This window comes from Erythrolamprus reginae, chromosome 1 (assembly GCF_031021105.1).
Source record: "Erythrolamprus reginae isolate rEryReg1 chromosome 1, rEryReg1.hap1, whole genome shotgun sequence".
NCBI lineage: Eukaryota > Metazoa > Chordata > Lepidosauria > Squamata > Dipsadidae > Erythrolamprus > Erythrolamprus reginae.
Window position 1 is genome coordinate 794165 of NC_091950.1, and position 144179 is coordinate 938343.

Consider the following 144179-nt stretch of genomic DNA (forward strand, 5'->3'; position numbering starts at 1 on the left):
TTTTTATGAAAAAAATAATAAAAAAATTGGAAAGATATACCATATAAGACTTCCGGGTGGCGATCGAGCCGCGACGGGAGATTGGGGATAGAGCTCCGTCCCCATCTCTCCCTTTTTGTCACTGAAGGTCGCTGTTTTGCGATCCAATTGAGCTCGGAGGGCTCGATCTGAAACAGGGGGTCTCCTGGATCCCAAGGGGCAGAACGCCACTACCCCGAAGGGAAAGAAATACCCCGCAGCTTCAGAGATGAAGAACCGCGTCTCAGTCCCAGCTGGGACGCAGCCATAGCGGCTCAAGCACGAAGGAGGAAGTGAAATACTTTAACAGAGGTCAACTGAAAATAAAGATCAACAGAAAAGAATAAAAGAAAAGAAAAGTACAGAGTAAGGTAAAATTTTGGATTTTATAATTTTTGAAAAGTGAAAAGTGAAAGAACTCGAAAGTAAATAAGGTGAACGAAGAAAAGTTCTCTCTTAAGAGTTAAATCCTTGGGCGAAAGGGAAAGTTATAAACCGGATCTATTTTTTTTATTTACTTTTTTCTTGTAAATGAACTTTAACAGACAAGAAATATTCCTACATCCATGGAAAAGAACAAAAAGAATTTGCCTTTTATATAAGAAATAGGGGATGAAAATTTAAATAAAAGGAAAAAATGAGGAAAAATAAATTAACAGAAATTATCGAGTGCTTAATGGTTTCCGGTTTTTGAAGATTGTTTTTTTTTTAAAAAAGGAAAAAAAAATAAAGGGATTAAAATATCAGAAGATTGGACATTGAAAAATTTTGATTGAATCTTGATGGAATAAATTAAATTGCACTTTATAAAATTGATATTCAAAACTTGGATAAATTTATAGGAGGGACTATTTTGAAAGAGATTGGACAGCGTATGGATTAAATTACATTACCTATTACAGATTATTTGATCTATTTCCTTGGAAGAACTTACATAAAAATGGACCTACATAAAAATGGACAGGAATTCCAATTTGGATTATAATTGAAGATAAATTTTCTTTTTTCCTTTTTTGTGTGTGGACTGATGTTAAGACTCTTGGATTCTTTCTTTATGGATTTAAAACAAATGTGATGCTGATGGATTAAATAAAGACTATGGACTAAAAGATAAAGGAAATAAGGAAGAAGGACTTAGTTAAAAATCTTTTTCTCTTTTGGAATTATCTGCATAGAATAAACAATTTAAATATAATTACTGATTTTTTTCCTCATCATATCTTACATCTTATGGTTTCTTTTTTTTTCTTTTAATAGAAAGTTAAGGTATAGAATGAAGTGCTGAATTTTTAGCTCCCCCCCTCTTGATTTGGTATACCCCCTTCAGGGCATCGGACCAGAATATCTCCGGGACCGCCTTCTGCCGCACGAATCCCAGCGACCGATTAGGTCCCACAGAATTGGCCTTCTCCGGGTCCCGTCGACTAAACAATGTCATTTGGCAGGTCCCGGGGAAGAGCCTTCTCTGTGGCGGCCCCGATCCTCTGGAATCAGCTCCCCCCTGAGATTAGAACTGCCCCCACCCTCCTTGCCTTTCGTAAACTCCTTAAAACCCACCTCTGTTGTCAGGCATGGGGGAACTGATATAACTTCCCCAAGCCTATATTGTTTATGTATGGTATGTTGTGTGCATGTTTTTTTAAATTATGGGTTTTTAGTTTTAATTATTAGATTTGTATTCTACATTGTTTTTTCTACTACTGTTGTGAGCCACCCCAAGTCTATAGTACTGATTAAACAATTAACTAATTGTTTAATCAGTACTATATTATATATAGTACTGATTATATATATATATATATATATATATATATATATATATATATATATATATATATTTGTTTTCGTAAATTTTCATGGGTATATGTATGTAGATTGTTCTGAGTTCGAGTTTTGCCCTGTGTAATATTTTGCATGTCTATGCGACGTTTCGGTGAAATCACATTCACCATCATCAGGCTGAAGTTCCAAGCTTCGTGCTGTTGTAAAATGGAATGTTTGCAACTGTCATTTCTTCCTAGTATATAGTGTGGGGGTGGAGATTTGGTTTGAATGTAGCAAATAGATTGGGTGATTATGTTTTAGTGATCTGATTGGTTGGTGTAATCATAATTATTAGAAGGATTGACATGGTGATTTTTATGAAGTGTTTTTTGTTTAAGGCTGGTTTCCAAATTTCTGGTAGGTGTCATCTCTTTTATTTATGCAAAGGGGGCTCCTTTCAATTTCGTTATAGATGAAGTATGTATTGGTCAGGCAGTGGTTGGTAAGGTCTAGGATATATTTGGGGGATTTGTGTTTGTCCTGGATAGCTGTCAAGGCTTCTTTAATAGGTATTTGTGTGAAAAGGGACACGACATCAAAACTCACAAGTAGGTCATCGGGTTGTAGGTTTTGTTTTTTAATTATTTGTATAAAGATATAAACAGATAGAGGGAGCCCCCATGGGATCACCTCTCTCACTGGTGATCGCCAACCTTTATATGGAATATTTCAAAAATAATGCATTAGAGCAATCCAAATACAAACCTAAACTTTGGCTGAGATATGTTGATGATACCTTTGTAATTTGGCCACATGGTAAAGAAAAACTAGACAATTTCCTCACACATCTTAACAGCCTACACCCCAAAATACAGTTTACTATGGAAACAGAAATCAATGATCAACTTCCCTTTCTAGATGTACTGGTCTATAAAAAACCCAATGGCAGCCTAGGACACACTATCTACCAAAAGAAAACCCATACCAACTGTTATCTAAATGCACACTCACACCACCACCCCGCACAAATCACCTCAGTGGCCAAAACTCTCATCACCAGAACCAAACGCTTAGCTGACCATGAGCACTTAAAAACTGAATTGAACAAACTCAAAGATGAATTAATTTCTAATGGATTCGAAGGGAAAACAATTACAAACCTAATAAAAAAAGAGACACCCCCCAAAAAACAAGATCAAGAACAGGACAATGGTACCACCATCCTCCCTTACATCAAGGGCACAACAGACAAAATTAGTAAAATTCTGCACAAACATAACATCAAAACTTCATTTTGCACTAACCAAAAAATATCTAATATCCTAAGGAGCCCCAAAGATAAAATCCAATTGGAATACCAAGGAATCTATGAAATCCCTTGCAAAACATGTGCAGCCACATACATTGGACAAACCAACCGAAGAGTGAGCCAACGCATTGCAGAACATGTGAATGCAGTTAAAAAAGAAGAAAAGACTTCCTCCCTTGTCCAGCACATTAAAAAAGCAGGGCACGAAATTGACTTTGAAAAAACTAAATTACTTCACAAAACAGAGAATTTATATAGAAGAATTGCTCTGGAAACCATAGAAATTGAGAGGAGCCCCCTTTGCATAAATAAAAGAGATGACACGTCCCGCCTACCAGAAATTTGGAAACCAGCCTTAAACAAAAAAACCACTTCATAAAAATCACCATGTCAATCCTTCTAATAATTATGATTTTGGAATTTTGAAATTTGGAAACCAGCCTTAAACAAAAAACACTTCATAAAAATCACCATGTCAATCCTTCTAATAATTATGATTACACCAACCAATCAGATCACTAAAACATAATCACCCAATCTATTTGATACATTCAAACCAAATCTCCATCCCCACACTATATACTAGGAAGAAATGACGGATCACCCTGGTATATTTGAAGGAACGTCACAGCTCCTTTTTGCCTCTAGGCCCAACCCAGAACCACTTCAAGGCAGTTAATTTTATTTATAGCCGACAACTATATTCTGTATGTGTCAAATGTTTTTTTTTAGCTGGAATTTTTTAAAAGTAAGGGAGACTAGGATGGTCCCATTTCGGCCTTGTTCTGGCCTCATCAGCTAGCCACACCCTTCCTTACTGGGATTTGATCCGGTGGACTCTGCCTTGTAAGGCAGAGAATTAGCAGTAGAGCTATCAGATCAGATCCCTTCCAGCTCTGTACCAGGGAGGGGCTATATGTTTTTTTATGTCGGATCACCCTGGTATATAGAAGGAACGTCACAGCTCCTTTTTGCCTCTAAGCCCAACCCAGTACCATTCTTTCCAGGGAGTAACAATGAAATAGCCTGCAAAGTAAGAGATGGAAAGGAAAAGCTTCTAAAAAAAGGTACATTCAGAGTAGATAAATGTTCACTTACCATTTTCTTCTCTATTTTAACTTGTGTTCCTAATATTGTGTTGCTGTTTTTAATACATTGGTCTGTTTGTTCCAATTGTAAAAAGACAGCTACAAAAATGAGTGAAGGAGCTCTGCTTTCTCCCCTTGCTTGTCATCCTCTTGCTACTTTCTCTCAGCAATGGACCAATTGTTTCCTTGACTTTTTTCTTGTTTTTAACATGTTGGTAGAAGCTTTTTTTAAATTATTGTTTTCTTTTGTCACAAGCTTCTGTTCATTGTGAGTTTTCCCCACTTCATCTTTACAGACTGAAGCCTGTTAAGGGTTTTATTCTGCCTTAATTATTTGCCCCTCTTTTCACCTTTTATCCATGTCCTTTTTGTCTTTCTATTTGTTAGTGAGGATTATGTCCAACATAGACTTCATTCTCTATAGTTAGAGAGAGCCAGTACAAATGAGTTAATCATTCCTAAAAGGAAACTCAGAAGGTTCTCAGATGGGTGAATCTCATTTTGTGGCTTTCAGACAATCATTTCCATTTATGGTTTCTTTTCTCTCAGCTTCTCCCCTATTTGAGGAAGGTCCAGTTCAACAACAGCGCTGGAGTGGAAATTTCCTTCTCAGAGAAAAGACTTGGATCTGCTCGATACAATCTTCTCAACTGGGTTCTCTACCCCAATCAAACTTTTGTGCCTGTGAAGTTTGGGGAATTTGATCCTGGGTCTCCCTCAGGAAAGGAGTTGACCATCACCTCCAGACTGATCACCTGGGCCTCAAAGGTGAGCTGGAAGGAAATGTAACCTCAGGGGAAGACATGCATGAGTGTGTTTATATGATTGTATGATTTGGGTATTTAAATTAGTTTTATAATTGGGCTCCAGAATGGTTTTTGTACTGTTTTTTATATGTTGTGAGCCGCTCTGGGTCTCCAGAGAAGGACGACATATATGTCCAACAAACAAACAAACAAACAAACAAACAAACAAACAAACAAAGAAATAATTCATTTTCTCTTTTGAATAGAATAGAATTCTTTATTGGACAAGTGTGATTGGAGAAACAAGGAATTTGTTCTTGACGCAGATGCTCTCAGTGTACATGAAAGAAAAGAGACATTTGTCAAGAATCATGAGATACAACAGTTAATGATTTTCATAGGAGTCAAATAAGCAATGAAGAAATGATCAATATTAATAAAAATAACAATAATAATAACAACAGAGTTGGAAGGGACCTTGGAGGTCTTCTAGTCCAACCCTCTGCTTAGGCAGGAAACCCTACACTACTTCAGATAGATGGTTATCCAACATCTGTTTAAAAAACCTCCAGTATTGGAGCATTCACAACTTCTGGAGGCAAGTTGTTCCACTGATTAATTGTTCTAACTGTCAGGAGATTCCTCCTTAGTTCTAAGTTGCTTCTCTCCTTGTTCAGCTTCCACCCATTGCTTCTTGTTCTACCCTTAGGTGCTTTGGAGAATAGCTTGACTCCCTCTTCTTTGTGACAACCCCTGAGATACTGGAAGGCTGCTATCATGTCTCCCCTGGTCCTTCTTTTCATTCAACTAGCCATGCCCAGTTCCTGCGACCATTCTTCATAGGTTTTAGTCTCTAGGCCCTTTATTATCTTTTTCCTTCTTCTCTATACTTTTTCTAGAGTCTCAGCATCCTTTTTGCATTGTGGTGACCAAAACTGAATGCCGTATTCCAAGTGTGGCCTTACCAAGGCCTTATAAAGTGGTGTTAACCCTTGACGTGATCTTGATTCTCTCCCTCTGTTGATGCAGCCTAGAACTGTGTTGGGGGTTTTGGGCAGTTGCTGCCCATGGTTGTTCACTAGGATTGCAAGATCCCTCTCACAGTTGCTACTGTTGAGCAATGTACCAAATATACATTTTGTTTTTCTTGCCTAAATGTAAAACCTAACTTTTTTCACCATTGAATTTCATTTTGTTAGTTAGCGCCCATTATTCAAGTTTGTCAAGATCCTTGTGTATTTTGCGCCTATTTTCTGAAGAGTTTCATCTTAAGGATAGAAATGACACGTTACAGCTATACAGTCATAAGTGGGAGGAGATGGGGGATAGGAATGATGAGAAAAAACTAGTATTATAGTAGTGCAGACTTAGTAAATAGTTTGACAGTATTGAGGGGATTATTTGTTTAGCAGAGTGATGGCATTCAGGAAAAAACTGTTCTTGTGTCTAGTTGTCTTGGTGTGCAGAGCTCTGTAGTGACCTTTTGAGGGTAGGAGTTGAAACAGTTGATGTCCAGGTTGTAAATATTTTCCCTGCCCTCTTTTTGTCTCATGCAGTTACAGGTCCTCAATGGAAGGCAGGTTGGCAGCCATTGTTTCTTCTGCAGTTCTGATTCTCCTCTGACGTCTGTGTCAGTCTTGTTGGGTTGCAGAAACAAACCAGACAGTCCTGGTGATGCAGATGACAGGCTCAAGGATTCAGCTATAGAACTGGATCAGCAGCTCTTTGGGCAGTTTGAGCTTCTTGAATTGGTGCAGAAAACATTCTTTGTTGTGCTTTTTTGATGATGTTTTGATGTTAGGTGACCATTTTAGATCTTGAGATATGATAGAACCTACAAATTTGAAGGTCTCTACGGTTGATACTGTGTTGTTTAGTATTGTGAGATGTGGTAGGATGGGAGGGTTTCTCCTACAGTTTCTCCTACAGTGTTCAGTTCTCGATTGTTCTGGTCGTACCACAAGTATACAAAATCCTGTTCTAACTCAATGCAGAACTACTGAATCAGAAAATGTGGCAGCCATTGGTAGAAAACCTGCTTTGCATGTAACCCGTTTGGTGATTGATAGGGGCAGGAAGGGGTGGGATTGGGGAAACCATCGGTTTCAAACCCAGAACTGGAACAGGAAGCAGTGATCTCCATGGACCATTCCCATTCAGGTGGAGCATCATCATTCTTTGTCTTAGAAAAGTTGTAGCTCCATATCCCAAGCTTCCTTTGGACGATTAAGCATCATTTCCAATCTCCCATATATCTTTTGTGGTAGACCATGGGGAGGAGATTGGAAGACATTCTGGGGAGGGAAACAGGACAATGGGGACAAATAAAGGAAGCATGTTCATTGTAAGGCCATCTCAACCCTTTCCCTCTTTCCTCTTTCAGAAGGTGCCCGTTGCCAGGTGTGGCCTGAAGAGGTGCAAGGCAGGAGAGAGGAGAAGAGTTCCAGAGGGAGAGCAGGTCTGCTGCTACCAATGTGCCTCTTGTCCAGAAGGGACCATTTCTAATCAGACAGGTAGAGCAAACTTCAAAGGCAGATCTTTGAGGATCACATAAGCCATTCAGGAGATCAGAATATTGATTTTTTAAATCTAAGTTTTGGTACCATTTGCATGCCTCAAAGTATTCATAGTTTTGCAGGAGAATCTTTCAGTTTATATATCTGAAGTGGTCCTCTCCATCTCCTCCCCCCTCCAACTTTCCCTTCCTTCCACGCCTCCTGAGAGGACAGCCTGCCTGCCCCGAGTTTGGGGGCAGTGAGGAATTGGAGGCAGTGGTTTGTGGTGTTCAGCGCAGCCAGGCAACCGGTGCTAAAGTGGACACTGCTGCTGGAAGCCACGGAGACAGCCAAGCTCAGCTGCAGCTGCAGGGATTGTCATAAAAAGGGATCAGGGCTGGGATCTTTCTTTCTTTCCCTGTTACTTGGAAAGGAATTTCCTTGGCTTTTCAAAAACCTTTTGCAGCTGCATTGCCCTTGTCCCCTCCCCTCCCCTCCCCTCATATCTCCTTTGCCTCCCCTCCCCTTCCTTTCCTACCTGTTCCTTTCCCTTCTCCCCAAGAACACTTCAGGGTCTCACGTAGCACCCCTCCCCCTATCTAAATGCTGACCCTCCTCTCCTCCAGACACACCAAGCAGAGACCGCCTCCTTCCCCATTTCATCAAGAGATGCAGGAGCTGCAGAATTTGCTGCCCCTCTCAAAATGGGGATTGCCCCCACTGCCGCCACAGCCAGACCCCAGTGCTAAAAATACACACTGCTTCTGCCTGGGAAAGGGGTTGGGCACAGCTGCTGCAGTGGGTCACCCAAATGAAGGGAGAACGTTAGGGCAGGAAAGAGCAGGAAACACCTCCCGCCAAGGTGTTTTTGGCAGCAGAAGAAGCAGGAGGAGGAATGTCCACCTATTTGCAGCTGGTGAGCCAAGTCACTCTGTGTGTGGAGCACAGAGGCTTTGAAGGGGATCCAGGGTCCCTGCATGTCTACTTGGGGGCCACAGAAGGCCAGACTTTGCAGGCTCCTGGTGGCTTCACACTTCCAAAAATGGCAGCTGTGGTGTCTTTAAATCAAGGGCCTCCTTCTGTTGCTATGGGACTTTGGTGGCACTGAGAGCCCATCGTTGGTGACCCATGGGCTATCCAGTTGCCATGCTCTTTGCCCTCTTTTCAGGCCAAAAAGCTTCCAGACACCTTGGGGAGAGGGATTGCTGCTGAGCGCCCTGTCCCCTGGTGAAACCTGCTGAGTGGATTCTCCCCTGCTTCATTCCATCTGGACCAAGTCTTCCGAAGTCTCCCCCCATGTCATCAGTTGCTCTTTCCAAATTTTTGCATCTGAGTTTCCAAATCATATTTGCGGCTTCTGAGCTTTGGGTGGCTCCCTTCGCGAAGCCTCTGGGCAGCTAAAGGTCAGGTTGGGGCATGGATGGATCGGAAAGGGGCAAGGAAGAATCCACTCAGCAAGTTGTGCCAGGAGAGAGACAGAGAGCTTTCGGCAGAGATCATTCTCTCCAAAGTGTCCAGACATTTTTCAGCCTGAAAAGAGGACAAAGAGCATGGCAAATGGCTAGCCTGGCCATGACTTCTCTCAGATCCAGAGCAGCAGCACCTGCATCTCCACCAAGAGCTGGCTGCCCAACCACTGGCCAGGACAGGCTGGACATCAACCTTGGAAGGCTAGCGGGTGTGTGGATCTGCCGGGAAGCTCTTTTGCCCTTTATGATGCACCTATAATTTGATCTTGATTTCAGATGCAGCTCACTGCGACCCCTGTCCAGAAGACCAATATCCTAACAAGGACAAGGACCACTGCATTGTGAAGAAGATCCACTTCCTTGCCTATCAAGAGACCCTGGGATACACTTTAGTTTGTCTAGTGCTTTCTCTCTGTGTGATCACATCTGCGATCCTGGTGATATTCCATAAACATAGTGAGACCCCAATAGTCAAGGCCAACAACCGAGATCTTACCTACATCCTCCTGGTCTCCCTCCTGCTCTGCTTCCTTTGCTCCTTCCTGTTCATTGGTCGACCAGGGAAACTCACCTGCCTCTTCCGACAAACTGCCTTTGCCATTCTCTTTGCCCTTGCAGTTTCCTCTATCTTGGCAAAAACTGTCATGGTGGTTCTGGCCTTCATAGCCACCAAGCCAGGGAACAGGGCAAGGAAACTCTTAGGAAAACCACTGACTAATTCCATTGTCATAGCCTGTCCACTGGTCCAAGCTGTTCTTTGTACCACCTGGCTGATAACCTCTCCCCCATTTCCCAACATGGACTTCCACTCCTTGGTAGGAGAGGCCATCTTGGAATGTAATGAAGGCTCAGCTTTAATGTTTTATTCTGTCCTCTCCTACCTGGGTTTTTTGGCCCTCGTCAGTTTCACGGTGGCCTTTCTGGCTAGGAAATTGCCTGACAGCTTTAACGAAGCCAAGTTCATTACTTTTAGCATGCTGGTCTTTTGCAGTGTTTGGATCAGCTTCCTCCCTACCTACCTGAGCACCAAAGGGAAGTCCATGGTGGCTGTGGAGATCTTCTCCATCTTGGCCTCTGGGGCTGGTCTCTTGGCTTGCATCTTTTCCCCCAAATGCTATATTATCATACTGAGGCCCCATCTTAATTGTAGAGAAAATATGATAAGAATCAAGAATCTCTAAATAATGCAGAGGAAATATTATATTTATCTTTGAGGAATATGTAGAATGGGACAGACTGTATGAACCAAGAACCCACCAAGGCCATTGCTCTAAGTGTCCAACCAAGAAGTGAACTATAATCAGAAGAAAGGGATGATTCCTAATTGGACATTGTGAACAGCCAGGGGTGGGGAGAAAGAGAAGATATTGTTTAACCGCGAAAGTCCTGCATGGGAAAAAAACAGAGCTGGCTTTGGTTCTTCAGTACCGAAATAGTTTATCCAATAAAGTTTTACTCATTTCCGGAGTACAAAGTTCCTCAGAGTGCCTGCTTTTGTTGGATTCACTAGTCAGACTGTTCACATTTAGTTCAATTTCACAACTTCTGAAAGGAAACCATTTCACTAGTTAAATGTTTTTGGTGTTTGGAAATTTCTCTATAGTCCTAGGTTGGGTCTTTCCTTGATTAGTTTCCATCTGTTGCTTCTTGTCTTGCCTTCAAGTGCTTTGGACAATAAATTGACCACTTCACTTTTGTGGCAGCCCCTTAGATAGAGGAACTCTTCTATCATGTCTCTCATAGTCCTTCTCTTCTCTAAACTAGCCATACCCAAAGGAAAACCATTGATGTCAACCCAAAAGCAAGGTTTGTTGAGCTGTGAGGATGAGAGGGAAGAGTATAGATAGCTGGGGACATTAGAAAGTGTTCACAGGTACTTTACAAGAATAGTCCTCCACTCCTCTATTTGCGACAGAACTTGAAATCCTAGGCTTAGAAAGCTTAGAACTACACCGCCTTAAATACGACCTAAGCATAGCCCATAAAATTATCTGCTACAAAGTCCTTCCTGTTAATGAATACTTCAGCTTCAACCGCAACAATGCACAAGCACATAACACATACAAACTCAAAGTAAACTGCTCAAAACTTGACTGTTAAGACCACTTTATAAGGCATTCCTAAGGCCTCATTTGGAATACTGCATTCAGTTTTGATGGCCACAATTATTATTATTATTATTATTATTATTATTATTATTATTATTATTGTTATTGTTATTGTTATTGTTATTGTTATCGTTATCGTTATCGTTATCGTTATTGTTATCGTTATCGTTATCGTTATCATTATCATTATCATTATTAATTAGATTTGCATGCCACCCCTCTCCGTAGACTCGGGGTGGCTCACAACATACAATAAAACAATTCATAACAAATCTAATAATTTAAAAAACATTTAAAAAACTCATTATTAAAGCAGAAATACACACAAACATGCCATACATAAATTGTATAGGCCCAGGGGAGATGCCTCAATTCCCCCATGCCTGATGGCAGAGGTGGGTTTTAAGGAGTTTACGAAAGGCAAGGAGGGTGGGGGCAGTTCTAATCTCCGGGGGGAGCTGCTTCCAGAGGGCTGGGGCCGCCACAGAGAAGGCTCTTCCCTGGGGCCCGCCAGACGACATTGTTTAGTCGATGGGACCCGGAGAAGGCCAACTCTGTGGGACCTAATCGGTCGCTGGGATTCGTGCGGCAGAAGGCGGTCCCGGAGATATTCTGGTCCGATGCCATGAAGGGCTTTATAGGTCATAACCAACACTTTGAATTGTGACCGGAAATCGATCGGCAACCAATGCAGACTGCGGAGTGTTGGTGTAACATGGGCATACCTAGGGAAACCCATGATTGCTCTCGCAGCTGCATTCTGCACGATCTGAAGTTTCTGAAGACTTTTCAAAGGTAGCCCCATGTAGAGAGCATTACAGTAGTCGAACCTTGAGGTGATGAGGGCATGAGTGACTGTGAGCAGTGAGTCCCAGTCCAGATAGGGCCGCAACTGGTGCACCAGGCGAACCTGGGCAAACGCCCCCCTCGCCACAGCTAAAGATGTTTCTCTAATGTGAGCTGTGGATCGAGGAGGATGCCCAAGTTGTGGACCTTCTCCGAGGGGGTCAATAATTCCCCCCCCCGGTGATGGACGGACAGATGGAATTGTCCTTTGGAGGCAAAACCCACAGCCACTCCGTCTTATCAGGGTTGAGTTTGAGTCTGTTGACACCAATCCAGGCCCCAACAGCCCCCAGACACCGGCACATCACTTCCACTGCTTCATTGACTGGACATGGGGTGGAGATGTAAAGCTGGGTATCATCAGCGTACTGAGGATACCTCACCCCATGCCCTTGGATGATCTCGCCCGGTTTCATGTAGATATTAAATAGCAGAGGGGAGAGGACTGAACCCTGAGGCTCCCAGCAAGGGAGAGACCTTGAGGTCTACCTTTGACCCCCCCCCCCACTAACACCGACTGCGACCGACCGAAGAGGTAGGAGGAGAACCACTGAAGAACTGTGCTTCTCACTCCCAACCCCTCCAGCAGGTGCAGAAGGATACCATGGTCGATGGTATCGAAAGCTGCTGATAGGTCAAGAAGCACCAGGACAGAGGATAAACCCCTGTCCCGGGCCCGCCAGAGATCATCCATCAACGTGACCAAAGCAGTTTCCATGCTGTAGCTGGGCCTGAATCCTGACTGTTGAGGGCCTAGATAATCGGCTTCTTCCAAGGACTGTTGGAGCTGGAGCGCCACCATCTTCTCAACAACCTTCCCCATAAAGAATGGCTGGGTCCAGGGAAGGCTTCTTGAGGAGGGGGGCGCACAAGTGTCTCCTTGTAGGGATCTGGAAAGGACCCCTTCCCCAAAGAAGCATTGGCAATCTCCTGGACCCAGCTCTGTGTCACCTCCCTGCTGGCGGAGACCAGCCAGGAGGGACACGGATCCAGTAAGCAGGTGGCGGAACTCACAGATCGTTTAAAAAAAAAAAAAGTTTTTATTTACATATATACAATGAAACAATGACAACAAACAGTACATTTACATAAAATATGAAAGACAAGCAAGAAATATGTTTCTTCTCTCAGATCCAATGGCCTTGTCGACTTCATCAGGTGTCAACAGATAAAACTCTTCCCAGACAGGTGAACAAGTACGGGCCCCAGTCACCTCGACTGACTCATTGTCAGTCGACTCTGTTATCCAATTGGAGTCAAGGTCCGCCCGGATCCGAGCAATTTTATCAGCAAAAAACGTGTTAAAATCCTTGGCACTACTCTGTAAGGGCTCCCCAACTCCCCCCTGGTTAAGAAGGGAGCGGGTCACCCTAAACAGAGCAGCCGGGAGGGATTCCACTGATGCAATCAAGGTGGCCTGATACGCGCATCTTGCTGTCTTGAGCGCCACTTAATAAAAGTTCTTACAAGTGTTCAATCGGATTCAGACTTACTCTTCCTCCCTCGCTTCTCTCGACATCTCTTCTGGCGTTTCAACTCCAGGAGCTCCTCGTTGAACCATGGAGCTCTAGGGGGTCTACTGCCATGGAGAGGTCGAAATGTGGATGAGTGCCTCTGGAAGCCTCTGCAGCTGTGTTTTGGACTACCTGCAGTCTCTGAACATTCTTCAAAGGTAGCTCCATGTAGGGAGCATTGCAGTAGTCGAATCTCGAGTTGACAAGGGCATGAATGACTGAGAGAAGAGACTCCCTGTCCAAATAGGGACACAACTGGTGCACCAGGCGAACATGGGGAAACATCCCCTTTGCCAGATGGTATTCTAAGTTCAACTGTGGATTGAGGAGGACACCCAAGTTGCAAACCCTTTCTGAAGGGATCAAATCCCCCCCCCCCCAGGGTAATGGATAAACAGATGGGATTGTTTTTGGGAGGCAAAACCCACAGCCACTCCGTCTTTTCAGGATTGAGCTTGAGCCTCTTGATACCCATCCAAACCCTCATAGCCTCCAGACACATCACTTCCACTGCTTCACTGAATTGGCATGGAGTGGATATGTATAGCTGAGTATCATCAGCATACTAAGGGTAACTCATCCCGTGTCATCAGATGAGCTCACCTAATTCTAATTCTGATCTCAGAATTAGTCCTCAATGCTGCATTATAACCTCTGTGCCACCATAAGAATAATGAGTCTTCTTATAGAAATGAATTACAAGGGTTGGAATTGTGGTGTAAAGAAAATAATCTTACACTTAACACCCAAAAAATTAAGGAACTGATAATTGATTTCAGGAGGAAGAACAATGTACATTTACCATTGTAATAAATGGCAAAGAGGTGGAGACGGATGGTAGTTTACAGAACAATTAAAACTCAGACCACACATTTTCTGAATAATTTTTATCCCAGAGGTATTCTTGCACTTAACAATGAACTAAAGGGTCCTCATCAGCGAGCTGTTGGACAGTATTACTTGGTCTGTTATGTAGATGTTTGGATGGTTCAGGGTGGGAAATTTGTGGTGGGTAGGGCATGTTTTTTGGGATTGTTGTGTGGGTTTGGACTGGTCTTTAGGCCTCATGTGAATTTCTTTGTATGGGTATACTGTGTGTATACATACAATGACAATACTTTCTTTCTTTTTTTCTTTCTTTCTTTCTTTCTTCCTTTCTTTCTTTCAACTATTCCTTCCTTCCTTTTTAAAATTTTATTTATTTATTTTGTCCAATACACAATGAGAGTTTTATATATATATATATATACACACACACAGAAAAATACACGATGAAGGTTATAAAGGAGATACTCATAGTAAAACATATCAATGAAAGACTAGATATATAGGAATAGAAGAAAGGAATAGGAGATATAGGAGAGCAATAGGACAGGGGACGGAAGGCACTCTAGGGCACTTGGACTCGCCCCTTCCTTCCTTCCTTCTTAGCACTTAGACTTACAGTATGTACCACCAGGTCTTCTATATAGCAAATAAATACTGTATGTGCATGTAGTGAAAGAAAACTTTAATTGATGATAAGTAATTGACTACGTCTATGTCCACATAAAGAAAAACATAGCCATGCATCCATTCCCATTACTCCGACCAGCCCAGATGTTTACCATGGCAGATGGTATCCTTTCACTCCAACTGACAACTCTGGAGACACAAGATAAATACAGCAAACAATTTTTTCTGGCTCCAAGTGGTTGTTCTACAACTCTCCTGTAAAGTTTAAAATAGTTTAAATTGAGATCTATTTTGAAAGATCTATGGCATATGTTAATTTCTTATTTCATCCCCTGCCGTGAGGTTTAAATAAACCAGTGAATTAATACAAATGTTGGTACAAGTGTTCATACCTACTAGGGTACAACTGATTGTCATATGCCAGCCTATTCCATTCATACTATCCAAACAAACTATAGGTCAGACTCCATCTTGGGTTCAGGTATTCAGTTTCAGGTAGGCCACATTCCATTTGAACCTTGATCCTCAAGTCCACCTGCTCCTTATGTATGTATGTATGTATGTGTGTGTGTGTGTGTGTGTGTGTGTTTGTTTATTTATTTATCAGATTAACAAGTTGGAAGGGACCTTGGAGGTCATCTAGTCCAACCCCCGCCTGAGGAGGGGACCCTACACCATTTCTAAAAGAGGGCAGTCCAGTCTCTTCTTGAACGCTTCCAGGGCTGAAGGTTTCACAACTTCTGAAGCCAACTTCTGTTCCATGGGTCGATTGCTCCCACTGTCAGATTCCAGATTTATTTGACTTGTATGTCGCCCAATCCTTTAAGACTCAGGGCAGCTCACACCAATGAAAAACTATACAATAAAGAGTCAAATTTGAACAATTAATAATGGTAAAAGCTCCTTAATATAACTCTATTAATAAAGACTAAAACCCCATAATAATAATAACAACAATAAACCCCCAAGGATTCAATCAATACTTTCATACCGCCACGGATACCAGTCAAATGATGTTGGCCGGAGAAAGCTGTTAATTTTCACGGCCCCCAGGCCTGTTGGCTGAGCTTTTCCAAAGGCCAGTAAGATAGGGACAGTTCAGACCTTGGGGGGTAGTTGGTTCCAAAGAACCAGGGCCACCACAAAGAAGGCCCTCCCCTGCGGGCCCACCAAGCAGCATTGCTTAGTCGATGGGACACAACATCAACCACAGACTTCTGGTATATGAAGAGAAGCTATTGCTAAGTGGGTAACATATTGATCTTCCTTGCAATTATCAGAATAACAGTAATTCTAAATATATCCCCCAAGGAGTTCAACCCAGAAAAATATTCTAAGGTAAAATAGATATTATTTGAAAAGATTAATCCTTGTTTTGGTGAGGCTCAGCTGGTCTTGGTTTTCTCCTTGGTCAGAGCCCAAGCATAGGTAAGGGGAAGCATGGAAGATATAAATTTGTCCTCGGACCATCAAGCGGTCATGGACTCTCTCAACTGTGAAGAAATTTGGGTTTGATTTCAAGGGCTACCTCCAGTTCAATTTCAGATCTAGGAGTGAAGGTGACCAGAATGGCTGGGCTGCCTCTCCTGCTGTTGCTTCTCTTCTGGCTCATGCCTTCAACTTCTGCTAAGAGGATGGCGACCAAATGTGTGTTCACAAATCCTTTCCAGAATCAAGAAAAATGGGATCATTACAAGTGTGGCGACCTCATTATTGGTGGAAGTTTGCTCCTGGTAGCTGTCATTTCATCCAGTATCCCAGACTTTTAAAAAAAACCATATCAACTTTCTTTGAAGATTTCGTAAGTTTCTCCTGGTGGGAAAGATGTAAAAAAAAATATTTGGTTTGTTTTAGGTTCTGGGACTCCTTCTAGAATATTTGTTCTAGTGATACTTATAATCGGCCACTTTTTGCCTTCCTCAATTAAGAGGCAAACTTCTCAGTCTTTCCACAACTCTTCACCAGGAAGATGATATAAAACATATGATATAAGGAGGGAGAACACCTTAGAAATTGAGATAATCACTGAGATAATTAAAGAAGAAATAGGAATATACCCCAGAAGGTATGTTGTTAGGAATCTGGAGGAGACATTACTCCAAACAAACCTTACTTCTTATAACCCATATAAACACAGCAACAAGATTAGCAATAGCACAATTATGGAAGAACGAACAGACCCCAACGGAAAATTTAATAATAAATAAAATATATAATTGTGTGGAAATGGATGAAATTACTAATTCAATTAAGGGAAATAAAATCAACAAATAAAAAAGAACATGGCAAAAATGGCATGAATGGATTCAAAAGATAATATAGAAATAATATAACAGGCAACAGTACAATTGAAATGAACGACAGATACCTTGTAAATATTTTTATTTATCATTCGGGAATTGTAATAAATATTAGACAACAAATGTATAAGAAGTGATGCACACTAATGAATGTAGTAAGTTAAAAAATAATGTAATTCACTAACAGAAAAGTTTGTGATCTGTAAAAACGGAACAAAATATGATCTGAATATTCTTCAATGTGAAAATATAATAAAGAAACTTTAAAAAAAAAGAAAGAAATTGAGGTGTTCTCTGAGCTTGCTTGTTTCCTGGCAAATATTTCATTACCAAAATTAGGTAATTATTATTATTATTATTATTATTATTATTATTATTACTTGGATTTGTATGCCGCCCCTCTCTGAAGACTCGGGGCGGCTCACAACATGTAAAAAGACAAATCATAAGTAATCAACAATTTAAAATTTTAAAGATTTAAAAAACCCCACAAACTAACAGACTCACACACAAGCATACCATATATAAATTCAACGTGCCCAGGGGGGGGGATGTTTCAATTCCCCCATGCCTGACGGCAAAGGTGGGTTTTAAGAAGTTTGCGGAAGGCAGGAAGAGTAGGGGCAGTTCTAATCTCCGGGGGGAGTTGGTTCCAGAGGGCCGGTGCCGCCACAGAGAAGGCTCTTCCCCTGGGGCCCGCCAACCGACATTGCTTAGTTGACGGGACCCGGAGAAGGCCCACTCTGTGGGACCTAATTGGTCGCTGGGATTCATGCGGCAGGAGGCGGTCTCGGAGATATTCTGGTCCAGTGCCATGAAGGGCTTTAAAGGTCATAACCAACACTTTGAATTGTGACCGGAAACTGATCGGCAACCAGTGCAGACTGTGGAGTGATGGTGAAACATGGGCATACCTGGGTAAGCCCATGACTGCTCTCGCAGCTGCATTCTGCACGATCTGGAGTTTCCGAACACTTTTCAAAGGTAGCCCCATGTAGAGAGCATTACAGTAGTCGAACCTCGAGGTGATGAGGGCATGAGTGACTGTGAGCAGTGAGTCCCGGTCCAGATAGGGCCGCAACTGGTGCACCAGGCGAACCTGGGCAAACGTCCCCCTCGCCACAGCTGCGAGATGTTGTTCTAATGTGAGCTGTGGATCGAGGAGGACGCCCAAGTTGCGGACCCTCTCTGAGGGGGTCAATAATTCCCCCCCCCGGGTAATGGACGGACAGATGGAGTTGTCCTTGAGAGGCAAAACCCACAGCCACTCCGTCTTATCCGGGTTGAGTTTGAGTCTGTTGACACCCATCCAGGCCCCAACAGCCTCCAGGCACCGGCACATCACTTCCACCGCTTCGTTGACTGGGCATGGGGTGGAGATGTAAAGCTGGGTATCATCGGCATATTGATGATACCTCACCCCATGTCCTTGGATGATCTCACCCAGCGGTTTCATGTAGATGTTAAATAGCAGGGGGGAGAGGACCGACCCCTGAGGCACCCCACAAGGGAGAGACCTAGGAGTCGACCTCTGTCCCCCCACTAACACCGACTGCAACCGGCCAGAGAGGGAGGAGGAGAACCACTGAAGAACAGTGCCTCCCACTCCCAACCCCTCCAGCCGGCGCAGAAGGATACCATGGTCGATGGTATCGAAAGCCGCTGAGAGGTCAAGGAGCACCAGGACAGAGGATAAACCCCTGTCCCGGGCCCGCCAGAGATCATCCATCAACGCGACCAAAGCGGTTTCCGTGCTGTAACCGGGCCTGAAACCCGACTGCTGGGGACCTAGATCAGAGGTCCCCAACCTTTTTTGCACCAGGGACCGGCTTTAAGCTAGACCAGTTTTCCATGGCCCGGTGGGGGGGGGGGAGCTAGCTGTCAGCGGCGCCGTAAAAGGGGCGATCAAGAGAGGAATGGGTGAATGAATGGACGGAGGGTGGGAAGGAAGGAAGGAAAGAGGGAAGGGACAGGAACAAAAGAAGGGTGCAAAGGAAGCAAGGAAAGGTGTGAAAGGGGAGAGTAAGAGAGGAAGGAGTGAAAGAAGGGAATGAGGGAGGAAAGAAGGGAGGAAGGAAAAGGAAAGCAAGAAATGGAGGGAGGAAAGGAAGGAAAGAAAGAAAGAAAGAAAGAAAGAAAGAAAGAAAGAAAGGGGGAAGGGACAGGAACAGAGGAAGGAAGCAAGGAAACTTATGAAAGGGGAGAGTAAGGGAAGAAGGTAGGAAGGAGAAAGAAAAGAAGAAATAGAGGAAGGGAAGGTAAAAGAGAGAAAGAAAAAGAGCAAGAAAGAAAGCAAGAAAGAGAAAGAAAGAAAGGCAACTTCAAAGAAAGGCTCACTGAGCATCTCTCACTCTCTCTCTCTTTCTATCCCTCTTTCTTTCTTTCTCTTCCTTTCTCTCTCTCCTCTTCCTTTATCTCCTCTCTCTCTCCCTCTCTCTTTCTCTCCCCCCTCTCTCCCCCTTTCCCTCTCTCCCTCTCTTGCTATCTCTCCCCCCTCTCTCTTTCTCTCTCTCTCCCCCTCTTTCTCTCTCTTCTTCTCACTTTCTCTCTCTTGTTTTCTTTCTGTCTCTTTTGCTTTCTCTCTCTCACTCTTTCTTGTTTTCTTTCTCACGCTCTTTCTCTCTCTTGTTCTCTCTCTTGCTATCTCTTTCTCTCCCCCCTTTCTCACTCTCTCTTTCTCACTTTCTCTCTATCTTGCTGTCTGTTGCTCTCACTCACTCTCGTTCTCTCTCCGTTCTTCTCAGCGATGACGCGCGCACGCCCTGCCCGCCTCACCTTTGCGAGAGCACTTTCGCCCCGGGCTCTCAGCAAGGGGGTTTGCAGGAGAGGCGGGGCCGGCGAAGGTGATATTGAATGTCGGGGGAGAACGGGCGTTTGCACGCGCTCCCTATCCCCCTGCTAGCCCACTCGGAATATTCAAAATAAGAAAAGCCTTCGCCGGCAAAGGTTTTTCTTATTTTGAATATTCCGAGTGGGCTAGCAGGGAGATAGGGAGCGCGTGCAAACGCCCGTTCTCCCCCGACATTCAATATCACCTTCGCCGGCCTCCGCTGAGGAAAGCCTTTGCCGGCATTTCCTCCCGGCGTCAAGGAGGCGCAGCGGCGGGCGGAGAGAGGGAAGGGGGGGCAGCGGCGTCCCTCCTGGCCTTGGCGGGCCGCCCAACCCTCCCCACCTCCTGCAAACGCGGCGGGCGGCGGGGGGAGAGCGAGGAGCCGGTTCCGGCGGGCGCGGGGCTTGGCTGGCTGGCGGGGGGAGCGCCGCTGGTGGTGCGGAAAGGCCGAGGGGGCCCTGGCGCCGCGGACCGGCTGAAAAGCCCCAACGGCCCGGTCCCGGTCCGCGGACCGGCGGTTGGGGACTTCTGACCTAGATAATCGGCTTCTTCCAAGGACCGCTGGAGCTGGAGTGCCACCACCTTCTCAACAACTTTCCCCATAAAGGGAAGGTTGGAGACTGGACGGTAGTTATTAAGCACAGCTGGGTCCAGGGAGGGCTTCTTGAGGAGGGGGCGCACAAGCGCTTCTTTAAAGAGTGATGGAAAAACTCCCCTCCCCAAGGAAGCGTTGGTAATCTCCTGGGCCCAGCTCCGTGTCACCTCCCTGCTGGCCGAGACCAACCAGGAGGGACACGGATCCAGTAAACAGGTGGCAGAACTCACAGCTCCAATGGCCTTGTCCACTTCATCAGGTGTCACCAGATCAAACTCTTCCCAGACAGGTGGACAAGTACGTGCCCCAGTAACCTCGACTGACTCGTTGTCAGTCGACTCTGCTATACAATTGGAGTCGAGGTCGGCCCGAATCCGAGCGACTTTATCAGCGAAAAACGAGTTAAAGTCCTCGGCACTACTCTGCAAGGGCTCCCCAACTCCCCCCTGATTAAGAAGGGAGCGGGTCACCCTAAACAGAGCGGCCGGGTGGGATTCCGCTGATGCAATCAAGGCGGCATGGTACGCGCATCTTGCCGCCTTGAGCGCCACTTTGTAAGTCTTAATAAAAGCTCTTACAAGTGTTCGATCAGATTCAGACCTACTCTTCCTCCATCGCTTCTCTAGATGTCTCTTCTGGCGTTTCAACTCCCGGAGCACCTCGTTGAACCATGGAGCTCTACGGGGTCTAGCGCCACGGAGAGGTCGCAAAGGCGCAATCCGGTCAAGGGCCTCTGCTGCAGCCTCGTTCCAGGCTTTCGTAAGAGACTCTGCCGAACTGTGGACAAGTGCCTCTGGTATAACCCCAAGCGCCGTCTGAAAGCCCTCTGGGTCCATCAGGCGTCTGGGGTGGAACATCTTAATTGGTTCCGCCTCCCTGCGGGGAAAGATTGGAGCCAGGAAGTCAAGCCGTAGTAGAAAATGGTCTGACCATGACAAAGGCACTGCTTCTAAGCCCCTTAGTCTCAGACCATTACTCAGTTGCTCGGAAAGGAATACCATGTCGGGTGCGTGCCCCCCCTCATGAGTCGGACCCCGTACTACTTGAGTCAGGTCCATGGCTGTCATGGTGGCCATGAACTCCTGTGCCAACCCAGAGGTTTCGCCGAGTGACGGCAGGTTGAAGTCCCCCAAGACAATAAGTCTGGGGAACTCCACCGCCAACCCGGCTACCTCCTCGAGTAGCACAGGCAGGGCTTTTGACACGCAGCTGGGAGGCAGGTACGTGAGAAATAAGCCCACCTGAACCCCTAGGTCCAACTTCATCAAGAGTGACTCGCAACCCGCAATTTCCGGAGCAATGAGTCCATGTAGGCAAAGGCTCTCCCTGGCTATATTAGCCACTCCTCCCCCCCTTCCCTGGGGTCGAGGTTGATGCCATATCTGAAACCCAGCTGGGCAAATTTCAGAGAGAGGAACACCTCCCTCTGGGCCCAGCCAGGTTTCAGTAATACATGCCAGGTCGGCCTCCTCATCCAGGATCAGATCCCGGATGAGGAGAGCTTTGTTTACCACCGACCTGGCATTAAGCAGCAGCAACCTGAGTCCAGGGCCAGAGTTACACTCATCACCAGTACCCAAGATTGGGCTCACGGAGCCAGAACAAGGGATCGTTATTAAGCAACGGTCCCTCGTTCCCCTGGAACGGCTAATGCTCTGATAATGCGAACTAGTTTGGATAATGAAAACATCAAAGCTCTGAAAGCATCAAAGACCCTGCAGCTGCAAATAATCTCCTTTCTTGGTCCCTTAGAAACTGCACTGGCTTAGGGAAGGAGTTGATTTATAATATTAATTTGGACAGAAAAATTATACTGGAAAATTGAGATAAATACACAGTCCTGAAAAAAGCAAAAAGCAAAAACACAACTCAGTTTTGGAATCAGTCATGCTCATGAAATTGATGCTTTGACTCCAGTTGGAGTCCTCTACTCATCAATGTTTAGCAGAGATGAACTGGATGCTCAAAGAAGAGCCAGGATGACACAGTAGTTAGGGTGCAGCCCTGCAGGCTCCTTCAGCTAACTGCCAGCTGTAGTTCAGCAGTTCAAATCTCACCCCCGGTTCAAGGTCGACTCAGCCTTTCATCCTTCCAAGGTGGGTCAAATGAGGAGCCAGATTGTTGGGGGCAAGAGGAGGATTCTGTAAACTGCTTAGAAAGAGCTGTAAAAGCACTGTGAAGCGGTATATAAGACTAAATGCTATTGCTATTGCTAAAGAGAGATTGACATTAATTAGGGTGCTCAAGGAGAAGTTAGCAAAGTGTAGAAGGACAGAACAATAGTGGGATATATAATTTCATTTAATTTCATTTATTAAATTTGTATGCCGCCCCTCTCCGCAGATTAAGGGTGGCATACAAATCTAATAATGGCCCATGAAATGGAGACCTGGGCATTTCTCCTTTCTGATAAAGGTCTTCAAATTTAATGAAAGGTCAGGTTTTAAAAAGCCGTAGGTACGGACATCCCAAAAATGAGAAACATGTAAACACGCAATGGAATATATGTTTTTATAAAGAGGTAAATATAAGAAATGTAACAAAAACCAGACACAGATCTGTATTAAACTATATAGATTTTGATTTTAAAATTTGGAAAAACTAATAAATAAAACTTTTTTTTTTTAAAAGAAAGAACAGCATATAAAAACACACCCTCCTTTGTACTTCCGATGTCCTGCTCCACACAAAATGCAAAAAACGGGAGGCAAGGCAAACTCCATCTCACACACACACACACACACACACACACACACAATCTTTCCTGTAATGCTCCCAATGTTTTTCTCCCTAAAGACCCATCCCCAAGAATTACCAGCAGTTCCTGGCTTTGGTGTTTGCAGTCAGAGAGATCAACAAGGATCTGGTTCTCCTGCCCAACATCACCCTTGGCTTCCAGATCTATGACAACCACCAGATTGAGTTGAAGATTTTCGTAATTTGCCTCTCCCTGCTCTCCAGAAGAGGCCGAACGGTTCCAGGTTATAAATGGGACAGGCAGGACCCTCTGCTCTCAGTCATTGGAGGTGACACCCCAAATCTTTTACACTCTTCAGTGGTGGCCAAAAGAGTTTGGGAAAGATGCTGGTGCTTTTGTGCAAACCATTTTGTGATTCCAAAACTTTTGCTGGCTAAATTCCAACTCTGTTAATCTGTTCATGCTTTCGTGCTGCTTCAGTCTGATGTTTACACCAAGGAAGTGGCTGGAGAAGTGACAGAAGAGGCCTCAAAGACCAGGATGGCCATAATTGCCCTCTGGAGCACCTTCTCCTTTGGGAATCCTGGAGTTCTAGCAGGGCTCTCTCGGGGGAGGAGGGAGGGCTGGAGAAAAGCGTGGAAGGGCAAAATCACACATACACTCCTGGGACACTATTCTGTGGTGGTGGTGGTCCTTCCTGTCTGGACGTGCCCAGAAAATGATGCTGTGAGAGAAGAATCTATAGGATCTAGGCGTCTAAGGCCTAGATGGATACAAAACACTCTTATTGGAGTACTAAACTTCCGACCTTTTGGACAGCAGTCCTTGCCAGAAAAACAAACAGTACAAAAACATGTTTACATCCTGTAACAAGATGAAGAAATCCTATTGTTGAGGCCAATAAACATTCATAAACAGGATAAATAACTTGATGGATTAATCTAGAGAGTTCCAAGGAACTATGATGAAATTGGATGCAAGACAACCCCATATATGGACAGGAGGAAGGGGGTGTAAATTAGACATGAAACTACTATAAAAGATGGTTCTTGGAGTTAGGTACTTTACCTTTTTGAGTACACCTTTTGAGTGTCTTCAATTGGTCCCAATATGATACAGTGTTATCATATTGGTGTCTTTATGTTATGTGTTGATATATGTTATGTTTAATAAATGTTTATATGATATATATATCATGTGGTCTTTTAGCTTTTATTCTCATGGTCTGGGGAATTTTTTTAACAATTGGCGCCCAACTTTAGGGCCCGAGAACTTTTTTCCTGGATGGAGGACGAGAGAAACCTGGCAGGGCCCTTACTGGAGTTTTTTCCAGTGGCTGGTTTTCTCTTGCTTCCATGTCCAGGAATTAGCTTCTTTTCGAACTGAGAGGCCAAGAGAATAAGAGATTTCCCAGGGAAAAATTGCAGCTGCCGGCGAGAGCAAGCGTCCTTGGTGAGTAAAGGTGGCCAAGAGGTCTGATCCTGAGTTGGTGATATGCACTAGCATGATTGAATACATGTGGGCACGCAGAGCATGTGAGAGAAATGTCTCTATATTTGTGCTGGGTTCTTGTGCACGAGAACTAATTTAAAACACATGTTGGGTGGTGACACTGTGGAGTAAGAGTTTTAAAAGGATCAGAGTGGATATTTACATAGTTGAATATCGGTTTGCTTATGTTTCACTTCAGGGTGAACATTTATGTCATAATGAAACAGGGATTTTATTATGGAACAAAAATATGGGTGTTGACTTTAAATTTAGGACATAGCGTATGCTAGGAATGGGTTTCGTCTACTTAAAACTGACAGCAGATGCTGTGGTAGAAGTATGTGTTTTGTTTTGTTTTTCTTCTTTCTTTTTCTTTCCCCCTCTCTGACAAAGGATGACGGCTGCTGGTAAGTTGTATCTTGAAGAGCAGAATGGTGTCTTTATGGGGAGATAGCAGCTGTGCTATGTAATATTTTGTCCTTTTGTTGGTATGATTTAAGAAGTGTAATTCATATGGTTATAGTTAGATTGCTGGTAGAGCGGAAAGATTATTGCAAGAGGTGTAGGGAAGTCTAACTGATATTCTTGAATTCTTGAGAAATAGAGCTTTTGATAAATGTGATTAATAATCGAAGATAGATGTTTCGGGGGAGCAGATGGTAATTACTAAGGGTTTTTTTTGTTTGATGAATTGGAGTTGAGACTGTATGTGTAGGGTTTATAGTATTGCTTGTTTAAGACAAGGAATGTGAGAATGTGAGGCTGTTTTGAAGTTAAGTGGGTTGACAGGCTGTGTTTTCTTTTTGAGGAGGTAAGTTGTTAATTGTTGAGGGGCTATTATTGTTCCTGGGATAGTTTGGTGCAGTAGGTTTGAAGGAGAATTAATTGATTGCAGCAGGCTTGGTTTATAAGCAGCTGGAGATGAGGGGATTTGTGGATATTCGTTATTTGAGAGAGTAGAGAATTTAAATATTGTATTGGGATAGATGGCATGTGTTTAATACACAGGTGAAAGGTTTGCAGTTCTGTGGCTGAGTTGTTACGTATATTAAGAGGTTGAGGATGAGAGTTATAAAGGTTTTTTTTATGGCTTTATGTGGCAGTTGGAGGGAATTCCGTATTGATGAATTCCAAGATTAGTGTATAGATGTGGGTATGAAGGAGGTTTCTTTCATGCATAGCAGAGTGTATGTTTTACATATGATGAACTGGAGTCCAGTATTGAGGACAATAACTGGCTATTTTTGATGTTTTTTGATATAAGTGTTTATCTTGGTTTGAATCAGAGAACTGAGATGGAATGTCAAGCCTACTAAGTTACTAGTAATTACTTATTAAGTTAAAGGAGAAGCTAACACTGTATCTCTAAAACAACCTAGTCAAGATACATAGCAGGAATTGGATTTTCTTTAACAATTGCCTTTTATATCTGTTGGAGGTAATAGTCTCTTATTGTATGTCCATAAGAAAATTGCTAGCTGGGAGATTTTGAAGGATATCTTGAGATTCAAGATGAGGGGAATCATATTTTATTTTATTGTAAAAAGCTTTGATTATGAATTATGAATTGTACACAAATCTGATAAATGAAATGAAGTACTGGTAGGGAGTCTTGTGGTGTTATGAAATGAAGATGTTTAATTGTTGCTGTGACAATTGTTGCTGGATTTTACAATGCTCGTAAGGAAGCTAAACATTTTAGGAAAAATTTCACAATTGAGTAGAATTCGATGATAGATACTTGTTTTCTGGATTAAATCTGTGGCATCATTGAATACAGCTGAGAAGCTCGTGTAGATTTAGATAAATTGGTTCTGTGACAATAGATTTTTGCACTGTATGGTAACGTATTTCTGGATTTGGCTCTGTTTTAAGGGAAGAGAAAGTTGTTTATGAGTGTATGAATGTTGATTGTGCAACATTTTTTTTTTCTTTTACATATTATTTTCTCTGGTTTGTAATGTGGTTTGTAATCTGAGAGAATGCAGGGAAGTGTGGTTGTTTTGTACAGTATGGTATAAGTAGTGTTTATACATATGTTTGGGATTGTGGTTCTGTGTTTTATATTATTTATTGATGAAGAAATACTCCTATGTGAAAACTGTTAGAAGATATGATGTGGGATAATACGTATGAGCATGCTGGAATGAAGCCAGCGATTACATAGTGGAGCGGTTTGCCTGTTGTCATTTTTATGAATTGGTAGAGAGCTGTTTGCTGAAGAAAGGGGGTTGGATTAGATGACCTTTGGGGTCCCTTCCAACTCTGGCTGTTGTAATAGTAGTGTTGGTATTTGGGTTATTTGTGGCAGTAAATGTTGGGTTAGCTACAGAATGTAATAAAAGTGTATAGCTACATTAGATAAAACTGTTGTGATTTAGAAGACAGGTAGTTTTGATATTTTTGGATTGATGATTTCCTGTGGTGAAGGAAGGTGTTAGAGGCTGAAGGCATTTGAATGGATTAGTATAGACTGGTAGGGTGTCTGTTTATAGTATAATTTTGTTTAGCTGCTAGTAAGTGAACTGGGAAAGGTTTTGTGAAAGGGGGTTGCTTTACAAATGTAACAAAATTGGATAGAAGAGATTTAACAAGCAGTGGTAGTAAGCAATGTATGTGATAAGTAGGGGTTTTTATATGCTGTCTGAGAAAAATAAAGCTGAATGATCGGTGTGACTGATTATAAGAAATGCCTGTATAAGATGTGGATTATTGAGTAAAGATGAGGTGCTGTAAAAGAGGCAGTAGGGAAGAAGAAGGTCAACTAATTTAACTTAGTGTGAGAAATATGTTGGACATATGCATGAAAGGATGCATAACTGTTTTCCATTCATTGTGAAATAATGTTTGTTTTTGATTGAGTGTGAATGAGTGTATATACTAAAACATGGATATTGGAATAACATAAATAAGGGAATACAGTGGTTGGGATGAATAACCTGATACTGTTGATAACAAAAGTAAATCTGGTGTACCTGGTGAAGAAGGTACTCCAGGACAAGTTGATGATAGTAGTAGTCAGCCCTAGTGGTGTTGCTGGGTTTGTTTGTTTTTTGGAATTACTTGGTTTTCCTGTTGACCAGGAACCTCCAGGCAAGCCTGGTGAACCTGGTTAAACAGGGCCTCAAGGTTTTTGTGGTTCAATAGGTTCTTTTTGGAGAATCTGGATCTTGTGATCCAGGGTCTTGTGGCAAATATGGTAATACAAGGTTTAGGTGGTGCTATTAGTCCCCACTGGTGAACCTGGTCTGATGGGTCTATGAGGTCTTCCAGGACAATTTGGAAGCCCGGGTCTAGGTCTTCCTGGTTCAATTGGACCTGATGGTTGCCCTGGTCCAGCTGATCCAGCTGGTCCACAAGGTGAACCTGGTAATATTGAATTCCCAGGACCAAAGGGTCTTTAATGGTGAACTTGGAAAATCTGGAGAGGAGGGTATTTCTGGATCTCAGTGTACTGTTTGAATTCAAAGGAATGAGAGGACTAATTGTAGTAGGTAACCTGCTGGCTGGTCATTTCAGTGAAGTGAGTGAATTACATAAAAAAAAAAAGAGAGAAAAAGAAAAAGAAAAATGCCAGCAGTTGAGATATGTATTTGGGTAAGAATTGAATCCTTTAAGTGGATGGGTGAAAGCATTTTTATTTGTAATGATAAATACTTAAGATGAGAATGAATATAATAGTAAAATAAATATGCCTTGGTATAGAAAAGTATATGTATATTAATAATGTATATTAATAATGATAGAGGTACACGTTTTATGGTCTATTTAGTAGAATAGGGAACTGAAAAGGATTCCCTTCTGTCTGAGTATATTTGGAAAAGGCTGGGGAGAAAATTGAATCCCAGAAGCAGTATAAAGTTATAACAACTTTGAAACGTTTACCTTTAGCATTTGTATGTGTATAAATGATTGTGCAAGGTATATTTAAGTGTGTAATACTGGAACGAGATGCACTGAGATGCTAAATTGTCTCTGAAACAACTAAAAAGAACTTGTCCCAGTTTTTTCTCGTTTAAGGTCTGACGGGCTGGTGGCTTATTTACAAGTGCATAATTTTAAGAGTGAGGACTGATTCCTGAGTGAAAACCTAACTGGACACAACTGGAAGTTTATTTGGGAATGTCCATTGAAAAGACTGATAATGATTGAGATGACTGTGCATGCCATGGACACATATGAAGGGTTTTATGCCTGAAGGAATGGACTTTGTCAGTTTATCAGTGTCTCCCGGAAGCAGAGTGAGAGAAAGAAGGACTAAGAAACCTTTTAATGTTTTTTTCATAAATGGAACTTTGGAGGGAGGATTTGTGAATCTGGATAGGAATGTTTTATTTTGCCATTGTCATTTTTATATTTGAATAAGTCACATTTATGTTGTGTAAATTTGTGGATGTAAGCCCCTGAATTCAGAGTGTTAGTGTATACAATACTGTCACATATACACATGACATGCAACTATACGCTGGGGGGGGCCTAGTACACATAATACGTAGCAGCATGAATGTGATAATAAAGTTGGTGATTGTTTTGTGGAATGTTATACTGTACACAAAGGGGATGGGATCAGAGGCTGTGTTATCTAATCACCTGGTGATAGGATAGCAGCTCTGTTGCCATACCGGACAGGATCATTGGTATACACAAACATCACTAGTATTAATTGATCCAGATTTGATCCACTAGCTATGAAGTGGAAGTTATTTATAAGTAATATTTTTAAGAATTATTATTGCTATAGCATGAAACAAAAACACCTTCCAAACTGGTATTTTTTATACAATGTAGCCTTAGCAAAACTGTGCAATGAGCTATGTGAATGAAATGAGACGAAGTTAAACAAGGGAGATGGGAGACACATTAAGAAAAGGGGAATTAACATATCCAGATACAATGCATATATGTCCCCTATTGTTTGAAGAAGTCAAGATTATTATAAAATCTAACTTGCAAGGGTGATTATTTGGGATGCCCTAAATGGACAGAGTAAAATATGCCTGGTGATTGTAGGGAAATATGTTACCAGCTAATTAGTATGTAATATATAGGCAAGAGGTGTGAACACAATTATCCATAGAGTTGCTGGAAAGGGAAAAAGGCTGAAGCCCTAGGACAAGTGGGTTTTTAATTTGGTGACTTATATGTTCATGCTTATGCATTCTTGCAACTGGATTAGATGAGCCCTGCACAATAGACAAATCTAACATTTATGGAGGTAACATTTTTTGTAAACAAATGGGTCATTTGTGAAAGGGTAACTGAGAGGAAAAAAATCATTCTACACTATAACATGATAGTCATGTATTCGTAGGCATTACATAAACATGTCCCAGAAGGTGGAGAAATGGTATATGTACCCCATTATAAGCATATACCAAGATAATGGTTTATTTAGAGGCCTATCTTTACAAATGTTGTTTGATCAAGGCCCGGAGAATAGAATGTAATTGGTGACATATCCCACACTTATGGATAAGATACAAGGAGTAGTAAGGTGGGAGTAGTATAAACATATAAGATGATTTGTTGAGTATACGTCCCTGGTATGCCTTAAGGAACTCAACTTACGCAAATGAGGTATTGTACCTGTGCAATAGAAAGGGAGATAATGAATCTATAATGTGAAATAGAGTGACCATAAAGACATATGGATATAGCCATGGGAGATGAGTTATTCAAGTAGAAATAAAGCACAAGAAACTGTAGTTAAGAGTAGAATCATACAATGCTGCATCTAGTGACATATGGAACACTCCAACTCTTGGTTGCCAGACTTATTTGTAGGGGTTATTATAAACATTGTATTAAGTTATGTATTAAGTTCTGTGTCTGTATCAAATGTATGCTGGTTTGCTGGGAGGCCCGCTGACATAAGGATGAATATCCCCACGAATTGGGTGGTCTGCATTGTGATAGACATGTTCTAAGAATTTGAATTCTAAATTCTTAGAAAAAAGAAAGAGGAGGGATTGAGAGAAGAATCTATAGGATCTAGGTGTCTAAGGCCTAGATGGATACAAAACACTCTTATTGGAGTACTAAACTTCCGACCTTTTGGACAGCAGTCCTTGCCAGAAAAACAAACAGTACAAAAACATGTTTACATCCTGTAACAAGATGAAGAAATCCTATTGTTGAGGCCAATAAACATTCATAAACAGGATAAATAACTTGATGGATTAATCTAGAGAGTTCCAAGGAACTATGATGAAATTGGATGCAAGACAACCCCATATATGGACAGGAGGAAGGGGGTGTAAATTAGACATGAAACTACTATAAAAGATGGTTCTTGGAGTTAGGTACTTTACCTTTTTGAGTACACCTTTTGAGTGTCTTCAATTGGTCCCAATATGATACAGTGTTATCATATTGGTGTCTTTATGTTATGTGTTGATATATGTTATGTTTAATAAATGTTTATATGATATATATATCATGTGGTCTTTTAGCTTTTATTCTCATGGTCTGGGGAATTTTTTTAACATGCTGGATGAAGGGAATTGACTTCTGCTGTCCTTCAACCTGACATCACTGGGAAAGAATCCCACAGCTATGGACTGTGGTGCCACTCTGGGTTTGATGACCCTTAACTCCAATGTTTTCTGTCTTCTGAAGCCAGGACTCTTGAACCCTGACTAAGTTTAGAGTAGGGCCTGTTTCTCATATATTTTTTTCCCTATTGGATCTCCATATTTTAATCTCAAAAGCTAAATGCTGGACCTTTCTGGAAAAGGAAGTGAAAAATAAGGGCAGCCACTTCCTTCCCACTTGCTCCCACTTGAGCAAAACTTGATCAGATTAAATGAATGGTCTTTAAAATGTAATATTGAAAGAAAGACTGGGGGGTGACATGACAGCAGTGTTCCAATATCTCAGAGGCTGCCACAAAGAAGAGGGAGTCAAGCTATTCTCCAAAGTTCCTGGGGGTAGAACAAGAAGCAATGGGTGGAAACTAATCAAGGAAAGAAGCAACCTGGAACTAAGGAGAAATTTCCTGACAGTGTGGGACAATTAATCTGTAGAACTGCCTGCTTCCAGAAGTTGTGAATGCTCCAACACTGGAAGTTTTTAAGAAGATGTTGGGTAACCATTTGTCTGAAGTGGTGTAGGGTCACTTCCAATCTGTTGTTGTTGTTGTAGTAGTTGTCAGTTCCATCTCTGGCTCATCTTCCTCCTCAGATTCAAGCTCTGATGGGAGCATAACAAAACTTTTAAAAGTACATGGGAGTAAAACTACACATTGAAATTACGATTGTGGTGTTAATTTCCTTGTATGTACATATCTTTAGGAAAACCTAGAGTTGAAAAAGGTGTGATTCAATGTCCCACAATAAACAGATTCTTTTATAACATTTGTCCCTATTCCAAAATTCCCAACATTTTTCAGAGTAGCCATTTCTGCAAGAATGTGTCTAATCAGGAAAAGCCAATACTGAATGTTCTTTTTTTCCCTGTCTCCAGAAGCAATTTCCAAGTAGAAACAAAGTAGGGTAGGGCAGGGCAGGGCAGGGAAGAGCAGGGCAGGGTAGGATAGGGTAGGATAGGAAAGGAAACAGGACAGGACAGGACAAGATAGGACAGGACCTCAGAAGTCTTCTAGCTCAATCCTCTGCTCAGAGAGGAAATCCTAGATTCACCAGTGATGGTGAACCTTTTAGACACCGAGTACCTGAACTGTGCATGGCCAAACTGAAAGGTATGCATGTATACACAAATGCACACATATGCCAACATATGTTGATGTGCAGCAGAGTCCTGAAAACCAGCTGGCCAGTGCAGGTGGGGCATCTCAACACCAGCAGTGCAGCAAGAGGTCAGATCTTTTTCTCTCATGAGTTCCTATTTCATCGTTTGCAGGGAAACCAAAAAGACCCAAGACATGGAGATCTGACCTGGAGTGACAGCACACGTGCCAGCAGTGAGGGCTCTGCATGCCCCCTCTGACACGCGTGCGGTAGGTTCACCATCACGGCCCTATGCCATTTCAGACGAATAGTTGTCCAATCTCTTCTTAAAAACCTCAAAATCCAACTACTGATCGTTCTTCGGAATGAAAGGCACAATTTTTCTCTTCAAAGTTTGTGTTCTCCTAAATGTGCCTCTTCTGCTGGGACTGTGGATCTCCCTCGAAACTTACAGGCCTGTCAGAGAAACAGTCAATCTTCCCATGTCTGATAGCCACTTCCTGCAAAAGATCTCTGATTTCATGCTGGGAGGAAGCGATTTGAAATTGGGAAATTCATTCTCCCACCTCACAGACTGCCCATTCCACACTCAGGTGTCTCAGTGTTCTCTCTCTCTCTCCCTCCCTCCCTCCCTCTCTCTTTGTGTGTGTATGTGTGTGTCCTTTTGATTTTAGGACACATAAATAGATAATATTCCCTAAATGGGGAATATCACAAACCCTAAGTGATAAAACAACCCATCTTCAAAGGATGCCCAAGGAGCTACTGTTCTACAGAGGAATTGTTGAGTTTGTCATCTGCACCTCTATAACTGTCTGGTTTGGTTCTGCAACCCAACAAGACCAACACAGACTTCAGAGGAGAATCAGAACTGCAGAAAAAACAATTGCTGTAAACCACCCTTCCATTGAAGACCTGTATGCTGCATGAGTCAAAAAGAGGGTGGTGGAAATATTGACTGACCCCTCGCATCCTGGACATAAAGGGTTTCAACTCCTACCCTCAAAACAGTGGGTTGGATTGGATGACCTACAAGGCCCTTCCAACTCTGTTAAATCTGTTAAACTATGGAAGAAGCCAAACATGTCCATCTTGTGTGCACATGCTCAGTCTCACATAACTCAACTACCCATCTTCACCTTGACTCTCAACTGCATCTGATCTGTGAATTAACAAGAGACCCAAACTCACTTTTCTCCATCTGCTGTATGAAGAGCAGCTATTGCTCAGTAAATAGAACAATTGTTTTTTTCATACAATTATCAAAAGAACAGTAATTTCTAAAGTATCCCCCATGGATTTCTACACACACACACACACAAACCTTCTGAGATAAAACCTGTTTTCATGGTAAGTTCTCCCAGTGGGGGAGGACATGTCACCTTGACTTGTCTTGCAAAGAGTGAACTCCTGAGATTGCAGAGACTCGGCTGGATTTATTTTCCTCCTTGGTCGCAGCCCAAACTGAGGCAAGTGGAAGCAGGGTTGACATACATTTGTATTGGAGGCATCCAAGTGGCACAGTCTCTCTCCAAAGCTCTGGTGATATTTCAGGTGCTACCTACCAATTCATCTTCTTCACAAGCGTGGATTTCTGATCTAGGAGGGAAGGTGAGAAGAATGGCTGGGCTGCCTCTTTCCCTCCCCCTCCTCCTCCTTCTGCTCTTCTGGCTCCTGCCTCCAACCTCTGCTAAGAGGATGCACACTGGATGTGCGTTGACAAACACTTTGCAGAATATGAGAGACTTTCACAGGCCTGGTGATTTCATTATTGGTGGGAATTTTCCCATAGGATCCATAGAAACATTCACTACCCAATCCTACAGGAGAAAACCATTTCTGCTTGAAGACAGTGTTTCGTAAGTTTCTCGGTACTGTATATGCAAATAATTGATTTGCTTTGTGTTCAGGGATTCCAGTCAGAAATACTATTTGCCGATGACTCTAAAGTGTGCAATAGGGTTGATATTCCTGGAGGGGTCTGTAATATGGTAAATGATTTAGCGTTACTAGATAAATGGTCAAAGCAATGGAAACTGCAGTTTAATGTTTCCAAATGTAAAATAATGCACTTGGGGAAAAGGAATCCTAAATCTGAGTATTTCATTGGCAGTTCTGTGTTAGCAAAAACTTCAGAAGAGAAGGATTTAGGGGTAGTGATTTCTGACAGTCTCAAAATGGGTGAACAGTGTGGTCGGGCGGTAGGAAAGGCAAGTAGGATGCTTGGCTGCATAGCTAGGGGTATAACAAGCAGGAAGAGGGAGATTGTGATCCCCTTATATAGAGCGCTGGTGAGACCACATTTGGAGTACTGTGTTCAGTTCTGGAGACCTCACCTACAAAAAGATATTGACAAAATTGAACGGGTCCAAAGACGGGCTACAAGAATGGTGGAAGGTCTTAAGTATAAAACGTATCAGGAAAGACTGAATGAACTCAATCTGTATAGTCTGGAAGACAGAAGGAAAAGGGGGGACATGATCGAAACATTTAAATATGTTAAAGGGTTAAATAGGGTTCAGGAGGGAAGTGTTTTTAACAGGAAAGTGAACACAAGAACAAGGGGACACAATCTGAAGTTAGTTGGGGGAAAGATCAAAGGCAACATGAGAAAATATTATTTTACTGAAAGAGTAGTAGATCCTTGGAACAAACTTCCAGCAGACGTGGTTGGGAAATCCACAGTAACTGAATTTAAACATGCCTGGGATAAACATATATCCATCCTAAGATAAAATACAGGAAATAGTAAAAGGGCAGACTAGATGGACCAAGAGGTCTTTTTCTGCCGTCAGTCTTCTATGTTTCTATGTTTCTACTAGTTCCAGAGATGTTTGCAATGTCCTGGCACAGTTTAGATCTTTTCTCAGTAGAGAACTGAACTCATAAAATAGGCTAAATTTTTCAGTCTTTCCAGAACTCTTGATCAGGAAGATTATAGACCTTCCAAAAAATGAGGAGGGACAGCACATTAGAAATTCTGCAAGTGAAGAAGTTGATTTGCAATATGGTGGAAAACTCCAAGATGGAGTCAACATATTTATAGTGTGGAAGAGTTGGAACAAACTCCACAGTTTTGAAATCAGGATCGCTCATAAATAAGGGCCTTCGTTAAGCCTATGCTGTCACCCCTACTATAGTCCTGTGCTCAACCATGGTTTCCAGGCCTGAAGAAGCTGATTCAAGAGGGAAACAAATGAATTAGGGGGAAGAAAAGCAATTGGGAAGAATTACAATCACTGGAGCAAAGCGAAGGAGGGAGGAATGATGAACGGGTATCAAATGGTCTGTGATATGGATAAATGGGATTTTCTCCTTTCACCATCAAATATTATTCAAGGAATGTCCTTAACCAAAAACTACAATAGCAATAATTATTTATTATTATTATTATTTATTAGATTTGTATGCCGCCCCTCTCCATAGACTCGGGGCGGCTCACAGCAATAATAAAACAACGTAAAACAAATCTAATCATTTAAAAAACACTAAAAAACCCATTATTAAAAGCAAACATACACACAAACATACCATATATAAACTGTATACTTAATACTTGTATAACTGTATAATAATGCAGTTATTATATTTAATACTTGTATAACTGCATAATACTTTACATTTCCTGCTACAAGACTACGGAAAGAACAATTGCCTGCCTTCCATAGAAGACCTGTATACTATGCAGTTCAGGAGGGCTGAGAAGATACCTGCAGCCTTTGAAAGACGGCGTTTAAGGGGTGACTTGATTGAAGTGTATAAAATCATGCATGGGATAGAAAAAGTGGATAGAGAAAAAGAAAGGGAAATATTTCTTCACCCAGTGGGTCGTTGGTTTATGGAATTCACTTCCAGAAGAGGTTGTGACAGCTGTCAGCCTTGATAGCTTCAAGGCAGGATTCATGGATGCCAAGTATATCGGTGGTTATTGAAAGGGATGTCTATGTGCCGTCTCTATGTTAGGTGAGGCAGGCAGGGTTCCCTTGAGTACCATTTGTTGGGGGCCAAGGGAAAGAGAGAGTTTTGCCTTCTCTTTCTGCTCAAGATCCCCATGGACAATTGGTGGGCCACTGGGTGACACAGAATGCCGGACTCGATGGGGTTTGGCCGGATTCAGCAGGGCTCTTCTTAGGTTCTTAGGTTCTTATGACACCTCACTTCCTAGACATAAATTGTTTCAACCCCTTTCCTCAGAACTCCACTATAGGGCATTGTGTGCCAAGACAATTAGTTGCAGGGAGAGTTTTTCCCCCTTATGCCATCAATCTACTGAACACCTAATTCTCACCTTCTGCCTAATGTTTATATATATTAATCTATATAGTGTTGCTGTAGTATTATTATTTATGTTTCTTATTATCTTCCTCACTTTCCCCTTTTATTTGTATTATTATTATTATTAGTATTTAAGATTTAATCTTCAGTCCAATTCACAGCCTGGGAGTGGTAAAAACCTAACAGTTCAAGTACAAATCAAGGACTAAGAGCTGTTATGGTAACATCTGAATATATAGACAATTCTGAGTAAGGAGGTTTTTTGCAAAATCAAAATATTTAGGTCTGATAAGTTCAAAATTTCCATCCATCTAGGCAACGTTTTGGGTATTGCTCCAAGGGCTCTTATTATTATTGGTACAACTATTGGATTATTATTGTTGTTGCTGCTGTTGTCATTGTTGTTGATCATTGCTCAGTCAGTCATATGTTCAGACTGAATTTGGCATTTTTGCCTAGCTAAGCACATAAGAAGAGCCATGCTGAATCAGGCCAAAGCCCATCACGTCCAGCATTCTGTGGCCCACAGTGGTCCACATGGGGATCTTGAGCAGAAAGGGAAGGCAAAACCCTCCCTTTCCCTTGAACCCCCCAACAAATGGAACCCAAGGGACCTATCGAATCCTTTCCAAGGATCTGGGATTGGTAAATGTGGATGTTTGATGATGTTACAGATATTGTCCCATGATGGACATTGTCCCCAGTAAACCCAACTTTTGCAACTGACTGATGGCAAAATTTTACTGTTACTGTTGTTGTTGTTATCTGTGTTCCATAAAATGTGTACTGAGCACTTCTGTACTGGAGACAAATTCCTTGTGTGTCTAATCACACCTGGCTATATAAAATATTGAAATTCAAATTACAAAGGAAAAAAATGGGGGGAAATAGTAGGATAAACTCCATCAGCCCACACAAACTTTGCTTAAAATTTCCCCAATGATTTTCTCCCCATAGAGTCATGCCCAAGAACTACCAGCAGTTCATGGCCTTGGTGTTTGCAGTCAGAGAGGTCAACAGGGATCTGGTTCTCCTTCCCAACATCACTCTTGGCTTCCACATCTATAGCAATTATCAGACTGGGATGACAATTTCCATTATCAATCTCTCCTTGCTCTCCAGACAAGGCCGAATGGTTCCAGGCTATACATGTGGCATGAAGGACCCTTTGCTCTCTGTCATTGGGGGTCTCAACCCCAAATCCTCAAGGCAGATGGCCTCCATCTTCAGCATATTCAAGGTCCCACAGGTGAGGGGGCTCTACTGGAGACAATATGAGGTAGACAATCAACAGAAGCCCAGACAGAAGCCCAAGAGGAGAAGCTCATGTGTTTTGGGAGGCAAATGAGCAGTTTCTGATCTAGAGAATCTGCACTATAGTTGAATTTGATTTTTATACTTTATGTGTTGAGAAATGTTTTTATTGAACCCAAAAGTGATAGGTAATGAGATAATTCTGAAATGATATACTTTCCAAGAGGAATTCCTTCCTAATCTATTCTTCATAAAAGTGTAACCATGCTTTCTGTGCAGTCTGTTCTCTGTATCCAGATGATGAATTCTGCCCTTATAATTTACATTGATACTCTAGAAAAAGTGTAGAAGAGAGCAACCAGAATGATAAAGGGACTAGAAACTAAAACATACGAGGGAAGGTTGCATGGATAGTCTAGCAAAGAGGAGGTCCGGGGGGGGGGGGACATGATAGCAGTCTACAAGTACTTGAGAGGCTGCCACAGGGAGGAGGGGAACCCATTGTTTTCCAAAGCACCAGAGAGGCAGACGAGGAGCAACGGTTGGAAGCTGTCGAAGGAGAGATTCAACCTGGAAATAAGGAGGAACTTTCTGATTGTGAGAGTGATCAACCAGTGGTGAACACTCCAACACTAGAGACTTTCAAGAAAAGACTGGACTACTATTGGATTAGCAAGATGTAGGTCCCTTCCAACTCAATGAATGAATGAATTTATTTATTTATTGTTAGAGTTGAAAGGGACCATGACGGTCATCGAGTTCAACCCCCTGCCCAAGCAGGAACCCTATAGTACACCAGTCAAGTGGCAGTCAATCTTCTCTTAAAAATGTCCAGAGTGTTGGAGTTCACAACGTCCGCTGGTAGGTTGTTCCATTGGTTGATCGCTCTGACCGTCAGGAAGTTCCTCCTTATCTCCATGTTGAATCTCTCCTTGGTCAGCTTCCAGCCATTGTTCCTCGTCCGGCCCTCTGGTGCCCTGAAGAATAAAGTGATCCCCTCCTCTCTGTGACATCCCCTTGTATACTTGTAGACTTCTATCATGTCCACTCTGGCCCTCCTTTTCTCTAGGCTATCCATGCCCAGTTCCCTCAGTCTCTCTTCGTAAGTCTTGGTTTCCAATCCCTTAATCATCTTGGTTGCTCTTTTTTGCACCTTCTCCAGAGTTCCAATGTCTCTTTTGAAGTGTGCTGACCAGAACTGAATACAGGTGTGGTCGAACCAGGGTGTAGTAGAGTGGTATTAAGACTTCCCTGGTCTTGGAGTGTATTCCCCAGTTGATGCACCTTAGGATTGTGTTGGCTTTTTTAGCTGCTGCTGCACATTGTTGGCTCATGTTTAGTTGATTGTCCACCAAGACTCCGAGGTCCCTTTCGCAGTCACTACTGCTAAGAGGGGTTACTCCCAGGTTTTATGTGTGTCCAGGGTTTTTTCTGCCTAGGTGAAGGACTTTGCTCTTGTCGATGTTAAACATCATTTTGTTGGTGTGGGCCCACTGTGTTAGTCTGTCTAGGTCTTTCTGTAATTTGAGCCTGTCTTCTAGGGTATTGGCTACTCAAATGGCAGTAAAGGGAGATATTGTGGTTATGGGTGATTTCAACATGCCTGATGTTGAGTGGAATATCCACAGTGCCTTTACATGCAAAAGTATGAATATAGTAGAGGCCTTTACAGGAGCAGCTCTGGCACAGCTGGTTAAGACACCAACTAGAGGGGAGAATATTCTAGATTTAGTTTTTACAAATGGGAGTTGGGTTTCAGAGGTCAAGGTGGTAGAAAATTTAGGTTGCAGTGACCATCTATGTTTGTGGTTTGATGTAAAAACTGATTGTGAGCAATCCTATACTGCAACCAAAGTATTGGATTTCAGAAAAACAAATTTTAATGCAATGGGGGAATATTTAAATAATGAATTAAAGGGGAGGGATAAAATGGCAGGAGCGAGCACCCAGTGGACTGTATTAAAAAAGGCCATCTTAAAAGCCACAGGACTGTATGTAAGGCAAATAACTAAAGGTAAAAGGAAGAAGAAACCGCTATGGTTTAGCAATGATGTAAGGGCTATTGTCAATGAAAAAAAGGCTGCCTATAGGAGGTATAAAGAGTCTGGAAGTATAGCTGATAGAGAGGTGTATAAAATGAGACAGAAGGAGGCGAAACAGATAATATATGCTGCTAAAGCCTCAGAAGAGGAAGAAATTGCCAAATCTGTAAAGAAGGGGAATAAAACCTTCTTCAGATATATTAGTGATAGGAAGAAGAAAAACTGCAGGATCACGAAGCTTAGTACAGGGAATAATACATGCATTGATGGGAATAAGGAGATCGCTGACCATTTCAATAGCTACTTCTGTTCAGTTTTCTCAAAAGACACCTTACAAAATAAAACTATAGAGGGATATAGCATTGCTTCCAGCTGTAAGGATTCAGCTCCAGTGATCTTAGAAGCCGATGTCTTAGAAGAACTTGAACGATTAAAGATAAATAAGGCAATGGGTCCAGATGGCATCCACCCCACAGTTCTTAAAGAATTCAGATCTGTCATTGCTACCCCCCTGACTGATTTGTTTAACCAATCCCTGTTAACAGGAGATGTTCCTGAGGATTGGAGAATGGCCAGTGTTGTGCCTATCCACAAGAAGGGCAGTAGAGAAGAAGCTGGTAACTACAGGCCAGTTAGCTTGACATCAGTTATAGTTAAAATGATGGAGACTCTACTCAAAAAGAGGATAAATCAGCACCTAAAAAACAATAACTTATTGGACCCAAATCAGCATGGCTTTACTGAAGGCAAATCATGTCAGACTAATCTCATTGATTTCTTTGACTATGTCACAAAGGTGTTGGATGAAGGTGGTGCCGTGGATATTGCCTACCTGGACTTCAGCAAAGCCTTTGATACGGTCCACATAAAGAGCTGATAGATAAATTAGTGAAGATTGGACTTAATCCCTGGATAGTTCAGTGGATTTCAAGCTGGCGGAAGCATAGACATCAGAGAGTTATTGTTAATGGCGAGTATTCTGAGCAGAGACAGGTTACAAGCGATGTGCCACAAGGGTCTGTTCTGGGTCCTATTCTTTTTAATATGTTTGTCAGTGACATAGGGGAAGGTTTGGTTGGGAAGGTTTGCCTATTTTCCGATGACTCTAAAGTGTGCAATAGGGTTGATATTCCTGGAGGCGTCTGTAATATGGTAAATGATTTAGCTTTACTAGATAAATGGTCAAAGCAATGGAAACTGCAGTTTAATGTTTCCAAATGTAAAATAATGCGCTTGTGCAAAAGGAATCCTCCATCTGAGTATTGCATTGGCAGTTCTGTTAGCAAAAACTTCAGAAGAGAAGGAGGCAGTAGGAAAAGCAAGTAGGATGCTTGGCTGCATAGCTAGAGGTATAACAAGCAGGAAGAGGAAGATTATGATCCCCTTATATAGAGCGCTTGTGAGACCACATTTGGAATACTGTGTTCAGTTCTGGAGACCTCATCTACAAAAAGATATTGACAAAATTGAACGGGTCCAAAGACGGGCTACAAGAATGGTGGAAGGTCTTAAGCATAAAACATATCAGGAAAGACAGAAGGAAAAGGGGGGACATGATCGAAACATTGAAATATGTTAAAGGGTTAAATAAGGTTCAGGACGGAGGTGTTTTTAATAGGAAAGTGAACACAAGAACAAGGGGACACAAACTGAAGTTAGTTGGGGGAAAGATCAAAAGCAACGTGAGAAAATATTATTCCACTGAAAGAGTAGTAGATCCTTGGAACAAACTTCCAGCAGACGTGGTTGGTAAATCCACAGTAACTGAATTTAAACATGCCTGGGATAAACACATATCCATTGTAAGATAAAATACAGGAAATAGTATAAGGGCAGACTAGATGGACCATGAGGTCTTTTTCTGCCGTCAGTCTTGTATGTTTCTATGTTTCTAACTGCACGTGTTGTAGTCTACTCCGCTTTTTTCTAATTTGTTGATTAGGAGGTCGACTTTGTGGAAAGCTTTGCTGAAGTCTAAGTAAATGAGGTCCACCGTGTTGTGCTGGTCTACTGATTTGGTTATGGTGTTGAAAAAGGATATGAGATTGGTTTGACATGCTTTGTTTCTGACAAACCCGTGTTTGCTGTTGGATATTATCTTGTTTGTTTCCAGGTAGTTGCAAAGCTGTTTTTTAAATTATTTTCTCCAGTATTTTTCCAGGTATTGAAGTCAGGCTGATAGGTCTGTAGTTGCTTGGATCCATCTTTTTCCCTTTTTTTGGGATGGGAACTACGTCCGCTCATTTCCAGTCTTCTGGTAGGTCTCATAGAAACATAGAAACATAGAAGTCTGACGGCAGAAAAAGACCTCATGGCCCATCGAGTCTGCCCTTATACTATTTTCTGTATTTTATCTTAGGATGGATATATGTTTATCCCAGGCATGTTTAAATTCAGTTACTGTGGATTTATCTACCACGTCTGCTGGAAGTTTGTTCCAAGGATCTACTACTCTTTCAGTAAAATAATATTTTCTCATGTTGCTCTTGATCTTTCCCCCAACTAACTTCAGATTGTGTCCCCTTGTTCTTGTGTATACTTTCCTATTAAAAACACTTCCCTCCTGGACCTTATTTAACCCTTTAATATATTTAAATGTTTCGATCATGTCCCCCCTTTTCCTTCTGTCCTCCAGACTATACAGATTGAGTTCATTAAGTCTTTCCTGATACGTTTTATGCTTAAGGCCTTCCACCATTCTTGTAGCCCGTCTTTGGACGGGTTCAATTTTGTCAATATCTTTTTGTAGGTGAGGTCTCCAGAACTGAACACAGTATTCCAAATGTGGTCTCACCAGCATTCTATATAGCGGGATCATAATCTCCCTCTTCCTGCTTGTTATACCTCTAGCTATGCAGCCAAGCATCCTACTTGCTTTCCCTACCGCCTGACTGCACTGTTCACCCATTTTGAGACTGTCAGAAATCACTACCCCTAAATCCTTTTCTTTTGAAGTATTTGCTAACACAGAACTGCCAATACAATACTCAGATTGAGGATTCCTTTTCCCCAAGTGCATTATTTTACATTTGGAAACATTAAATTGCAGTTTCCATTGCTTTGACCATTTATCTAGTAAAGCTAAATCATTTACCATATTACAGACGCCTCCAGGAATATCAACCCTATTGCACACTTTAGAGTCATCGGCAAATAGGCAAACCTTCCCTACCAAACCTTCCCCTATGTCACTCACAAACATATTAAAAAGAATAGGACCCAGAACAGACCCTTGTGGCACACCGCTTGTAACCAGTCTCTGCTCAGAATACTCGCCATTAACAATAACTCTTTGATGTCTACGCTTCAGCCAGCTGCAAATCCATTGAACTATCCAGGGATTAAGTCCAATCTTCACTAATTTATCTATCAGCTCTTTATGTGGAACCGTATCAAATGCTTTGCTGAAGTCCAGGTAGGCAATATCCACGGCACCACCTTCATCCAACACCTTTGTGACATAGTCAAAGAAATCAATAAGATTAGTCTGACATGATTTGCCTTCAGTAAAGCCATGCTGATTTGGGTCCAATAAGTTATTGTTTTTTAGGTGCTGATTTATCCTCTTTTTGAGTAGAGTCTCCATCATTTTAACTACAACTGATGTCAAGCTAACTGGCCTGTAGTTACCAGCTTTTTCTCTACTGCCCTTCTTGTGAATAGGCACAACACTGGCCATTCTCCAATCCTCAGGAACTTCTCCTGTTAACAACGATTGGTTAAACAAATCAGTCAGGGGGGTAGTAATGACAGATCTGAGTTCTTTAAGAACTCTGGGGTGGATGCCATCTGGACCCATTGCCTTATTTATCTTTAATTGTTCAAGTTCTTCTAAGACATCGGCTTCTAAGATCACTGGAGCTGAATCCGTACAGCTGGAAGCAATGCTATATCCCTCTATAGTATTATTTTGTAAGGTGTCTTTTGAGAAAACTGAACAGAAGTAGCTATTGAAATGGTCAGCAATCTCCTTATTCCCATAAGTCTCCAGTGGCCCAAGATTTTTGGTAGATGAGGAGAAGAGGTTCCGCTATGGTGTCTGCCAGTTCTTTTGGGACTCTGGGGTGGAGTCCGTCAGGTCCCGGTGATTTGTACTCGCTAAGCTCCCTCAAGTAGTCCCTAATGGTAGCTTTGTCTGTGTTGAGTTCGGTTCCAGGGATGTTATTTGCAGTTAGGTTGTAGGTTGGTTGGTTGGTGGTTCCTTTATGTGTGAAGACTGATGTAAAGTAGGTATTGAGCAGCTGTGCTTTGTCTCTGTTGTCGGTGATTTCGTTACCATCTTTGTTTTTTAGTATGGTGACTGTTTCCTTGATTTTTTCTTGTTGTTTATGTGGTGGAAGAAGCTTTTTTTGTTGTCGCTAATTTTTGTTGTGAGGTGCTGTTTGTGTTGAGCTTTTGCTGTTCTTATGTTTTCCTTGCAGGTTCTGGCTGTTTGCTGATATTCCATCTTGGTTATGAGTCCTTCTTTCCATTTGTTGTATTTGGCTTTTTTTTCTTTTACATTGTCTGCGGGGTCCTTGTTTAGCCATGCTGGTTTCAATTTAGTTTTTCTGCTTTTCTTTTTCGTGCGGATTGAATTGTTTTGGGCCTCAATGATAATGTTTTTTAGGGCTTCCCAGGCATCCTGTGTGGATTTACTCTTTAGAAGTTCCTTCCAGGGTTTATTCTTCAGGTTCACTCTGAGCTTGTTAAAGTCCGCTTTTCTGAAGTCTGGGACTGTAGTGGAGTTGGGTGTTGTAGTTAGTGATGGCGCAATGTTGAATTTTAGGATGGTATGGTCACTCTCACCTAGCGTCCCTTCTCCTTCTATTCACTGAATCATTTCTTCCCTGTTTGTTAAAATTAGGTCTAGTATTGCAGTCCCTCTGGTTGCTGTTTCCACTTTTTGAGTTAGAAAGTTATCGGCGAGGCTGGTGAGAAATCTGACAGGCTTTCCACTTGGTGCTGAGTTTGTTTTCCAGTTAATGTCGGGATAGTTAAAGTCCCCCATTATTATTCTGCTGTGCTTGTTGCATATTGATGATAGTTGAGTTGTAAAGAGGTTCTCCATTGTATCTGTTTGGTTTGGGGGCCTGTAGTAAACTCCAATTGCAATTTTGGTTGGTCTTGTTTTTTCTGATTTATTAGTTGATTATGCTTTGTCGGGGATTCCATGGAAGCTCCCGTGTCAGCTGGGCGCCAGGTTTGATACCAGGGGCTTGAGCAGGGCTCTGGGCTGAGTTACAGTCCTCCAGTGTCGTCGGGTGCTCTGGGGAGGCTCCCACGTCAGTAGAGTGCCGGGTGTGATGCCGGGGGCTCACGGAGGGCTCCAAAAATCTTGCCCCAAATCTCTCCAAAAATCGCTCCCCCCAAAGCTTCCTAACTAGCCCCAAATCTCTCCAAAAGTTGTTGCCCCAAAAGGATGAATGAATGAATAAATAAAATTAAGCTTGCCACTCAAAGAGAGCCAGCCTAACTGGTGTGGCAATAATCCATGTCACAGTGACTCCTAAAATCACCATAAAATCAATAATCTCACTTTCTCCAGCTAGGCGTTGGCTTTGAGTTAACCCAAGGAGGCAGAAGAGTTTATCCTTTCTTCTTTCAGATGAACCCCAAGGAATTTTCTGAGTATGTGGGTTTTGTGCAGCTGCTCCTGTATTTCCAGTGGAACTGGGTTGGGCTCGTAGCCCCTGAAAATGACAACGGAGAACGTTTCATCTCATCTCTGGTGCCAATGCTGAAGGAGAAGGAGATCTGTTTGGCTTTCACTGAAATATTGAAATCGAATTTTCTTCTTCATACTACAATGATGAAATTACTTCATATGATGGACACTTGGGCAAAAGCTGAAGTGATTGTTCTATTTGGAGACCCCCAAAGTATTACAAATGTACAGATGGCAATGGGTATCCATGAACATTTGAGAAAGACATCATTCTGGAATGTTTGGGTCTTAACTTCCCATTGGAAACTCAGTGTGTTGGGGAATCAAGACATCTTGAAATTAGTAAAGCCCTTCCATGGATCTCTGCATTTTAGGCTCCACACTGGGGAGGTCTCAGAATACAGTCGTTTCCTCCTGTCTTTAGACCCACTGGAGCCCCAAGGGGATGTCTTTCTCCCTCCATGTTGGGAGAGGTTGTTTGGCTGCACGATGGACCAGCCAGGCAGGATCCTTCCAAAGGGGGAAAAACCATGTACAGGAAAGGAGAATTTACAGACTCTGCCTTCTTACGTTTTTGAAACAAGCATGGATGGTGAAAGCTACAATATCTACAATGCCGTTTTTGCTGTGGCACATGCATTGTATGCAAGGTATGGGTCAAGAATGCTTGAAAAGAGGGTCTCAAATGTCCAGCCATGGCAGGTAATAATAATAATAATAATAATAATAATAATAATAATAATAATAATAATAATAATAATAAATAATTAATAGTAATAATAATTTAATAATAATAATAATTTATTCGATTTTTATGCCGCCCCTCTCCGAAGACTCATAATTTCTGTGACTTCTTATCTAGTCTGCAGATCCTTAGAGAGGAAACTTCCCATATGCGTTTCTTGAGTTACTGATTATATACAGTAGAAGGTGAAATAAGAAATCAAGCAAACCAGTTGTCCATAAGATCCACAGAGGAAAGATTTTCCCATAAGTTCCCGAAAGGTCTTCAGTGGTTGTCTAAGAGTCAGGGTTGACTATTCCCTGAAGGAGATTTCATCCCAGAGCAAGATAACAATTTATTTATTATTTAAATAAATAAATATTATGTATTAATAATAATAATAATTATTATCATCATTGTATTGTAATATACATAGACATAACATTGTTTATATACATGATGTAGATACTGATAAGAGGAAACATTAGGATAGGGACGGAAGGCATGCTGGTGCACTTATGCACGCCCCTTACTGACCTCTTAGGAATCAGGTGAGGTCAGCAGTGGACAGTCTAGGTGTAAAGTTTTGGGGGTTTGGTGATGATACTACGGAGTCAGGTAGTGAATTCCAGGCATAACCACTAGGTTGCTAAGGTTGTATTTTGTACAGTCAAGTTTCGAGCAGTTCCCCTTGAGTTTGTAGCTGTTGTGTGTTCGTGAATTGTTCCATATGCAGGGAAGCAAAAAAAACCTCACTGAAACACATATGAGATCTTGCTACCTGCACAGGTGTGGGAAGCAAAATTGTGCTTGATCCAGCATTTGTGTGCCAGAGCCATGGAGCTGCACACAATTAGCCATACCGGTAGGGAGTCCACCACTGGTAAAATCTAATCAAGGAGAGAAGCAACCTGTAACTAAGGATAAATTTCTTGGCAATTAGAACAATTAATCATTGGAACAGCTTGCATCTAGTAGTTGTGAATGCTCCAACAGGGTTTTTTACTAGAAACAACATAGAAACATAGAAACATAGAAACTTAGAAACTTAGAAACTTAGAAACTTAGAAACTTAGAAACTTAGAAACATAGAAACATAGAAACATAGAAACATTTATTTATTTATTTATTTATTTATTCTTTGTCCAATATACAATGCATATGGAAGAGAATAGTATATATGAAGATAGAAAGTAAAAAAGAAGAGAAGTGGATGGGAGGGAGAGGATATATATGATATAAGAGATAAGGAGAGAATATATATGATAGGCCGAAATGGGACCATCCTAGTCTCCCTTAATTTTAAAATTCCAACTAAAAAAACATTTGACATATATATATATATGTATGTAGATTGTTCTGAGTTCGGGTTTTGCCCTGTGTAATATTTTGCATGCAAAATATTACACAGGGCAAAACCCGAACTCAGAACAATCTACATACATATACCCATGAAAATTTGCGAAAACAAATATATATATATATATATATATATATATATATATATATATATATATATATATATATATATATATACATACAGTGGTACCTCAAGATACGAACCCCTCGTCTTACGAACAACTCGTGATACGAACCCGGGGTTCAGCAAAATTTTGCCTCTTCTTACGAACTTTTTTCGAGTTACGAACCTGCGTTCAGAGACAGCTGGGAAGTCGCGCAGCTGTTTTAAAAGGTAACAGCCGGGCGGCGGGGCTTCCCAGAAGCCTCCCGAACGCCGGTGCGTAACTCGAACAAAGTTCGTAAGAAGAGGCAAAATTTTGCTGAACCCCGGGTCCGGTTCGGGAGATTCCTGGGTAGCCCCCCAGGCCGGCTGCGACCTTTTAAAACACTCGCGCCGCTTCGCAGCTGTCTCCCGAAGCCGAACGCGGAAGTTCGGCTTTAGCGTTCGGCTTCGGGAGACAGCTACGAAGCGGTGCGGGTGTTTTAAAAGGTCGCAGCCGGCCTGGGGGCCTTGCCAGCACCCCCCCGAACCCCGAACCCGGAAGTTCGGCAAAAGTTTGGGGTTTGGGGGGGTGCTGGCAAGCCCCCCAGGCCGGCTGCGACCTTTTAAAACACCCGCGCCGATTCGCGGCTGTCTCCTGAAGCCGAACGCTAAAGCCGAACTTCCGCGTTCGGCTTCGGGAGACAGCTGCGAAACGGCGCGGGTGTTTTAAAAGGTCGCAGCCGGCCTGGGGGGCTTGCCAGCACCCCCCTGAACCCCGAACCCGGAAGTTCGGCAAAAGTTCGGGGTTCGGGGGGGTGCTGGCAAGCCCCCCAGGCCGGCTGCGACCTTTTAAAACACCCGTGCCGCTTCGCAGCTGTCTCCTGAAGCCGAACGCTAAAGCCGAACTTGCGACCTTTTAAAAGACCCGCGCCGCTTCCCATCTGTCTCCTGAAGCCGAACGCGGAAGTTCGGCTTTGCCGTTCGGCTTCAGGAGACAAATGGGAAGTGGCGCGGGTCTTTTAAAAGGTCGCAGCCGGCCTGGGGGGCTTGCCAGCGCCCCCCGAACCCAGGTTCGGAGTTCGGGGGAGTGCTGGCAAGCCCCCCAGGCCGGCTGCGACCTTTTAAAACACCCGCGCCGCTTCCCATCTGTCTCCTGAAGCCGAACGCGGAAGTTCGGCTTTAGCGTTCGGCTTCAGGAGACAGCTACGAAGCGGCGCGGGTGTTTTAAAAGGTCGCAGCCGGCCTGGGGGGCTTTCCAGCACCCCCCCGAACCCAGGTTCGGGGTTGGGGGGGTGCTGGCAAGCCCCCCAGGCAGCTGCGACCTTTTAAAACACCCGCGCCGCTTCCCATCTGTCTCCTGAAGCCGAACGCGGAAGCCGAACGCGGAGGTTCGGCTTTAACGTTCGGCTTCAGGAGACAGCTACAAAGCGGCGCAGGTGTTTTAAAAGGTCGCAGCCGGCCTGGGGGGCTTGCCAGCACCCCCCGAACCCTGAACCTGAGAGAAAGAGAGAGAGAGAGATAGAGATAGATAGATAGATAGATAGATAGATAGATAGATAAGGAGAGAATATGTATGATATTTAAGATAAGGGAAGACAGTTGGACAGGGGATGGTAGGCACATCAGTGCACTTAGATACGCCCCTTACTGGCCTCTTAGGAACCTGAAGAGGTCAATCGTGGAGAGTCTAAGGGAGAAATGTTGGGGGTTGGGAGTTGACACTATTGAGTCCGGTAATGAGTTCCACGCTTCAACAACTCGATTGTTAAAGTCATATTTTTTACAGTCAACTTTGGAGCGGTTAATATTAAGTTTGAATCTGTTGAGTGCTCTTGTGTTGTTGCGGTTGAAGCTGAAGTAGTCGCCGACAGGCAGGACATTGCAGCATATGATCTTGTGGGCAATACTTAAATCAGTGGAAGCAGTGGAAGTGATGTGCCGGTGCCTGGAGGCTGTTGGGGTCTGGATGGGTGTCAACAGACTCAAGCTCAACCCGGATAAGACAGAGTGGCTGTGGGTTTTGCCTCCCAAGGACAATTCCATCTGTCCGTCCATCACCCTGAGGGGGGAGTCACTAACCTCCTCAGAGAGGGTTCGCAACTTGGGCGTCCTCCTCGATCCACAGCTCACATTAGAGAAACATCTTTCAGCTGTGGCGAGGGGGGTGTTTGCCCAGGTTCGCCTGGTGCACCAGTTGCGGCCCTATTTGGACTGGGAGTCACTGCTCACAGTCACTCATGCCCTCATCACCTCGAGGCTCGACTACTGTAATGCTCTCTACATGGGGCTACCTTTGAAAAGTGTTTGGAGACTTCAGATCGTGCAGAATGCAGCTGCGAGAGCTATCATGGGCTTTCCTAAATTTGCCCATGTCACACCAACACTCCGCAGTCTGCATTGGTTGCCGATCAGTTTCCGGTCACAATTCAAAGTGTTGGTTATGACCTATAAAGCCCTTCATGGCACTGGACCAGAATATCTCCGGGACCGCCTTCTGCCGCACGAATCCCAGTGACCAGTTAGGTCCCACAGAGTTGGCCTTCTCCAGGTCCCGTCAACTAAACAATGTCGTTTGGCGGGACCCAGGGGAAGAGCCTTCTCTGTGGCGGCCCCGACCCTTTGGAACCAACTCCCCCCAGATATCAGAGTTGCCCCCACCCTCCTAGCCTTTCGTAAGCTCCTTAAAACCCACCTCTGCCATCAGGCATGGGGGATTTGACATGTTCCTTCCCCCTAGGCTTATAAAATTTATGCATGGTACGCTAGTGTGTATGATTGGTTTTAATTTGTGGTGTTTTTTAAAGTAATTTAAATACTGGATTTGTCTTACATTGTATTGCTATTGCTGTGAGCTGCCCCAAGTCTGCGGAGAGGGGCGGCATACAAATCTGATTAAACTTGAAACTTGAAACTTGAAACTTAAATCGTGTATTGGGCGCCGCAGTTCTAAGCTTTCTAGACCCAGGATAGTAAGTCTATTTTCGTAGGGTATTCTGTTTTGAGTGGAGGAGTGAAGGGCTCTTCTGGTGAAATATCTTTGGACATTTTCGAGAGTGTTGATGTCTGAGATGTGGTGTGGGTTCCAGACAGATGAGCTGTATTCGAGAATGGGTCTGGCATAGGTTTTGTAGGCTCTAGTCAGTAGTGTGAGATTGCCAGAGCAGAAGCTACGTAGGATCAGGTTAACAACTCTGGAAGCCTTTTTGGCGATATTGTTGCAGTGGGCTTTAGCACTTAGGTCATTTGATATTAGTATTCCAAGGTCTTTTACTGAGTGTGGGTTGGCTGCGAGAATTTGTTTATTCAGTTCATATGCGAGGTTTGGATTCTTTTTGCCGATGTGGAGGGTAGAGCATTTGTTGGTTGATATTTGAAGTTGCCAGGTGTTAGACCAATCTGAAACAAAGTCAAGGTCTTTTTGGAGAGTGAGTGTGTTGTCAGTGGTGTTGAAAAGTTTCACATCGTCAGCAAAAAGGACACAGTTGCTTGAAATATTATCACAGAGGTCATTGATGTATAGGATGAAAAGAGCAGGACCTAGTACGCTGCCTTGGGGAACGCCGCTTTTGATAGGGACTGTGGTGGAAATGGCGCTTCCTATTTTGACAACTTGTTGCCTGTTTGACAGGAATGCAGTAATCCAGTTGTGGAGGAGTCCAGAAATGCCTTAGGATTTGAGTTTTAGGAGAAGTTTGTCGTGAACCACTGAGTCAAAGGCTTTGCAGAAGTCGATATAAATAGCATCAATGGATTTTCCTTGATCAAGGTGGGTAGTCCAGATGTTTTTGCAGTGAAATAGTTGTAAGTTGCAGGATAGTTTCTTTCTGAATCCAAATTGTTTTTTTGATAGTAGGTTGTTAGATTCTACGTAAAGGGTGATTGATCGATTTATAATTGATTCCATGATTTTACAAGGGACGCAGCATAGTGATATTGGTCTGTAGTTGTCAACTAGTGATGGGTCTCCTTTTTTGAAAATGGGGATGACTACTGCTTTTGACCACAGCTTGGGGAGAGTGCTGGTCCTGAAGGATTTTTGGAAGATAATGCTTAGGGGTTCAGCTATGGCAGAAGAAAGTTTTCTTAGGAAATATGCAGAAAGACCGTCTGGTCCGACAGATAGGGAAGGTTTGAGGTCATGGATTGCTTTTTCAACGTAATCTATAGTGAAGGTGATTTGGGTTAGGTTTTTTAATGAGTTTGGAATGCGATTTGCGAAGAGGGGGGATGAGCCATTACTGTTAACAAAAACGGAGCCAAAAAAGGAGTTGAAGAGGTTAGCTTTGGATGGGTCATCGTGGTATTCTTTGTTGTTGGGTCCTACGAGAGGTGGAATAGGTCTGGAGTCGTTAAGTTTGTTGTTGACGAAGTTGTAGAAGGCACGGTTAGATTTGGTGCGTAGGAGGCTTTCCTCTTGTTCACTGTGATAGTTGAGACATTCTACTTTTATTTGTTGGCATATGCTTCTGTAGCGGCTTTTAAAGTTGGTTACTGGTCCTTTTTTGTTTCTACGCCAAAGGGATCTTTTTTTGGTTTGTAGTTTCTTTATCGAGACTGGTACATTATTTTTTCGTTTTCTTCTAGGAGAGGTGAGTGGAACATGCAGATCTATAAGTCTATTAATTTGGTGTAAGAACGTGTTGTAGAGGTCATCAATGGTGATGCAGTTAGAGAACAAGGATTGCCAATTAATAAATGAGAGATTGGCGTCTATGAGTTCATAGTTGGCTTTCCTGAAATTGTACTTAGGCGTTGCATACTTCAGGTGAGGGTTTAGATGATGTAGGTTGAGGTTGAAGTTGACCGTGCTGTGGTTGCTGTTGGAGAAGGGTTCTTTTATGTGCAGTCCATAGATAGCACTTTTGCTGTTGCAGAATATGAGATCGAGACAGTTGTTGAGTCTGGTGTTGTTTGATACTAATTGTTCTAGTCCTAGGCTGGTGACGGCGTTATAGATGGCGGTATGTATAAGTTCAGTGGAGCATTCGTTTAGTGACCAGTTGATGTGTGGTAGGTTGAGGTCACCAAGGAAGATAATGGGATGGGGGCAGGAGGTTGCCCAAGTTAGGAGGGAGGTTAGTTTAGTTGCATGGGTAATGTCGTAGTTTGGAGCTCTGTAGCACAGAAGGAAACAGAGTGTAGTGTTGAGGGAAATGTCGCAAACTAGGCTTTCAGGGAGAATGAGATCTTGTGTAACTTGAATGTTTTTTAGGTTGAGTGAGTTTTTGTAGAATATGGCTACACCACCCCCTCTGCGGGAGTCGCGGTCAGACCGGAAGACCAGATAGTTACTTTGTGTGATGATGGAGTCAGGATATGAAGAGTTCAGCCATGTTTCACAAACAAATATTAAGTCAAATGTGTTTGTGTCAAGTAGGATGAGGAATTCAGATAATTTGTTGATTATGCTTCTTGCATTGATTAGTTTACATTTGAGATAGAGTTTGTGGTCAAGGGTGGGATTGGGTTGAGTTGGGTTGAAATTGGAATGGAATGAGGTAGTAAGAGGCGCACTATCCTATTTGTTGCTTGAAGTGCTGGGGGGGTCCGTTTGAAGATGAGGGATGATAGGTGGAGAAGATAGCTGAGGAGGGACAGTGGGTTTGGAGAAGAAGGGAGGATTATGAGATTTGATCCTGATACAATCAGAGTGGTAGTTGATGTAGAGGTTAGTTTCACCTTGGTCACAATGTCTCCAGAGTTTGGCCCGTAGTTCACGAGAGCGGATACGTTGGAGTAGTGTTAGGTCTGGTCTGGATCTGAGTTTGTTGTAATTTGCGTTGTTTCTGGCAATGGAGTTCATGGTCCTGATGAACTGTTGTTTGGTAGTTTCGTTTTTGCAGACTATTCTGCATAGCCGGGGAGCCACTGTTCCATCACTGTACTTTAGTACAGGGCTGCTTCTAGAAACCGCTAAGATATCGTCAGGGGCGATTGATTGAGGATGGTGGTTGTGGATGATGCTACGAATATTGGATAGATCTGATTCCCCATTTTCCTCTAGGCCAAAAAGTATGGCATTAAGGCATTTTTGTCCATGTTCCATGGCATCTTGCATCAGGGTGGAGATGTCAGTGGTAGGGCTTGGAGATGGAGGTTGTGGTGGAGTATAAAGTGGTGGCGGCGGGGTGGTGTAGGGTACTTGTTTTGGTATTTTAGCTTGTATCAGGTCTTGAATGTTTTTTTCTATGGAGGCAAGCCATGGTTCCATGCTTTCTGTGTATATTTGTTGAGTTTTAGAGACTGTTGATTGCATTACATCGGATAGATTGCCAAGGGAGTCTGATTTGGGAGTACAGGATGGGCAGAAATAGTAGAAAGAAGGATTATCTTGAAGAAAAGTGGCGATGAGCTTATTTATGTTAAGGCAGGTATGTTGAGCTAATTTTTTGCAGGAATGACATTTTATAAATCCTTCTTGTGTTTTCATAGTGTTGTTGCATATAAAGCAGATGTTAACAGAGTAATTTACTTGAATTGCCTGGGTTTTTTTCTTGGACAGCATAGCTGCTGGTTTCTTTGCAGCCACTAGGGGTGTAGAAGCAACCTGTAGGGATCTGTAGCTTGAATGAGAAGTGACTGCTAAGTTATTTACAGCCACTAGGGGGGGTTGGAACATCACTGCTAGCTGGGCGATTTTAGGGTTAAGAAGGACAGAGGTTATGAAGAACAGAGAATTAAGGTAATCCACGTGGCAATGGCGGACGTTGGGGGAGGTCACCAGGAGCAGTCTGCTGGGCTTAGGTGCTTTGTGGGGGTTGCTGAGGGCTCCGGAGGCTCGGGGGAGTCCTCCTGGCTTCAGGCGTTCCCGTGAGGATTAGCTGGGTGTCGGGGCTTCCGTTGGGGCCTCTGGAAGCTGGGGGAAGTCCTCCTGACTTCGCTGAGTCAGCTGGACGTCGGGGCTTTGGCTGAGGCTTCCGGAGGCTGGGGAGAGTCCTCCTGGCTTTGCTGGGGAGAGTCCTGGTGCTGGGGCTCTGGGTCTGTTTCGTGCCAGGGGCCGGTTACACAGCAGGCAGTCAGCTGGGCATCGGGCTCCTGGTAGCTTGGTATTTTTTATTTTTATTTTTATTTATTTTGCTCCAGGGGAATAAGCTGGGCGTCGGGACTCCTGGTAGCTGGGTTCGGCTGGGCTTGGGGGGAATCCTCGTGGCATGGGGGGGGGGGTTTCCCCGGCTGGGCTCAGGGGAATCCTCTTGGTATCCCAGGGGGATCTGCCTGGTGCTGGGGCTCTGGGCCGGTTACACTCCAGGCAGTCAGCTGCGCGTCGGGGCTCCCGGTAGCTTGGTATTTTTTATTTATTTATTTATTTTGCTGTCGGGTCTCTGATAGAATCAGCTGGGTGTCAGGGCTCCTGGAAGCTGGGTAGGTAGCTGGGCTGGGCTGGGCTGGGGAGGAATCCTCGTGGCATGTGGGGGTCCCCGGGGATCGGATCAGCGCTGGGGTTCTGGGCCAGTTATATTACTCACCCTCAGGACCAATGAGCCAAGCAAATTTTCTTTATTTTTATGTTTTTTGATGTTTTTCATCGTGGTCTGTCAGAGCAGCAGTTCCCTCCCTCCTTCTTGCCGGAAACAGAAACATAGAAACATAGAAACATAGAAAGATTGAGGGCAGAAAAAGACCTCCTGGTCCATCTAGTCTGCCCTTATACTATTTCCTGTATTTTATCTTACGATGGATCTATGTTTATCCCAGGCATGTTTATTATTTTTTTTTATAAATATTTTTATTAATTTTTCAAAGACAAACATGATACACATAACATATAACATTAAATGGAGCTACAGTCGCTCCGCTCAGGATAGAGGTCTTCATTGTACAGAAAAAAGAAAGAACTTATTATTGTTTAGAACCATCCAGAGAATATATAAGAATATCTGTTACAACTCATTGCATAGGAACACATCTAATAGTATATTAAAGTATATAAAAAAGATTTTAATTTATGAGTTAAATCAAATCCAAATAGGGGGGGGGAGGAATATTACATTGTATTATAAAAAAACACAATCTAGTTTACTTTTTCTATTAAGTTCAATTTTTTTTACTAATATTTCAACAAGCTTATATATTTTATATTTTATCCCACCAATTATATGCCATCTGCCAAATGTTATAAAATTCTGAATCTTCTTGATTGTTTAACTGCCACATCATCATATCGAGCTCAGCACATTCTAAAACTTTCTTAAGTATTTCTTCTTCTTTCAGAGTCAGTTTCTTTCCATCTTTGTGCAAAGACAATCCTAGCAGCCATTGTTCCCTGTAAGCTGTGCGCACAAGGAGCCGGGCATTGGAGTTGGGGGTGGGGAGTGAAGGAAATTGCGGAGGCGCCGCGCGCACTCCCCATCCCCCTGCCAGCCCATGGGTCAAAAGAAAGGGAGCCAGGGCCGCCCCTGCCTCCCCATGGTGCCTCTGGCCCCCTCGCGTCCCTGGCCTCTCACCGCTGCCCCCCCCACCCGATCCGCCTCCTCTCCGGCTTTCTCTGCCTCCCGCTTTGGGGCGCGACTTCTCCTGCAGCTTCTCCTCCTCCTCATCTGCCCTCCACGCCCCTCTCGCAGCCCCTTCGGTGGGAGCACTTTCGTCCCGAGCTTTCAGCAAGGGGGCTGCAGTAGAGGCAGGGCAGGCGTTCCTGAAGCACTCGGAGAAAGCACTCTCACAGCCCTCTTGCTGAGAGAGAGAGAGAGAGCAACAGACCGAGCAAGATAGAAAGAGAGAGGGAGAGAGAAAGTAAGTGAGACAGAGAGAAAGAGAGAAAGAGGGGAGAGAGAGAGAGATAGCAAGAGAGAGAACAAGAGAGAGAAAGAAAGAGAGAAAGAGTGTGAGAGAAAGAAAGCAATAGAGAGAGAGAGAAAGAAAACAAGAGAGAAAGAGAGAGAGAGAGCACAATGGACAGAGAGAGATAGAAAGAGAGGGAGAGAGAAAGTGAGAAAAAGAGAGAGAGAGCAAGAGGGGGAGAGAGAATGAGAGAAATGACTCTTGATTTAAAGCATATGGTAAAAAGCACCCAAATAATAACAAAAAAAACCCCAGCCTCATGTGTGTGTGTGTGTGTGTGTGTGTGAACTCTTGAACCATTTCCAATAGCCCTCACCTGTTATTGGAAATGGTTCAAGAGTTCACATACACACACACACACAAGGGGGGAGGAGACAGGGATGGAAAAAGAGGATAAGATAGTAATAATACTAAGAGATTTTGGTTTTATTTTATTATTAATTTCTTTTAATAAAAAAGAAGGGAATTTTTTTCTTATATATTTGTTTGTTTAATTTATTTATTTAATTTATTTAATTTATTTAATTTATTTAATTTATTTAATTTATTTAATTTATTTAATTTATTTAATTTATTTAATTTATTTAATTTATTTAATTTATTTAATTTATTTAATTTATTTAATTTATTTAATTTATTTAATTTATTTAATTTATTTAATTTATTTAATTTATTTAATTTATTTAATTTATTTAATTTATTTAATTTATTGGCAATGACTGATTTCTGTAGGTCTCTTTCAGATTCTTCCCTATCTGAGGCAGGTGCAGTTCAACACCAGTGCTGGAGAGGAAGTCTCCTTCTCAGAAAAAGCATTGCTGTCTGCTCGTTATGATCTTCTGAACTGGCTCTTTCTCCCCAATCAATCTTTGGTCCCTGTGAAGGTTGGGCAAATAGATCCCAGGGCTTCCCCGGACCAGCATTTCACCATGAACTCCCATGCAATCATCTGGGCCACAAAGGTGAGTTGAAAGGAAATCTTATCCATTCAGGAAAGTCTTTATTGTTCCTTAGAGGGGCGGAACATCTATCTGGAAAACGACTCTATTGAATGAGAAAATATTTCAGGAATTTGATGAAAAAAACTGCATTCGAATTTAACATATTTGAGATTTGAAGTCCAAGATCGGGGCGGGGTGGGGGAGACCGCCTGCAGTTCCCATTCAGTTGGATCCTCACAAATCTTGATTTTAGAAAAGCTGTGGCTTTTTTTAATGTCACAAACCTCCCTTTGCATTTGGAGTCCCAGTTCCAATCTTCATTGTTCACTGGTGGGTTGGGATTGCCATTGGCCTGAATCTTATTCTGGTTTCTGGTTGGCCCTAGTAAACCATTTCTTATGAAGACATTCTAAACCTGGAAACAGAAATTTATTATTTGTGTCTCTGTGTGTGTGTGTGTGTGTGTGTGTGTGTGTGTGTGTGTGTTTATATCAGATCACCCTGGTATATTGAAGGAACGTCACAGCTCCTTACTGGGATTTGATCTGGCAGCTTCTGCCTTGTAAGGCAGAGAATTAACCTCTAGGCCACCAGATCTGATCCCTTCAGCTTTGGACCAGGGAGGGACTATATGTTCTTTATCTTGGATTACCCTGGTATATTGAAGGAACGTCACAGCTCCTTTTTGCCTCTAGGCCCAACCCAGGGCCATTTCAAGGCAGTTAATTTATTCATAGCCAACAAACTATGTTCTGTATGTATCACATGTTTTTTTGCCGCTAGCTGATGAGGCCAGAACAAGGCCAAAATAGTGCTATCCTAGTCTCCCTTAATTTTAAATATTCAGCAAAAACATGTCATACATACAGAACATAGTATACATTACTTAGGCTATCTCAAATATTTCTCTTTCATCTGTTAGAAGGTGCCCTTTGCCAGGTGTGGCCTGAAGAGGTGCCAGGCAGGAGAGAGGAGAAAAGTTCCAGAGGGCGAACAGGTCTGCTGCTACCAATGTGACCCTTGTCCAGAAGGGACCATTTCTCATCAGACAGGTAGGTCAGAGCTCCAATGTTGATCTTCCAGGAAGTCATTCAGTGGAAAAATATTAATTTTGGATTCAGTTTTGGTAGGCTGCTTTACCTGCTTCAATATATTCATATTTTCAGCTGACACTCTCAGTTCATGAATTTAAATTGTACTACACCACAAGCCATTTTCTTGTTCCTCCACAATTTAATATATATTAGTTGGAGGGAATAATTCTTAGGTTATATACTAGGCTTTCTACTCCTACTTTTATAGCCCATCAAGAAAACCAGCTCACAATCTTTTTGGGAAAGAATGGGATGTGAGATTCAAACTTTAATTTTTATTAAGGATCTGAGTCTTCTATCAGAAAGTTCACTCTCCCAGGAAATTCATGGACCTGTCAGAAACAGAACAGATCCATCTATCTATGTCTGCTAACCCTTCCCTACAAAAAAGTTAGAATGAGTGGATTTGAAGTCCAAAGCAGAGAAGTTGAGCCAGAGAACAGATCTATTATTCTGGCTAATCTATTCCTAGAGTTGACAATATGGATGGATGATTTGCCCTTGTTGATTCACCATAAAATGCACACTGACTCTTGATTTCAGATGCAACTCACTGTGACCCCTGCCCAGAAGATCAATATCCCAACAAGGAGAAGGACCACTGCATTGCCAAAAGACTCCACTTCCTTTCCTATCAAGACCCCCTGGGATCCTCTTTAGCATCTCTAGCGCTATCTCTCTCTGGGATCACATCTGCAGTCCTGGTCATTTTCCTTAAGCATCATGATACACCAATTGTCAAGGCCAACAACCGAGATCTTACCTACATCCTCCTGGTCTCCCTCCTGCTGTGCTTCCTCTGCTCCTTCCTCTTCATTGGTCAACCCAGGAAGCTCAACTGTCTTTTCCAACAAACTGCCTTTGCCATTCTCTTTGCCCTTGCAGTTTCTTCTATCTTGGCAAAAACTGTCATGGTGGTTCTGGCCTTTATGGCCACCAAGCCAGGGAACAGGGCAAGGAAACTCTTAGGAAAACCACTGACTAATTCCATTATCATAGCCTGTCCTCTAGTCCAAGCTGTTCTTTGTTCCATCTGGCTAATAACCTCTCCCCCATTTCCCCACATGGACTTCCACTCTTTGGTAGGAGACGCCATCTTGGAATGTAATGAAGGTTCGGCTTTAATGTTTTATGCTGTCCTTGCCTATCTGACTGTTCTGGCCCTCGTCAGTTTCATGATAGCTTTTTTGGCTAGGAAATTGCCTGACAACTTTAATGAAGCCAAGTTCATTACTTTTAGCATGCTGGTCTTTTGCAGTGTTTGGATCTCATTCCTTCCCACCTACCAGAGCACCAAAGGGAAGTCCATGGTGGCCGTGGAGATCTTCTCCATCTTGGCCTCAGGGGCTGGTCTCTTGGCTTGCATCTTTTCCCCAAAATGTTATATCATCCTATTAAGGCCCCATCTTAACTGTAGGGAAAATATGATAAGAAACAAACATCTCTAACTGATGCAAACCTGGGAAACATTTTAGTTTTCCTTTGAGGCACATTTAGTACTGAGGGAGAAAGAGGAACATGTCCATTAAATGACACCTTATCAAATGCTCTAAACAATATAGCAACAAATCTAATCAATTAAAATTACAACTAAAAACCCAATACAATAAAATCAATCAGCAATTGGCTTTGCCTTCCATTAAGATGGCGCCGATGAAGGCTGCCTCGGTGAAAGCCCTTCCGAGTCTCCGGAGATGGGCAGCATACAAATCTAATAAATAATAATAATAAATGCTTTCAAATGGTTTCTTTATTTTCTATTATTCTTTGAGATTCTTTATGGATTTCATACTCACAAGTCTACCTACGGGACCATCTCCTGCCACACACCTCCCATAAACCAATCAGATCCCACAGGGTTGGCCTTCTCCGTGTCCTGTAGACTAAATAGTGCAGGTTGGCAGGACCTCAGGGGAGGGCCTTCTCTGTGGCGGCCCTGGCTCTTTGAAACCAACTATCTCCCAATATCTATACTGCTCCCATCCTATTGGCCTTCCGAAAGGCTTGGAAGATCTGGCTTTGGCAGCAGGCCTGGGGGCCATGAGAGTAACACCCAGTCATGGCCAAATTACGATTTGCTTGAAATGTATATTTATAAAAGTTTATAATGCAGTTCTGGTTTTTTTTACTGATGAGTTAAATAATTATTATTATTATTATTATTATTATTATTATTATTATTATTATTATTATTATTATTATTAATTCGACTTCTATACCACCCAATCCCAAAGGACTCAGGGTGGCTTACTGTCATGGTTTGTAAGTGATTAAAGTCTGTTAAGACATTAACCCCGCAGAGGTAATGGACAAGAGCCCCAATCATTTGTTCAAAATAAGAGTTATTTTATTTCAAAAGTAAAAATAAACATGCCTCAATGGACAAATCAAAATATACGTCTTCACATCATGGAAGATAAAACAGAGAGAGCAAAGGAAATATGGAGACAGGCATAAAGAAGGAAATGAAGTGGCAGGATATGACATCAAAAATAGGAGGATCTTTATAAAGGCACACAAGTTAACTCTTCAATTACTAAATGTCTCTGAGGCTGGCAATAGTCAGCGTGACACTTACAAAAATAAATAGATACAAAGGGATAAAAAAGAAGTCAAACATTATCTAAAACTAAAACATTATCTAAAACTAAACCCCATACAAAAGTTCAAGGCAGTAAAATGGGATTAAAATGGGATTTTTACTCTTTTTATTGTTCTTATTTGACTTCTAATGTATTATTGTTTTATTATATTGTTTTAAGCCACCTCGAGTCCCATGGAATTGAGCGGCATATAAGTCAAATAAATTTAATTAAATTAAGATCATTTGCTAAGAAGTAAGGAATGTTTCTTTAAGGAGTAGCCCTCTGTAACATCACCCCTACCTGTCTTTACAAATATGGGGGTGATTCTAACACAGTAGGAAGCTAATTCTATGGAACTATAGATCACTAAAAGCAAATGCAGATAGCAAAGATGAAGAGGTAAAAGGACTGGAATTTTAAATAGACTAAGGAATAAAGAATAATTTATGTTCACTTGCTAATAAGATGGATGAAATACTCCCTTTAAACAGGAGCATTTCTGATTTTGACAAAGCATCTGCCCTGTGCTTCATTGAATCCTGGCTAAATGAGGAGATTGATGACAATAGCATGCATATACCAGGCTTGTGTGTGTGTGTGTGTGTGTGTGTGTGTGTAATATATTTTTGCCGATAATGAAAATAAAGAGAGGCTAGTATAGCTATTTCAAGCTATTTAGCTCTCATCAGCTGTATACGTGTGTGTGTGTGTGTGTGTGTGTGTGTGTAAGAGGCAATTACAAACTCTAGCTGACCAAATTATGGAAGCTGAAGCCAAATAGCCCAATTCACTGGCCGTTATTTTGGGAGATTCAAACAAGGCAAACTTAAAGAAAGAGCTATCAAAATACTTTCAGCATGTCAATTATTATTACTATTATTTATTAGATTTGGATGCCACCCCTCTCCGGAGACTCGGAGCTGCTTACAACAACAATACATAGTACAAATCTAATGGTTAAAAAGGACAGTTTAAAACCCTTATTATAAAAACACAGTCATGCATCCCAAACAAACCATACATAAAATGAAATGGCCCGGGGGAATCAATTTCCCCATGCGTGATTGCAAAGGTGGGTTTTTAGGAGTTTGCGAAAGGCAAGGAGGGTCAGGGCAGTTCTAATCTCAGAAAGGGAATTGGTTCCAGAGGGTCAGGCCCAACACAGAGAAGGCTGTTTCCCTGGGCCCTGCCAGATGACATTGTTTCGTCGACGGGACCCAGAGAAGACCAACTCTGTGGGACCTAATTGGTCGCTGGGATTCGTGCGGCAGAAGGCGGTCCCAGAGATAATCTGGTCCGATGCCATGAAGGGCTTTATAAGTCATAACCAACACTGAATTGTGACCGGAAACTGATCGGCAACCAATGCAGACTGCGGAGTGTTGGAGTAACATGGGCATACCTAGAGAAGCCCATGATTGCTCTTGCAGCTGCATTCTGCATGATCTAAAGTTTCCGAACACTCTTCAAAGGTAGCCCCATGTAGAGAGCGTTACAATAGTCGAGCCTCGAGGTGTTGAGGGCATGAGTGACTGTGAGCAGTGACTTCTGGTCCAGATAGGGCCACAACTCGTGCACCAGGCGAACCTGGGCAAACGCCCCCCTTAGATTGTCCCACTAGAGGCAAAAAAACATTAGACATTGCTACACAACACTAAAAGATGTGTATTGGAAGAAGAAGAGAGGAATAAGAGGGCGACACAGAATGAGGTGGCTAGATGGGGTCACTGAAGCAGTAGGATTGAGCTGAAATGGACTCAAGACTGCCGGCAGAGGTGGATCTTTAAAACTTTATGGAAGGCAGGGAAAGCGGGGGCAGTACAGACCTCTGGGGGGAGTTTGTTCCATAGGGCCGGGGTCACCACAGAGAAGGCTCTTCTCCTAGGCCCCACCAGATGACATTGTCTGGCTGAGAGGACCTGGAAGTGGCCGACTCTGTGGGATCTGACTGGCAGTTGGGATGTATGAGGCAGAAGACGGTCTCATAAGTAATCTAATCCAATGTCATGTAGGGGCGGCATACAAATCTAAGTAATAAATAAGTAATAAATAAATTTGTATTGTGTTCTGAGATGGGGTCAAAGACGAGGCAGCATGGGGCTGGTGTCAATGGCCGTGGAAGCATGGGGCTGCCCTCACTCCTCTGAGGGTAGCCCTGAATCCCCGCCATCTGGAGGTCTCGGTTTTACCAAACCGAGCCCGATCCTCCCTGAAGGGGGGGGACATAGGGGACACTACCGGGGGACTGGTTGGGGGTCAGTAAACACCCGCCAGGCGAACTGTCCTGGTCTCACGCTGGCAGTGGTGCGAAGTCGGCCAGGCTGCAATGCCTGCGCCGACACCAGCCATGGGAGACAATGATATTGAAGAAGAGCGGTAACATCTGGGGGAAAAAGGCTGCCTATAGGAGGTATAAGGAGTCTGGAAGTATAGCTGAGACAGAAGGAGGTGAAACAGATAATATATGCTGCTAAAGCCTCAAAAGAGGAAGAAATTGCCAAATCTTTAAAGAAGGGGGAGAAAACCTTCTTCAGATATATTATTGATAGGAAGAAGAAAAACTGCAACATCACAAAGCTTAGTAGCAGAAATAATACATGCTGTCAACCTTCGCTATGCTGCTGCAGTCTTTCACTTGGTTGTCATAGAGACGGGGTGGGGTAGATAAGAAGGGGGGGTTGGGGAGAGCACAGGAGGAGAGTTAAGTTTCGTTTTCCTAGGTACCAGTAGAAGACCATTAGATGGAAAATTCCTGAAGAGTGACGGGAGGGGCAGCATGTGCCACCTGGTGATTCTGGACAATGAGGATTGGGCAAAATCCCAAAAGCGGGTGGAAAAGGGGTTTTGATATATACTTGTATCATGCCATTTTCTCAGACTTTGCTTTTCTTTCGATGCTTCAAGTTCTGATTTTGATAAATTCACTTTTGAAGCTTTATAAAGGGACTCTGAGTTTTATTTGTCTGAATTCTGACTGGCAGCTTGACATTAAGCAAAGTCTGTCCTAACAGTCACTCCTGGAGAAGAAATTCTACCAGGGACTGGCGAAGATGTTCCGACGTGAAAGTGAGAGAGATTATTCTGGAGAGGATATTACCCTCAAAAGCCCTGCTCCTCCGATACTTGAGAAAGAGGAACTCTGGATCCCAGTGGAGATGAAGGTGGCCAAGATAAGCCAGCCAGAAGAGCCCCGCAATGATCAACTGGGGTAGGCATAAGTGGACTCCTTGGCGATGCAATGCGGGATTCTGATGCTAATGTGACCCACTGCAAGAAACTGTTTGTTTGTTTGTTTGTTTGTTTGTTTGTTTGTTTCTTTCTTTCTTTCTTTCTTTCTTTCTTTCTTTCTTTCTTTCTTTCTTTCTTTCTTTCTTTCTTTCTTTCTTTCTTTCTTTCTTTCTTTCTTTCTTTCTTTCTTTGATTGATTGATTGATTTGTATGCCGCCTCTCTCTGCAGACTCGGGGTGGCTCACAACAATAATAAAAACAATGCATCACAAATGGCATCGGACCAGAATATCTCCGGGACTGCCTTCTGCCACACAAATCCCAGCGACCGGTTAGGTCCCACAGAGTTGGCCTTCTCCGGGTCCCGTCGACTAAGCAATACCTTCTCTGTGGCGGCCCCGACCCTCTGGAACCAGCTCCCCCCAGATATCAAAGTTGCCCCCACCCTCCTTGCCTTTCGCAAGTTCCTTAAAACCCACCTCTGTCGTCAGGCATGGGGGAATTGAAATTTCCCTTCCCCTAGGCTTATAGAATTTATACATGGTATGCTTGTATGTATGAGTGGTTCTTTAAATTGGGGTTTTTTAGATTGTTTTTTAATATTAGATTTGTTTACATTGTCTTTTTATATCGTTGTTAGCCGCCCGGAGTCTTCGGAGAGGGGCAGCATACAAATCTAATAAATACATACAAATACAAATACAAATCTAATATTAAAAAGACTGCGGAGTGTTGGTGTGACATGGGCATATCTAGGACAGCCCATGATTGCTCTCGCAGCTGCATTCTGCACGATCTAAAGTTTCCAAACACTTTTCAAAGGTAGCCCCATGTAGAGAGCGTTACAGTAGTCGAACCTCGAGGTGATGAGGGCATGAGTGACTGTGAGCAGTGATTCCCGGTCCAGATAGGGCCGCAACTGGTGTACCAGGCAAACCTGGGCAAACACCCCCCTTGCCACAGTTGAAAGATGTTTCTCTAATGTAAGCTGTGGATCAAGGAGGACGCCCAAGCTGTGGACCCTCTCTGAGGGGGTCAGTAATTCCCCCCCCCCGGGGTAAGAGACGGACAGATGGAATTTTGCACACTTTAGAGTCATCAGCAAATAGGCAAACCTTCCTTACCAAACCTTCCCTTATGTCACTCACAAAGATATTAAAAAGAATAGGACCCCGAACAGATCCTTGTGGCACACTGCCTGTAACCAGTCTCTGCTCAGAATACTCGCAATTAACAACAACTCTCTGATGTCTATGCTTCAGCCAACTGCAAATCCACTGAACTATCCAGGCATTAAGTCCAATCTTTACTAACCTATCTATCCGTTCTTTATGTGGAACTGTATCAAAGATTTTGCTGAAGTCCAGATAGGCAATATCCACAGCAACACCTTCATCCAACACCTTTGTGACATAGTCAACGAAATCAATGAGATTAGTCTGACATGATTTGCCTTCAGTAAAGCCATGCTGATTTGGATCCAATAAGTTATTGTTTTTTAGGTGCTGATTTATCCTCTTTTTGAGTAGAGTCTCCATCATTTTAACTACAACTGATGTCAAGCTAACTGGCCTGTAGTTACCAGCGTCTTCTCTACTGCCCTTCTTGTGGATAGGCACAACACTGGCCATTCTCCAATCCTCAGGAACATCTCCTGTTAACAGCGATTGGTTAAACAAATCAGTCGGGGGGGGGGAGTAGCAATGACAAATCTGAGTCCTTTAAGAACTCTGGTGTGGATGCCATCTGGACCCATTGCCTTATTTGTCTTTAATCATTCAAGTTCCTCTAGGACATTGGCCTCTGAGATCACTGGAGCTGAATCCCTACAGATGGAAGCAATGCTATATCCACCCATATTATTATATTGTAAGCTGCCTTCTGAGAAAACTGAACAGAAGTAGCTATTCAAATGGTCAGCAATCTCCTTATTCCCATCAATGTTTGTATTATCTCTAGTACTAAGCTTTGTGATGCTGCAGTTTTTCTTCTTCTTCTTTCTCCATGCCCCATGAACACTTATACTATCCAAACATACTAAAAACCCAGCTGCTCTAGCCTAGAGGTGGAGCTCTTGCCCCACAATAATAGTAATAATAATAATTATACAGTGATACCTCGTCTTACGAACTTAATTGGTTCCGGGATGAGATTTGTAAGGTGAAAGGTTTGTAAGACGAAACAATGTTTCCCATAGGAATCAATGGAAAAGCGATTAATGCATGCAATCCCAAAACTCACCCCTTTTGCCAGATTACGTGCCCGTTTTTGCGCTGCTAGGATTCCCCTGAGGTTCCCCTCCATGAACATGGAAGTCTGGAGGTGGGGTTTCCTCCATGGGAAACCCCACCTCCGGACTTCCGTGTTTTTGTGATGCTGCAGGGGAATCCCTGCAGAGCAAAAACGGGTGCTTCGCTGGCAACAGAAGTCCGAAGGTGGGGTTTCCCAGCGAGGGGAGCCTCAGCAAAATTGCAGCATGAAAAAAACACAGCTGTCCTTGAAACCCCACCTCCGGATACAACACAATCATACCCACTCATAACTTTAATGGTCAGAGAAGGGGATACATTAGTTGCCCCATGCCTGATGACATAGGTAGCTCTTCAGGCTCTTGCGAAAGGCAAGGAGGGTGGGAGCAGTTTGAATCTCTGAAGGGAGTTGATTCCAGAGTGGTCGGGCTGCCACAGAGAAGGCTCTTCCCCTAGGCCCCGCCAGATGACATTGTTTGGTTAATGGGACCTGGAGAAGGCCTACTCTGAGGGACCTAATCAGCCACTGGGATTTATGTGGCAGAAGGCGGTCCTCTACGTATTCTGGTCCGATGCCATGTAGGGCTTTATAGGTCCTCACCAACACTTTGAATTGTGTCTAGAAACTAATCGGCAACCAATGCAGGCCGCGGAGTATTGATGAAACATGGGTGTATCTGGGATGTATCATGGCTCATGCAGCCACATTCTTCATGATCTAAAGTTTCTGAACACACTTCAGAGGTAGCCTCATGTAGAGAGTGTTGTAGTAGTCGAACCTCGAGGTGATGAGGGCATGAGTGACTGTGAACAGGGACTTCCTGTCCAAATAGGGCCGCAACTGGTGCACTAGGCAAACCTGGGCAAATGCCTCGCCACAGCCAAAAGATGATGTTCTAAAGTCAGCTGTGGATCGAGGAAGACACCACAATCAGGAGGCTGTGAGTTTCATCCTAGGTAGAGGCAGATGTCGGGTTTCCTGCTTGGGCAGGGGGTTGGATTGGATGACCTGCAAGGTCCCTTCCAACTCTGTTAAATCTGTTAAACTATGGAACAGGCCAAACATGTCCCATCTTGTGTGCACATGCTCAGTCTCACATAACTCAACTACCCATCTTCACCTTGACTCTCAACTGCATCTGATCTGTGAATTAACAAGAGACCCAAACTCATTTTTCTCCATCTGCTGTATGAAGTGTAGCTATTGCTCAGTAAATAGGACAATTGCTTTTTTCTTTTTTTTCTTTTTCTTTTTTTCTTTTTTTTAAATAGTTTTTTAAAAAAAATATTTTACAAATGTGACATACAAGACAAACAAAAAAACATACATAAAAACATATATATACAACATTTGGGAAATGAAAGTTTCCCCACTTTTTTTGGATATTTGATCAGAGAATTACACTTCTTTTACATAATATTAATTTTTGAATTCTTTTATTTGATGTGTTGCTTTGCATAATTTTTTATTTATTTATTTCTTTTAGCCAATCATAAAATTTGGCCATGTTTTATAGTAATCTGATTCTTCTTTTAGCCTGTCCATCTCCGCACAGTCTAGTATTTTTTTAATTATTATGTTTTCTTCCGGTATTTTATCTGTTTTCCACTGTTGGGCATATACTATTCTGGCAGCTGTTAGTATGTGTATAACTAGGTATCTTACCTCTTTTTCTATTTTTTTATTAAAAATACCAAATAAGTATAATTCTGGTTTTCCCCCTGATTTCTTCATTTGCTATTTGTTTTAACCAATTTGTTATTTTATTCCAAAACTTTTTTGCCTGTGTGCATGTCCGCCATTGGTGGTAGAACGTGCCTCTTTCTTTTTTACACTTCCAACATATTGGAGAGGTTTTTGGGAACATTTTTGCAAGTCTTTCTGGCGATAGGTGCCACCTGTAGAACATTTTTAATTGGTTTTCCTTGAATGCGGTCGATCTTGTTATCTGCCAATTATTAATCCATAATTTCCCCCTTTTTCTAGTTCAATTGTGTAGCCAAAATTCATTCCCCAGCTTATCATATTCTCTTTTACAATTTCCAATTCTATCTCATAACGGATCAAAAATTTATATATTTTACCGATTAATTTTTCATCATTTCTTAATAGTGTCCTGTCCAATCCATCCCTCCCCACCAGAAAACCATATTCCTTTTAGTCTTTTTGGTATGCGTCTTTTAATTGTAGATATGTCCACCAATCTAATTTCTTACCGTTATATTCCAATTCTTCCTTTGTTTTTATATTCATTTGTTGATCTAATAATTCTTTATATCTAATTGTATTGTGAGGCCCGATTAAATTTGGATGATATGTTAGTTCTATTGGTGAAACCCATTCTGGTACCTTAGTATATTGTTGTTTTTTTATTATTTTCCAAATTTGGATAAGAGAATTTCGTAATATATGCTTTTTGAAATATGTATGAGTTTTGTCTCTTCTGTACCAGAGATAGGCGGGCCAGCCTAATAATAAATCGTGCCCTTCTACTGTCAATATACATTTATTTTCTAATGTGATCCACTCTTTGATCCATACTAATGATGTTGCGTAATAATATAGTTTAAAATTTGGTAGACCCAGACCTCCTCTTTCCTTCACATCTTGCAATGCCTTTAATTTGATTCTTGCTTTTTTACCTAACCATATATATTTTAATATTACCTTGTCTAATTCTTTAAAGAAATTTTTACCTGGGTTTATTGGAATTGTCTGGAAAAGGAAGAGGAGCTTGGGCAGGACACTCATTTTAATCGAATTAATTCTACCTATTAATGAGAATTGTAAATTTTGCCAATTTTTAAAATCTACTTTGCTTTGACTTATTAAACTTGTATAATTATCTTCTTTTAATGTCGACGTTTTGGCTGTAAGCCACATTCCTAAATGTTTCACTTTTTTGACTACTTGCATATTGGTAATTTGTTCTAGATGTTTTATTTGTTTTTTGTGCAATTTTTGGTGATTATTTTTGTTTTTTGTTTGTTTATTTTGAGTCCTGTTACTTCACCAAGATCTTCAATTTGTTTAATTAATTTTGGTGCGGTTGTCAATGGTTCCTCAATTATAAATACCAAATCATCTGCAAAGGCCTGGACTTTATAAGTTTCTTTTCTTATTTTTAGGCCTTTTATGTCTTCATTTTTTCTTATTTTAATTAGTAGTGTTTCCATCGTTAATGTAAACAGAAGTGGAGAGATGGGGCATCCCTGTCTCACTCCTTTCTCAATTTAAAATTTTTCCATTTGCTCTCCATTAATTATAATTTTGGCTTTTTGTTCCAGATATATTGTTTTTATTAAATTTGTAAAGTGTTGTCCAAAATTCATAATTTCTAATTGTGTTATCATAAATTTCCAATTTACATTGTCAAAAGCCTTTTGTGCGTCAAGAAAAACCAATGCCATCTGTTTTCCAGGATGTTCCTCATAGTATTCTAGTACATTTGTTATTATCCTCAAATTATCTTTAATTTGCCTCTTGGGGAGAAAGCCATTTTGATCACAGTGTATTAATTGATTCAGAATGTTTTTTAACCTTGCTGAGTAAATTGTGATAAATATCTTATAATCTGTATTTAATAACAATATGAGTCTGTAATTTTGAATTTTTTCTTTTTCTGTTTCTGTTTTGGGTATAAGTGATATAATTTTAATAATAATAATAATTTATTAGATTTGTATGCCGCCCCTCTCTGAAGATATTAATGCTTCTGTCCATGTTTGGGGTATCTTTGCATCTCGGGCTATTTGATTATAAATATCCAATGTATTATTTTCTAATATTTTTATTTCTTGTTTGTATAATTCTACTGGTATGCCATCTGTGCCTGTTGCTTTGTTGTTGTTGTTTTGTTTTATCGCTGCTTGAAGTTCAACTAAGGTAATTGGTCTATTTGGTTCTTGTCGTTGCTCTTCTGTTAATACTTCCATATTTGTTAGTTCAATATACTTTTCTATTTCTTCTTTTTTTACTTCTTCCTGTGTATATAATTTCTTATAATATTGTACTGCTATTCTTTTCTTTTCTTGCTTCTCATATTTTATGTTACCTTGTTCATCTTCTAATCTGTCTATGATTTTTTTTCTTTTTGTTTTCTTAGTTTATGTGCTAGCCACCTTCCTGTTTTATTTGCTTGGTCGAAATATACCTGTTTGGCTGTTCTAATCTTTTCTTCTACTTCTTCCTGATATAACAAATTAATTGCATGTCTAATTTGATCTTTTTTCTCCTTAATTTTTTTCCGTTTTGGATTTAATTGTAGCTCTGTTTCTATTTGTTTTAATTCTTGTTCTAATGTTTCCTGTTTAATCTTTTTTTGTTTATGTTTCATTGCCATATATGATGTTGTTAAACCTCTGATGTAAGCTTTTGTTGTGTCCCAAAGTGTTTGTGGTGAAATTTCGTCTGTTTTATTTATTTCAAAAAATATCTGTAATTCTTTCTCTAGCATTTCAGTGTACTGCTTTTCCTTTATTATTTTTCTGTCCATAATCCATTTTATTTGTTTTTTATTATTTCCCTTTCTCCAATTTAATGATATTGGGTTGTGGTCTGCCCAAGTGTTTGCTTCTATTTCAATTTTTACAATTTCATTGTTTATCTGCGTTGTTGCCCAAACCATGTCTATACGCGACCAACTCTGGTGTGGATTTGAATAATATGTATATTGTTTGTATTTTTCGTGTTTTTCTCTCCAAGACTCTTTCAAGTTTAGCTCCTTAACTATATCCCAAAAGGTTTTAGGGAGGTTTTTCTTTTTTTTTAATATTTCTGTTTCCTTTATAATCTAATTTCTTATGTGCTACCGCATTGAAATCTCCTAGTGGAATTATGTTTTTTAAATCTAACTCAATGATTTTTTCATGTAGTTTTCTATAAAACTGTAATTGATTTTCATTCGGTGTGTATATTACTATTAATGTTAGCAATTTCTTATTCTTTTCTAATTCTATTATTAAAATTCTGCCTTCCTTATCCTTGTATATTTCTTTTTCATTAATCGTTTCTTTCACATATATAGCCACCCCCCTTTTTTTTCTGCTAAAGATGTATAAAGAATTTCTAGTTTCTTATTTACTAATAGGTCTACATTTCGTTTGCGTATATGTAATTCTTGCAAAGCAATCACATCCATTTTTAATTTTTTTAATTTTGTGAATATCAATCTTCTTTTATTAGGATTATTAAGTCCATTTACATTAATAGATGTTATTCTTGTGTCTTCTGACATTAACTATGCGTAGTATTTCTGATTCCTTGTTTCTTTTAGGTTTCTCTCCTGTTATACTTCCTTTTGTTCCTGTTTCCCTTCTTCCAACCTTGGTTTCTCTCTTTCTTCCCTCAGTTCCTCTTCCTCCCGACTTGCTGTCTCTAATTCCTCTCTACTTCCCCTACTTTCCTTGCTAACTTGTTCCTCATATAGTAAATCATTTTCTTCACAGAATTGTCTGGCTTCCTCCAGTGTATTTATTCTAACTCTCCTTTCTTTCCAAGTTATCATCATCCCTTTTGGTAGCAGCCATCTAAACATTACATTCCTTTGGATCAATTTTCTTGCCAGGAATTGATATTGTTTTCTAATTTCACGAATCTTACGTGGCCCTTGTTTAAGAATTATTATTTCTTCACCTCTGTATGATATTGATTGGCTGCATGACCATTTATATATTTCATCTCTCACCATCCGTCTAGTGAATTTAATACGTACTTCGCGCGGAAGATGGTGTCTTTTTGCATAATTGGTATGTACCCGGTATAGTTCATCTATATCCCGCGCCGTCTCTTGTTGGTCTTTATGTAAAATTTTTGCTAAAATTTCTATCATTTTCTCACCCAAATTCTCATCTCGCTCTTCAATTATATTTTGAAATCTTAAACTAAATGAGGAAAGATCTAATTCCAATTGTGAAATAGATTGGTCCATATTCTTGACAGTCAACTCATTTTTCTCTTCTATCCCCTTTACCTTCTTTTCTACCTTCTCTTCTATTATCTTTATTTTTTGTATATTTTCTTTTAATGTTTGTTGCATATCTACAATCCTTTCACCTGCAAGGTCCCTTCCAACTCTGTTAAATCTGTTAAACTATGGATCAGGCCAAACATGTCCATCTTGTGTGCACATGCTCAGTCTCACATAACTCAAATACCCATCTTCACCTTGACTCTCAACTGCATCTGATCTGTGAATTAACAAGAGACCCAAACTCATTTTTCTCCATCTGCTGTATGAAGAGTAGCTATTGCTCAGTAAATAGAACAATTGCTTTTTTCATGCAGTTATCAAAAGAACAGTAATTTCTAAAATATCCCCCATGGACTTCTACACACACACAAACCTTCTGAGATAAAACCTGTTTTGATGGTAACTTCTCCCAGTGGGGGAGGACATGTCACCTTGACTTGTCTTGCAAAGAGTGAACTCCTGAGATTGCAGAGACTCGGCTGGGCTTATTTTCCTCTTTGGTTGCAGCCCAAACTGAAGCAAGTGGAAGCATGGTTGACATACATTTGTATTGGAGGCATCCAAGTGGTACAGTCTCTCTCCAAACTTCTGGTGATATTTCAGGTGCTACCTACAAACTCATCTTCTTCACAAGCGTTGATTTCTGATCTAGGAGGGAAGGTGAGAAGAATGGCTCGGCTGCCTCTTTCCCTCCCCCTCCTCCTCCTCCTGCTCTTCTGGCTCCTGCCTCCAACCTCTGCTAAGAGGATGCACACTGGATGTGCGTTGACAAACACTTTGCAGAATATGAGAGACTTTTACAGGCCTGGTGATTTCATTATTGGTGGGAATTTTCCCATAGGAACCATACAAACATTCACTATCCAATCCTACAGGAGAAAACCATTTCTGCTTGAAGACAGTGTTTTGTAAGTTTCTCGGTATATACAAATAATTGATTTGCTTTGTGTTCAGGGATTCCTGTCAGAAATACTAATTCCAATGATGTTTGCAATGTCCTGGCACAGTTTGTGCTTTTCTCAATAAAGAACTGAACTCATAAAATAGGCTAGAATTTTCAGTCTTTCCAGAACTCTTGATCAGGAAGATTATAGACCTTCCAAAAAAATGAGGAAAGCCCAAAGCCCATCGAGTTTTAGAAATTCTACAAGTGAAGAAGTTGATTTACAATATGGCAGAAAACTCCAAGATGGAGTCAACGTATTTATAGTGTGGAAGAGTTGGAATAAACTCCACAGTTTTGAAATCAGGATCGCTCATAAATAAGGGCCTTCGTTAAGCCTATGCTGTCACCCCTACTATAGTCCTGTGCTCAACCATGGTTTCCAGGCCTGAAGAAGCTGCTTCAAGAGGGAAACAAATGAATTAGGGTGGAAGAAAAGCAATTGGGAAGGATTACCATCACTGGAGCAAAACGAAGGAGGGAGGAATGATGAAGAGTTATCAAGTGGTCTGTGATATGGATAAATGGGATTTTCTCTTTTCACCATCAAATATTACTTAAGAAATGTCTTTAACCAAAAACTACAATAACAATGATACTTGACACTTCCTGCTACAAGATTGCAGAAAGAAAAATTGCCTGCCTTCCATAGAAGACCTCTGTATTCAATTCAATTCAATTTATTAGATTTGTATGCCGCCCCTCTCCAAAGACTCGGGGCGGCTCACAACAATGATAAAAACAATATTATAGTGCAACAATTCTAATACTAAAAAGAAATATATAAAACCAATATATAAAATATATAAAATCAATATATAAAATATTGTGCAGTTCAGGAGGGCTGAGAAGATATCTGCAGACCTTGAAAGATGGCGTTTAAGGGGTGACTTGATTGAAGTGTATAAAATCATGCATGGGATAGAAAAGGTGGATAGAGAAAAATTATTTTCTCTATCAGACAATACTAGGACAATGGGGCACTCCCTAAAGCTCATGGGTTAGTAGTAGTATTTAAGATTTAATCTTCAGTTCAATTCACAGTCTGGGACTGGTAGAACAGTTGAAGTAGAAATCAAGGACTTAGAGCTGTTATGGTAACATCTGAGTATATAGGCAATTCTGAGTAAGGAGGTTTTTTGCAAAATCAGAATATTTAGGTCTGATAAGTTCAAAATTTCCATCTATTTAGGCAATGTTTGGGGTATAGCTCAAAGGGCTCTTATAATTATTGGTACAACTATTGGATTATTATTGTTGTTTCTGCTGTTGTCATTGCTGTTAATCATTGCTCAGTCAGTCAAATGTTCAGATTGAATTTGGCATTTTTGCCTACCTAAGCACATATGAAGAGCCATGCTGAATCAGGCCAAAGCCCATCACGTTCAGCATTCTGTGGTCCACAGTGGTCCACATGGGGATCTTGAGCAGAAAGCGAAGGCAAAACCCTCCCTTTCCCTTGAACCCCCAACAAATGGAACCCAAGGGACCTATTGAATCCTTTCCAAGGACCTGGGACAGGTAGATGTGGATGTTTGATGATGTTACAGATATCATCACAGGATGGAAGCTGTCCCCAGTAAACCCACATTTTGGGCAATTGACTGATGACAAATTTTTACTATTATTGTTGTTATTGTTGTTATCTGTGTTCCATAAAATGTGTACTGAGCGCTTCTGTACTGGAGACAAATTCCTTGTGTGTCTAATCACACCTGGCTAAATAAAATATTGAAATTCAAATTACAAAGGAAAAAAATGGGGGGAAATAGCAGGATAAACTCCATCAGCCCACACAAACTTTGCTTAAAATTTCCCCAATGATTTTCTCCCCATAGAGTCATGCCCAAGAACTACCAGCAGTTCATGGCCTTGGTGTTTGCAGTCAGAGAGGTCAACAGGGATCTGGTTCTCCTTCCCAACATCACTCTTGGCTTCCAAATCTATAGCAATTATCAGACTGGGATGACAATTTCCATTATCAATCTCTCCTTGCTCTCCAGACAAGGCCGAATGGTTCCAGGCTACAAATGTGGCATGAAGGACCCTTTGCTCTCTGTCATTGGGGGCCTCAACCCCAAATCCTCAAGGCAGATGGCCTCCATCTTCAGCATCTTCAAGGTCCCACAGGTGAGGGGGCTCTACTGGAGATAATATGAGGTAGACAAACAACAGAAGCCCAGACAGAAGCCCAAGAGGATAAGCTCATGTGTTTTGGGAGGCAAATGAGCAGTTTATGACCTAGAGAATCTGCACTACAGTTCAATTTGCTTTTTATATTTTATGTGTTGAGAAATGTTTTTATTGAACCCAAAAGTGATAGGTAATGAAATAATTCTGAAATGATATACTTTCCAAGAAAAATTCCTTCCTAATCTATTCTTCATAAAAGTGTAACCATCCTTTCTCTGCAGTCTGTCCTCTGTATTCAGTTGATGAATTGTTCCCGTATAAATTTACATTGATACTCTAGAAAAAGTGTAGAAGAGAGCAACCAGAAAGATAAAGGGACTAGAAACTAAAACATACGAGGGAAGGTTGCATGGATAGTCTAGCAAAGAGGAGGTACAGTGGGGGGTATGATACCAGTCTACCAATACTTGAGAGGCTGTCACAGGGAGGAGGGGAACCCATTATTTTCCAGGGCACCAGAGAGCCAGACAAGGTACAATGGTTGGAAGCTGACCAAGGAGAGATTCAACCTGGAAATAAGGAGGAACTTTCTGACTGTGAGAGTGATCAACCAGTGGAATGGGTTGCCTGCAAAGATGGTGAATGCTCCAACACTAGAGACTTTCAAGAAAAGAATGGACTGTTATTGTAGGGTCTCCTGCACCAGCAGGAGGTTGGACTAGATGGCCTGCAAGGTCCCTTCCAACTCAATGAATGAATGAACGAACGAACGAACGAATGAACAAACAAACAAACAAACAAACAAACAAACAAAATTAAGCTTATCACTCAAAGTGAGCCAGCCTAACTGATGTGGCAATAATCCATGTCACAGTGACTCCTAAAATCACCATAAAATCAATAATCTCACTTTCTCCAGCTAGGCGTTGGCTTTGAGTTAACCCAAGGAGGCAGAAGAGTTTATCCTTCCTTCTTCCGGATAAATCCCAAGGAATTTTCTGAGTATGTGGGTTTTGTGCAACTGCTCCTGTATTTCCAGTGGAACTGGGTTGGGCTCGTAGCCCCTGAAAATGACAATGGTGAACGTTTCATCTCATCTCTGGTGCCAATGCTCAAGGAGAAGGAGATCTGTTTGGCTTTCACTGAAATATTGAAATCGAATTTTCTTCGTCATACTACAATGCTGAAATTACTTCATATGATAGACACTTGGGCTAAAGCTGAAGTGATTGTTCTATTTGGAGACCCCCAAAGTATTACAAATGTAAAGGCAGTAATGAGTATCCATGAACATTTGAGAAAGACATCATTCTGGAAAGTTTGGGTGTTAACTTCCCATTGGAAACTCAGTGTGTTGGGGAATCAAGACAATTTGAAAGTAGTAAAGCCCTTCCATGGGTCTCTGCATTTTAGGCTCCACACTGGGGAGGTCTCAGAATTCAGTCGTTTCCTCCTGTCTTTAGACCCCCTGAAGCCACTAGGGGATGTCTTTCTGCCTCCATGTTGGGAGAGGTTGTTTGGCTGCACGATGGACCAGCCAGGCAGGATCCTTCCAAAGGGGGAAAAACCATGTACAGGAAAGGAGAATTTACAGACTCTGCCTTCTTACATTTTTGAAACAAGCATGGATGGTGAAAGCTACAATATCTACAATGCCATTTTTGCTGTGGCACATGCATTGCATGCAATGTATGGGTCAAGAATGCTTGAAAAGAGGGTCTCAAATGTCCAGCCATGGCAGGTAATTTCTGTGATTTCCTATCTAGTCTGCAGATCCTTAGAGAGGAAACTTCCCATGTGATTATATACAGTAGAAGGAGAAATAAGAAATCAACCAAACCAGTTGTCCATAAGATCAACAGAGGAAAGATTTTCCCATAAGTTCCCGAAAGGTCTTCAGTGTTTGTCTAAGAGTCAGGGTTGACCATTCCCTGAAGGAGATTTCAGCCCAGAGCAAGATGACAATTTTTTTATTATTTAAATAAATATTCTGTATTGGTAATATACATAGAAATAACATTGTTTATATACATGATGTGGGCAGGGCCATCATCAGGAATTTTGGGGCCCCATACAGCCTAAGTGTCTGCCCCCCCCCGGCCATTTTAAAACTACTGCCCCCCAAAATCCCGTGCCATGCCCACCATGGCCACACACCCTGGGCAAGCCCTCCCCCGGTCCTCTGAGGTCAAACACAGCCCTGATGTGGCCCTCAATGAAATTGAGTTTGACACCCCTGGCCTAGAGGCTAAATCCTATGAACAAGGGCTTAGAGAATGAGTATGTTTAGCTCAATAAATAGAAAACTGAGGGGGAATATAATAGTAGTTTCCCAATCCTTAAAGGGCTGCCACAGAGCAGATGGCATCTATTTATTCTCCATGCCACCTGAAGGTAGTACAAGAAGCAATGGGTGGAACCTCACCAAGAAGAAATGCAATCTGGAAATAAGGAAAAACTTGGGACTGGGCGGCATAGAAATAAATAAATAAATAAATAAATAAATAATAAATAATAAATAATAAATAATAAATAAATAAATAAATAAATAAATAAATAAATAAATAAATAAATAAATAAATAAATCCCTTCTTTTTTATTAAAAGAAATTAATAGAAACATAGAAACATAGAAGACTGATGGCAGAAAAAGACCTCATGGTCCATCTAGTCTGCCCTTATACTATTTCCTGTATTTTATCTTAGGATGGATATATGTTTATCCCAGGCATGTTTAAATTCAGTTACTGTGGATTTACCAACCACGTCTGCTGGAAGTTTGTTATTTCAGTGAAATAATGTTTTCTCAGGTTGCTTTTGATCTTTCCCCCAACTAACTTCAGATTGTGTCCCCTTGTCCTTGTGTTCACTTTCCTATTAAAAACACTTCTCTCATGGACCTTATTTAACCCTTTAACATATTTAAATGTTTCGATCATGTCCCCCCTTTTCCTTCTGTCCTCCAGACTATACAGATTGAGTTCATGAAGTCTTTCCTGATATGTTTTATGCTTAAGACCTTCCACCATTCTTGTAGCCCGTCTTTGGACCCGTTCAATTTTGTCATTAATAATTTTAAAAAACCAAAATCCGTTACTATTAAAATTAAAACAACCAGCAAAACTATTAATAAAAACAGGTGAGGGCTGGGTTTTTTTCTCTGTTATTATTTAAGTGCTTTTACCATATGCTTTAAATCAAGAATCACTTCTCTCTCTGTTTCTCTCTCTTTTCTGTCATTCTCTGCCTCAATCATTTTCTCATTTCTCTTTTTTTCTCCCCTTTTTTCTATCATTTCTCTCTCTCTTCCTTCCACTCTTCTCTCTCTCTCTTCCTTCCTCTCTCATCTCTTTCTTTCTTTCTCTTTCTCTTTCTCTCTCTTGCTTTCTTTCTCTTTCTCTCACTCTCTTCCTTTCTCTCTCATCTCTTTCTTTCTTTCTCTTTCTTTCTTTCTTCCTCTCTCTCACTCTCTTCCTTCCTCTCTCATTTCTCTCTCTCTCTTTCTTCCCCTCTCTCTCTCTTTCTCTATCTTGCTTTCTTCCTCTCTCTGACTCTCTTCCTTCCTCTCTCATCTCTCTCTCTCTCTCTTTCTCTCTCTTTCTTTCTTCCTCTCTCTCTCTTCCTTCCTCTCTCATCTCTTACTTTCTTTCTCTCTCTCTTTCTCTATCTTGCTTTCTCCCTCTCTCTCCCTCTTCCTTCCTCTCTCATCTCTCTGTCTTTTCTTTCTCTCTCTTTATCTATTTCTCCCCCTCTTTCTCTCTCTCTCTTTTTCTCACTTTCCCTCTCATGTTTTCTTTCTCTCTCTCTCTTGCTTTCTCTCTCACACTCTTTCTCTCTCTCGTTCTCTTTCTCTTGCTATCTCTTTCTCTCCCCCTATTTCTCTCTCTCTCTCTCTCTCTCTCTCTCACTTTCTCTCTATCTTGTTCTGTCTTTGTTCTCACTCTCTCTCATTCTCCGGAGGCTGGCGAAAGTAATTTTCAATTACTTTCAATTGTAATTTTCAATTACTTTCAATTGTAATTTTCAATTACAATCAACCTATCTCTCCTTCCTTCCTTTCCCCCCTCCCTCTTTTCCTTTCCTTCCTTCCTTCCCTTCCCCTTTCTCCTTCTTTCCCTTCTTCCTTCATTCCAACCAACCTATCTCTTCTTCCTGTTTCCTTCTCCTCCCTCTTCCCCTTCCTTCCCCTCCGTCTTTCCCTTCCTTCTCTCCCTATTTTTCCTTCCTTCCTTCCTTTCTGTGTCCTCCCGGCCCTCTCTTTCCCTCCCCTCCCTTTCCCCGACGAGGGCAGCCCGTAGAGTCACACCCATCCCGGGCCGAGTTACAAGAGCCACAGCCGGGCGGGGAGCGCCCCACTTGCTTCGTTCCCGCGGCAGGGCTCAGTCGGGAGCCCGCTGGTCAGGGCTCGGTCGCTGCCACCAGGAATCCAGGAAACCGGGGTCAGGGGTCTCTGGGGCGTCGCACCGGGACGGCGCCTGGAATGCCGGACGCGTGGGCTGACGCGCGCTCTCCCCATCCCCTGCTGCCAGCCCAACCCGGAAAATTCAAAGTAAGAAAAACCTTAGCTCTTACTTTGAATGCTCCGGGCAGGCTAACAGGGAGATGGAGAGAGCGCGGTGGCCCCCGCTGTGAGAATTCCTGCACTGAAGAGAGGCGGAGCGGACGGGCAGGCGAGGGCAGCGGCGAGTAGCCACGGGGGAGCGAGGGGGCTAGAGGCGCGGGGGGGGGTTGGGGGCGGCTTCGTGCGCGTCCTTGGAAAAGGGTGCGCGGGGGGGCCTTTTGGGGGACGCTGGTGCACGCGTGCGAAGCCTACAACTTGCGCTTGTGTTAAATTTTGTTTCTTTCCTAAGCAGCCTTCTGTGTAAAAAAATCCATTTGGGAACGACTCGTTCCGAAATGGATTTTTTTTACACAGAAGGCTGCTTAGGAAAGAAACAAAATTTAACACAAGCGCAAGTTGCAACCGCCACCCCGAAGGGGCTCCTACCTTCGCCGCACGCTTTATTCTGGGACTGGAGGACCACGCTGCCAAAGGCTCCGTCGGGGCTTCGAGTCCTGCCTCGCGAGGGCCAGAGGGCCTGCCTTTTTCGTTGGTGAGGCAGGCAGCCGGCAAGAGAGGGCCGGTACTGCGCATGTGCGATGGCGGGCAAAACCGGGCCCCCCTCATGGCCGGGCCTGGTACACCACTCCCAGTAGTACCGCCCTATGGGCGGCCCTGGATGTGGGTACTGATAAGAGGAAACATTAGGACAGGGACGGAAGGAAGGCTGGTGCACTTATGCACGTCCCTTACTGACCTCTTAGGAATCAGGTGAGGTCAGCAGTGGACAGTCTAAGGGTAAAGTTTTGTGGGGTTTGGTGATGAACCACAAAGTCAGGTAGTGAATTCCAGGCATTGTTAAAGTTGTATTTTCTACAGTCAGGTTTGGAGTGGTTCCCTTTGAGTTTGTATCTGTTGTATGCTTGTGTATTGTTCCACATACAGGGAAGCAAAAAAAACCTCGCTGAAATACACATGCACGTGCATCTGCATATGAGATCTTGCTACCTGCACAGGTGCAGGAAGCAAAATTGTGCTTGATCCCACATTCACACACCAGAGCCATGGAGCTGCACACAATTAGCCATACCAGTAGGGAGTCCACCACTGGTAAAAACTAATCAAGGAGAGAAGCAACCTGTAACTAAGGATACATTTCCTGACAATTAGAACAATTAATCAGTGGGCAGCTTTCATCTAGAAATTGTGAATGCTCCAACAGGGGTTTTACTAGAAACATAGAAACATACAGACATAGAGACTTAGAGACATAGAGACATAGAAAGAAAGATAGAAAGATAGAAAGATAGAAAGATAGAAAGATGAAAGATAGAAAGATAGAAAGATAGAAAGATAGAAAGATAGAAAGATAGAAAGATAGAAAGATAGAAAGATAGAAAGATAGAAAGATAGAAAGATAGAAAGATAGAAAGATAGAAAGATAGAAAGATAGAAAGATAGAAAGATAGAAAGATAGAAAGATAGAAAGATAGAAAGATAGAAAGATAGAAAGATAGAAAGATAGAAAGATAGAAAGATAGAAAGATAGAAAGATAGAAAGATAGAAACATAGAAACATAGAAACTTAGAAACTTAGAAACTTAGAAACTTAGAAACAAAGATTGACTGCAGAAAAAGACCTCCTGGTCCATCTAGTCTGTATTTTATCTTAGGATGGATCTATGTTTAAATTGAAGAAGCAAACAATACAAACGTCCAATGATCAAGATAATGTCTTGTCTTTGGGGGAATGGAGTTAAATAATTGATGCTACTCTTCATTGCTCAGACCTGCACCAAGGAAACTCCTCTAGTTTAGTTTATTTAGATTTGTATGCCGCCCCTCTCCGAAGACTCTAGCTAGTGAGATGCCCCCTCTCAGGATGATGGCCATCGCATTTTGATTTTGGCTTCCTGGCAATGACTCTGATTTCTGTAGGTCTCTTTCAGATTATTTCCTATCTGAGGCATGTCCAGTTCAACACCGGTGCTGGAGAGGAAGTCTCCTTCTCAGAAAAAGCATTGCTGTCTGCTCGTTATGATCTTCTGAACTGGCTTTTTCTCCCCAATGAATCTTTGGTCCCTGTGAAGGTTGGGCAAATAGATCCCAGGGCTTCCCCGGACCAGCATTTCACCCTGAACTCCAATGCAATCATCTGGGCCACAAAGGTGAGTTGAAAGGAAATCTCATCAATTCAGGAAAGTCTTCATTGTCCCTTAGAGGGGCGGAACATCCATCTGGAAAATGACTCTATTGGATGAGAAAATATTTCAGAAATTTGATGAAAAAAACTGCATTCAAGTTTAACGTATTTGAGATTTGAAGTCCAAGATCAGGGTAGGGTGGGGGAGACCTCAGCAGTTCCCATTCAGTTGGATCCTCACAATTCTTGGCTTTAGAAAAACTGTGGCTTTATTTAATGTCACAAACCTTCCTTTGCATTTTGAATCCCAGTTCCAACCTCCAGCATTCACTGGCGGGTTGGGATTGCCATTGGCCTGAATCTTATTCGGGTTTCTGGTTGGCCATTGTAAACCATTTCTTATGAAGACATTCTAAAGATGGAAACAGAAATTTTATTTATTATTTTATTTTATTTTATTTTATTTTATTTTATTTTATTTTATTTTATTTTATTTTATTTTATTTTATTTTATTTTATTTTATTTTATTTTATTTTATTTTATTTTATTTTATTTTATTTTATTTTATTTTATTTTATTTTATTTTATTTTATTTTATTTTATTTTATTTTATTTTATTTTATTTTATTTTATTTTATTTTATTTTATTTTATTATTTTATTTTATTTTATTTTATTTTATTTTATTTTATTTTATTTTATTTTATTTTATTTTATTTTATTTTATTTTATTTTATTTTATTTATATGCCGCTCATTCCAAAGCAGACACAAAGCAGCTAACAAATGGGATAAATACAATAGTAATAATATATAATCCAAATATGTAATAAAACCAGTAATATAATAACAATGAAATAAAATCCAAAAAAAGAACCATACACACAATCTAATTCCAGGCCTGCCAGAAAAGCCAGGTCTTAACGGCCAGGTCTAAACCTGCCTGGGATAAACATAGATCCATCCTAAGATAAAACACAGGAAAGTGTATAAGGGCAGACTAGATGGACCAGGAGGTCTTTTTCTGCCATCAGACTTCTATGTTTCTATGTTTCTATGTTTCTAAGACCGGTAGGCAGTTGATTCCATAGGATTGGAGCTGCCACACAGAAGGCACTTCCCAGAGGGTTGAGGTTGGAGGCGGTCCCGTAAATTTAGAAAGAGAGAAATGAAGTATAGATTACTTAGACTATCTCAAATATTTCTCTTTCATCTTTTAGAAGGTGCCCTTTGCCAGGTGTGGCCTGAAGAGGTGCCAGGCGGGAGAGAGGAGAAAAGTTCCAGAGGGAGAGGAGGTTTGCTGCTACCAATGTGACCCTTGTCCAGAAGGGACCATTTCTCAGACAGGTAGGTCAGAGCTCCAATGTTTATTTATTTATTATTATTTATTTATTATTTAGATTTGTATGCCGCCCCTCTCCGCAGACTCTTGATCTTCCAGGAAGTCATTCAGTGGAAAAATATTAATTTTGACATCAGTTTTGGTAGGCTGCTTTACCTTCTTCAATATATTCATATTTTCAGCTGACCCTCTCAGTTCATGAATTTAAATTGTACTACACCACAAGCCATTTTCTCGTTCCTCCACAATTTAATATATATTAGTTGGAGGGAATAATTCTTAGGTTATATACTAGGCTTTCTACTCCTACTTTTATAGCCCATCAAGAAAACCAGCTCTCAATCTTTTTGGGAAAGAATTTTTATTAAGGATCCGTGTCTTCTATCAGAAAGTTCACTCACCCAGGAAATTCATAGACATGTCGGAAACAGAACAGATCCATCTATCTATGTCTGCTAACCCTTCCCTACAAAAAAAATTTAAATGAGTGGATTTGAAGTCCAATCAGAGAAGTTGAGCCAGAGAACAGATCTATTTTTCTGGCTAACCTATTCCTAGAGTTGACAATATGGATGGATGATTTGACCTTGTTGATTCTCTACTTTTGCTCTTGTTGATACTCTACTCAAAAGAGGATAAATCAGCACCTAAAAAACAATAACTTATTGGACCCAAATCAGCGTGGCTTTACTGAAGGCAAATCATGTCAGACTAATCTCATTGATTTCTTTGACTATGTCACAAAGGTGTTGGATGAAGGTGGTGCCGTGGATATTGCCTATCTGGACTTCAGCAAAGCATTTGATACGGTTCCACATAAAGAGCTGATAGATAAATGAGTGAAGATTGGACTTAATCCCTGGATAGTTCAATAGATTTGCAGCTGGCTGAAGCGTAGACATCAGAGAGTTATTGTTAATGGCGAGTATTCTGAGCAGAGACTGGTTACAAGCGGTGTGCCACAAGGGTCTGTTCTGGGTCCTATTCTTTTTAATATATTTGTGAGTGACATAGGGGAAGCTTTGGTAGGGAAGGTTTGCCTATTTGCCGATGACTCTAAAGTGTGCAATAGGGTTGATATTCCTGGAGGGGTCTGTAATATGGTAAATGATTTAGCTTTACTAGATAAATGGTCAAAGCAATGGAAACTGCAGTTTAATGTTTCCAAATGTAAAATAATGCACTTGGGGAAAAGGAATCCTCAATCTGACTATTGTATCGGCAGTTCTGTGATAGCAAAAACTTCAGAAGAGAAGGATTTAGGGGTAGTGATTTCTGACAGTCTCAAAATGAGTGAACAGTGCAGTCAGGTGGTAAGGAAAGCAAGTAGATTGCTTGGCTGCATAGCTAGAGGTATGACAAGCAGGAAGAGGGAGATTGTGATCCCGCTATATAGAATGCTGGTGAGACCACATTTGGCATACTGTGTTCAGTTCTGGAGACCTCACCCACAAAAAGATATTGACAAAATTGAACGGGTCCAAAGACGGGCTACAAGAATGGTGGAAGGTCTTAAGCATAAAACGTATCAGGAAAGACTTAATGAACTCAATCTGTATAGTCTGGAGGACAGAAGGAAAAGGGGGGACATGAATGAAAGATTTAAATATGTTAAAGGGTTAAATGATGTCTAGAAGGGAAGTGTTTTTAATAGGAAAGTGAACACAAGAACAAGGGGACACAATCTGAAGTTAGTTGGGGGAAAGATCAAAAGCAACATGAGGAAATATTATTTTACTGAAAGAGTAATAGATCCTTGGAACAAACTTCCAGCAGACGTGGTTGATAAATCCACAGTAACTGAATTTAAACATGCCTGGGATAAACATATATCCATCCTAAGAGAAAATACAGAAAATAGTATAAGGGCAGACTAGATGGATCATGAGGTCTTTTTCTGCTGTCAGTCTTCTATGTTTCTATGATTCACCATAAAATGCACACTCTTGATTTCAGATGCAACTCACTGTGACCCCTGCCCAGAAGATCAATATCCCAACAAGGAGAAGGACCACTGCATTGCCAAAAGACTCCACTTCCTCTACTATCAAGACCCCCTGGGATCCTCTTTAGCATCTCTAGCGCTATCTCTCTCTGGGATCACATCTGCAGTCCTGGTCATTTTCCTTAAGCATCATGATACACCAATTGTCAAGGCCAACAACCGAGATCTTACCTACATCCTCCTGGTCTCCCTCCTACTGTGCTTCCTCTGCTCCTTCCTCTTCATTGGTCAACCCAGGAAGCTCAACTGTCTTTTCCAACAAACTGCCTTTGCCATTCTCTTTGCCCTTGCAGTTTCCTCTATCTTGGCAAAAACTGTCATGGTGGTTCTGGCCTTCATAGCCACCAAGCCAGGGAACAGGGCAACTAAACTCTTAGGAAAACCACTGACTAATTCCATTATCATAGCCTGTCCTCTAGTCCAAGCTGTTCTTTGTTCCATCTGGCTAATAACCTCTCCCCCATTTCCCAACATGGACTTCCACTCCTTGGTAGGAGAAGCCATCTTGCAATGTAATGAAGGTTCGGCTTTAATGTTTTATGCTGTCCTTGCCTATCTGACTGTTCTGGCCCTCGTCAGTTTCATGATAGCTTTTTTGGCTAGGAAATTGCCTGACAGCTTTAATGAAGCCAAGTTCATTACTTTTAGCATGCTGGTCTTTTGCAGTGTTTGGATCTCATTCCTTCCCACCTACCAGAGCACCAAAGGGAAGTCCATGGTGGCCGTGGAGATCTTCTCCATCTTGGCCTCAGGGGCTGGTCTCTTGGCTTGCATCTTTTCCCCAAAATGTTATATCATCCTATTAAGGCCCCATCTGAACTGTAGGGAAAATATGATAAGGAACAAACATCTCTAACTGATGCAAACCTGGGAAACATTTTAGTTTTCCTTTGAGGAACCTTTGAGGAAAAGTGCTGAGGGAGAAAGAGGAACATGTCCATTAAATGACACCTTATCCAAAACTCTAAACAATACAGCAACAAATCTAATCAATTAAAATTACAACTAAAAACCCAATACAATAAAATCAATCAGCAATTGGCTTTGCCTTCCATTAAGATGGCGCTGATGAAGGCTGTCTTGGTGAAATGCTTTCAAATGGTTTCTTTATTTTCTATTATTCTCTGATATTCTTTATGCATTTCATACTCACAGGTCTACTTACGGGACCGTCTCCTGCCACATACCTCCCAGAAACCAATCAGATCCCACAGGGTTGGCCTTCTCCGTGTCCTGTAGACTAAATAGTGCAGGTTGGCAGGACCTCAGGGGAGGGCCTTCTCTGTGGCGGCCCTGGCTCTTTAAAACCAACTATCTCCCAATATCCATACTGCTCCCACCCTATTGGCCTTCCAAAAGGCCTTGAAGACCTGGCTTTGGCAGCAGGCCTGGGGGCCATGAGATTAACACCCAGTCATGGCCAAATTATGATTTGCTTGGCATGTATATGTATAAAAGTTTATAATGCAGTTCTGGTTTTTTTTACTGATGAGTTAAATATTATTATTATTATTATTATTATTATTATTATTATTATTATTATTATTATTATTATTATTATTATTATTTATTCGACTTCTATTCCACCCAATCCCAAAGGACTCAGGGCAGCTTACAACAATAAATAGATACAAAGGGATAAAAAAGAATTGAAACATTATCTAAAACTAAAACATTATCTAAAACTAAACCCCATGAAAAAGTTAAAGGCAGTAAAATGGTATTAAAATGGGATTTTTACTCTTTTTATTGTTCTTATTTGACTTCTAATGTATTATTGTTTTATTATATTGTTTTAAGCCACCTCAAGTCCCATGGAATTGGGCGGCATATAAGTCACATAAATTAAATTAAATTAAATTAAGATCATTTGCTAAGAAGTAAGGAATGTTTCTTTAAGAATGTTTCTATAGCCTCACCCCTACCTGTCTTTACAAACATGGGGGTGATTCTAACACAGGAGGAAGCTAATTCTATGGAACTATAGATCACTAAAAGAAAATGTAGACAGCAAAGATGAAGAGGTAAAAGGACTGGAATTTCAAATAGACTAAGGAATAAGGGAATTTAATAAACTCCGCTCCCTTCAATCTTTCGTACCAATTTATGTTCACTTGCTAATAAGACGGATGAAATACTCCCTTTAAACAGGAGCAATTCTGATTTTTACAAAGCATCTGTCCTGTGCTTCATTGAATCCTGGCTAAATGAGGAGATTGATGACAATAGCATGCATATACCAGGCGTGTGTGTGTGTGTGTGTGTGTGTGTGTGTGTAAGAGGCAATTACAAACTCTAGCTGACCAAATTATGAAAGCTGAAGCCAAATAGCCCAATCCACTGGCCATTCCTTTGGGAGTTTTAAACAAGGTAAACTTAAGGAAAGAGCTACCAAAATACTTTCAGCATGTCAATTGTCCCACTAGAGCAGTGTTTCCATACCAGTGTGCTGCAGCACACTAGTGTGCCGTGGGACGTGGTCAGGTGTGCTGTGAGCCTGGCCTGGCTGGAGCTTCCCTGGCGGTGATGGGAAGTGAACTTTTGGGGCTCGGTGGGAGGGCGCCGGCCACTGTTGTTTCTAAGCTGCGTGGGCGTGCGCCCGCACAGTCATTAGGGTCCCCCCCCCCGCAGAAATTTTTGAAGTGGCGCAGAGCCACGCAGTCCTGAATTGCTCCCTTCTCCGGCCAGCAAAGCCGGCTGCCCGGGAAAGCGCACGTTTAAAAAGTGCGCCATTTTCCCAGGCAGCTGGCTTGCTGGCCGGAGAAGCGAGCGATCCGGGACTGCGTGGCTTTGCGCCGTGATGACAACGGTGCCGTGGTGGCCTCCAAGTGCCGCCCTTCGTGGCGCCCCACCACCCGTTCCTGCAGGTGGAAGTCGGGCGGGGTACCAGGAGGCGGAGGCGGTGCGTGGCCGGGCGCTGAGTGCCATAGACACCTGGGAGGGCAAAGGGTTGGATGTGGCTGCTGCCTCTTAGGCGGAGGCAAAGGCAATGGCGGAGTTTGCGCTGGGGCCATGCGGGGCTGCTGATCCAGGGGGCCGCGGACCGGCAAGCCGCCCTCCACTCTCTCTCCGCTCTCTCTTTCTCTCTATGTTGCCGGCATGGTGCACGAGAGAGAAAGAGAGAGAGAGAAAAAGGAGGGTTAGAGAGAAAGCAAGAGAGAAAGAGGAAGAGAGAAGGAAAGTGAGAGAGAGAAAGAGAGTGAGAAAGCAAGGGAGAGAGAAAGAAAGAATAAAAGAGATAGCAAGAGAGACAGAAAGAGAGAGAGAAAGAATGCAAGAGAGAGAAAGCGTGAAAGAAGGAGGGAAGGAGGGCGAGAGAAAGCAAAAAAGAGAGGAAGGAAGGAAGAAAGAGGGATGGAGAGAGAGGGAAAGAAAGAGATAGGGGAGAAATAGGGCAAAAGGGAGGAAGAGAGGGTTTTTTTGTCCAAACATTTTTAGCCCCTCCCCCCCGCTCGCCCCCCCCCCCCCCGCTCGCCTCCCCCCTTCAGTGTTCCCCAGGATTTTGTAAGTGTGAATAATGTGCCGCGGCTCAAAAAAGGTTGGGAAACACTGCACTAGAGGCAAAAAAACTTTAGACCATTGCTACACAACACTAAAAGATGTGTATTGGAAGAAGAAGAGAGGAAGAAGGGGGCAACAAAGAATGAGGTGGCTGGATGGGGTCACTGAAGCAGTAGGACTGAGCTGAAATGGACTCAAGCCTGCCGGCAAAGGTGGGTCTTTAAAACTTTATGGAAGGCAGAGAAAGTGGGGGCAGTACAGACCTCTGGGGGGAGTTTGTTCCATGATTACATTGTCTAGCTGACAGGACCTGGAGAAGGCCGACTCTGTGGGATCTGACTGGCAGTTGGGATGTATGAGGCAGAAGACGGTCTTATAAGTGATCTAGTCCAATGTCATGTAGGGTTTTATAGGTGATAACCAACACTTTGTATTGTGTTCTGAGATGGGGTCAATTTTGGGATCAATGGCCGCGGAAGCACGGGGCTGCCCTCGCTCCTTTGAGGGTAGCCCCGAATCCCCACCATCCGGGGGTCTCGGTTCTGCCAAACCAAACCCGATCCTCCCTGAAGGGGGTGTGTGACATAGGGGACTCTACCAGGGGCCTGGTTGGGGGTCGGCAAACACCCGCCAGGCAAACCAGCCTGGTCTCGCGCCAGCAGTGGTGCGAAGTCGGCCAGGCTGCAATGCCTGCGCCGACACAGGCCGTGCGAGACAACACAATGCAGGATATTGAAGAAGAGCGGTAACATCTGGGAAGACGAAAAATCTTTAAGTATAGGCATGGTGAAGAAGTATAAGCAGTGTGCTAGTCAGTTTGGAGTGCTAAGAAATTTTAAAATGATATTTTGGATACTTTTTACAAACGGAAATAGAAACGCCAAAAATGTGGTCGTAGTGGCTGCTCATTATGGAGACATACAGCGGAAGCGTCCAATTACAGCAAAATTGCCTAATATTTTCTCTTCTCTTCGGAAGAGTTTTAAAAGCTTAAAAGTATGGAACTCAAATTTGGATTTTATTTGGATCTTATTTGGATTATGTTTCTTTTTTTGTCAAAAGAGAGGTAACAGCTTTGTTTATGGTCTGCCATCTTCTGGATCTGAGGAGTCATTGCATCGAGACTTGAGATTTGTATTTGTAAAAGAAGACAACAGATGGTTTCTTATCGGTTGTGTGTTTAGAAGAATGGGCTTTCTTTGTTATTTATTTCCATGAAGAAAGGATGATATCAGCATGATATCAGCATTGTTTTGGAATAGAGGAACTTTGGAGAGACATGGTTACACAATTTGGCAAGAGAATAAACTTTCAGATACTGGTTTCCCCTCCCCCCCTTCTATCAAAGACAGATTGGAGCACAAAACAACAGTACTTATAAGGAAAATGATTTAAAGATTTAAAGAAGTAATTTGAAAGGATGATACAATTTTATTACTTATAACAGAGGAACCTTGCAGAGACATGGTTACATAAGTTGACAAGAGAATAAATTTTTATACACTGTTTTTTTTTCTTTATCAGAGATAGGTTGGAGTTATATTTGGAGTTATATTGGGAGAAAGAATTATGGGGTGGAAATATGTTTGATAATATACAACAGCATTTTTAAAGAAAAAGATTTAAGGATGATACAATGTTGTTTCTTATAAGAATTTAAAATATATAAAAAGATGTAATGATACAAAGAGGCAATGATGTAAAGATGTTAATTAATTTAATTTTTAATTGGTTTAGATTACAAGGAAATTATAATGATAAAGGGAATGAATTTCGGGTTGGAGATAGAATGGTTTGATGGAGGGGGAATTAGTTAAAGTGAAAAAAATTATATATGTTGCACATAATGTTTAATCGAGATATTTTTGGATCTATAAAATTATTTTTTGGGTAAAATTTTAAATATAAATTTTGATATAATGAAATAATGAAAAAATGAAATTGAAAATTGTTTATGTTTTTTAGGGATGATTAATATTAATGATTTCTATAATTTTACTGATTTAAATATAAGAAGAGGGGCGGTGAGGAGGTAGCATTGGGAAAAATAAAATAAAATAATAATTGGAATGAAAGACACAGTTAATAGGTTTTTTTATTATGAATATTTAATAGGAAATAAGTAAGGATCATGGAATTAATAATGGAATTAATCCAGGTTGAGTAATTAATTGAATTATGATATATAAATATACAGAAATGTAGAGAGTATTGCAGTAGTCAAACCTCGAGGTGATAATGGCTGTGAGTAATGACACCCTGGCCAGGTCGGGCCACAACTGGTGCACCAGGCAAACCTGGGAGAACGTCCCCTTCGCCACAACTGAAAGGTGGTGCTCTAAGGTCAGCTGTGAGTTGAGGAGAATGCCCACGTTGCAGAGACTCTCTGAGGGGATCAAAAGTCCCCCCCCCCAGAGTGATGGAGGGACAGATGGGATTGTCTTTGGGAGGCAAAACCCACAGCCACTCCATCTTGTCAACGTTGGGTCTGAGCCTGTTGACACCCATCTAGACCCTAACAGTCTCCAAACACTGGCACTTTGCTTCTACTGCTTCACTGAGTGGACATGGGGTGGCGATATATAATTGAATATCATCAATTATAGCCCTTCATGGAACCGGACCAGATTATCTCTGGGACCGCCTTCTGCCGCACGAATCCCAGCGACCGATTAGGTCCCACAGAGTGGACCTTCTCCGGGTCCGTCAACTAAACAATGTCGTTTGGCGGGACCCAGGGGAAGAGCCTTCTCTGTGGTGGCCCCGATCCGCTGGAATCAACTCCCCCCCAGAGATCAGAATTGCCCCCACCCTCCTCGCCTTTCGTAAGCTCCTTAAAACCCACCTCTTTCGTCAGGCATGGGGGAACTGAGATATTCTTCCCTCCTGGGCCTCTACAGTTTATGCATGGTATGTCTGTATGTATGTCTGGTTTTTATAATAACGGTTTTTTAGTTGTGTTATTATTGGATTGCTACATACTGTTTTTATTACTGTTGTTAGCCGTCCCGAGTCCACGGAGAGGGGCGGCATACAAATCAAATCAAATCAAATCAAATCAAATCAAATCAAATCAAATCAAATCAAATCAAATCAAATCAAATCAAATCAAATCAAATCAAATCAAATCAAATCAAATCAAATCAAATCAAATCAAATCAAAGTAAGTAAATAAATAAATAAATAAAATCAGCATACTGATGGTAACTCACCCCATGTCATCAGATGATCTTATCCAATGGTTTCATTTAGATATTGAAAAGCAGGGGGGAGAGGACCAACCCCTGTGGAACGCTACAAAAGAGGGACCTAGGAGTCGAACTCTGACCTCCTGCCAGCACCAACTGCGACCAACTGGAGAAGTAGGAGGTGAATCACCATAAAACAGTGCCTCCCACTCCTTATCCCACCAGCCGGCACAGAAGGATACCATGGCCGATGGTATTGAAAGCCATTGAGAGGTCAAGAAGCACCAGGATAGAGGATTGACCCCTATCCCAGGCCCACCTGGGGTCATCAATCAGTGCGACCAAAGCAGTTTCTGTGCTGTAGCCTGGTCTGAAACCTGGCTACAACACTTTTATTTTATTTTTTAAAAAATATTTTTTATTGATTTTTAACAATTTAACATCACACAACATAAAACAGTGCGTAGTGAATTGTGCCCACCACCCCGGCATACACACATTCCCCACCACCAAATTGGGGGTATTTCTTGTATAGTCCACTTAACCCAAGAGCAATATATCTGTTTACATATTATAGAGTGATTCCAATTTATTTCTTGTAGCTTGGTCTCGGATTCTGCTCATCATATATCGTCTTACCTTGTCCCACCGTCCCATCAGCTGTCCCAACTCAGTTTCATTATCCAAATTTATCCTTTTTTCCATTATTTCAAATTGAATATGGTCCACCATGTTCCTATACCAATTTTGCATTGTCCATTTTGTCGCATCCTTCCAACCCAGAACTATTACTGCCTGAGCGCTTTCTATTGCTGCTTTTTTTATTTCTCTAAATTCTCCCATCGCATTATTTTTTACTAGTACTGCCATTTCCTTAGTGATTGTCCATTGTATATTTAACATTCTATTGATATCCTCTTTCACTTTTTGCCAAAATTCCTGCACTATCGGGCATTCCCAAAACATATGCATAAACACTCCTTTGTCTTGACAACCATGCCAACAATTCCCCCTGACATTCTGCTGAAAATGTGCGAATTGAACGGGAGTGAAATACCACTTATGTAATATTTTCCTTCTCATTTCCCTGATTCTTGTATTTTTAATTTTCCTTATATCTTCTACTATATTTTCCATTTCTTGTACCTCTACTAATATCTCATTTTGCCACCATTTAGTCAATCCATCGATCGTGTCCCCATCTGACTGCACTAGCAATTTGTATATATTAGTTGCTTGCGCCTTTATCCCCTCACTTTTTTCTCTTATTATTTTCTCTAACCCTGTCTCCTCCCTCCATAATACTTCTTTATTCTCCCTTTCATTTAGATATTTACATATTGCATTTATTTGTAGCCACCTTCCCTTACCTAACCACCATTCTATACGATTTCTACTTGGCCTGCCATCCTTCTCGTATAACTGTTCTATCTTAGTTATCCCTCTTCCCTTCAACTCTCCTATAACCCTATTTAAGTTAGTTTCATTTTCTCTATTTATTACATAAAGCGATGACAGTTTAGATTTATATAATCCTATTTTCCCCTGCCATTTTTTCCAAATTTCCATAGTCCCTTTCATTGGGCCTATTAATTTACCTATATCACTCCTATTCCACTTTCTAAAAATTAATTCTCTATTGTTCATCCCATTTATCTGTTTTTCCAATTTCACCCATTTATTTTCACCTAATTGCAACTCCATTAACCTTTCCATTTGAAAAGCTTCCCTATACAGCTCCAAACATGGAACTCCCCATCCCCCCTCTTTTTCATTCGCAATTAACCACTTTTTTCTTATTCTTGGTCTCTTGTCTTCTTCAATCCAATAATTTAGTTTTTTGTCCCACTCTTTAACCTTACATACCGATAGTCCCCCCCGACAGCACCTTGGGAGCTATTATCATTTTTAAAGTTCTTATTTTAGAGAGTCTCCTTAGCTTTTTTTTTTTAAAAAAAATCTTTTTATTAATTTTCATAAAAGGACGCACAAACTTACAAACATTAAACATATAGTGTGGGGAGGTATCTTCCCCGCTTATCTCAAAAGTATAAATGCAGATATAGAAAAAAGAATACATAATTGAACACTAATAAACAAAAAATAGCTAATAAAAAAGACTAATAACAAGTAATTTAAACTAGGATAAAATCAAGCATTCTTCTCATCTTATTACTATTGTATATGTAAACTAATTCTAATACCATTCTTTAAAAAAGGTAAATCTCAACCATTACATACATATTTGTTTCTTTACATATTTTGACTTTAATTTTCTTTTATTTTTTTCTTATCTATCCATACTTTGTTCCATGTTTCATAAAATTTTGTTTCTTCTTGGTCATTTAAGCATCTTGTCATCATATCCATTTCCGCGCAGTCTAATATTTTTGTAATGACTTCTTCCTCTTTGGGGATGTTTTCCCCTTTCCAATTTTGCGCGAATATAATTCTTGCCGCAGTTAAAATATGTATAATTAAATATAAAATTTCTTGCTTATAAACCTGGTTAGTAATTCCTAACAAACAAAACTCCGGGGTGATTTCTATATTTTGCATGACTATTTCTTTTATCATTTTCTCTATCATTTTCCAATACATTTTAGCTTTACCACATGTCCACCATTGGTGGTAGTAGGTCCCTATTTCTTTCTTGCATTTCCAACATAACGGGGAAGTCTTGGGAAACATTTTTGCTATTCTATATGGTGGGAGATGCCATCTATAGAACATTTTAATTTGGTTTTCTTTCAAAGACACTGATTTTGTCATTTTCCAATTATGTATCTAAACTTTCTTCCATGTATCTATGTCTATATCTTTGCCTATATTTTTGCACCAAGCTATTATGTTATCTTTTAAAGTTAATTCAATGTTCTTATGGGCAATCAAATATTTATATATTTTCCCAATTGTTCTATTTTGATTGATCGTAATTAAATTACTCAATAAATTTTTGTTTTTATTAAAAATATAAAGCATGGTGTCCTTCTGGTATCTAGATCTAATCTGTGCATAATGCCACCAATCAATTATTGTTCCTTGTTCTTGTAATTTAATTCTAGATTTTAACTTCATTTGGTCATCTAAAAAATCTTTATATCTTATTATTTTTGTATCCTTAGTAGAATTTGGATGTATGATTGCTTCTAGAGGGGCCACCCAATCAGGGATGGTTAAAAAATGGTTTTTCCTTATATGTTTCCATACCTCCAATAGGTATTTTCTTAATGTGTGTCTTTTGAAATATGAATGATTTTTATCTTTTTCATACCAAACAAAGGCATGCCAGCCAAGCATAAGGTCATGACCTTCTAATTTTAATGTTCTTTTATCTTCCAAAGTTATCCAGTCTTTAATCCATGTTAAGGCGGCTGCCTGATAATATAATTTCCAGTTTGGGAGGGCAAAGCCTCCCCTCTCTTTTATGTCCTCTAGCATATTTATTTTTATTCTTGCCTTTTTACCTTGCCATAAATTTTTTTTAACCATATTTGTTAAATTTTTGAAAAAAATTCCCCCTGGATTTATTGGGATTACCTGAAACAAAAACAAGATTTTGGGTAGAATGTTCATCTTGATTGTGGCAATTGTTCCCAGAAAAGATATTTTTAAATTGTTCCATATTTCTGAGTCTTCCGGTCTGGCTTGGTCTTCCGGTCTGGCTGAGGACCGCAGCGGAGTCTCTTGGCAGGGCTCTGCCTAGAGACTCCTTTCACCCCCCCCCCGAGGTCGCTCAATTGCGATCGGATCGAGTCCGGATGGCTCAATCCTAGAACAGGGGACTTCCCCCTGTCCGAGGAGCTCCCACCGAAGCTCCAGAGGCAGCGGTCCGTCCCGCAGCTCGGGTGCAGGGAGAACTGGCCCTCCAGCATGGAGGACACGGCCATTGCGATCCCACCAAACCACCGGGGAAGAAAGAAAGAACTGGAAAAGTGAAAGCAGTTTACAGCGTTTTTTATCGAGAAAGGAATACAACTAAGGTAAAAAAAAAATTCTTCTACGTTTCATGTTCAAACAACAAGACTGGAGTAAAAGAAAGTGAAAAGTTAAAGAATTTCTTGAAACAAGGCGATAGAGAAAGTTGTTTAAAACATTGTATCCAGGCGCGAATCAACAGCCGGATCTTATTTCCATCGCTTTCACTTATTGCTTTGGCTTTGAACTTGGACTGTTAAACGTTTGAAAAAACAGAGAAAACTTGCAAAAGAATTAAAATGAGACTTTAAAAGATTAAATAGAAACAAAGTGAAACTATTTGGCTAAATGTGTTTCCTCTTTTCTCCTTGAGATAACTTGTTACTAAAACACCAGAAAATGAATCTTGGGCTCTGATTTACGCAGCGGAAGGATTTAACTGCACAAAACTTATTGCAAATTTTTAATAAAAGAAGTTGAAATAAATTGAGATAAATACACAAGAAGGATTTTTTTCTCCTTTCCTCTTTGGATTATAAGTTTTTGGCTTACTTGATCGTTCACATTTGGATTACTTTGTTTGGATTACTGGCTGTTTTGTCGGATTCATAGCAGAGAGGCTGTTTATTCTGCTCTGGGCTGTGAGAGACGGATTGACTCCATTTTAATATCAGATAAATATACTAAAACTACTTTGAAAATTGAGACTTTATAAACTTTGAAAAGACTAAACTTTATTCCCACCACTGTTGAAATTATTGGAACTTCTTCAAATTAACATTACAAATATCTTTTTTCTAAACAGAATAGATCTTCAATCAACAAAATCACTTTAGAATATTAAATAGTTGAATTTTGCTCCTTGTTTCTTTTTTATATCCTTAATTTTAAAAAAAATTCCTTTTCTTTTTTATACCTACTTTTGGATTAATATATGCACTGCTAACAATCCTTGGTCCTCTGCTCCATTTTAACTAAATTAAAAACCCCTCTTCCTTTTAGATCACTTTCCTCCCTTTATTCTTTTTTCATTCTTTTCTCCATTTCTTTCTTTCTTTCTTTCTTATTTTATATATATTTCTCTTATTTTCTTCCTCTCTCCTGCACTTTTATTCTCCTTTTTCTGTTGTGCCAAATTGTATTTTTTCCCCTATATTTCTTAGTTCACGTTAAATTGTACTGACGGTTATTTTATTTTATTTTTTTCTTTATAAGCATTTAATTTAGAGTAATAAGACAATATAAGGTGATATTTGTTTAAAATCATATATTGACTATACTTGCAATTTAAGTGTTTTTTTAAAGGGAATCTGTTTTAGAAATTGACTGAATATGTTTGGAATTTATAGTGATTCTCTACATATCGCTAATATAAAATAATACCAACGGTAAATTTAAGAATGTCGAGTACTTCAACCTTCACTAAAACAATTAAGAAACAAACGTCTGCGGCATCATCACCTCAAGGATCACCCCATTCCTCCCCGGCACACCAGGTCTTGTCTGTAACTATGTCTACCAAGGAGAAGGAGAAAGAAAAGCCACAACAATCCACACTCACTACAATACAAGATACATTGAATGCATTGAAAGACTTCATGCTTCAATCACAAAACGATGCATCTCAGCAGAGAGAAGCCATAAAAGCAGAGATGGCTGAGATGAAGGCAGATACAGCAGAGATGAAGGACCAGATGGAGATTAAACAAACTTTGAAGGAGAGTGAAGACCGAATGAAAGCAGTTGAAGAAAAAAGAGAAAATTGAGAAAAGAATGGACTATCTTGATGACAGGGCGAACCTGCGTTATAGAAGATATGATGAATCGATTGCACACTTGGAAATGCAACGCGCTTCGTATGGGCTACGGTTTCAAAATATTATAGAAGATAAGGATGAAGACTTAAAGGCCACTATGGCCGAAATTATTGGAGGAATTCTACAAATGGATTCTGCAGAAATAATAAAAGAAATCGATGAAGTTTACAGAATTTCTAATAGCTACATACGTTGCCATAATCTTCCAAGAGAGATTCATATCAAATTTGTAAGAAGAACATTGAGAGATGACATTTTACACTGGGCAAGAACTGGACAACCGCAATTTAAGGGCAAAGATATAAAAATATTGAAACAGGTTCCAAGAAGCGTCAGAGAGAACAGAAGAGACTATCACTTCTTGACCAAAATTTTGATTAAAGAGAATATAACTTTTCGCTGGCTTATTCCACAAGGACTGTCATTGACATGGAAATCTACAAGATATAAATTGGAAAACCTAGATCAAGCAAGAGACTTTTACAAAAATAGTGGAATAAGCCAAATGGAGCAGATAACAAAAGAATTGACAGCACTGCAGGCGGAAGCTATGGGGGCTGCATCACAAGAGCAAGAACAGGACCAAGGCGCTAGAAGAAAGCAACCGCAGCGCGAAACCAAAAAATACAACAAATGACCACATTGAGTGATTTAAAAATCTTCTCTGTAAATGTTAATGGACTAAATGAACCAAAAAAAGAGAAAGTAAATGTTTTCTAAAATCAAGAACCAAAAGGCTCAAATTGTAATATTACAAGAAGTACATATAAAAAAAAGTAATCGGAATTTATTATTAAATACTAAAATTGGAAACATGTATGCTGCATTAGCAGACCAAAGAAAAAGAGGAGTAGTGATGTATGTTGAGAACTCTATAAATTCCAAACAATTATTTAGTGATGATGAAGGCAGAATTTTGATTGTCCAAGTTAGTATTGAACCTAGACCTCTTACTATTGTTTCTATATATGCCCCAAATGAAGATCAAATGTCATTTTATAAAAAATTGCGTCAAAAAATTATTGAACTAAATGTGGAAAATATGCTAATTATTGGAGATTTTAATGCTATTTCAAATAGACAATTGGACCACTCGGGAGGGGGAAAAAACAATAAAAAGAAAAAAAAGAATTTACTACCCTCCACTTTCCAAAAAATGAAAATAGAATTATTATTGAATGATATTTGGAGGGAAAGATATCCCCAAAAAAGGCAGTATACTTTTTATTCAAATCCCCATAAAATTTGGACGAGAATAGACATGGTATGGGCCCGGAAAATAACAGCAGAATATATAAAAGAGGTTGAGATAGACGTCAATACATGGGCGGACCATAATCCTGTAATAGTTTATATGAGAAATAGCAAAAAGCGTTATAATTGGTAAATGAATAGAAATATTCTGAAAGAGAAAGAATATAAAGATTGGATTGAGAAAGAATTAAAAATATTTTTTGAAATTAATAAAAGCATAGACATTACTCCCCAAAATTTATGGGATGCAACTAAAGCATACATAAGAGGATTAACAATATCTTATACAGCAAAATATAATAAGGAAAAGAAAAGTAAATATGAACAATTAATAAAGGAATTAAAACAGCTAGAATTGATATCACAACAAAATATAAAAAATAAAGATTTAGGAAAAAAAATAAATATTATTAAACATAAAATTAGACTGGAAGACCAGAATCAAATGGTAGAAAAAATAAAAAGAACTAAGCAATACTATTTTGAACATGCCAATAAACCAGGTAGGTGGCTAGCATACAAATTAAGGAAACAGAGACAATCTAAACTAATTAAAAAAATTAGAAGATAAAGATGGAACAATAAAATACGATACAGAAGGGAAAGCAAATATAGTACAAAACTTTTTTAAAGAATTATATAAAAATGATAATATTGAGGAAGATGAAGTATTTAAATATCTAGAAAGCTCGGAGTTACCTCAACTAACAGAAGAACAACAGGCGAGGATGGAAAGTCCTATAACAATGGAAGAACTCCTTACAATTATTAAAAGGCAGAAAAATAATAAAGCTAAAGGACCAGATGCCATTCCAGCAGAGTGGTATAAAATAGAAAATGAGACAATAAGAAAGAATATGTTACAATTTTTTAATGAATGCAGGCAAGACGGTAAAATCCCTAAAACATGGTCTGAATCTTTGATAACTCTAATCCACAAACCAGGTACAGCAATGGAAAAAATTAAAAACTATAGACCAATATTGTTACTAAATGTTGATTATAAAATATTTACTGCAATGTATGCAGATAGGTTAAAAACAATTATAAATAGTAAAATCCATCAAGACCAGAATGGTTTCTTGCCAGGTAGACAGATTAGAAACAATCTTAGAACAATTATTAATGTATTAGAATATTATGAACAACAGAATGTTATGAACAACATCCAGAAAAAAAATTAGCATTAATGTTTTTAGATGCCCAAAAAGCTTTTGACAACGTCAATTGGATATTTATAAAAATGCAACTAAACAAAATGAGATTTGGTCCTAAATTTGTTAACTTAATAGATGCCATCTACTCAGAGCAAACAACTAAAATTATATTAAATAATGATCAATTGGAAGCTTTTAAAATAAACAAAGGAGTTCGACAAGGATGTTCCATTTCACCCTTACTGTTCATTATGTCTTTAGAAACCCTACTAATAAAGATTAGAGCAGATTCAAGGATAAAAGGCTTAACTGTTGGAAAAGAGATATATAAAGTTCAAGCCTTTGCAGATGACTTGACTTTTATTATTGAAGATCCGATTGTAACAGCCTCAAGATTAATTCAGATAATAGAACAATAGGGTAAGGTGGCAGGTCTAAAAATAAATAAAAATAAAACACAATTCATAACAAAAAATATGAATAAATCTCAAGAAGGTCATTTGGAATGCATTTCTGGAATTAAGATAATTAAAAAAGTTAAATACTTGGGAATATGGCTAACTTCCAAAACAATAACATTAAAAAATGATAATTATATAAAATTAATTAAGGAAAGAGAGTCTCCTTAGCTTTTTATCTTTCCAGCTCCTCATCTGTTTCAACATTTTCCTCCATATTAATCTATAATTAACCTCTTCAATTTTCGCTGGGTTTTTCAATAACCAAATTCCCAAATATTTTATTTTTTTAAGTCCTAATTTCAACCCTGATTCTTTCCTTTTTTAAAAAAAAATATATAATTTTTATTGATTTTTATAAAATGATTACATAAAACAAACATATAACAGTGCACAGTGTGTGTGCCCATCACCTAACAAACAAAACACCACCCTTCACCCCCACCACCCATTACGAGGGGTTCAAAATTTTTCTGATTTGTTTGTCTGTATTTCCTTGGCTCTACCTTGCATTAGATATTACTGAAAGAGTGATTGCAGTTTATTTTTCACATTTACATCACAGATTCTACTCAACATATAACCTTTCACCTTGTTCCATCGTACCATCAGCTTCTCCAATTTGTTTTCATCAAAATTGTTTAATCTTATTTCCATAATTTCAAAATGTATGTGGTCCACCATGTACCAGTACCAATTCTGTAATGTCCATTTTGTAGAGTCATTCCAGCCCAATACCACTACTGCTTGAGCACTTTCCAATGCTGCAGTTTTTATTTCCTTGAATTCTCCTAATTTTCTTTGTTTAATTAAAATCGCTATTTCTTTTGTAATTATCCAGTTGATAATTAACATTTTATTAATTTCATTCTGTACTTCTTTCCAAAATGTCTGAATTTCTACACACTCCCAGAACATATGCATAAAAATTCCCTTCTTTTGGCAACCATGCCAACAATTACCCTTCTCTTTCCCCTGGAAGTGTGCGAGTTGTGCAGGTGTGTAATACCATTTGTGTAAGATTTTCCTTCTCATCTCTTTAACTCTTGTATTTTTAATCTTATATATATTTTCTACTATTTCTTTCATTTCACTTTCATCTATTTGTAAATCATTTTGCCAGCATCTTGTTAAACTTTTAGTTACTTCCTCTTCCACCTGCAATAACATTCTATATATGTTACTGGCTTGGGCTTTTGTCTCATTAATCTTTTCTTTTATTATTTTTTCTAAACAATTTTCTTCTCGTAAGAAAGCTTCTTTATTCTCACTTTTATTTAAATATTTACTTATTGCATTAATCTGCAGCCATTTCTGTTGACCAAGCCACCATTCCAACCGAGTTCTGCTAACTCTTCCGTCCTTCTCATATAATTGTTCAATTCTCATTATCCCTTTGCTATTTAATACTTTTATAATTCTGCTTAAATTAACCTCATAACCTGTATTCAATACGTGTAACGTTGATAATTTGGAATTTCTAGTTCCACATTTTCCCTGCCATTTGGACCATATTTCTAAGCATGCTTTCAGAGGGTCGGTTAAATTACTGATTTCTATTCTACTCCAATTTTTAAATAATAGCTCTTTATTATTTATATTATTAATTTCCTTTTCCAATTTCACCCACTTCTTTTCCCCCCATAACTGTAATTCCATTAATCTTTCTATTTGAAACACTTCTCTATATAGTACTAAGCACGGGCTCCCCCACCCCCTCTTTCTCGTGGGCAAACTGCCATTTTTTTCTTATTCTAGGCCTTTTGTGTCCTTCAATCCAAAAATTCAATTTACTATCCCATTCTCTCAGTTTTGCCCCAGGGAAGGTGCCTGGTAAAACCTGAAATAAATACATCATTTTTGGTATTATCATCATTTTAAGGGCTCTGATCTTAGCAATTCTTCCCAACCATTTTCCCCTCCAATTTTTTATCTGCTTCTGAATTCTCTTCCATATTAAATTATAGTTGGCTGTCACAATTTTAATCGGATTCATAAACAACCAAATTCCTAAATATTTCATTTTTTTACATCCTAGTTTCAATCCTGATACTTTTTGTATCTCAATTTGCTCTTTAGGGCCTATATTTAAACAAATTATCTCCGATTTCTCTATATTAACCATAAGTCCCGATTGGTCTTTAAATTCCTGGAGCAAGATCATTATTCTTTTCATCATTTCAATTGGGGTTTCAGACATCACTATAGCATCATCTGCAAACAGATTTAATTTCAATTCAAGTTTTCCTAGTTGATAACCTCTCCATTCCTTATCATTTCTAATTTTATTTGCTAAGACTTCAATTGCCAATGCGAATAACATTGGGGATAATGGGCAACCCTGCTTAGTTCCATTCTGAATTTTAATCATCTCTGTTCTGTTGCCATTTACTCTAATATGAGCTATATTATCCTTATAAATTGTTTCTATAATTCTACAAAATGAATCTCCCATATTTAAATCTTTACATAATTGAAACAGGTAATCATGGTTAACTTTATCAAAGGCTTTGTACACATCTAACTTTAAAATACCTAGTTTTCTTTTGGTATTGGTAGCATGGTGTATAACATTAACCACGTTTCTAATTGGTTCATAAATCTTTCTTCCTTTAACAAATCCATATTGGTCTTCTCCAATTACCTTTGGTAAGATATTCTCTACTCTGTTTGCCAATATTTTCATAAATATTTTGTAATCCTGATTAAGTAAGCTGATAGGGCGATAGGAACTTGGGTCCATTAAATCACGATCTGGCTTTGGGATAGTTATAATTTCTGAGATTTTCCACGACTGTGGAGTTTCAAATGTCTCAATTACATTATTAAACAATTTTTCCAAATGCGGTAATAATTCATTCTTATAAGTCTTATAATATTCACCAGTAAAACCATCTGGGCCTGGGGCTTTAGCAGGTTTCAACCCTTTAATAACTCTAGATATCTCATCATTTATTATTTTTGCATTTAAAATTTGTCTATCTTCTTCCGTTAATTTCTCATTAACCTCTATAGTTTGCAATGTAATATGTTCTTTTTTGTATAAATTCCCATAAAAATCCCTCATTATTTTTTCCATTTCTACATTACTACGCTTTATTGCACCTTTCTTATCCTTTAGAGCAGAGATATGGGATTTGTCTTTTCTTTTTTTCAAATAATATACCATTTGTTTCATTGATTTGTTCCCCCATCCCATGATTCTCTGTTTTACAATCATCTTCATTTTATTCCATCTCTCTTCATCAAGAGATTGTAATTTCTTTTTCTTAGATAATAATAATGTATTTCAGGCTCTATTTCTTGTAATTTTCAAAGTTTCTTGAATTAAATCTATTTCTTTTAATAGGCTTTCTCTTTCAGCTTCCCAGGATTTCCTAATAAAAGCTTCAGTGCTAATACAATTACCTCTCATAACAGCCTTGTGTGTATCCCAAACTATTGTTTGCTTAGTTTCACCTGTTGCATTAATACTAAAAAATTCACTCAATTCCTTTTGTAATTTGAGTCTATTTTTCTCACTAGCCGAAACCACAGGGTTATATCTCCAAATCCTTTGTTGCCTACCAACATCCATTTCAATCACTGCTAACAATGGGGCATGGTCTGATAACCAAATGCTTTTAACTTCTGCTTTCTTAAGCTGTACCTCCCCTGTTTTGTTGATTAATATATAATCAATGCAACTAAATTTATTGTGTCTTGCCGAATAAAATGTATCCCTGTTTACTATATTTTCATGGAGGTCCATCATATTAATTTTATTTAAATGTAACTTTTTCTTTTCTCCCCTTCCTGCTGTTAATTCCAAGTTGAAATCACCTGCTAAAATCACTGTGCCTTCCACAAAGTTATCTAATTTACGCTTTACATTCATTATAAATTGTTTTGCATTTACATTGGGGGCATAAATTACTGCTAAAGTTACTGGCTTATTATTTATTTTCCCCTTAATAAATAGCATTCTACCGTCTTTGTCTCTTTTAATATTAATTAATTGGAATAAAATTCTTTGATTAATCAAGATGGCGACTCCTCTGTTTTTTGCCGTCCCTCTCGACTCATAGGCCCATTGCCACTCGCTATCGGTAACTAATTTATCTGATTTTTTCCTCCCTTTATGAGTTTCTGATAAAAATAAGATATCAGCTCTACTATCCCTAGCCAGCTTCATAATTCTATAGTGTTTTTTCTGTGATGAGAGACCATTTACGTTTAACGACAATATCACTGTTTCACCCATTTTACATAATTTTAAATGTATTTTCCCCTCCTGCAAAACAGAGCCTGGTGGAAAAGTATTTATTAATTGACATGAACCCCCACCCTAGTGCCCCTTCCCTTGCACCCCCCCCAAGGGGAGGCAACGAAAAGAATTTTCGTTATCCAAGAGGCACTCCTGAATTTGCGTTCCACTAGAGACCCCCCCATCTCTCCCCTTTTAATACAATAAAGAAAGATCCCCCTTCCTTCCCTCTTTTCCCCTTGTTGGTTAGCATAAAATACACAAAGAAGAAGTTAGTTAGTTGAGAACAATAATACCATGTTGGCAGATCAGCTCAGTTCAGTTCAGTTCATTATTTCTTTTTCTGGCGGGTGATTCTTGGTTCTTCTCTTTTTTCCTTTTGCTGGAGTAATTCAAGTTCCTTTTGAAGAGCTGCAATTCTTTCCTCTTTCCTTTGTTCTGCTGCACGAATTGGTTGGAGCGTAAACAAATCATCTTCTCCCCTTCCGTTCCTTCCCTCTCCATCTCCTGCTTCTGGCTTGCCCTTCGATGTTGATGCCTGGGAAATTACCTTCGAATCAATCCCCAGCTGTTGAAGCAGTTTCTTCCCCTCATCCAGAGATCTCGCCTGGAAAACTTTGGAATCTTTGAAAACAATTACTGTAGCAGGATAACGCCATGTGAAACGGATTCCATTTTCATATAGTTGGGACGTGACGTCTCTCATTTGGTTTCTCATCTTAAGTGTCTCTGCAGACAAGTCTTTTAAAATGCGTATTGGAATGGCTTTATAATGTAAGTTTGAAATCTGCTTTAGTTCTCTGAAAATTTCTGCTGCCCTCCTTTCCGAATTGAATCTTACAATAACATCTTTTTTATCTCCTTGACTCCGAGAGCCGAATGCCCAATGCACTCTTTCAAATTCGCCTGGGTCACACTTAATGTTGTTTTCACCAAACCATTGATAGATTGCTTGGATAAGATGTTTACCCTCAGCAAAATCCTGTTTGAATCCCCACAGGCGGAGATTAGCTCTTCTTTGTCTGTCCTCCAAGTTAATTATACGTAATTCCTGGCGACTTTTTCCCTCCTCCAGTTTCACAATTCTCTGATCTTGTGTTTTCAACTGCTCTTTTAAATCTGCAACGCCAGCCCCAACGGCAGCTATTTCCTTTTTCATGTCTTGGAGCAACTGCCCCATATTAGCAAATGCCGTTAACAGTGAATCCATTTTTCCCTCCAGCTCCGTAGTAGTCGCCATCTTTCCTTTGTTCTCAGTTTTTCCCCTACTCACGTTTAAAACTGCAACTTGCTTCTTCTTTTTGCTCTTTTTTGTAAAGTTTTCAAAGGCTCCGTTCAATCCGCTCCCCCCCAATCCGCTTATCACCAAGCTAGAGAGGGTTGTCAGGGGTTAACTTTCACTTTTCCTAATTCACATTAGGGAGCTCTCTGTAGATGCGTCTATCTAGTTCGACGCATGCGCAAATTCTGGTCTTTCCTAATTTCTATCTGTTCTCTCGGATCTATATTTAAACACATAATTTCTGATTTTTCCATATTAACCGACAGTCCCGATTCCTGCTTAAACTCTTGTAAAATATTTATTATACCTTTAATCATCTCCATCGGGGTCTGGGTCAATATAATTGCATCATCTGCAAATAAATTTATTTTCATTTCTAATTCCCCTATTCTATATCCTGCCCAAGTGTTATCTTGTCTTATCTTATTAGCTAAGATCTCTATTGCTATTATGAATAATTTTGGAGATAAAGGGCATCCCTGCTTGGTGCCGTTTAATATTTTAATACTCTGCATTCTTTGTCCATTCACTCTTATATATGCTTCATTTCCTTTATAAATCTCTTTTATAGTTTCACAAAATTTCCCCCCCATATTTAGTTCGTTACATAATTTATATAAATAGCTATGGTTAACTTTATCAAACACTTTATAAACATCTAATTTCAAAATTCCCAATTTCCTTTTAGTAGCGGTAGCATGGTGCATCACATTCATTACATTTCTAATTGGTTCACTTATTTTCCTTCCCTTCACGAATCCATATTGATCCTCTTCAATTATTTTTGGTAAAATATTTTCTAATCTATTTGCCAGTATTTTCATAAATATTTTATAATCCTGATTTGCCAAACTGATCGGACGGTAAGACCCAGGCTCTCTTAAATCTCGACCCATCTTCGGAATGGTAACAATTTCTGAAAGCTTCCATGTCTGCGGGATATCACGATTTAACAATGTATTATTAAACAATTTCCCCAAATGCGGCAACAACACATTCACATAAGTTTTATAGAATTCCCCTGTAAACCCATCTGGGCCCGGTGCTTTGGCTTGTTTTAGCCCTTTAATTGCTCTAGCAATTTCATCTTGTGTAATTTCTGCATTCAAAATTTGTTTATCTTCTTCACTTACTATTTTCCCAACCTTGAGGACTCCTATCTTCACTTGCTCCTCTTTATACAAATCTTCATGATATTTCCTCATTATCTCCTCTAACTGGTCATTACCATATCTAATCACTCCACTAGTGTCCCTCAATGCTAAAATACATGATTTTTCTTTCCTCTTCTTCAGATATGTCGCCATTTGCTGCATTGATCCTGTCCCCCAGCTCTGTATTTTTTGTCGCATCGTCATTCTCATCTTGTTCCATTTAATCTCATCATACACCATCAACTGTTTCTTTTTCAATTTCAATAAACTATTCCAATCTCTACTTTTCGTTAATCTTAACTGCTCTTGTATCAAATCTATTTCCCTTGTCTTCCTTTCCCTCTCTCTACCCCACCTCTTCCTAATATCCGCTTCCATACATATACATTGTCCCCTCATGAAGGCCTTACATGCATCCCATACTATTGATTGTTTAATACCACCCACATCATTAATTCTAAAATATTCTGATAACTCTGTTTGCAATTTCTCTTTATCTTGTTCCCTAGCAGTTACAACTGCATTATATCTCCAAATTCTTTGATTACGTTCCTGACCTATTTCCAATTCTGCCAATAGTGGGGCATGATCTGATATCCATATACTTTTAATGTCTACTTTTTTAACTTGTATATTGCCTCCCCTATTCATTAATATGTAGTCTATGCAGCTAAATGTATGATATCTTGCTGAATAATATGTAGCTCTGTTTAAAATATCTGCATGTAGATCCACCATATTAAGTCTGTTTAAATGTAACATCCTGCTATTTGCAGTCCCATTTGTTAATTGCATATTAAAATCTCCTGCCAAAAAAGTTGAGCCCTCCGTTAAGTTGTCTAACTTCTTCTTAGTATTTATTATAAATTGCTTTGTTTTCACATTTGGGGCATAAATTGCTGCTAATGTCAACTTCTTTTGATTTATTTTCCCTTTAACAAATATCCACCTTCCTTCTCTGTCTTTCTGAATTCCCACCTCTTCAAAATTAACCCTCTGATGAATCAGAATAGCTGTGCCTCGGCTTTTTTGTGTTCCTCTTGACTCAAACACCCATTTCCAATTTCTATCAATAATCAAGTTATCCCTTCCTCCCCTTCTTTTATGTGTTTCTGTCAAAATCATAATATCCACCTTGTATTGCTTAGCCATCCTTAATATCCTAAAACGTTTCAAATCCGATCCCAAACCATTCACATTTAAAACCATTATCTTACACTCCATCATAATGTACCAAAATCACCCTTTCCCCCTCTTGTTTTGCCCTTGGTTTATTTTTCCCCCTTTCTTTACCCCTATTACCCCCCCAACGTGCCTCCCCCTGTGCTCCCCCCACTGAGAGGGGAGAAGACAAGAAAAAAACTTGCCCATACATGAGGCACATTATCTGGATTGCGTTCCCACTCAACTAGCTCCTCTTTCAACCCTTTTTTAATTTTAATAAAGAGAAAATTTCTCCTCCCCTCCTTTCTCCTTTAAATAATTCCTTCTTTAATTTTAAATTCTTAAACCACCTTTCTCTCCCCCTTTTCTCCCCCTTAGACTTCCCCCACTGAATGACAGATATACAGGAATCCCAAGGCATCTCCAAGAAAAATAATAATAATAATAATAATAACAATAATAGTAATAGTAATAATTCTTTTCCTTTTTTTTTTCCCAATAAGACAAGGGACCAAACACCATCACTTTCTGGCTCTCTTCTCACGCAGAGCCCGTGTTTTTCTCTGCTCCTTTCTGATGGCCTCCACCTGCCCGCTTAACTCCTTCAGCTGCTCTTCCCTTCTTCTTTCCTCCTCGTCTGGGGTACTCCGACCGTCAAAAGCCTCTTCTCTTTCATATGCTAGTGCTCCAGTTTCATCAAACTTAATCCCCAGTTGATCCAATAAAGCCTTTCCCTCCTCCAATGAACGTGCTTTGTACATTTTATTGTCCTGGAACACCAAGATGGCCACTGGGTAACCCCAGCTAAATCTGGTTCCACTTTGATATAGCCGGCTTGCAATTGGTTTCAAAACAGCTCTCGCTCTCAGGGTTTCCCAGGAAAGATCCCTCAGAACCCTTATCTCATTTCCGTCTTGTTTAAGGCTCGTAGAAGTCTTCAAAGTTTTATAAATCATCTCTGCTTTTTTTTCACTGAGGAAACCGACGATTATATCCCTCTGCCTCCCATCTCTTCTGGGGGCCGCCCAGTGAATTCTTCCAAGCTGACATGTACGCCTGTCTGTTTATTTAACCAAGCACAGACAGCTTCTGTTAACTTTAAATCAGAGGCCGAATCCATTCTGAACCCACGTAAACGCAAATTCCTCCTCTGTCAGTCCTCTAAATTTGCGATTCTATCATTTATTTGTTTTATTTTTCCATCGTAATCCATCACTTGTTTCTCAACTTTCAGGATCTTTCCAGCAGAGGATTCCTCCTCCTTTTTAATTTGCTTTACTTCTGAACCCAGCTGTTCCATTTTAGTTTCTACTTTATTAAATCTCTGTTCAAATCCAGTGCAAATGTCCAGCAATTTATCCAGTTTTTTTTCAATGTTCGCTAACCTGGAAATGTCTTCTTTTTTCCCTCCCTCCGCCATTTTAAGATTTATTGTACTCACTTATCACTTCCTTGTTACAGCGAAAGCACCTCCGTCTTTGCCTGAAATCGTAAATCTTCAAATTCTCTTTGATGCCGGCAGATTCCTGTTTCTTCTATTTTTTTCTAAGGAAGATTTATAGTCTTTTTAAGGGAGAGAAAACTCTTTACATTATATATTTATTCGGAGCCAGAGGTGAAATGCCTAGAAACCAATTCGGCACATGCGCAATCCCGGCTGGAGATAGAATGGTTTGATGGAGGGGGAATTAGTTAAAGTGAAAAAAATTATATATGTTGCACATGTTTAATCGAGATATTTTTGGATCTATAAAATTATTTTTTGGGTAAAATTTTAAATATAAATTTTGATATAATGAAATAATGAAAAAATGAAATTGAAAATTGTTTATGTTTTTTTAGGGATGATTAATATTAATGATTTCTATAATTTTACTGATTTAAATATAAGAAGAGGGGCGGTGAGGAGATAGCATTGGGAAAAATAAAATAAAATAATAATTGGAATGAAAGACACAGTTAATAGGTTTTTTTATTATGAATATTTAATAGGAAATAAGTAAGGATCATGGAATTAATAATGGAATTAATCCAGGTTGAGTAATTAATTGAATTATGATATATAAATATACAGAAATGTAGAGAGTATTGCAGTAGTCAAACCTCGAGGTGATAATGGCTGTGAGTAATGACACCCTGGCCAGGTCGGGCCACAACTGGTGCACCAGGCAAACCTGGGAGAACGTCCCCTTCGCCACAACTGAAAGGTGGTGCTCTAAGGTCAGCTGTGAGTTGAGGAGAATGCCCACGTTGCAGAGACTCTCTGAGGGGATCAAAAGTCCCCCCCCCAGAGTGATGGAGGGACAGATGGGATTGTCTTTGGGAGGCAAAACCCACAGCCACTCCATCTTGTCAACGTTGGGTCTGAGCCTGTTGACACCCATCTAGACCATAACAGTCTCCAAACACTGGCACTTTGCTTCTACTGCTTCACTGAGTGGACATGGGGTGGCGATATATAATTGAATATCATCAATTATAGCCCTTCATGGAACCGGACCAGATTATCTCTGGGACCGCCTTCTGCCGCACGAATCCCAGCGACCGATTAGGTCCCACAGAGTGGGCCTTCTCCGGGTCCGTCAAGTAAACAATGTCATTTGGCGGGACCCAGGGGAACAGCCTTCTCTGTGGTGGCCTCGATCTGCTGGAATCAACTCCCCTCCAGAGATCAGAATTGCCCCCACCCTCCTCGCCTTTCGTAAGCTCCTTAAAACCCACGTCTGCCGTCAGGCATGGGGGAACTGAGATATTCTTTCCCCCTTGGCCTCTACAGTTTATGCATGGTATGTCTGTATGTATGTCTGGTTTTTATAATAACGTTTTTTTAGTTGTGTTATTATTGGATTGCTACATACTGTTTTTATTACTGTTGTTAGCCGTCCCGAGTCCACGGAGAGGGGCGGCATATAAATAAATAAATAAATAAATAAATAAACAAACAAACAAACAAACAAACAAACAAACAAACAAACAAACAAACAAACAAACAAACAAACAAATAAAATCAGCATACTGATGGTAACTCACCCCATGTCATCAGGTGATCTTATCCAATGGTTTCATTTAGATATTGAAAAGCAGGGGGGAGAGGACCAACCCCTGTGGAACTCTACAAAAGAGGGACCTAGGAGTCGAACTCTGACCTCCTGCCAGCATCAACTGCGACCAACTGGAGAAGTAGGAGGTGAATCACCATAAAACAGTGCCTCCCACTCCTTACCCCACCAGCCGGCACAGAAGGATACCATGGCCGATGGTATTGAAAGCCATTGAGAGGTCAAGAAGCACCAGGATAGAGGATTGACCCCTATCCCAGGCCTACCTGGGGTCATCAATCAGTGCGACCAAAGCAGTTTCTGTGCTGTAGCCTGGTCTGAAACCTGGCTACAGCACTTTTATTAACACACACACACACACCATCTATTATTCCCTTTTCTGGTTTTAGTTTTGCTGCTCTTATGGTTTCTAATTCTTTTTCATAGATATTGTGTAAAGGTGTTGCTTTCTTTACTTTCATTAGATTATTGTATGCTGCTTAGAATCAATTTGCTTGAAATGGGTGGCCATATATATTTGATCAATGAATCTATCCCATTGCCTGGCTTGTGGGGATAACTAAACCCGTTATTCCATTTAAACATGGGTATGATTGCTCACGCCTCCTAGGGTACCATTGACTGCCACTGTGCCCCATCAGCACCCACCCTATCTGAACATACTAGGACACAGGCCAAACTCCACCTTCTGTTCAGGTGTTCACTTTCAACATCACTTTGACTCTCAAGTCCCTCTGCTTTGTGGACTGGAAACAAGAGGCACAAACATGTTTTTCCCTGTCTGGTGTGCAAACAACATCTATTTATTTTATTTTATTTATTTATTACTTAGATTTGTATGCCGCCCCTCTCCGAAGACTCGGGGCGGCTCACAACATGTAAAAACAAATCATAAGCAATCAGACAAATTTAAAATATTTAAATATTTAAAAAACCCCATATGCTAACAGTCACACACACAGACATACCATGCATAAATTAAACGTGCCCAGGGGGAGATGTTTCAGTTCCCCCATGCCTGACGGCAAAGGTGGGTTTTAAGGAGTTTATGGAAGGCAGGAAGAGTAGGGGCAGTTCTAATCTCCGGGGGGAGTTGGTTCCAGAGGGCCGGGGCCGCCACAGAGAAGGCTCTTCCCCTGGAGCCCGCCAACAGACATTGTTTAGTTGACGGGACCCGGAGAAGGCCCACTCTGTGGGACCTAATCGGTCGCTGGGATTCGTGCGGCAGGAGGCGGTCTCGGAGATATTCTGGTCCAGTGCCATGAAGGGCTTTAAAGGTCATAACCAACACTTTGAATTGTGACCGGAAATTGATCGGCAACCAATGCAGACTGCGGAGTGATGGTGAAACATGGGCATACCTAGGTAGGCCCATGACTGCTCTCGCAGCTGCATTTTGCACGATCTGAAGTTTCCGAACACTTTTCAAAGGTAGCCCCATGTAGAGAGCATTACAGTAGTCGAACCTCGAGGTGATGAGGGCATGAGTGACTGTGAGCAATGAGTCCCGGTCCAGATAGGGCCGCAACTGGTGCACCAGGCGAACCTGGGCAAACGCCCCCCTCGCCACAGCTGAAAGATGTTGTTCTAATGTGAGCTGTGGATCGAGGAGGACGCCCAAGTTGCGGACCCTCTCTGAGGGGGTCAATAATTCCCCCCCCCAGGGTGATGGACGGACAGATGGGATTGTCCTTGGGAGGCAGAACCCACAGCCACTCCGTCTTATCCGGGTTGAGCTTGAGTCTGTTGACACCCATCCAGGCCCCAACAGCCTCCAGGCACCGGCACATCACTTCCACCGCTTCGTTGACTGGGCATGGGGTGGAGATGTAAAGCTGGGTATCATCCGCATATTGATGATACCTCACCCCATGTCCTTGGATGATCTCGCCCAGCGGTTTCATGTAGATGTTGAATAGCAGGGGGGAGAGGACCGACCCCTGAGGCACCCCACAAGGGAGAAACCCAGGAGTCGACCTCTGGCCCCCCACTAACACCGACTGCGACCGGCCAGAGAGGTAGGAGGAGAACCACTGAAGGACAGTGCCTCCCACTCCCAACCCCTCCAGCCGGTGCAGAAGGATACCATGGTCGATGGTATCGAAAGCCGCTGAGAGGTCAAGGAGCACCAGGACAGAGGATAAACCCCTGTCCCGGGCCCGCCAGAGATCATCCATCAACGCGACCAAAGCGGTTTCCGTGCTGTAACCGGCCCTGAAACCCGACTGCTGGGGACCTAGATAATCGGCTTCTTCCAAGGACCGCTGGAGCTGGAGTGCCACCACCTTCTCGACAACCTTCCCCATAAAGGGAAGGTTGGAGACTGGACGATAGTTGTTAAGTACGGCTGGGTCCAGGGAGGGCTTCTTGAGGAGGGGGCGCACAAGCGCTTCTTTATAGAGTGATGGAAAAACTCCCCTCCCCAAGGAAGCGTTGGTAATCTCCTGGGCCCAGCTCCGTGTCACCTCCCTGCTGGCCGAAACCAACCAGGAGGGACACGTATCCAGTAAACAGGTGGCGGAACTCACAGCTCCAATGGCCTTGTCCACTTCATCAGGTGTCACCAGATCAAACTCTTCCCAGACAGGTGGACAAGTACGTGCCCCAGTCACCTCGACTGACTCGTTGTCAGTCGACTCTGTTTTACAATTGGAGTCGAGGTCGGCCCGAATCCGAGCGACTTTATCAGCGAAAAACGTGTTAAAGTCCTCGGCACTACTCTGCAAGGGCTCCCCAACTCCCCCCTGATTAAGAAGGGAGCGGGTCACCCTAAACAGAGCGGCCGGGCGGGATTCCGCTGATGCAATCAAGGCGGCATGGTACACGCATCTTGCCGCCTTGAGCGCCACTTTGTAAGTCTTAATAAAAGCTCTTACAAGTGTTCGATCAGATTCAGACCTACTCTTCCTCCATCGCTTCTCTAGACGTCTCTTCTGGCGTTTCAACTCCCGGAGCTCCTCGTTGAACCATGGAGCTCTACGGGGTCTAGCGCCACGGAGAGGTCGCAAAGGCGCAATCCGGTCAAGAGCCTCTGCTGCAGCCTCATTCCAGGCTTTCGCAAGAGACTCTGCCGAACTGTGGACAAGTGCCTCTGGAATAACCCCAAGCGCCGTCTGAAAGCCCTCTGGGTCCATCAGGCGTCTGGGGCGGAACATCTTAATTGGTTCCGCCTCCCTGCGGGGAAGGATTGGAGCCAGGAAGTCAAGCCGTAGTAGAAAATGGTCTGACCATGACAAAGGCACTGCTTCTAAGCCCCTTAGTCTCAGACCATTACTCAATTGCTCGGAAAGGAATACCATGTCGGGTGCGTGCCCCCCTTCATGAGTCGGACCCTGTACTACTTGAGTCAGGTCCATGGCTCTGTGGGTGGAACAATTGCCTTTCCCTGCAATTATCCGAAGAAAAGTAACTCTGAATGTATCCCCTGTGGGCTTCAACCCTCCGAAATCTTCCAAGGTTAATCTCCTGCTTTAAAAATATGCTCTGAACTCTCTCAGTGGTAGAAGACATTGGCTGATCTACCAAAGAGCTAATTCCAGGGTTTGGTGACACTCACCTGGCCTAAATGTCAAAGCTCAGATACAGGTAAGAGACAATATGATAGATATAGTAGTAGTTTATTGATTGATTTGTCTTGCAATTTTAATGCAATATAATGTTGCATAGCATAGCCTAGCCTAGCATAGCCTAGCACAGCATAGCTTAGCATAACATAGCATAGCATAGCATAGCATAGCATAACATAACATAACATAACATAATTTAGATAAATTAATAGGCCATTTGAAAGGAGCCTTAGAAATTTTGAAAAAGTGGCAGAGGAAAATAGGATTAAATAAATCCAAGCTTTCAATGTTATATGTTATAAATAGAGACAACGAAACAAACCTAAATAAGATAATAGGTGAGTTGAAGGGTAGGGGCATAAATAGAATAGGACAGTTATATGACAACGATGGAAGTGTTAGTAGAAGCCAAATAGAATGGTGGTTGGGTCAACAGAGATGGTTTCAGATAAATGCAATATATACATACTTGAATGAAAGAGAAAATAAAGCAGCACTACTAAGGGAAGAGACAGAATTAGAGAAAATTTTAAGAGATCAAAGTGACAATACAAGGTCACAGACAGGTAATATATTTAGGATGTTAATGCAGGCAGACAGGGGTGTGATCCAGGGATTAACTCGATGGTGGCAAAGTGAACTCCAACTAGATGTACAAAAGATGAAGAATATAGTAGAGGATCTAAGGAAAACTAAGAACACAAGGGTTAGAGAAATGAGAAGAAAAATATTACCTAAGTGGTACCATACATCTGCCCAACTTGCTCATATTTCTTGGAATGTTAAGGCAGCCTGGTGGCACGGATGTCAGGAGAGACATCATGCATATGTTTTGGGAGTGCTCGGGAGTGCAGAAATCCTGGAAAGAGGCACAAGACGAGATTAAGAGGATGCTAAAGATAAAATGGGTGATTAATAAGGAGATGGCAGTATGAGTAATGAGGAGGGACATGGGTGAATTCAGAGAAATTATGGAAGCAGCTATAGAAAGTGCCCAGGTAGTTTTAATTTTAGGTTGGAAGGATGCAACGAAATGGACAATGCAAAACTGGTACCGGTATATGGTGGAACACATTCAATTTGAAATTTTGGATACTAAAATGAATACGATCAATGAAAATAAATTGAAAAAATTGATGGGAAGATGGGACAGGGTTGGAGGTTTTATGGTTAGTAGAATTTGAGACCGAGTTATAAAGAATAAACTGGAATCACTCTATAGTTTGTAAATATGCTAATGTTCTTGCTTTAGAATATTATAAATCAGTGCAGCCTCATCTGATGGAGGAGATTGAACGAATGATGTTGGCTGGCGGGAACACGGATCACTGTGCACTGTTTTTATTATTATTAAAACTTATAAAATTTATTTTTTAAAAAACATAGCATAGCATGACATGACATAACATAATATAGCAGAATAACACAGTTGGGATTGGATCTGGGAGGTTTTCCACCCCAACCCTTTATTACTGCAGACAAATAGTTGTCTAGTCTCTTCTGAAAAGCCTCCAGTGATGGAGCACCCACAATTTCTGGAGGCAAGTTGTTCCACTGGTTAAATTGTTCTTATTGTCAGAAATTTTCTTCTTAGTTCTAGGTTGGATCCAAGGATGGGTTCCACTCCAGTTCAGGGTGGGGGATTTGTGGTGGGTGGGGGATTGGTATGTGTGTTGGGACTGGTCTTTAGGTGTTATGTGAATTTTGTTGTGTCGGTATACTTTGTATATACATACAATGACAATAAAGTATTTATTTATTTTACCATCACCTCCAGTTCGCTTGCTCTGCTCGTTCATCCCTTTGTGCAATTTTACATCCACGCGTGCTCTGTAGCTACAATCGGCCCAAAACACAGCTGAGGAGCTGATCAGCTGTGCTTCGGGGGAAGGAATAAAGGTCGGTGTGGCAGGGCCCTTTTTCAAGCAGCAGAACAGGAGACTTCAAAAGAATTTTAAAAAGTGCTTAAAAACACTAAAAAAAAGATGGTGGCATCCACAGACTTGCATCAGTTGATCCAGTTCAATGGGTCACTCCCAGTTTGGGTGATCTGGTCCAAACTAGGAGAAACCCATCCCTAGTTGGCTCTCTCTTTGATAATCTAGAACAGTGATTTTCAACCTTTTTTGAGCCGCGGCACATTTTTTACATTTACGAAACCCTGGGACACATTGAGCGGGAGGGGGGGGAGGGGGGCGGCTAAAAAAAGTTTGGACAAAAAAATTCTCTCTCTCTTCCTCCCCTTCACTCTATTTCTTTCTCCCTCCCTCTTTCTCTCCCTTCCTTCCTCTTTCTCTCTCTCTCTCTCCATCCCTTTTTCTTTCTCTTCCTTCCTTCCTCTCTTTTTTGCTCTCTTTCTCCCTCCCTCCCTACCTCCCTCTATAAGTTTCTCTCTCTCTCCTTCCCTCCCTCTCTTTCTCTCTCTCTCTTGCTTTCTTTCTCTCCCTTTCTCTCTCTTTCTTTCTCTTGTTCTCTCTCTCTCTCTTGCTTTCTTTCTCTCTCTTGTTCTCTTGCTTTCTCTTGCTTTCTTTCTCTCTCTCTTGCTTTCTTTCTCTCTCTCTCTTGCTTTCTTTCTCTCTTGCTTTCTCTCTCTCTTGCTTTCTTTCTCTCTGAGCTTCGCGGCACACCTGACCATGTCTCACGACACACTAGTGTGCCGTGGCACACTGGTTGAAAAACACTGATCTAGAAAATAAAATATAGCACATTGTCTAATTTCAGAACAAGATCGATCGGAGGATATTTTTTAATTTTTTTTATTTTTATTTATTTATTCTTTGTCCAATATACAATACATATGAAAGGGAATAGACATTAAGTGGTATATAAAAGATAGGAAGTGAAGAGGAAGAGAAGTAGGTGGGAAGGGGAGAATATATATGATAAAATGGAAAGGAAAGACAATTGGACAGGGGACGAAAGGCACATCAGTGCACTTATGTACGCCCCTTACTGGCCTCTTAGGAACCTGGAGAGGTCAATCGAGGAGAGTCTGAGGGAGAAATGTTGGGGGTTGGGGGTTGACACTATTGAGTCAGGTAATGAGTTCCATGCTTCGACGACTCGATTGTTAAAGTCATATTTTTTACAGTCAAGTTTGGAGCGATTAACATTGAGTTTGAAGCTGTTGCATGCTCTTGTGTTGTTGCGGTTGAAGCTGAAGTAGTCGTTGACCGGAAGGACATTACAGCGAATGATTTTGTGGGCAATACTTAAATCTTGTTTTAGGCGCTGCAGTTCTAAGCTTTCAAGATCCAGGATAGTTAGTCTGTTTTCGTAGGGTATTCTGTTTCGGGTGGAGGAGTGGAGGGCTCTTCTGGTGAAGTATCTTTGGACGTTTTCGAGAGTGTTGATGTCTGAGATGTGGTGAGGGTTCCAGACAGATGAGCTATATTCGAGGATGGGCCTGGCATAGGTTTTGTAGGCTCTGGTCAGTAGTGTGAGATTGCCAGAGCAGAAGCTACGAAGAATCAGGTTTACAACTCTGGAAGCCTTTTTGGCAATATTGTTGCAGTGGGCTTTAGCACTTAGGTCATTTGATATTAGTATTCCGAGGTCTTTTACTGAGTGTGGGTTTGCTGTGAGAATTTGTTTGTTCAGTTCATATATGAGGTTTGGGTTCTTTTTGCCGATGTGGAGGGTAGAGCATTTGTTGGATGAGATTCGAAGTTGCCAGATGTTAGACCAATCTGAAACATAGTCAAGGTCTTTTTGGAGAGTGAGTGTGTTGTCAGTGGTGTTGAAAAGTTTTACATCATCGGCAAAGAGCACACAGTTGCTTGCGATATTATCGCAGAGGTCGTTGATGTATAGGATGAAAAGAGTAGGACCTAGTACGCTGCCTTGGGGAATGCCGCTTTTGACAGGGACAGGGGAGGAAATGGCGCTTCCGATTTTGACAACTTGTTGCCTGTTTGACAGGAATGCAGTAATCCAGTTGTGGAGGAGTCCTGAGATGCCATAGGATTTGAGTTTTAGGAGAAGTTTGTCATGAACCACTGAGTCAAAGGCTTTGCAGAAGTCGATATAAATTGCATCTATGGATTTTCCTTGATCAAGGTGGGTAGTCCAGATGTTTTTGCAGTGAAGTAGTTGTAGGTTGCAGGATAGTTTCTTTCTGAATCCAAATTGTTTTTTTGATAGTAGGTTATTAGATTCTAGGTAAAGGGTGATTGATCGATTTATGATTGATTCCATGATTTTACAAGGGACGCAGCATAGTGATATTGGTCGGTAGTTGTCAACTAGTGATGGGTCTCCTTTTTTGAAGATGGGGATGACTACTGCTTTAGACCACAGCTTGGGGAGAGTACTGGTCCTGAAGGATTTTTGGAAGATAATGCTTAAGGGCTCAGCTATGGCAGAAGAAAGTTTTCTTAAGAAGTATGCACAAAGACCATCTGGTCCAACAGATAGGGAAGGTTTGAGATCACGGGTTGCTTTTTCAATGTAGTCTGTAGTGAAGATGATTTGGGTTAGGTTTCTTAATGAGTTAGAAGTGCGGTTTGCGAAGAGGGGGGATGAGCCATTACTGTTAACAAAAACGGAGCCAAAAAAGGAGTTGAAAAGGTTAGCTTTGGATGGGTCATTGTGGTATTCTATGTTGTGTGGTCCTACGAGAGGTGGAATAGGTCTGGAGTCGTTAAGTTTGTTGTTGACGAAGTTGTAGAAGGCACGGTTAGATTTGGAGCGTAGGAGGTTTTCCTCTTGTTCACTGTGGTAGTTGAGACATTCTGCTTTTATTTGTTGGCAAATGCTTCTGTAGCGGCTTTTAAAGTTGGTTACTATATAAAACACAAACGTGTTAGCACAAAAGGACTTCAGGTAAATTTGCCTTGAGGCCCCCCAGCTGGCAAGGCAGAGCCCCAACTAAGCTGAGGTTTCAGGAGCTCCCTGCAACTCAGCCTCTGCCCAAACCTTGGTTTCTGTTGCAGGAGGGCAGGTGAGAAGAATGGCTGGGCTGCCTCCCCTACTGCTGCTGCTGCTGCTCTTCTGGCTCCTGCCTCCCATGACTGCTAAGAAGATGCAAACCATGTGTCCACCCAAAAAACATGTGACGTTTCAGCATGGATGGGAATATTACAGGCCTGGTGATCTGCTTATTGGGGGGATTTTACCCCTGCTGTCTTCTGTGGGCTCCGATTCCCCAGATTTCCAAAGGGACCCATTCCTGCTTAGTAAGACTAATTCGTAAGTTCCACCTGGAGGGGGGGGGTGATATTGATGTTCTCTCTCTCTCTCTTTCTCTTTCACTCTCTCTTTCACTTTTTCTCTCCCCCCTCTCTCTCTCTGCGCCTACCATCCCTCTCCCATTATCCTCATTTATCCATACCTCTCTTTTTTACTTATGTTTATGCAAACAACTACTATCCTCTACAAACAAACAAATAAATTAAATATGATAATCAACCATATAATTGAGCCTGGGTAGCACAGCAGGTAGAGTGATGTACTGCAGGCCACTGAAGCTGACTGTAGATCTGTCGGTCAGCAGTTCAAATCTCATAACTGGCTCAAGGTTGACTCAGCCATCCATCATTCCAAGGTGGGTCAGATGAGGACCCGGATTGTGGGGGCAATAGGCTGGTGGCTCTGTTCAAAAGTGCTATTGCTAACATGTTGTAAGCCACCCTGAGTCTAAGGAGAAGGGCAGCATAAAAATCCATTAAATAAATAAATATAAAAGAAGGGAGGGAAAACACCTTGGAAACTGTCAACTGGCCTAATGAAGAAGTTAATGTATAATATTAATTTGGGTATAAATTCACTATTTTAAAAAAAATCAAAGAAAAGTTAGATCTTTTTCCAATGTTGGTACCATCCCCAAACCCTCAGATTTGGCATCAGAACTCATGAATGTTGGCCCTTAGGAAATCTGACTGCGATTGGGCCCCTCACTGGACTGCTCAGCTCTGAAGCTGCTCCAAGGGAGAAACAAAGGAATTAGGGAGGAAGAGGACCAATTGGGGAGAATTGAGGGGTGTTATATGATCTGGGAGAAAGGCAGCCAGGTTTTTCTCCTTTCTCAGGAATCCATCCAAGTCCAATCAAGAAATATCCTTAAAGAAGCCAAAACCACCCAATGGAACCTGTGACTGGCAAGAACACACAAAAAAGGAAAGGCCAATTTCACCAGCACGCAAGACCTTTCCTATAATGTTCCCCAATCTTTTTCTCACTGTAGACCCCTACTCAAAAACTACCAGCAGTTCCTGGCCTTGATGTTTACTGTCACAGAGGTGAATAAGGATCTGGTTCTCCTCCCCAACATCACTCTTGGATTCAACTTGTATGACAGTTGGAAGATGGAGAGGAATATTTTCTTGTACAGCCTCTCGCTACTCTCCACACAAGGCCGAATGGTTCCAGGTTATAAATGTGATTGGAAGGACGTGCTTTTATCTGTCATTGGGGGTGATGAGCCCAAATCCTCAAGGCAGATGGCCTCCATCTTCAGCAGCTTCAAGGTCCCACAGGTAAGGGGCTCCATTGGATTACGGTATGGGATACACAAAGAATAAAAACACCCAGAGAAGCCAAGGATGAAAACAAAGGCATTGGGAGAAAGCACACATTGGTGTGTGTGTGTGTGTGTGTGTGTGTGTGTAACTACAAATAGATACTGATATAATTCTGAAGGAGCAATTATTTCCTGCCTTTCATAGAAGTCGGTGATATTTCTGTACCGATACAGAGAATACACAGTGTAGTTTATTCTCTGAATCAGGTTGATGGTTTCTTCCTTTGATTTCTGATTTATCTCAACCAGATAAAATAGGGAACTGGGGGCTCTTCCTAGGAAGGGAGGAAGAGGAAGCCTGCCACTCACAATAATTAAATCCGGCTGGTGGAGCCACAAACCCCACAGTGGGGACCCGTAAAGTCACCAATCCACTTTACTTTGTCTCTTAAAAAGGGTTCTCACTTTTTCCAGCTCGGTGTTGGCTTTCATTTCTCTCCGGAAGACCGAAGAGTTTATCCTTCCTTCTTCCGGATTAATCCCAGTAAATTTCCTGAGTGTCTAGGTTTAGTCCAGCTGCTCCTGTATTTCCATTGGAACTGGGTTGGGCTGGTGGTCTCCGAAAGTGACAATGGAGAACATTTCATCTCAGCCCTGATGCCAATACTCAAGGAGAAGGAGATCTGCCTGGTCTTCACTCAAATGATGAAATTCCATTTTTGTGCTTCTCCAAGGTTTAATTATATTTTCAACCTTTGGTCTAAAGCTGAAATAATTATCTTGTTTGATGATTCCAGTCTTTTTGCAAATGTAATGGTGGTTATGCTTGCTTATCAAGAGAGGAGAAATGCATTATTTCTGAGAGTTTGGATCTTTACATCCAATTGGAAACTTAATGCACTGAACTCTGAATACCTATCGCAAGTTCTAAAGCCCTTCCATGGAGCTTTGCATTTTCAGGACCACACTGGGGATGCCTCTGAATTCAGCCGTTTTCTCATGTCTTTAGACCCTTTGAACCCACAAGGTGATTCCTTTCTCCCCCTCTGGTGGGAACAGGTCATTGACTGTGAATTCCAGACCCCAGGAGAGATCTCTGAAACGGGGGCCAAACCATGCACAGGAAAGGAGAAGTTGCAGAAAGTTCCACCGTATGTGTTTGAAACAAGCATGACAGGAGAAAGTTACAATATCTACAATGCCATTTATGCTGTGGCTCAGGCATTGCATGCACTGCGTGGATCAGGAACACGACTAGCGACAATGAGGCTTTCAGATGTCCAATCCTGGCAGGTAATCCCCGGAGTTTCTTTTGGATCCAATCCACAGGAAGATCCTCATGTGTATTTCTTGAATTAAATATCTCTATCACATCTATCAATGCATCAAATTTGTATCAAATCAGATTGAAACAGAATCTAATTAAAAAAAACCACACACCAAAGCAAATGAAGTGTAATATTTTGTTGAAAAGGGGGAGAGTTGGGGAAGTGAAATAAACCAAACCAATTGTCCATGAGATTCATGCAGAGCAAAAGAGAATATCAAACAAGTTGGCAATTCTGCCAAGGGCTTCAACAGTCCTAGTGGGCATATTTGCAGAACCATCTCAATTCCCCCAGGATGTAGCCCGAATACTGCTTTTTAAAAACATAGTCAACTCAGTTAATTTCAACCTTGGTTTATGTTTCTATGTCTTGCCACATTATGTGACTCATCCCATGTTTTGCATGCTGTGTGAAAGTGACCTCTGTCAACTGTACCACACACAACAGGAACTCAACCTAGTTTGAAATTTATCAGATTTTTCTTTCCACCTCAAAGGATAAAGAATGGATCTCTCTGGGCAGTGAGACCAGGGCAAGCACTGTGAGGAAAACAGATTCTTAGAGAAGTGGGAGATTGTTAGCGAAATAGAAACATAAAAGGAATGTTTTCCAATTGTCACATTCAAGGGCAACCTTGAAGTGTCTTATCAACATGTGTATGGCAACATAACTGATACGTCTCTTTTATTAAGAGAGTATATTTTTTCTTGGTCATAGTAATAGTAGAAGTTTAGTGAAGTATCTTGAAGTTTGGTCATGAATATTTATACTTACCTAATTTATTACTTTAGCATATGCATGAAAATATGATTTTATCCTCCTTTCCGAAATGCAAAATTTGAGTTCAGCCTTTTCTCTATCAGGGTTCCAAGTAACACCTCCAGTGCTTCAAGTTCCTCAAGGTTCCATTTTATTAGACATGTCATATTGGCATATCTGGGAAAACCCAAATCTGAAAGCTTCCAGGTTTTCCTCACCCAAAAGAAAATCAAAGTTTTATCCCCTGCACCCACAAGTCCACCCCATGGCCCAATCAATTCACCATCTCAACTGGAGACAACTCCCAGTTACTCCCATCTAGGTGCAGGCCAAATGCCCTTGACTCCCAGAGATAGGAATGTTCTTAGGGCTAATCCTCCTCCCCTCTGTGCCATCCCCCTCCCATTTTACCAGGCACTAAATGTGGCCGTCCTGAAGCTCCAAAGTTAAAGGAGGCTTCCAGAGGTGACAAGCTCTTTCTGCCTTTCAGGCAATTCCTCCAATTCCTGGGTGTCTCTTTTCTTTCAGCTTCTTCCCTATTTGAAGAACGTCCAGTTCAACAACAGTCCTGGAGAGGAAGTCTCCTTCTCGGAAAATGGATTGGGGTCTGCTCGTTATGAGATTCTCAACTGGCTTTTCTTCCCTAATCGATCTTTTATCCCTGTGAAAATTGGCCGAATCGATCCCGGAGCTTCCCCAGGCCAGGATTTGACTATCAACTCTGATATGATCATCTGGGCCACAAAGGTGGAATAGAGAGAAATGCAAAACAAATCTGATTTATGCCCTGGCCAATAAGAGTTAGGTTTTGGGAACATAATCCTCATCAAAGTGCAGGGTCCAATTACAGAAAAGGACAGTGAACTCTGAATCATTCCTGCTCAGAGGAGAACGTCCCTTTCCTTAGAAACATAGAAACATAGAAGACTGACGGCAGAAAAAGACCTCATGGTCCATCTAGTCTGCCCTTATACTATTTCCTCTATGTTATCTTAGGATGGATATATTAGGAGGGGAAGAACTGAGTCTATGGGTTGGAAGCGACCATGCCAGGAATATCTTGGATCAGGGTGTGTCCTCCGCTAATGACACAAAAATCATTGAAGAACAGCAGTAGGGACTTCTGAAACTGTTCATCATTGAGTGGGGCTATCATGTTTCTATTAACTATCATTGGCTTAGCACCAGAGCTGCCATTAGGGAGCTAAAGAGAGGACTTCCTATATCTCTCTTCAAGATACAATTCACAGCATCAATTGGTTTGGTGACAATGAGACTGGTCTGAAACCCTCAGTAACTCTTCATGTTTGATGTTACACTATGGGGATCCATTGCTTCTAAAGACCTTCTGAAGATGGAGATGTCAATGTGAAAATCACTTTATGATGCACGATGAACGTATAAAGCAGTGATGATGAACCTATAGCGTGGGTGCCACAGGTGGCATGCGGAGCCATATCTGCTGGCATGTGAGCTATTGCCTTAGCTCAGCTTCAATGTGCTGATTTTTGGCTGGCACAGAGGCTCTGGGAGGGTGTTTTTGCCTTCCAGAGAGCCTTCTGGGGGAGGGAGGGCTCTAGGAAAGTCTTTGGAGCCTGGGGAAGGGAAAACACAAGCCTACTGGGTCCACCAGAAGTTGGAAAACAGGCCATATCCACCATCCATAGGGCCTCTGGGGGGTGGGAGAAGTTCTTTTCGCCCTCCCCAGGCATTGAATTGTGGGTGTGGGCACTCATGCATGCACAATACCATGCGTTCACGCTCTTTCAGCACCCAAGTAATAAAAGGTTCGCCATCACTGATAAAGAGCATCTCAAATATTTCTCTTTCCCCTTTTAGAAGGTGCCCTTTGCCAGGTGTGGCCTGAAGAGGTGCCAGGCAGGGGAGAGAAGGAGAGTTCCAGAGGGCAAGCAGGTCTGCTGCTACCAGTGTTTCCCTTGTCCAGAAGGGACCATTTCTAATCAGACAGGTAGAACACAGTACAAATGTTAATAATAATAATAGTTTATTAGATTTGTATGCCGCCCCTCTCCATAGATTCAGGGCAGCTCACAACAAAATAGTGACAGTGTAACAAATCTAATATTAAAAACATTCTAAAACCCAACATTGGAACCATACAACACAATCATACCATGCGTAAAATGTATAATAATGTATAATGCCCAGTCAACGAAGCGGTGGAAGTGATGTGCCGGTGCCTGGAGGCTGTTGGGGCCTGGATGGGTGTCAACAGACTCAAACTCAACCCGGATAAGACGGAGTGGCTGTGGGTTTTGCCTCCCAAGGACAATTCCATCTGTCCGTCCATTACCCTGGGGGGGGGATTACTGACCCCCTCAGAGAGGGTCCGCAACTTGGGCGTCCTCCTCGATCCACAGCTCACATTAGAACAACATCTCTCAGCTGTGGCGAGGGGGGCGTTCGCCCAGGTTCACCTGGTGCACCAGTTGCGGCCCTATCTGGACCGGGACTCACTGCTCACAGTCACTCATGCCCTCATCACCTCGAGGTTCGATTACTGTAATGCTCTCTACATGGGGCTACCTCTGAAAAGTGTTCGGAAACTTCAGATCGTGCAGAATGCAGCTGCGAGAGCAGTCATGGGCTTACCTAGGTATGCCCATGTTTCACCATCACTCCGCAGTCTGCATTGGCTGCCGATCAGTTTCCGGTCACAATTCAAAGTGTTGGTTATGACCTTTAAAGCCCTTCATGGCATTGGACCAGAATATCTCCGAGACCGCCTCCTGCCGCACGAATCCCAGCGACCGATTAGGTCCCACAGAGTGGGCCTTCTCCGGGTCCCGTCAACTAAACAATGTCGGTTGGCAGGCCCCAGGGGCAGAGCCTTCTCTGTGGTGGCACCGGCCCTCTGGAACCAACTCCCCCCGGAGATTAGAACTGCCCCTACTCTTCCTGCCTTCCGTAAACTCCTTAAAACCCACCTTTGCCGTCAGGCATGGGGGAATTGAAACATCTCCCCCTGGGCATGTTTAATTTATATATGGTATGATTGTGTGTGTGTCTGTTAGTACATGGGGTTTTTAAAGCTTTAATATTTTAATTGAGTGGATTATTTATGATTTGTACTATATGTTGTGAGCCGCCCCGAGTCTTCGGAGAGGGGCGGCATACAAATCCAAATAATAATAATAATAATAATAATAATAATAATAATAATAATAATAAGCCTGGGGGGTATCTCAGTTTCCCCATGCCTGGCGACATAAGTGGGTCTTTAGTAACTTACAAAAGGCAAGGAGGGTGGGGGCGGTTCTGATCTCCGGGAGAGTTGATTCCAGAGGGCCAAGGCTCTTCTGCCCAACTTCTTACATGGTGGAGTCAAGGCAGCAATTTGTACATTTCCTGCTGTCCTTTCTGCTCCTCCTGTCACATATGAATGGGAATATCACCAATGATTCATCCTTCTGATGATTCATCCTTCTGATGAATTAAGAGAGCAGTGTGTTCATTTGTTTTACCTTTAGCATGTCTCTTCTCTCTGGAATATTAATCTTCCTGGAGACTTTCAGGCATATTGGAGAAATAGATTAACCAACCTGTGTTTGATGCCCCCTTTCTGCAACAGATCTCTGATTCCATGATGAGAGAAAGTGATTTGACATAGGGGAGATTCATTCTCCCATCTCAGGGACCTCCCATTCCATATAGGTGTCCTTTATGCATGTCTGTGTCATCTTATGATCATCAGACACACCAACAGACAATTTACCTAATCAGCAAATGGCAGGATCCCTAATAGACAAGTGTATAAATCTTCTTGGGCTTCCAGTATGCTCTGGGGAGGAAAAATCAGATCCCAAATTCTCTCTGTGAAAGGAAAATACAAAACAATGCAAATTTGCAATGAATGGAGAAGAGAGTTCCTGATCTCTGAGCAATTGAGGCTCATTTTGACTATAAGAATTTCCACTTTTTAGGCCAACCCAAGACTTGTTTGCATCATCAATATTTCATCACAAATTTTAATTGCATACACCAGAAAGGAGTCGCTCTGGGATCCTAGGAGGGAAGCGGGAATAAAACTCATTGTGGATGACCTTGAAGTCCTAAGACAAAGATCTTCATTTTAGATGCAGCTCACTGTGAACCCTGCCTGGAAGACCAACATCCCAACAAGGACAAGGACCACTGCCTTGCCAAGAAGATCCACTTTCTTTCCCATCAAGAGACCCTGGGATACACTTTAGCTCTTCTGACTCTTTCTCTCTCTGTGATCACATTGGCAGTTCTGGCAATTTTCTTTAAGTATCGTGACACACCAATCGTCAAGGCCAACAACCGGGATCTCACCTACATCCTCCTGGTCTCCCTCCTGCTCTGCTTCCTCTGCTCCTTCCTCTTCATTGGACGACCCAGGAAGCTCACTTGTCTTTTCCGACAAACTGCCTTTGCCATTCTCTTTTGCCTTGCAGTTTCCTCTGTCTTGGCCAAAACTGTCATGGTGGTTCTGGCCTTCATAGCCACCAAGCTAGGGAACAGCACAAGGAAACTCTTAGGGAAACCACTAGCTAACTCCATTGTCATAGCCTGTCCCCTGGTTCAAGCAGTTCTTTGTGCCACTTGGTTGATAATTTCTCCCCCATTTCCCAACTTTGATTTCTGCTCAGCTTCAATGTTTTACACTGTCCTTGCCTACCTGGGTTTCCTGGCCCTTGTCAGTTTCATAGTGGCTTTTTTGGCTAGAAAATTGCCTGACAGCTTCAATGAAGCTAAGTTCATTACTTTTAGCATGCTGGTCTTTTGCAGTGTTTGGATCTCATTTCTTCCCACATATCTGAGCACAAAAGGGAAGTCCATGGTAGCCGTGGAGATCTTCTCCATCTTGACCTCTGGGGCTGGTCTCTTGGTTTGCATTTTCCCCCCCAAGTGCTACATTATCCTACTAAGGCCCCATCTTACCTGTAGGAAAAATATGATCAGGAACAAAAATCTGTAACTGCTGCAAACCTGGTGAACATTTTAATTTTTCTTTGTGGCCCATTTAATATCTTAAGACATTTCTAAAATATGCTGAGAGTTAAAGAGGAACATGTCCATTAAACACCTTTTCAAATGCTCTAACTGGTTACCATAAGAATCACCTGATTGAGACGGACAAATATAGAAATTGAATGAATAAGTAAAGGAATAACTAACTAAATAAAGCTGCTTTCACCAAAGCTGTTCTTTTTGCGCCAACTTAGGAAGCTCAAACTGCCTAAGGAGCTGCTCACACAGTTCTACAGAGGACTCATTGTGTCTGTCATCTGCACCTCTATAGCTATCTGGTTTGGTTGTGCAACACAACAAGACAGACACAGACATCAGAGAATTATAATAATTGCAAACAAAATTATTACTGCCAACAGGCCTTCTATTGAGGACCTGTGTACTACAGAAGTCAAAAAGAGGGCTTTGAAAATATTTACTGACCCCCTCAAATCCTGGACATAAATTGTTTTAACTCCTACCCTCAAAACGTCACTATATTGTCACGGATAGTAAAAGTCCGTTTGAACCTTTACACCCGCAGAGGTGATGGATTTAAGAGATCCAAGCGGTGTTAACCAAAACAAACATTTCTTTTATTATAAAAGCAGAAAATAAACAACTCACATAATGGCGTCTTAAGAACAACGGATCAAGCAAGAACAACAAGGTGAAGGGGACGGAAATGATATAGGAGGATATGACATGGAATATGGGAGTGATTAATGACAAGGCACACATGTTAACTCTTTAATTACTGAATGTCTCTGTGGCTGGCAATATTCAGCGTGACACCCCTTCTTTGGCGGTCATCAGGGACATTGTTCGCATAAGGTACATTTTCTTGGAGAGGTATTCGTGTTGGTCAGCTGGCAGTGGTTTATTCAGCACGTCAGCGATCTGTTCAGTTGTGGGCACATAATGTAGTTTCATGAATCCTTGTTTTACGTATTGTCTTGCATTCTTATATCTTATGTCGATGTGCCGTGAACGAGCTCCAACATATTCAGCTTCAGCTATGAATGTGACTGAAACATTGTCCTCCATAATAACTATTGGTTTCATGGGATCACCCCAAATACTATTAACGAGAGCAAAAACATTGGTTAAAGCATTACAACAGTCAGAAACACAAGCATATGCTGACTCAGTGGAAGAACACGAAATAAATTTTTGCTTTCTAATTTTCCAATAAATTGGACAACCATTCCAAAACATTATATAACCAGAGGTACTTTGTCGTGTTTCTATATCACCTGCCCAATCAGAATCTGCATAGCAAATCAGCTCAGGATACTTGTTGTGTTCTGGTTCTAAGAACAATTTCATGTTTTTTGTGTACTTCATGTATCAGCAGTCTCTTTATGCACGTCCAGTGAAATGTAGTTGCGTTGCCAACGTGTCTTGACAACAGATTGACACTAAGTGAAATGTCGGGTCTTGTCCAACTGCTAATGTATAACAGTGACCCAATGACTGAATGGTAAAGTGTTTGATCCTTAAACTGAGGACTATCTTGATATGCCAACTTGTAAAAGTCTGTCTGCATTGGAGATCGACATGGATGTGCGTCAGTCATGTTGCAATATTGCAAAACTTGATCAATCTTGTTCTCTTGTGAGAGGCTAAACCCCTTCTGAGTTTTTTCAATCTGAACCCCTAGGTAATTATGAATGTGCCCTAAGCTTTTCAGTGTAAAGTGTCTTTCTAAACCTTTTGCAAAAATTTCACTCATACGTTGGTTTGGACCAATGTAAACAATATCATCAACATAAACAAGTATAATTTCATAAACATTACCTTGCCCTTTTGTAAACATGCATTCATCAGAGTCGGACTTAATAAAGCCCATTGAATTTAGCTTGTCAATGAGACATCTATGCCACATTAAACCAGATTGTTTCAATCCGTACAGACTCTTTTGCAGGTACCAGACATCTCCTTCCTGGTCCAGGAATCCGGGCGCACCCTTCATGTAGATTTCTTCATCTAGATCAGCATTCAGATAAGCAGTTTTGACATCGAACTGGAAAACTTCTAAATTCAAGGCAACAGATGTGGTTAAAGCAATTTTGACACTTTCATTTTTAACTGTGTAATCTTCTGGAAAAATTTGAGAGTAGCCCTGTGCTACTAATCTTGCTTTATATATTTTCTCACCGTTTGATTTTTGTTTAATTGTGTAGACTCATCGTGTGCCAATAATCTTCTTGTTCATTGGAGGTTCAATGTGTTTAAACATCTTAAGTTTCTTTAAACTGTCCAATTCAGTTTCCATTGCATTGTACCATTTTTCTTGTTCTGACTCAGGTAAATGTCTTATTTGAAAAAAATTCTCAGGAGGAAGTGTAACATTGTTGCAAAGAACAGGAACAGATTTTTGTAATACTTGCTGTTGATATCTCTTTGGAGGAATTCCTTTCGTGGTTCTCTTGGAACATCTTAGAACTGTGGTCCATTCATCATCTTGGTCATCTCCGTCTCCAATTGCATCGCTAGGAACATCATCTGCGACTGGTGAAGACTGTACTTCATCTGAAACATCAGGAACATCTGGAACAGCTACCTGAGGGTCAGGTTGCGCTGTAACTTGAACATCATCTCTAGGAAAATAAACTGAAGTATCATTACTGTGTATTCTGGACCAATTCGTATCTTCCTCAAATTTAGCTGAATTGGAAATAACATCTGTGTGATTAGAGTCAGCAAATTTGTAGTACTTAGAACTTTCATCAAAACCTATAAATCTCAGTCTTTCTGCCACTGGACCTCCTTTCTTTCTCTGGATCAGTGGAATGATAACCATGGCATAGGAGCCAAAAATGTGGAGGTTTTGAATATCAGGTTTCTTTCCATAAAGCATGTAGAAAGGAGTTTGCTTTAAAACACTGCTCCAGGTACGGTTAACAATGTAGTTTGCATACCTTAGTGCTTCACACCAGTAGAAGTTGTTGAGATCAGCGTCCTGTAGAAGACAGCGAAACATAGTCTGTAAAACACCCTGGCGGCGTTTAGCTATACCATTTTGGCTGGCGTGTAAGGGGCTGAAGCTTGGTGGTGTATCCCATTCCTTCTCATCCATCCTTGGAATTGTTGGGACATGAATTCTCCACCACGATCACTTTGAATTCTTCTGATTTGGACACCGTGTTGATTGAATACTTGTGCAGCAAAGTCTGTAAAGATCTGAAACGTTTCTGATTTTTGTTTCATTAGATACACAAAACCATATCTAGAATAACTATCAACAATGGTTAAGAAATACTTATAGTTACCCCTAGTAGGCCAAAATGGACCGACAATGTCGGTATGAACCAAATCAAAAATGTGTGTAGACAAACCTATGGCATGCTTAGCAATAGGAGCAGCTTTGGATTTTGACTTGTTGCAAACAAAACAGTCTAAGTAAATTGGGCAATTACTATCAACTTTAAAACCATTTACAAACTCAGGCATCTTGGATAAGACATCATATGAAGCATGGCCCAAACAACGGTGCCATCGGTGAATGCACCTGGAATGAAAAGATTTGTTTGTTAGTACAGGTTTAACATTTGCAACATTATGCGGAACCTCTTGGAATTCATTGGCTTTATGAGCCTCTGTTTCTATAGTAGAAACAGGTTTTCTCTCTGGGCCTGTGCTTTCATGGTTTGGAACGCTTATACTTACATCTACCTGTGCTCGAGATTTCGGCTTCAGGTAATAAACACCACCAATTGGAATAGCATGTGCGATAACAGTTCCATTTTTAATAATGTGGATTTCATTTTGCAGGAGCATAACTTTGCAGCCCAAGTCTTTGTTCAGGTGATACAGACTGAGTAAGTTGCTTGTAGCTTTTGGGATGTAGAGAACACGTGGAATCATCTGGTCCAATTCTTTTATGTAGACAGTTCCTTCTCCTTCAACTTTGCATAAGTGATTTGAGACTGAGTACAACTCCTTGGAACTTCCGGTCTGGAGGAGACCGCAGCGGGATCTCTTCGGCAGCGCTCTGCCCCGAGATTCCTTCTACCCCTCCGAAGGTCGCCAATTGCGATCGGATCGGGCTCGGATGGCCCGATCCCAGAACAGGGGGCTCCCCTCTGTCCGAGGAGCCGTCGCTGAAGCTCCGGAGGCAGCGGTTCACCCCGCAGCTTCGGAGAAGGGAGAACCGATCTTCCTTCCTTAGGAAGATTCGGCCAGTGCATTCTCCCCACACCCAGCGGGAAGCAAGAAAAAGCTGAAGAAAGTGAAATTATTGCAATCTATCTGACTGAAAAGGAATACAATAGATAAAAAGACCTAAGGTAAAAAACTCTTTTTTCGTTTCATGTTCAAAAACAGAAGATTTGATCACAGTGAAAGTTTCAAGTGAAAGGGTTTTTTTTTAAGGCGAAGGTGAAAGTTTTTCTTTTGGACAATTTGTATTCATCCGCAAATAACAGCCGAATCTAATTTTTTCACTTTCGTTTTTTCCATCTTGAACTTGAACTTTGGAACTTAAAAAATATTTTTCTTACTCTATGGATTAATAAAATAATTTAAATTTGATATGACTATAAAGAAAATCTAAATTGCTAAAGGAAATCTGTAATGATGATTGGAATTCGTATTTTTTAGATCGTTAAAATCATAGTGTTCCGGGCTTAAACTCTGACAGCGGAGGAACACAGCCTTGCTGCCTTTCTTCTCACCTTGCTGATTTTTTTTTACAATAACGAAATAACGCAATAATTAGAAAATAAATGGAAAATAAAAGGAACTGAAATATTAAATTACAAAGAGTTTATTCAGCCTTTCTTTTGGATTATTTACTTCTGGATTAATGTATTTGGATTACTTGCTGATCGTTTTTGGATTATTTGCTGAGAATTTCCCAACATCTGCCTTGCTGTACGAAATTTAACCTGACTCCATCTTAGGATTTGCCTCTTTACTTCTGCCTTGAACTTGGAAAATAAACTTAGTTTATTCTAAGCAAACGAAAACTTTTAACTTGACTTTGCCTTTGAATTTGAAATTGGAACTAAATACAACTTTATCCCTTGACACTTGGATTTACAACCCTTACTTCCCAGCACAACTATTCGACTTATAAGAAGAACATAAATATATAATACTGATATTTTGTCTTTTAGAATAACTATTTTCCTCCCTGGTCTCTTTTAGATTCCTTTATTTTTTTCTTTTGTACACTGTTATTTTTAAAAGAAAATTGATTTGAAACATATGCGTTGTTAAAAAACCTTGGTTTCCTGCTCTTTTTCAGTGGAATTAAAATACCACCTCCTTCCTTTCTCTTTCCCCTAGAATAATTTCCTCCACTCTTTTTCCTAATTTTCTCTTCTTCCCTCTCTCCCCCTCCTTTTTCTCTCCCATAATTTGCTCTTTCTATGCTCCTTTCTACCTTTTATGAATAGTTATTTTTTATTTATTTATTCTGTCCTCTTTTCAGACGACTTCTTTTTAGCTCTTATTTCTTTCTTATTTTTAAAAGTTCTACACCTGGTTTTTTTTTTTGGTATTGCCTATCTAAAGTTTTAAAAATAACAATATATTTTGAATTTTGTTAGTAATTTGATTGATATATATAGCTATATTTGAAGGGAAATTGTTAACAAGGTAAATTGAACAGGTTTGGAATTTATAGGAATTCTTTTCCTTTTACTACATATAAATTGAAAGTAATTTTAAATTTTAAATAGTGGATTCAAATTTGATAATGTCAAATACCTCAACCTTTGTTAAAACGGTTAAAAAACAAACTACAGCAGCAATTCCTTCCCCACAAGGGTCACCGCATCCTTCCCCATTGCACCAGGTGTTAACTATGTCTACCAAGGAGAAAGACAAAGACAAAACAATGCAGTCCAACTTTGCAACAATACAAGAAACTCTAAATACATTGAAAGACTTTATGTTTAAATCTCAAGAAGATGCAACCCAACAACGAGAGGCTATAAAAGAGGATGCAACACAACAAAGAGAAGCTATAAAATCAGAGTTGGCAGAATTTAAAACGGAGATGGCTGAATTGAAAGTTGACATGGGAGAGATGAAAGACCAGATAAAGGAGATGCAACAAACACTACAAGAAAGTGATGACCGAGTTAAAAAAGTTGAAGAGAAGTCTGATAAAACCGAAAAAAGAATGGACTACCTTGAAGGTAGAGCTGATGCAAGATATAGAAGATATGACGAATCAATCACTCAGTTGGAGATGCAACGTGCTTCGTATGGGCTAAGATTTCAGAATATAAAAGAGGAAAAAGATGAAGATTTAAAAATGACTATGGCGGAAACTATTGGAGGAATACTCCAAGAGGATCCCACAGCACTACTGAAAGAAATCGATGAAGTTTACAGAACTTCGAATAGCTACATTCGTTGCCACAATCTTCCGAGAGAGATACACATCAAGTTCACAAGAAAAGCTTTGCGAGATGACATACTCCACTGGTCAAGAAACTCCAAACTCCAACATCAAGGAATTGAAATAAAAATATTAAAACAAGTTCCAAGAAGTGTCAGAGAAAGTAGAAGAGACTATCACTTCCTAACCAGAATTCTGATTAAAGAAAATATAACTTTCCGTTGGCTCATCCCACAAGGCCTATCTCTGACTTGGCGTTCTACAAGATACAAACTGGAAAATATAGATCAAGCCATGTACTTCTTTGAAAACAGTGGTATCAGCCATCTGGACCATACAGCTAAACAACCAGCGGTCCAACAACAACCAGTACAACAGCAACCAGGGGAAAAACCAGCAATCCAACAAGAAGAAGACCTGGGGGCTACTGCTCAGATAATTGAGCAGGACCAAGGTGCCAGAAGAGTTCAACCTCAGCGAGAAACCAAAAAACCTACTAAATGACAATAAGTAAAGACTTAAAAATCTTTTCTGTAAATGTTAATGGACTTAATGAACCAAGGAAAAGGAAACAAATCTTTTCTAAAATCAGAAATCAAAATGCTCAAATTGCAATATTACAAGAAGTGCATATTAAAAAAAACAACCAAAAATTACTGTTGAATCCCAAAATTGGAAAAATGTATGCTGCATTAGCAGATCAAAAAAAAAGAGGAGTAGTGATGTATGTTGAGAATTCTATAAATTCCAAACAAATATTTAAGGATAATGAGGGTAGAATATTGATTGTACAAGTTGATATTGAACCTAGACCTCTAGTTATTGTTTCTATCTATGCCCCTAATGAAGATCAAATGACATTTTACAAAAATCTACACCAAACAATAATAGAACTAGCTATTGAAAATGTATTAATAATTGGTGATTTTAATGCTATCGCGAATAGACAACTAGACCATTCAGGGGGGGGGGGAAGGTAACAATAAAAGGGAAAAAAGTAAAAAAAACAAGAAGGAATTTACTACCTAGTACTTTTCAAAAAATGAAAGTGGAACTATTATTAAATGATATCTGGAGGGAAAGATACCCTCACAAGAGACAATATACCTTCTACTCCAACCCCCACAAAATTTGGACAAGAATAGACATGGTATGGGCACAAAAAATGGTTGCAGAACAAATAAAAGAGGTCGAGATAGATGTCAATACATGGGCTGATCACAATCCAATATGAGAATGAATAATAAACAGAACAACTGGCGGATGAATAGAAACATCTTAAATGATAAGAAATATAAGGATTGGATTGAAAAAGAATTAAAAATATTTTTTGAAATTAATAAAAACTCAGACACTACTCCACAAAATTTATGGGATACAGTTAAAGCCTATATAAGAGGATTAACAATATCCTACACAGCAAAATATAACAAGGAAAACAAATTAAAGTATATACAATTAATAAATGAATTAAAACAACTAGAATTTTTCTCGCAGCAACATATTAAGAATAGAGATTTAAAAACAGAAATAAATGTAATTAAACATAAAATTAGAATCATAGAACAAAATCAGATAACTGAAAAAATTAAAAGAGCAAAGCAACACTATTTTGAACATGCAAACAAACCAGGCAGATGGCTAGCATATAAACTTAGAAAACAGAGGCAATCAAAATTAATTAAAAAACTAGAAGACAAAGATGGTATAATAAAATATGATACAGAAGGAAAGGCAGCCATTGTGTGTAATTTTTATAAAGATTTATATGCAAAAGATAATATTAGCGAAGATGAAGTTTTTAACTATCTACAATCTTCAAAATTACCACAAATAACAGAGGACCAACAGGCCACTATGGATGGACCAATAACAATGGAAGAACTCCTAATAATAATCAAAAAACAGAAAAATAATAAGGCCACGGGCCCAAACGCCATACCGGCAGAATGGTATAAAATAGAAAATGAAACAATAAGAAATAACATGTTAGAAATCTTTAATCAATGTAGACTCGAGGGTAAAATTCCTAAATCTTGGTCAGAATCACTAACAACTTTAATACACAAACCGGGCACAGAGCCAGAAAAAATTAAAAATTACAGGCCTATATCATTATTAAATGTAGATTACAAGATATTTATTGCTATTTATGCAGACAGACTTAAAAGAGTCATAAATGGAATAATACACCAAGATCAAAATGGGTTTCTACCAGGGAGACAAATTAAAAATAACCTTAGAACAGTTATAAACACACTAGAGTATTATGAACAATATCCAGGTAAGACAGCATCCTTAATGTTCTTAGATGCCCAAAAGGCCTTTGATAACGTTAATTGGATATTTATAAAAATGCAATTAAATAAAATGAGATTTGGCCCAAAATTTGTTAATTTAATAGATACTATCTATTCAAAACAAACAACTAATATAATATTGAACAATAACCAACTACCAATACTTGAGATAAACAAGGGAGTTCGTCAAGGTTGCCCTATATCACCATTGCTATTCATTATGATTCTTGAAACTCTACTAATTAACATAAGAGCAGATCCTAAAATAAAAGGTCTAACTGTAGGAGATGAAACTTATAAAGTTCAAGCCTTTGCAGATGACTTAACGTTTATAATTGAATAACCGATAACAACAGTTCCCACATTACTGCAAGCTATTGAACAATATGGAAAGGTAGCAGGTTTAAAGATAAATAAAAGTAAAACACATTTTCTAACTAAAAATATGAGCAAAACACAAGAAACCAAATTAGAAAGCATCTCCGGAATAAAGACTGTTAAAAAAGTAAAATACTTAGGAATAAATCTAACAGCGAAAACAATAACATTAAAAAATGATAACTATACAAAATTACTAACAGAAATTAAAAAAGATTTAGCAATGTGGATTAACCTGAAAATATCATTTCTAGGAAGAGTTGCAACAATTAAGATGAATATCTTACCCAAGGTCTTATTTCTCTTCCAGGTAATTCCAATAAATCCAGGGGGAATCTTTTTTAAAACTTTAACAAATCTAGTTAAAAAATTTATATGGCAAGGGAAAAAAGCAAGGATAAAAATAAATTGTCTAGAAGATATTAAAGAAAGAGGAGGATTTGGCCTTCCAAATTGGAAATTATACTATCAGGCTGCCGCATTAACATGGATTAGAGATTGGATAACTCTAGAGAATAAAAGAATATTAAATCTAGAAGGACATGATCTTATGCTTGGATGGCACGCATTTATATGGTACGACAAGGGAAAAAACCACTCATATTTTAAAAGACATACATTAAGGAAGTATCTATTAGAGGTTTGGAAAGACATAAGGAAAAATCACTTTCTAAATATCCCAGAATGGCTTGCCCCCCTAGAAGCAATAACACATCCGAAGTCTATAAAAGACAAGAAAATATTTTTTAGATATAAAGAATTACTAAATGACCAGATGAAGTTAAAATCTAGGATTAAATTACAAGAAGAAGGGATAACAATAGACTGGTGGCATTACGCCCAGATTCGATCTAGATACCAGAAGGATAAAACTCTTTATATTTTTAATAAAAGTAAAAATTTGCTAAGTAATCTAATCACTACCAATCCAACAAAAATGATAGGTAAAATATATAAATTCCTCATTGCTCACAAAAATATAGAGTTGACCTTAAAAGATACTATGATAAGATGGTGCAGAAATATTGGCAAGGAAATAGACATAGACACATGGGAGAAAGTTTGGATCAATAACTGGAAAATGACTAAATCAGTCTCATTAAAAGAAAATCAAATTAAAATGTTCTACAGGTGGCATCTCCCACCAAATAGGATAGCAAAAATGTTTCCCAAAACATCCCCACTATGTTGGAAATGTAAGAATGAAATAGGAACCTACTACCATCAATGGTGGACATGTGGTAAAGCTAAAATATACTGGAAGATGATAGAGAAAATAATAAAAGAAATAGTAAAGCAGGATATAGAAAATACCCCGGAATTTTACCTATTAGGAATTACCAATCAGACTTATAAGAAAGAAATTCTTTATTTAATTATACACATACTAACTGCGGCTAGAATAATATATGCGCAAAATTGGAAGGGGGAAGAAATCCCCAAGGAAGAAGAAGTTATAGCCAAAATATTAGATTGCGCTGAAATGGATATGATGACAAGACGATTAAATGATCAAGAAGATACTAAATTCTATGAAACATGGAACAATGTTTATAAATGGATAGACAAGAAAAAATAAGATATACAAATTTATTTTTAGTTAATTTTTTTGTATTTGTTTTTACCTAGGTGATAACAATGTTAATATTAGTTTAAATGTATTCTTTGATGATTATGGTATAGTAGTTTATGTATAAGCAACATATTAAGAATTTTGGTTTATATACGTATAGTAGTTAAAATTAGTTTAAATGTATTGTTTGATGATTATGGTATATTAGTTTATGTATAAGCAACATATAAAGAATTTTGGTTTATATACGTATAGTAGTTAAAATTAGATTAAATGTATTGTTTGATGATTATGGTATATTAGTTTATGTATAAGCAACATATTAAGAATTTTAGTTTATATATGCATAGTACTTAAGATTTTGAAAATTCTAACCCAAATTTACTAGACTTTTTAATATTCAACATATATTCAATTATGTATTCTTTTTCTGTATTTGAATCTATACTTTCAAGAGAAGCGGGGGAAATGCACCCCCACTTTATGTTTAATGTTTGTATGTGTGTCTGTTTATTTTAAGAAAAATTAATAAAATATTAAAAAAAAGAGAGAGAGACTGAGTACAACTGCTTTATATCACTCTTATGTAATTCTGTGAAAAGTTCTCTTTGATAAGTAATGTGATAAGCAGCTCCACTATCTAAAGTCCATAAATATCTTGTGTTGTACTCAGAATTTGAATCTGGAATGTTGTTTAGGGTTAAAGTATTGATTGAAGGATGTGATTCGCTTCTGGAACCTCATTGAGCTGATCTGTAGTTACTGGAGTCCCTGCTCCTCCCGAACGTTTATTCTTTTATCTATATTCTTAATTTGTCTGCTGCTCTGGGATCTGTTCCTCTGGGCAGGATATGAGAGCGTTGAGAATCAGCAGATTGAGTGTGTGAAAATCTGTTCTTCGGATTGGTTACCACTTTGTTGGTAAGTGCGACTCGCTGGAGCTCTAGAAGTAGCTGTTCTGGATTTAAAAACCTGCGTTCCATAATAACTTCTTCTTCAGTTAAGATTTGGCAAACTCTGGATGTGGTACGCTGAGGTAGGGGTATGCTATGGCACTTTCTAATAGCTTCTTTCCAGTGCTAAATTTAGCGATGAGATGATTGCCGTGGTCATTTGTAGGTGATCAATATTGTATCCTCTTTCTGCCAATTCCTTTTGCATCGCCAAGAGTTTTGACAAGTGTGGAGCAATTTTCTCCCCAGGTTTTAATTTTGCATTAAAAAAGTCAGTGAACAATAAACATGTGCCTTCAGCTGAAATTGGTCGGTAGAGTTCGTCAAGGGCAGTGATCACGGCATTTGCGGTAGTATCAAGTGAAAATCTAACCGACAGATCGGTATCAAGAGACATAAGAATCAAAATGGTTGCTCTTGTATCTAAAGCTCTTTCTTCTTGAGTCCACTGTCTATTTGGTGGATTGAAAGTCATGTGGTCAACCCCTTCTGCAGCTAATCTGTGGTCAACCCCTTCTGCAGCTAATCAGTCTAATGTGGTGTAACCACATTTTATAATTCCACCCACTATTCTTTAATTTGGACTCACCTTGCAATGGTGCCAAGGTAGAAAATTATCTGTGAATTGCAGCCGGTATTGGTTGTGGCAGTTGAGGAAGTGGTGCCAATGGTGGTTGTGCTGGCTGAAGTGGAATCTGTGGCAATTGCGCGGGTTGAACTGAAATCTGCTGCAATTGCGTGGGCGAAATAGAAAGCTGTGGTGGTTGTACCTGTGAAAATTGCGCCCCTTGGCTTCATTGCGGTATTTGCTGCAAAAATGTTGATTGAGGTACAAACCTTTCTTTGTCTGCGGTGTAAAATTGTCCTGCTGAAGCTCCTTGATTCATTTGATTATCTAAAAAGAAATCTTTCTGATACAGATTAACATTTTTCTGGTCATATAAATTTTCTGGTGACCTAAATTGCTTAAAATGGTCACTGGATAACACTGCAGGGTCATGCTAGCTCAGAAATTCTGGGAGTTGAAGTCCACATGTCATGGAAGAGCCAGCTTTGCCTATATCTGTCTTAAATGGATAATTATTTCCTTAAGCTAATCTAGACACGTTGTTTTTGATCCTATCATATCTACAGAGGGCATTCCACATTCTTATAGACATGGATCAGGCGGTGAGGCAGTAGGAAAAGAAAGTAGAATGCTTGGCTGCATAGCTAGAGGTATAACAAGCAGGAAGAGGGAGATTGTGATCCCGTTATATAAAGCGCTAGTGAGACCACATTTGGAATAATACTGTGTCCAGTTCTGGAGACCTCACCTACAAAAAGATATTGACAAAATTGAACGGGTCCAAAGACGGGCTACAAGAATGGTGAAAGGTCTTAAGCATAAAACGTACCAGGAAAGATTTCATGAACTCAGTCTGTATAGTCTGGACTGGAGGATGGAAGGAAAAGGGGGGACATGATCGAAACATTTAAATATGTTAAAGGGTTAGATAAGGTTCAGGAGGGAAGTGTTTTCAATAGGAAAGTGAACCCAAGAACAAGGGGGCACAATCTGAGGTCAGTTGGGGGAAAGATAAGAACCAACATGAGAAAATATTATTTTACTGAAAGAGTAGTAGATCCTTGGAACAAACTTCTAGCAGTGGTTGGTAAATCCACAGTCACTGAACTTAAACATGCCTGGGATAAACATATATCCATTGTAAGATAAAATACAGGAAATAGTATAAGGGCAGACTAGATAGACCATGAGGTCTTTTTCTGCTGTCAATCTTCTATGTTTCTATTTTGGACCAATTTACTTGGAAGAGACATTTGGGTGCAGTTGCTTAATTTGGCCACCAGGTGGCGCTGCAGGATCATTTTGGCTTGAAAAGGAAAAAAATGGTCTTTGTAAATAAATACTTGATTTTAATTGCTGGGTGGTGCTGCACCATATTCTTTGGATGGTAAGGTATGCGTGACGTCAATGCAGTGTTATCTAGTGACCGTTTTAAGCAATTTAGGTCACCAGAAAATTTATATGGCCAGAAAAATGTTAATCTGTATCAGAAAGATTTCTTTTTAGATAAACAGGGAGCTTGCCCCCCCCCCACAGACTCCATTTTCTTAGCTTCTAATAACTTATACATTTCCCCTTGACAAAACATCAATTGCATATTTCTTAATTGATTTAACTTTTCTTCTTTTTTAGTTATCTGGCTGCAATAGAAATCAATTAGTTCATGTTCACTTTTTGTAAGGACAATTGATTTTCTGTTTACATAAAAGTTTGCGAGGTAATCCTGGGCAATTTGGATATCTCTTTGTAAATCCTTTGCAAGAGCTTTCGCAGTAGGTAAATCAATACTTGATATCACAGAATCTGACAGCAAAGGGTGGCTTTCCTGTAAAGTTAATTCAGAGCATTTTAAGGGCATCTGTTTCTCATCAAAAACTTTTTCTTTTGGCCAGGCTCCCAGACCGGCAGAAGGTTTATTTATTTCTTCAGCCTGCAGCTGTTGCTCTGAAGTATAATCATAATATTGCTGTGTCTGACCAGAAGCACAAAATTGAGAAGCCTGTTCTGATAACGTTACATTTTCTGTAAGAATAGTTAAATGTTCTATGGGGGAGTTTACTACTGAGTTTGACTTACTGCGAATATGTTCTCTAATCTCAGCAAGAGGTGAAATTCTTTCAGCAGGAATTCCCCCCATCGGAGGGGGGGCGGGGAGGAGCTTCTTTTTGTGGAGTTGGCATGCCTGGTGCCGGAGCGTCTAAAGGATAAAACCTCTGTTTCTTTGCAGGCATATCAGTCTTAATTAATTAGAGTATAGCCATCCTCCTGCTTCCATGTCACGGATAGTAAAAGTCCGTTTGAACCTTTACACCGGCGGAGGTGATGGAGTTAAAAGATCTAAGCACTGTTAATCAAAACAAGCATTTCTTTTATTATAAGAGTAGAAAATAAACAGCTTACATAATGGCGTCTTAAGAACAACGGATCAAGCAAGAACAACAAGGTGAAGGGGACGGAAGTGATATAGGAGGATATGACATGGAATATGGGAGTGATTAATGACAAGGCACACATGTTAACTCTTTAATTACTGAATGTCTCTGTGGCTGGCAATATTCAGCGTGACATATATAGCACTGCACACCAAGGCAACTAGACACAAGAACAGTTTGTTCCTGAATGCCATCACTCTGCTAAGCAAATAATTCCCTCACCACTGTCAAACTATTCAGTAAGGCTGCATTATTATTACTATTAGTCTTCTCATTGTTCCTATCACACATCTCCTCCCACTTATGACTGTATGAATATGACTTATTTCCAGGTTGAATCTCTCCTTAGTCAGCTTTCATCTGGCCCACTGGTGCACTGGAAAATAGTGTGGTCCCCACCTCCTCCCCTTCAGTACCTGTATACTGCTATCATGCCCCCCTCAGCCATTCTTTTCACTAGACTATCCATGCTCAGCTCCTGCAACTTCTCTTCATATGTTTCTAGTCCCCTTATCATTTTGGTTGCTCTTTTCCAGAGTTTCTATGTCTTTTTGAAGTGT

General features: G+C 40.7%; 4 protein-coding genes across 4 annotated transcripts; all 4 read left to right on the forward strand.

Annotated features, from left to right (window-relative positions):
• The first annotated feature begins 8836 nt into the window (after nt 1-8836).
• On the forward strand, nt 8837-10234 carry LOC139158148 (vomeronasal type-2 receptor 26-like). The gene is made up of 2 exons (XM_070735567.1): nt 8837-9098; nt 9166-10234. Exons 1-2 carry the CDS (start codon nt 8837-8839, stop codon nt 10068-10070), a joined length of 1167 nt encoding a protein of 388 aa, XP_070591668.1. The 3' UTR covers nt 10071-10234.
• Nucleotides 10235-54147: 43913 nt separating this feature from the next.
• Nucleotides 54148-60061, forward strand: LOC139158149 (vomeronasal type-2 receptor 26-like). Its single transcript, XM_070735568.1, has 4 exons — nt 54148-54171; nt 57343-57540; nt 58442-58571; nt 59157-60061. Exons 1-4 carry the CDS (start codon nt 54148-54150, stop codon nt 60059-60061), a joined length of 1257 nt encoding a protein of 418 aa, XP_070591669.1.
• Nucleotides 60062-64248: 4187 nt separating this feature from the next.
• On the forward strand, nt 64249-86607 carry LOC139158150 (vomeronasal type-2 receptor 26-like). Its single transcript, XM_070735569.1, has 6 exons — nt 64249-64406; nt 75429-75720; nt 76643-77464; nt 82212-82430; nt 83625-83751; nt 85703-86607. Exons 1-6 carry the CDS (start codon nt 64249-64251, stop codon nt 86605-86607), a joined length of 2523 nt encoding a protein of 840 aa, XP_070591670.1.
• A 33859-nt stretch (nt 86608-120466) lies between these two features.
• LOC139158151 (vomeronasal type-2 receptor 26-like) lies at nt 120467-129025 on the forward strand. Its single transcript, XM_070735571.1, has 6 exons — nt 120467-120705; nt 121700-121991; nt 122450-123268; nt 124591-124809; nt 125902-126031; nt 128160-129025. The coding sequence occupies exons 1-6, from the start codon at nt 120467-120469 to the stop codon at nt 129023-129025; spliced, it is 2565 nt and encodes an 854-aa protein (XP_070591672.1).
• The last annotated feature ends 15154 nt before the right edge of the window (nt 129026-144179 follow it).

Excerpts from the sequence above, each read along its gene's own strand:
- LOC139158150 (XM_070735569.1), top strand. The coding sequence starts at position 64,249 with ATGTTCCGACGTGAAAGTGAGAGAGATTATTCTGGAGAGGATATTACC. Across the intron at positions 82,431-83,624 it reads CAATCATCTGGGCCACAAAG|AAGGTGCCCTTTGCCAGGTG; the intron begins GTGAGTTGAAAG and ends TTCATCTTTTAG. Across the intron at positions 83,752-85,702 it reads AGGGACCATTTCTCAGACAG|ATGCAACTCACTGTGACCCC; the intron begins GTAGGTCAGAGC and ends TCTTGATTTCAG.
- LOC139158148 (XM_070735567.1), top strand. The coding sequence starts at position 8,837 with ATGGATGGATCGGAAAGGGGCAAGGAAGAATCCACTCAGCAAGTTGTG. Across the intron at positions 9,099-9,165 it reads CAACCTTGGAAGGCTAGCGG|ATGCAGCTCACTGCGACCCC; the intron begins GTGTGTGGATCT and ends TCTTGATTTCAG.
- LOC139158149 (XM_070735568.1), top strand. The coding sequence starts at position 54,148 with ATGAGCTTATTTATGTTAAGGCAG. Across the intron at positions 54,172-57,342 it reads GCTTATTTATGTTAAGGCAG|GTGCAGTTCAACACCAGTGC; the intron begins GTATGTTGAGCT and ends TATCTGAGGCAG. Across the intron at positions 57,541-58,441 it reads CAATCATCTGGGCCACAAAG|AAGGTGCCCTTTGCCAGGTG; the intron begins GTGAGTTGAAAG and ends TTCATCTGTTAG.
- LOC139158151 (XM_070735571.1), top strand. The coding sequence starts at position 120,467 with ATGGCTGGGCTGCCTCCCCTACTGCTGCTGCTGCTGCTCTTCTGGCTC. Across the intron at positions 121,992-122,449 it reads GCAGCTTCAAGGTCCCACAG|CTCGGTGTTGGCTTTCATTT; the intron begins GTAAGGGGCTCC and ends CACTTTTTCCAG. Across the intron at positions 123,269-124,590 it reads CAGATGTCCAATCCTGGCAG|CTTCTTCCCTATTTGAAGAA; the intron begins GTAATCCCCGGA and ends CTTTTCTTTCAG.